This window comes from Nelusetta ayraudi, unplaced genomic scaffold (assembly GCF_046127955.1).
Source record: "Nelusetta ayraudi isolate G7.1 ecotype Tasmania unplaced genomic scaffold, CSIRO-AGI_Nayr_v1 ptg000026l, whole genome shotgun sequence".
Lineage (NCBI taxonomy): Eukaryota > Metazoa > Chordata > Actinopteri > Tetraodontiformes > Monacanthidae > Nelusetta > Nelusetta ayraudi.
This window is the reverse complement of record NW_027466076.1, coordinates 12,106,688-12,227,500: the sequence shown is the minus strand read 5'-3', so window position 1 is coordinate 12,227,500 and position 120,813 is coordinate 12,106,688. Positions and strand designations below refer to the sequence as shown.

Sequence of the window (120,813 nt, the reverse complement as noted above, 5' to 3'; positions counted from 1 at the left end):
GGAGGTGGTGGTGGTGGTGGTGGGCCACGGCGGAGGCACCTGCGCGGCGTCGCCAATTAATTGCCTCGCAAAGTTCACGCGGCAACTCGGCTGATTTACACGGCGGCAGCGGTGCGAGGGTGGCGGCGGCGGCGGCGGCGCGGCGCGGCGCCCTTCGCAGCTGTAACAGTCATTTTGATTTGTATTCACGCGCCCGGCGCTCGCGCGGCGCAGCCTCCAATTCATCTGGAGCGCACGGCGGGAATTCGCGCCACGGGCTCGGCTCCATCGCGCGTCCGCACGAGGAGATCAGTCACTTTTTTTTACGTATAAGTAGTCTCCCCTCCCCTCCCCTCCCCAACACACACACACACACACACACACACACACACACACACACACACACACACACACACACACACACACACTCTCTCTCTCTCCACCAACCCCCTCCACCGCCACTTTCAAGATTCCCATTTGATTTCTTGGCCAATGAAACGGCGTGGGGGTGAGAGGCAAGCGAACAATCAATCTTTGTAACGCGATCCGCTGGATGGAGCGCGGCGAGTAAATGTTTGCTCAGGCAGCCGTCCAGGCCCGCAGTCAAAAAAAAAAGAAAAAAAAAACGAACCCTGCAGAAAAAGGAATCTATCCAGGGCAGGCCTTCTGTTTTTTTTTCTCTCTCTTCCGTCTCTTTATCTCTCGCCTGCCCGACAGCGTCGCGGTATCACGCGCATTATATTCCAGCGCTCTGTGCATTTTTCATATAGACTCGCCTTTTATGTTTTATGTACGTCAGCTCGGGGGAGAACAGCTGTGTGGGCGCCGCATCCTCGCCGAGTTTAGAGGGGGGTGCGAGGGGAGGGAGGGAGGCGGGAGAACTCATTTCGGCGGGAGAAGTGGAGCAGAATGCCAAACGCGCACGAGGCGCCGGTGTTACCTGTGGAAGGTGGGGAGAGGAGGAAGAAGGAGGAGAAAAAAGGAGGCGAGCCGCAGACCAAGGCCCTGCCTCAGCTATTACATTACCATAATACGCGGAAGACAACACCTCGCGACGCTGCCGAGGTAGTAGTAATTCGAAAACAGATTGACAGGATTTACAAGTTCTCAGCTTTTGGCGCGCCGTGACCCCCGCGACCTCAATATTCACCATCAACTTTCCGAGTTAAAAAAAAAAAAAAAAATAGAGAGAGAGCGAGGGGGGTGGGAGAAAATAAATAAATCACGCCAGAGACTTATTCGCAGTTGTTTCAGGCTTGAGGATAATCTGATATTAAAAATAATGATGGGGATGTGATTCTTTTTCCCCGTAATACACATAGCGGGACTCAGGGCCAAAGTGGTTGCAAAAGAAAAAAAAAAAGAACACACGATGCGATTTTTATAATTGACCCTACTTGCTCCTTCATGCAAACTTGATAAATCCCTCAGGCGGCTGCGGCTGCGGCTACCGGCTTGTATGCAGCTTGTGTCTGCATGATACAGTGGGGTGGGGGTTGGGGCATCTCTTTGAGGGATGAGACTGCATTGTGAATTAGTTTGGCAGAAATCTATACAACATTTAGAGAGTCAACACGTTGTGTCTGCGCTCAGACCAAGCAGAGGTCAGTGAAGGCGAGGAGTCAGCCAGAATTCAGGGTCTTCTGTGTCAGTCTTTACTTATGCAGGTTAGTGAAACAAATCAGATCATTTTGCCGATAGTACAAAATACAATCAAAGTAAATTCCACGTATCTGGACAACTTACTACAAAAGTGGGGATATGGTTATTTTTTTTTAATTTTTCAAATGAAAATAATCATTTGAAAATTTGTTAACATATTTTACAAATAGAACACAAAATGACTATATAAATATTCCCTTGCAAAAAAAAATATGAGCATGTCCAATTTAAAAAAAAAAAAAAAAACACTTTATCACATTATTCTGTACCTCAGGCATACATTTTATTTAGCATCACTTGTATGTTGCAAGGAGTCACAAAAATCCACAAAGTTGCATATTTTCAAATTTAAATCTTTTTCTCTGGACCTATGGACTCACACGGGTTTTGGACTCGTGGACTCAAACTATGTTTCAAGCTATGTGTGCATGTCTACCAGTCATATGGAAGGATCCCTCTTCTGTGGTTCTGTCTGAGGTTTCTGCTTTCAGTGTTGAATCCTGAATGTCTCATTTATGGTCATGGGTTTGTATTTGTTTTGTGTTTTTTGTTTTCTCCATCTATGGGTAGATGGGTATTGAGCATCTTTACAAAATGTCCTTTGAGGCAAATTGTCTTTGAGAACTTGGACTTTAAAATAAAATTGGATTTTGTGATTGTGATTTTATTTATTTATTCGGTTGAAAAAAAAAATAGTGTGCAATAATTAAGTGACTGAGAATGCATATTCAAAACAGCATTTTATTCACTGGTGTGGTCAGCTGAGGTATCACAGACTGAGCCACACTGCTGAAAATTCATGGTGAAACTTTTTTTGTACAGAGGCACACACTGCCACCCAGTGTTACAGGCCCCGATGCAGGAGGAGCTGCGGCTTGCTGACATTTGTCAGTATCTGCTGCCACTCACTGACATCTACTCTTCATCTACCGCAATTTATGAAGATCCTAAAAACTGATGAATGTTGATGGGCTGTGAGCCGTACAGTTAGCAAAGAATTGACTCCTGAATGCAGGACAGCAGTTCAGGCTCTAGACTTAATATAGTGTGCTGAAAAGAGGTGTAGACCTATTTTAAATGCCAGATGGGGTGTTTTGCTCCTATTGCACTTTCCTTGCTGAGCAGACTGCACTTGCACCTGTAGTGTAGTTAAACATGGCATAAAAGGTAATCACTTTAGGTCTATTTCATGAGTCTTCTAGGTATTTAACAAACCTGCATCATTATAAAGATGGTGCGTGCGACCTCAGAAAAGTGAAATAAAAATAAATACTTTTACTTTTTGTTTGCGATCAGTTGATTTCTGAGCAAGAAGAAGCGCTTATCTAACTTTCTAAATTTCCCCTAAATTATGTCTGTTTTTGTATAATGTTTCTGAGCTCGAAGCTGAGTCCCACAGGATTGTGTATTTATGCCACCTCCCTTTATGAAATAGGTTATCTTGATGAACACGGATGGATCTCTAATAGAAAAAATGCTGTTATCATGGATAAATCTCATTTTAAGAAACAACTAAACTACAAATGAGGTCAGTAACTGAGCTCATATCTGAAGTTCTATCGAATTCTATTCTTACATAGAACTTTTCACAAGAAACCATCGTTTCAGTGTTCTCAGTATTTATAGAGTCTATAAACACTGAGAATACTGAAAACAATGGTTTCTTGTGAAAAGTTTTGGCTGTTGGCCACCCTTTTAAACATCCTTTTTGAATTCAGCTTGCCGGCCACAGGTGCAGGAAACTACTATCTTGTGAAATGGTTTAAAAATTCCTTTGATTTGCTTTTCTTTTTTTTTTTTAGTTGTGAAATTTCTGAAATGCTTTCTGAACAAAGAAACCTCAGTTAATAAGGAAACAATACACTTGATTAAGTAATCAAATATACTGAAATGCTCTTGATATCAGCAGCCAAGGTTCAAAGAAACATAGCGATAGTCCTGAGAGAGAAAATACATTTGACACCTTATTTATATAATATTGCACTATATCATCTTAATGAATGTCATATTAGTGATTTCAACATTCTTTTGATGAGACTTTTCCTGAGGAAGAAGAAATTAATTCTAGAAATTCCTGCTTCTGCAAATGGGCAATAATAGAGTCATAGTGGCACCATTATTTTTGAACCCTCCCTCTTACCTTTTCCCCAATGAATATCATTTTTAGTCTTGTCCTTACCAGCCCTATAGCCCCCTTATGGGGCTCATTCTCTTCATATCCTCAGTATTTATTGTAATGGATACCTCTTCTCAGACTGACTCACTGGACCCTGTGTATTTCAGTTGCATTCATTCATTCAGCCCTGCTGCTCACAGCCAATAGTGAAGACTAAGGAAGATCAGTGGAACCCCCTCAGTGACTCCCAGTGGTCACCTATCCAATCACTCTCCCACATCTATGTCACCTTTAGTATCTACAAATAAACAATGGCTACGACCACATCTACTGTATTTCGCCAGCAGGCTGATTAAACCACACTTGCCTGGGTTATCTCGCACTCAAAAAAAAAAAAAAAAACCTAGCATTCATCTTAGTACTCTATCTTGTAAGTGGGTTCAACTCGATTGGCATCAAACTCCTCGACTGGCTCTTGTCTGGTTCCTTTGTTCATCTCAATCCCCATCAGCTAGAAGCTGAACCTCCATTATCGACCAAGAAGGGAAGCAATAGCTGAAGCATGACGGGAGATAGTTAGCGATTGGAGGAGATAACAAGAGGGGAAAAGTACCCTGTAGGATTAGCAAAAAGGGTGGATAATAGGGAGAAAGTGTGACCGCAGACACAACTGCCTCCAAAGTGAAAGTGAAAAATGGGGCAGGGATTGAAAAGGAGCAAATCAAATGCTGTAACTTATCCCCTCGTTGCACCAGAGGCAGAAGGTACTTTGGACTATTAAAGGGCTGTAGGCCCAGCACCTGGTAGCCACAGGGGGACTGGTGAGCATTTTTTCCATGCTTGAGAGGCTCTCCGCTGGAACTTAGCTGATTCACATTGGCCACCAGTCCTGTACAGTGGTCCCAGCTTGGTGCTTTGTCAATGTGCTGTGTCTAATCCAAGAGAGGTCCCGCATTTTATCTCACCCTAATTAAAAGAGGATTAGAGGGGATGGAGCTCGAGGACACTCCAACATGCTTAGCCACCATTCCCCTTGCTTTCCCAGGATAATCACACTTTTTCAAACTACCCGTATTTTCCGGGGAGGCCACCACCTGAACTCAGACTCCAAAAACTTGTTGGTGCGGAGAGTAAAGAGGCTTATAAATATTGACTCGTCCACACAGACAATATAGACTAGTCGCCACATTGTATTAGCGCTCAAGGACTGTATTTCTTAAGTCAAAGGCTATTGCTATTGTAATGTCAAGATACACACATATTGATAAAGCACATTCTTCAAAAAAAAAAAAAAAAAAAGTCTTGCGGCCAGATACAAAGAAGAAAGCTTTGTGCTAATAATTTTAAAAATTTTTTGTTTTTTTTTCGTCAACAGACCAAATGGCTTCATTTTCAGAAGATGCAATTTTGGCATCAGATTAATTGTCAGATTGTTGTTGTTTTTTTTCTTGTCGGACAGGCTGTGAGTAACTGCACATTGAACAAGATTGATCAGACACCTATGCCTTTCCTTCTTCTTCTTCTTCTTCTTCTTCTTCTTCTTCTTCTTGGATTTGTGCAGCGTCACAGTCTGGCATATGCCCAACATATCGTTAATAAGGTAAAATGTAAAGAAAGAGCTGCACAGTTATGTTCCAATTCACTATAGGTATTTAGCGATGGGCTTTAAATGGTATGAATGAATGTTTCTGAAATCTGTTTCTCCCACAAGGTGGCTTGGCTTAGCTTAAAGGTGAGAGGTCGGAGTTCCTTCACATCGAAAGGTGCCAGACAAGGTGGTCTGGGCAGCTGATCAGGGTGTGACTAGGATTTCAGGTCGTGTTCAGCTCGCAGGAGTGTGACATTAAGAGCAAGGTTCAAGGATTATTTATCTTGTCTGACCTGAAAACCTCAAGAGTCCCTAAAGATTCTGAAACTGTATGTATGCGAGCAGGACATCTGGGCTTCCTGAGTTAAGATCCTCAATGCCCTGGATAGATGGATCGACGTGCTAAACCTGGTATTTTGTTTTGAACAGAAATGATCCTTCAAGTCCTGATGAATAAATCGTAAAACAGAATTATGACAACAATAATTGCCCTTTATTTAGTTATTTAACAGGGGGTGAAGTATTATCATATAGTTTCACTAATTTAACAACATGCATATTTCAAAGCAGTTATGTGAGGACTCTTGGCCCGTCAAATATGACTTAGTGGCCTCTCATATTACTGTCTCTGACTGCCAAGGCAATAGTTGTCTTAAGTACTATCTCTAGGTTTCTTCATCTGTAACTACAAGAGATGGACTTCACATGATTTCGCATTTGTGACCTTTTGCACCAAAAGTTAAATGGCGCTATTTAACAAGAGGTCACGTGGTGCCCCAGCCTACCGTAGAGGGGTTTAAAAAATACCTCATATCTGTTTATCATGAAATTTGTCAGACTGTGTATTTGCATTTCATATCAACAATTCTGAGATCAGACCAACTAAAATATAAATATGACTGCTGTTGGCCACCCTTTTGAAATCACCCAGTTTCCATTTGACCACACAGGGTCACAAGTTAAAAAAAGAAAATGTATTTTAACAGCTCACTAAATGTGGTTGTATAAACTTTGAAGGAAGTGTAGCCTGTTTCATAAAACACTTTCCAATTCAGTTTTGAATGATCACATCGCTGTTGTCACTTCAGCATTAGCATCAAATCTGCTATAATCATAAAGTTTGTCGTGTCATGGGACAAATTTAACAAAAATTTCACAGTTGGCAACAATTGATACTGCTTATACTGACTGGTCTAGCGTTGGTAACCTTTGGTGAACCTACGTCATCATGGCTGAGGAATACAACCGTGCCACAGCCGCATATGACCCGGCTGGTTAAAAGCACGAGGACGGGTTGCCAACCAAGCTTTTGTAGCTGTGAATGGTTTCTCCACTCAAATGTCCATCCATTGAACACGCTTGCCAGTGGATCACAGGGGCCACACAGAGATTCACACTGAGGGAAAGTTAGTTCCCAATTTCATTTATGCAACGTGTAGAAGCCGTGGCCATTGTTCTTCAGTGGCTTAAGGGTAGGTGTAAGATTACAAACGTCTTGTTTTTTATGTTATTAATAAAATCAACTCATCCAATCACCCCTAAACAACCACGGATAAAAAAAAACAAAAAAACAAGTAGGATAAAGACATAAGCTCTTTTTCAGCGGGAGAGAAAATTTGCCACATTTCCCTTGGGACCTCATCTACTTCTGAGATGTGCTGGTCAGCTGACGCATGCATTATCCCTACAAATGGGGCAAGTGTGGGAAGTGGAATGAGCAAGCTTACCGCAAGGGCTCAAATTGTGAAACCCTCGTTGTAGTTTGTTTGTTTTTGTTTAGTCTTATAAGCTATTTATTCATTTATTAAGCTATTTATTTTGTAACTTAATGCTGCTTAATGCTGCTGTGCTGCTGCAGCGACTACATTTACCCACTGAGGGTTCATAGCCAATTTAATTTTATCCAATCTCGAACCCTATTCCATGCTATTCACAAAGTGCCGTGGAGAATATGATGAACCTACCAACATTCCACACTTTTTTTCTTTTTTTTTTAAACAAAGTTATGTTATGGTTTTGCAAAGATGGGGGGGAATGTTTGTATGTTGCATGTCTAAAAAAAAAACAGCTTTCAATTGTTGACTATTCCTGCGATGTGACCTGTAAACGCCTGGCCGGGCTTTGCCAATTTGCTAATTTAGAGAGCAGCTGTCAGAGAGAAGACAGATAGCTTTATTATAGCCACACCAGTGTCTTCTGGAGCCAGCGCTTGTCCACAGCACTGCAGCTGCGGCTTCCACCCACATTAAGTGTTATCACTGTGGAGCACCTTACTTTTAGGCACAACTGCAGCACAAATAGGCATGATTGAATTTTCTTTTATTTAAAATTATTTTTTGTTATCCTACTGTGTATTTTTGAGCCCCCCGCCCCCCCCAAAAAAAGAGAGAGAGAGAGAGAGAAAGAGAAAGAGAAAGAGAGGGGGAGGAGGCCAACCTCGGTTTAAGTTGATAAGTTGCTTAGAAAGGGGGCTGACAGATTGAACACATTAGATAAGAAAAGTACAAATAAAAAGGAAAAGTACGCACTTCAGCTGGACTGTCCGCGGAGCCGCGCCCACCTACTACAACCGCTCCCTGGCCTGACGGGGGGGGAGAGGAACCCGTTAGTTCGTCACAATATCGACTGGTCTCGGGGGGAGGGGGCATCTCAGTTCAGCTGCGTCCAGTTTGCGACGACGGTCACCGCCAGTCAATACCCCGTTGCGCGCAACTCGTTTTTTTTGTTTGTTTGTTTTGCTGCTGGCTGGTAGGTATTAAACTCGCGGTTAGACATTATGGGTGACAACGAAGACATTCAAATGAAAGAAAAGAAAAGACGAGAACGCCAAGCTGGTAAGGATGCCGCTGTGCTATTCGGGAACTCGTAAAATAAACACCGCCGGGGCACGCCGCCCGCAGCGACAACAAGGGAACTACTGCCTCCGCTTAAAAAAACAAAAAGACAAAATGCACCTGGCTTGGAATGTGCATTTGTTTTGCATGGACGCCTTCGGGGGCGAAGGGACAGCATGAAACGTCGCTCCAAATGTTGTGTTTTTTTCTTCTAACTGACGCCGTGAAGAACCGTCCGCCGCCCCCCATTCACTGGCTAAGCTAACGGGCAGCTAGCCGGAGTGCCACTCACCTACTGTTTTCTTCCCGTGTGTTGCGTGTGCAAATTGTTGTGTCCGCGTTGGCACTATGGAACACAACAGTACATGACGCCATACGGTTGTTTAACATTAACTCGTGAGTGTTCGGTGTCTGTGCCACTAATATGTAACCTTTTCACTGCCAACTACGAGCTAAACGAAAGATGTGAGCCAAATATTTACATTTTTGTTTTTTCGTCGGCGTAACGACAGACATTTTTTATTTGGGGCAAGTTTGGGGCACTCCAATAAAAGTGTTTCTCGACGCAAATGCATTACCAAGTGAGGTCACATTGATAAGGGTGTGGCCACTCCGTGCAGCCCTGTGTTGGCCAATAATCACATCAGCGGCCGGCAATGTGAAGCTCCTTACCAGTTCTCACAAGTCTGAACCTTTACATATCAAACAACCGCTGCACCATCGTCTCACTCGGGTGAAATGTTTGCTTCAAATATCCCAAAGTTCAGCCGCAGGTATAATGCTAATAATTATATCAATATCAGCTGGGTGGCAGTATTGTAAACCTCTGTAGGTTCAAGTCACCTATAGACCGATGAAGGCCACGTTCTGCCGAGAGGGCGAGTGACGTCATCATGTTTAGCCCAACCTGTATTTGGCCTGTTTGCTGTTGGTTGTGCTTAAAGGAACTGCCATTAAATCTTCATTAACTATCATTGAAAAAAGTGTTGTGTGTGTGTGTGTGTGTGTGTGCGCACGTGCAGATAGCGTGCTGAAAATGACTTGTGTTTGTCCCTCGCAGCTTTGGAGAACACTGAAAATGTCATCGACTGCTGCGGCTGGGTGTTGATCTTTCTCTCCGTTATCTTCATGATCGCCACTCTGCCCATCTCCATATGGATGTGCATCAAGGTCAGCTGCTGCTCGTAACTGTGTGTTTCTGCCCCTCCTTTGGACAAAGAATGTGAATGATGCATCGCAGCTCCTCCCACCAGGGCTCCTCCCACCAGGGCTCCTCCCACCAATCTTTCTCTTTCCTAGAGATGTTCTACTTCTTTCTTTTTCATGCTTTCTGTTTCATTTAACCTGCTTGTTTTATGCACAGTTCAACTTCTAGGAAATGGCTACGCCCAAACTACTCCTTATGCTTGCCCCTTCTTCCCACACAAGTGCTTGCAGATTTGCAAGTCAGACCTTTGCTAATTGCTGGAGCCTGCAGTAGATTGTTTGACTGTATTATTTCTATTTCCTCGACCGCCTTTGGTAAATGGAAAAGTTACGCTTGGGAAAGGCTGGCGGCTAACAGGTGCCGTCTATCTTGCAGGGGAGTTTGCAGTGTTTTTTCATCTGCTGCCTGTGCCAGCATATCTTAATCCACCAGTGAATGGTTAGAAGGTCAAATGAGAGAGACTTGTACACGCAACTGGATGTTTTTTTCTTTATATGCAGATCGTCAAGGAGTACGAGCGAGCCATTATCTTCCGCCTGGGGCGTATTTTGCGGGGTGGAGCCAAAGGGCCAGGTCAGAGCCGGACTCTCTCTCACACGCACACACACACACACACACACACACACACACACACACACACACGTGCACACACACTGCATACGATGAGTCACGTCCTGTCTGCTTCTATTCAACTGCACTCCAAACATAGATTCAATTGTTTAGTTTGGCAGTGAGAACCAGAAAAGCAATGCCATGGCCGACCCAGTCTACATGGTGAAGCTTTTCATCAATGTTCATCCATGCTTTGGAACAAACCTCAATCCGGTTGAGTCTTGCATGACATCTCATGTAGTAGATGATTAAATCCATTCCAGCACTCATGTGTGATTGCAAATCAAGTCGCGATTTCAGTCAGAAATAATGGATCAATTATTTTTGTTTGTTTTTTCCCTAAACCGTTTCAGCCTCGTCTCAAAATGCATGTCTGTCTATTGTGTTGCCTGAATCACTCCGTCCTCATCTTTCTGGGAGAGGCACTCTATTTGTTTAGTCAAAGTCACAGACTCCCGTGTGGGGTAATTTGCATACGTCTCATACGTCACGGCCCCTTCATGTTTTCATTCGCGGCAACGTCGGCCTCCAAAGAAATCCGGCGCTGGCATTTTAAAACTGTGGAAATGTGACTCCTCTGGGCGCCAGGGGACCCCTGTTTATGATGGCGAGGGGTAATAATAGCTTTCCACCAGCAATGTGTTGCCTTTGAGGGGCAGGTGGAGCCAGCGCCAAAGTTGACTTGATCATTTCCCGCAATGCTCCCCAGCACACGACCCCCCGTCCCCCTTTTGCCAGCATCTCTTTACTTTGTGTGTGTGGGGCTGTGGGAATCTTTAATGACGGATTGATTGGAGTCCATTTAGGAACATTTCACATCTGTGTACACTTCACATCTGCCACAAGCGCTCGTGTTTATTCATTAACAAAGCTTCTTTTCCCCCTGGATGGTCTTTCATGGAACTTTCCACTGTGTAAGCCGGTCCAGGCTACAAGGCAGCGTGAGAGTCCTCTTTTTACTCGGCTGATGGGAAACGTAATTGTTACAGTCCAGGAAATAAAGCTGGAGTCTGACATCACAGACGACTGTGCTATCAGACTGTCCGTACGATGTAAATATCTTGTTTTTTTCCTGTCTTATTCTATCAATATTTTTATTTTATTCCTTTGTTTCCTTTTAATTGATATGATTTTTTTTTTAAAAGGTTTTATTTGTCGCATTCATGACTGCACAGGTGCAGCAGCAGTGTGATGCCATGGTGAAAGCTCCAGCACTGTGCAAGTAAAATTGATACAAAATAAATAAATAAAACAGATACAATAGAGGAAGTAAAATTAACAATGAAAATAAAATAGGAATAGAAAAACATATCTATAGCCACACTCCTGTACAATCATGGAGCCTCAGACAGCAGGAGTCGGTCAGCTGCTGAGCTGTGGTGTTCTGCTCTGTTATTAAGAGTTGAGGATCCGTGTGGCCTGGAGGAAGAGGGCCCGTTTGCACTATATTGTTGCTGTAATCATGTAGATTTCCCCAACGTGGGATTAATGAAGGCTGCTATTCTATTCTTAAAACACACACACACACACGGTACAGGCCGCCGGTTTCTCCACTGGCGTGGCATTAAACGTTTGCTAAGCGGCCGCGCACCTACCACATGTCTGCCTCACTCGGGGAACATGTCTGCTTTTTGTCTAATGTGCTAATTCAATAATTGCGACTTGAAACGGGCCCGCGAACGGGGCGCAAATATCCGCGGCTTTGCCAGCGCAGCTGCAGCCTTCGGCAAGCGAGCGGCGGCGGCGACTTGGCCCGCCGCCCGACTCGTCGTTCGCCACCGGTGTTTTCAAACATTTGCGCGGAAGCCTCCTCATTTATTGTGTTTACGGGGGGTGGTTGGGGGGCTTTCGTCTCTCGCTGAAGCCGCTCGCGTGTCTGTCTGTGATCTCCGCAGGGCTGTTCTTCGTCGTGCCGTGCACCGACAGCTTCATCAAGGTGGACATGCGCACCGTCACCTTCGACATCCCGCCGCAGGAGGTAACGACGTCAGGATGATTGCGGCGCGCGCGCGCCCCCCTCCCCCGAACGCCGTCTCTGACGACTCCCTCGCTTGTCCTCTGGCCCAGGTTCTGACCAAAGACTCGGTGACGGTCAGCGTGGACGGCGTGGTCTACTACCAGGTGCAGAACGCCATCCTGGCCGTGGCCAACATCAACAACGCCGACGCCGCCACCCGGCTGTTGGCTCAGACCACCCTGAGGAACGTCCTGGGCACCAAGAACTTGGCGGAGATCCTCTCTGACCGTGAGGAGATCGCGCACACTATGCAGGTACCGAGCGGTCGCACGCACACGCACTCACACTCTGCTGACGTTAGATTTGGCAAAAAAGTACATTTCAACTTAATAAGAATTGACTTACGGAAACCTTTATTTCACTTTCGTTTCTTTTTTTCCTTTTTTTTGTTTGTTTTGTTTTGTTTTTGGTGGGGACCATTTTAGGTTGTTTGCTTTTTGTTCCAGCAGAGGGCGCTCTCCGCTTTATCAGTCTTTGACTTTCACCACAGATTTTTCTTATCGCCTTCCCACTAAACAAAGCCGGAGTGGCTCATTACGAAACTGAGTTATTTTGGAGACGCTGGGCCTTCACACTGATAGAGAAAGGCTACTGGCCAATAGAAAGCCTCTTTTTGTACTCCACTTAAATGGGTCCAAGGTGGCGACAGACTCACAAAAATAACCTTAACTGTAAAGTCTCCCGCGTTATATAACAATATGAAGATGATGTTAAAGAATGTCTTTGACATTTTTTTTGGAATGGATTTGATATGGTGATGTTTACCAGATAATATTTTTGGTAGTCAAGCCATGCTAATCATGCCGGGACAACATTTTTTTTTCATTGGGTAAAATGACTGGTGCAGAAAATGAAAGCTAGCTGCATCGTCAAAGTAGAAAACAGTTTTTTTCTTGACTCCAGTGATGCAGAAACTCCTATTACGTACTCTGTGATAGGATTACACTGTAATACAGTCTCCGGTAAGACCCACTGCCTGTCTGAATGGAGGATTACGGCGCCACCTTTCTCAGGAGCCAGTGTTTGCTCAAGTTTGAGTTAAACTAAGAAAGTGCATTAAAGGTGCATCAGATAGCCCACTATGGAAGCCTCAGATCAAGATACGCTTCAGGCGGAGAGCAGCTGCTAGTTTGTCTTCCGGGCCTCTTATGTGTAACTACTATTTCCCATGACTTGGTAGTTTGGTGCTATCCTCGTCTGATCCCTCTATAATTTAAGATGTGTTTGTTGGGGGTGTTTAAAAAATCCTAAGAGGAACACTTGATGCCTCGTGAGTCATGGAATGAGCTGTTTGAGCTTCAAGTGTTTTGCCGTAAAGTGGCTGCAGTGCAGAAAGTTGTTTTGCTCTTTAATCTGTTCCCTAGCCTGCCCAGCAAAGCTTTCAGCGTTCCATATACAAATTCCATCCATGACTGCGTCCCACAATGAGTTTCTTTTTCATTCCATTGTGAACGCTCTCTGCAAAAGCCATCGTTCGTTTAGGTTGTGCGCCATCTGCTGGACGTTTCTGAAAATAACAGCATGCGTCACTTAAATCCCAGTGTGGAAAATTGGGCTTGATTTATGATTTTTAAATGGGTGAAAGCTTAACTTAAGTGCCCATTAATGCATTAGTAAAAGTGTAATACTCGCAGTACAGTGAACGTTATTTGGTTCTCATATATATATACTGTATGAGAATATACATGGAGCAATAAGGGCCTTGCTCCTAGTGAGCTGCCATCTTGCACTAGGGTCTTTTTTTAAGGAAGCTCAGTATTTATGAAAGCCGCCTGACAGTGGCCCTAAATGGGAAATTTGCTGTCAGGCGGACTTCCTTAAAAACTTTACATCCTGAACCTTTAATTCGCCTGGGCAAAAAAAACAAAAAACATTTTTGCTCTGAAAATAAATTATTTTCAATTTTCTACCAGATAAGACAAAAAAAATTTGGCCAACAGAATATTGTTGAAAAATATACATATATATATATATATTTTGTTTTTCCCTCCCGCCAGTCGGCTCTGGACGTCGCCACAGACGACTGGGGCATCAAGGTGGAACGGGTGGAGATCAAGGACGTCAAGTTGCCCTTGCAGCTCCAGAGGGCCATGGCCGCTGAGGCGGAGGCCAGCCGCGAGGCCAGAGCCAAGGTACCGCACCAGTAGCAGGAACCCCCCCACCAGCTGATACACTGCAGCTGTTTTGGATTCACCCCCCCCCCCTCTTTTTCCCCTCCTAAACAGGTGATTGCGGCCGAGGGTGAGATGAACGCGTCCCGCGCTCTGAAGGAGGCCTCGCTGGTGATCGCCGAGTCGCCCAGCGCCCTGCAGCTTCGCTACCTGCAGACCCTCAACACCATCGCCGCCGAGAAGAACTCCACCATCATTTTCCCGCTGCCGCTGGACATGTTGCACGGGCTGATGAAGCGCTAAGCTGGGGGGATTCGGGGAGGGGGGGGCCTTCACAAGTATACACACGTGCCAAGTATATCTCGTTGAATCAGCAACGCTTAGCTCGCCCTGGCCTGGTCAAGTCCTGCCTCCCAACGCTTCTCTTGCCTCGCCGTTTTATATTGGAACGCACCTCAAAGCCTTTAGCCGCCAGCCAGCCAGCACGCACGCACGCACGCACGTGCGCTTCCCCGTGACAAGCGACGAGTTGTCTTTGTCCCCAGAAAAACACAACGTTGCCGTTGAAATCCCAGCGACCATTACCTCATTCATAAACAGCAGCATCCTTCAGCAACAGAAGTTGCCGCCACCTGAGCCAACCTACATCAGCTCTGAAGGACCTTTAGTTTGAAGTGCCTGCAGGATATGTGGCCTTACACATACACGCTCCCGATTGTCCCTGGATTCACTCGCCAGGCAAAAATCTCTCTGGTTGCTCTTCCGACCCAGAGCCGAGCATTTCTAGACGTGGGTTCCCCCATCACGCGCTCCTTTCAATTTGCGCAGAAGTGTGCTTCACGCTGCTGTGGCTAACCTGCTTCACTCAGACAATGTTTCAAAAGTTCAAAGTGAGGATAAGCAAAAGTTGTGCCCACGTCGTATAAAAACCCATCAACTCGTCCTCTTTGTCCTTCTCTATATTTGCATCCCTGCATGTTCCTGTGTACTCTGCGTGTTTATGGCACTCTTTTCATTCATATATTCACCTACATTTAGCGTAGACACAATTAAAAAAAAATTTTAAAAAAAATGAGGTGCACCTTAGATCAGCATACACTAGTGACATTACTACCATTTACACTATAGACAATGTTTCCTGTAAGTTGTGGGCTTTTATTTTTTTAATTCCTCCCCTCTGGCATGTGCTGCTGAGGAGAACCAGTCACACACTCTTTACTCAAGGCCCCTCTGCCAAAAGCCTTAATCTACTGCCATGACTTTAATTTTCTATGCACTTCCTGGTTAAAATGAACAGTTGCATTTCGCACTCGTCTGCTTTTACTGACGCCTCTTCTGGGAATTAAGAAGCCTAAACCGCTTAGGTCCAACTCGGCGGAGTTTTATTCTTTTTTTAAAAAAACAAAACAAAAAAAACAATGAAGAAATGTGAGTCGAAGTTGTCTGTCGTGGTTGCCAGTGTTTGTGACTGAATTACTGCTACTATATGATACCCATATAAATGTATTCATATCTGCATGTACAAAAGAAATGTCTCAACAGTGGAGTTTATTTGCAATGAGGTCAGAACTCCCTGCAGCTGTTTCATGCAAAAGATTATTTTTAGATGATTTTACTCAACATGTATGTCTAACTTGCAGCTGTTACAGGAGGAATTGTTCACTTGGAATCGCAGGTGGTTTTGTTCGCCATGTTTTCCTGAGGAGACGTGTCAGAGCACGTCTTTCTTTTTTAACGCTTGATGTTATTGTATGTTGTTGCAACATATAAATAAAACTTTTGGTGGCCAAACATTCTTGTCTGGAGATGTTTTTCGTTTTTTTTTTTTTTCTCGCTAAATCCGAGTCGCACTGCACGGTGTGTGTTTGCGAAAGCAGGCACATATAGGCGTCGCGTGTTTGATTTGGCTTTATTAAAATGAGGACCAGGCACGGGGAAACCTTTCGAATGTCTTAGCAGATAGAAGTGTAATAATAACAAAGCAGCAAAGCACTGGTTTCCCTTGCAGGGCCACAGCGGCGTCATACAAGTTGATTCTCAAAAATAAATATTAGGATCATCAAAACTCAAGGTACCTTTTTATTTTCTTTTTATTTCTCTTATATGCTTGCTGTACAGTAAAGGAAAACATACTAAGGCACCGGTTGTATTGCTTCTCGGAGTGCTGTTTGTCCTCGCTGTTTCACTAGTGAGCTGTTTGGTTTAGGGTTTTTTTGTCGACATAAATCAATGGGAGAAAGGAACTGAGTACATATGCTGGCAAAAAGGTACTGAAGCGTTAGAAATACATTAAAACCTGCTTATCCTGTGTATACATGAAAGTGGGCGGGGTCTAAAGGTGTCACATCACGTCAGATGAAACGTGTCATCTCAAACAGAGTAGAAAAAGAAATGTTTAGAACAGAAAGCAGTTAAAAAAAAAAAACCTTCTTCTCTTGGAGCTTGGAGCTCAGTGCTTGCAGCAGAGCAGAGGAGGCGGAACGTGGGCGGCGGCCTCAGATGGCCAGCTGAGCCATGATGCGCTCCAGGGGGTCGCTGGTCCAGTAGTCGTAATCCCAGCCCAGGAACCAACCGGTGAAGGTGGGCGGCTCGAAGCCCTGCTTGATCCTGACGATGGGCGTCCTGCGGTCCCTGTTGGCCGGGTCGGTCTCGATGTAGCGGAGAGCTGGTGGGTGAGGAGGGGGACAGGAAGCCTGAAGTCTTACAAGTATTTAGACCTTAAAGTTGAAGCGTGCAACTTTTTTTTTGGCTCAATTGATTCAAAGAAAAGCAGCGGTGAGCATAATGAAAAAAAATAACTCAATAACTTCTTGGTCTCGTTGTGTTTAAATGTGAACCTGTGGCCTAATGAAGAGGACTGTTCACATTCACACTGTCACCGGAGCAGGAAATGTACTGTTGGATTTGTGGACCTGATGCTTGAAGCAAGAGGATGAATAGTTGAGACACGAAGTAAAGATCAAGTTAAGTTGCCCTGTAAAGGTTCTAGTTGATTCTCAGTGCCTCATCTGAAAGACATAGCAACCCTTACTTATCTGCAATTCGTGTAGATGACAAGAAAAATCTATTCAACAAACTGAAAAAAATGTGTTAAAAAATAATCACAGTTAATGTCTATGTATTACTTCTTTTTACTTCTTGTTCCATTTTTTTTAAAGAGGGCGCTGAAACACTGAGATCTGGAAAATGGCCCTTTGTGATGTCACAAAGCCCACTGATACCTCTCCTGGGTTAATGAATAGTTTTGTGAAGTTTTGTCCTATGAGTCTGGCATGAAAGATCATGCTGCAATCCTCCCGCTTCTCAACTTCCTTACTCCTCTTACTTCTCAGGCCTGCACAACTCCTGCAAATGTTCTTACCAGACGCCATGGCTTCAGTCTTCTCCTCCTCCTGGGCCTCCTTTCCGATCCACACGAACACCTGGTTGTTACGGAAACACTCTTAGGTACAGTACGTCTCTCACATTTCTCCCCATCCGTGGAGCCGCGTGGCAAAGCTCTGTGTTCCTCACCTGCTCCCAGGTGTCGAGGATCATGACATCATCTGTGGCAAGATCGTCTTGGGTCATCTCCCCGGGTACCTCCTCAATCTGCCAGGGAAGGGGGGGCGGGGGGAATTGGGGGGGTTAGTGAGGCTACATTGATGCTGATGCTGTGGGAGCACAAAGGGCCTTTTGAAGCTCTCAGACTCTTTGACACATTTACATTTGAGAGACTTCTCACTCTGAGTCTGATTCACTTCAATTACCAAGAGTTCTGAGAGCGATCAAGAGCAACCGCGGAGGCTAATTAGCGAGCCTAAAAGCCTGGAGCAAGGCAAACTCTCAAATACAGTTTCAGAGCTGGCAAATGAAGACACGCACAACATAGCAGCAGAAAGTCACCTGGCACTTGTGTAACTATTAAACAGCCATCGGATCCTCAAACTATGAAAACTCACAATGAAGTTTCCGGTCTTATTGGAGCAGGCAAAGAGTCTGGGCGGGTGGGAGTCCATCTTGTCCCTGAGTCTGGTGGAAGTGCGGTACTCTGCCTTCCCGCCGAGGGCGTCCCAGAATTCATCTGTGAGACAACATAGGGCAAACACGTCAGGTAAGATTCTGCACTTTAAATTGCTGTGATGTCAACGCATCCATCCTGCCAAGCTTTCATCTGAAGCGCTTCTCAGCTGCCTTCAGCTGCTCACTGCGGCAACAGTGCCATTAGAGAACCATGCAAACAGACAAAGAACAAAGTGACCACAGGCCAGGCTGCTCCTGTGAGATGGCAGCAGTCTACGCCACGCAGCTCGCCATGAGTTGGCACTTGTCTAGTGTTGCATCAACAGGAATCCTCTGGGATGCGGCTGTCTGGCTCACCAGCCTGAAAAAAAAAACTTTCAGAAACTTTGTTCGTACTTTCAAAAGCTACAACCAATGGAGTTGCTTCTTATAGCACAATTACCGTAAGTGCTAACTGTAAATAATTTGAAATGGCCTTTCTTCTGATAGTCCGAGATAGAACTGATTTCGACTTCTGATTATTTTCTAACTGACTGCTTTAAAATTAAAGGTGAGACCTGGAGTCAACCTGCACAATAAACATATTTCAGTTGCTCAAAGCTAGCAAGTGGTAGCTGCACGCAAGCCTAATTTTAGAAGCGCTCGTCCGCTTCTCATGACTGGAAAAGAAGACGACCTTCATTTAAACTAAAATATTAGGATAACTAAGAAAAAGCCTGGCATCAACTGCAGTATTTGAATTCAAATCCATGTTGAAGCACACACTTAAATCACAAAGAATCGAGAAAATTAATACATTTTAACTTATGATTTGAATTTTAAAATGTGTTCAAATTATTTGGGTGATCCATTCCATCCATTTTCTAACACGGCGTTTATAAAAAAAAAATAGAATAGTATCAAAAAAGAATTGAATTGAATTTGTGTTTTGCTGTCGCTCTGAGCAAAACCCTGAGAAGCAGCCTGTTAATTAAAGACGAAAAGTTTAAGGCTTGGTTTTCAAGGTTTTACGTTTCATCCTGCAGGAAGAAGATCCACTTTCTTCTTGAAAGCAAGCCACAACATTACCGACGGCATCTGAAGGGCTGACGCAACCACCTCGTCTGTGTTCAAATATAGATGAACACAAGCACAGACTTTTGCCGAATGCAAAGACTACTTAGCTTCGCGTTGATGCTGCTGTTTTCTTTAACAGCCGGACCACCGTTTGAATCAAACGCAGACTCGGCTCAGACAGCGTGAACTCAGACCGGGTTTAAGAAAACAAAAAGAGCATCGGCTGACTGCTCTTCATCCTTCTTCCTTACCGCTCTCTCCCCCTTCGGACATCTCAGAGGCCGACACTCCCAGGATATCGCACAGCTGCTGGGCTCCCTGCTTCTCTCCGTCACTGGCGCCTGCTCCCACCCACAGGAAGGAACCCCCAGGGGTCGCCAGAACAAAAGCGTCGTTGCAGTTCAGCTGCGAGGCCGTCGCGTCGAGCTGCGAGGACAGGAGGACATCGTTCGTACGCATCATCGCCCGAAGAGTTGAAGTCGTTGTGTTCTCAGACGCAATCCTCTGTTTATTCTGACATGCATCACTTCTGACCAGGTGCAATGGTAACGTTAGGTGTTCCCAGGTGTCCAGGTGACACAGATATGTAAGCAGTAGCATTTGTCCAATGCTGTAAATGTCTGGTGAAAAATATCTAATTCCACTTTATGGTGTATATATAAAAAAGTGTACATTAAAGTCCTGCTAGGGAGGTTAAAATTAAACCTAATTTGCTTTTGTCTGCCACTGCAGTTTAAGACATAAAATTACAACGAAGACATCAAAGCAAAAAAAGAAAGAAAAAAAGCATAAAACAAGTTTATAGTGAGCAGTAATACAAGCTCTATAATTTTTCTATCCCAAACTCTCTTTCACTTATATAAACTGGGCTGTGCCATAGCCAGTGGCTGATGGATGGACGTGTTTAAGGCTATAAATAGTCTAGATTGATGGCTCGGGCACATCTTTATCTTCCTCTTCTCCCAAAGAGACAGTGTCCCAACTTTTCCTGCCATTGTTGTTGTTGTTGTTGTTGTTGTTAGATTGTTTCTTTCAGGAGGAGTGGTCTACCATTTTCTGTTTCAGTCTCCTTCTCTCCTTTGTCCAACTTGTTGTGTTATATTATTTGTGCTTAATTTTAAGGTTAAGTTACAGTTGTCTTGTCTTTGAAGCCACATTTAGTTAGCCATTGCTCTCTTTTGTACTCCTAATATAAGCTATAAACTTTAATACGTCCTCGGGAATTGTGGAATATGAGTTTCCAGGCTGGGGATAACAAAAAATAGTATTTGTAATAGTAATGACAACAGAGTCAACTGAGAATCTTTGGTCTGGAAGGAGTTTTGCAAAGGTTTTCCTGTTAGTGTGGAAATGTGTTTGGTTAAAAAGCCACGTACAGTATGTACGTGGTGAACATGTCTTACCTCCACAGCCCGGGTGTGTCCTGCAGAGTTGGAGCGCACCTGGAAGAGTCGAGTCTCAGCAGGAGCCGACTGACCTCCCTCCCTGGACGTTCCTCCCTTGTACACCACCATGGGCTTCCCTCCGAACAGACTCATCAGGTGGGAAGGTTCCTTGCCTTGTATCACCCTCACCTGGTGGACAGACAGACACCAGCAGTAAATCTCCATGACAGCTTTTTTTGTATCAACAATCGCATTCTTTAAAAAAAAAAAATACCTCATGCATTTGACAATTACACTAATATACAAAAGGTGGTGCAACAAAATCACACTAGGCGTCTTTTTGTGGGCAGAAAAGGTCACTGCAATACCGAATACAGACACAAGGTGGTGTCATTGGGTCGAGCAGCGTGTTGACGGTCGTTACAACGACTGGGGAAAGTTGTGGGTGGGTCCTGCGGCTGTCGTCAGTATTTTTACAGCCTTTTGTTGGCTGAGAGAGTCACTGCAGCAAATGAAGTGCCTCCTGAGTTTATATAACAGCGTCTACGGTTCTGCACCCAGACACAACGGCACGTTTTGCTTAGTAGCAGCCCAACAACAGAGCTAGTAGCTAGCTCCTTTGGCTAGCAATGTGCTGGCCTTTCCTAGAGCCTTGCTTTAGAATTCTGGGGAGATACGTATATCAAATACCACGTAAAAACAGCACAGGCAATGCCACAAAATGTCAGCTGGACTTCAGCACTTTGCTTCTACAAGGCTCAGGGGTAGACTCCTGCATTACGTAGCTAGAGCAGCATACAAAGTTTGCTTTGTGCCTTTAATGGCAGCTCACGGCCTCAGGTGGGTAAACAGACACTCTAGTGTTGGAGTCACCAACTTTTTTGGACCTGAGAGCTACTTCATAGGTCCTGAGTCATATGACGGGCTCCCTGTTTGCTACACTCTCCTGAAATAACAAACTCCCTTAGTTATGTGTTATTATTAATGATACTCATCTATGTGAAGACTTATCAAGTGAATGGGTTCTCAATAATTATCAACAATGACTTAACCAGGGTGGATAAAACTGAATTTTAGACGCAGCTCAACAAGTGCAATTTTTGGAACAGGCCTGTGGGCTCCACATGTGGTCCTTGTGGTCTACCTGGTGCCTGTGGGCATCACATTGGTGACCCCTGCTCTAGTGCAACAGTTCCTCTTTTAAACATGAGCACATAAAACAGTAGCAAACAAGTTAGGTTTGTAAAAATGTGTTTTAAAAAAAAACAGCACTAATAATAACACAACAAACAATGAACCAAACAGAAACCCTACTTACACCTCCAAAATAAACACACACATGCACAAAGACATGCTGTGCACGACACACAACCTGACCAGCATGGTTGGGCATGGTGCAATGAAAACAACAAGAGTGCAGTGAGAGGGCAGAACACAGGAACACAGGGAGTGAAGACTCACATGAGAATGGAGACGAGAAACACTGGAAACGACTACATGCACTGTTTGAAGGATGAGTTCCTCATAAATTGTAACACAAAGCCCAGTCAATATGATGTCGCTTGGCCTGTTGCGTGTATGTAAAAAGCAGGGGCGGAACCCTCTCATCAGCGTCCTCATCGGATTGTCTAGCTTGTTTACATGCTCACGTTAACTCTTTATCACTTTAGGTCCAGATGGATTACGAAAAAATAAAGCTAAGAGTAATGACATCAAGATATCATTGTGTATTCTCATTGCAGCCCTCGGCATAATCATGTGAGTCACTGTGGGATTGTGAGAGATGGGGAGGGGACGGTTGGGGGAGAATACCTGAGTGGTTATAGGAGCACCGACAACCTGAAGACACAGAAACAGTAGGAAGCCACACGGAGGAGGATAGAAGCAGCATTAGAGGAAGAGGAGAGCAGAGACACCAAGGTTGGAGCTCAAAGGAAGCCAAGGGAGAGCAGAGTCTTTCATAATAATGATGGAAATAATAATAAGACAGGACAGGATGGAAGGGGGAATAAAAGCAGGAAGCAGCAATAGTGTGGTCACCTGCACTGGCCCGCCACCAAGCTCCTCATCCAGCTTGGCTCCCAGGATCGCCGAGGCCCCGATTTCATCCTGACCGGAGTCACTGCCCTGCCTGGAAAACAGGCCTGTTTCCTTATCATGACACTAAACCCACAGCGAGAAAATACAGGAAAAGCAATTCATGCGTCCCAAGTTTCCTGCAGTCCATCTCGGCTGTCTCGTGGCGGAAGCACAGTCACACTCCGGACAAATTACATTGTTTGCTTATTGCAGGGCCACAACTGTTTGCACTTCCACTCTCACCGATGGAAAATTTTGAAACCCCCACTGAAGCCACAACCTTCCTGCTGTGAGTGAGGCCACCATGCTAACCTCAGTACTTCTTAAACATTTTATACTTTAATATCAGCTATTAAAATCAAGCTGGTGAGTATATATCAACATTTGCGGAGTTTTGCAAGGTTTGCTGGAGTTCTCACCACATGTAGATGATGTGTCCCTGGCGTCCTCCGTGACTGTAGTTGTAAAGAATGATGTAACTGTCTCCTCCGTAGAACTGTCCGTATGTAGACGGATCCACCAGCACCTTGTCGGAACCTTCGATGCGCCAGATCTTTGAGACACACAGCAAAAAAATTTGTCACATTTGCAGGTGGCAATTTGTTTGGCTCACTTTCTAGTACCTTTCAAGTGTTTTTTTTTTTCCACCACTAGAGAGTGCAGCGGACTGCACTGCATGCAAACTGAAAACAAAGAGGCTTTGGAGCGATGACGTGAAGGCATAAATGAAAAAGAATTGAGCAAATGTGGGGTGACGATGTAAGCATACGATGCCGGAAATGTGAACGTTGAATGAACGAGCTTGACATGCTAATGTTAGTTAGGTTCATTAGGTTGTGATGCAGCTCCCCCTATTGGGTCGCCTGCGGTTCGGCTTTTTCACAACAGAGGCGTTGGCTTCTCGCTTTTTTTTTTTATAAAGGGGCGAGATTAACGTGCGCTGACATGGACATGTGGCCGGACGAGCTACGGGAACAAGTAGACAGCAAATTCTTGAAATCAACAGCAAGAGCATGTGATGCGACGCTGTGCTCCAGGTAAAACACCATCGATTTTTGTTCCGTCTTACGTCTGACAACGATGACATTCATCATGTATTGCCTCTTTAAGGTGGATATTAGCCCCCCGGCAGTGGGAGGCTTTTTATTCTCCTTAGACAGAGCAGGCCTTCCATTTGATTGCTTTGTTTTACTTTTTATGAATGAACAGCAGCACTTAATAAAAATAATCTTCTCAACCACCTCAATTTCATAAAGGTGCAATAAAACACTTTTTTTTTTTTTAAATGTTGATATTACGTATATATAACTTGTAAAACAATCCAACTGTCCATATGATGTAAATATCTTATTTTTCCTTTCTTACTCAACAAATATATTATTGTATTTCTATATTTATTTTTTCATTAATATAATCTTCTGTCTTTTGCACTATATATTGTTGATGTCTTGCAAATATCCCCAATGTGGGATTCATAGAGGGTTCTATTATATTCTATTTTTTCTTTTTTTTATAAACATATTTTATTGTGTTATCAGTGGCATTGTCATAATTACAGTACACAAACTTTTCATTTGTAATATTCTATTCTATTCTATTCTATTCTACTCTATCCAGATCCACCCCCGCTCCCCTCACCTGTTTCTCCCCACTGCCGTCGTCCACCATGCCGTGCTGGGCCGCCATGGCGTCGGAGCTGTGCAGCGTGGCGGCGTCGAAGGGCACCTTGGCGATCTTGGCGATGCTGTTGGCGATGTAGGCCACGCCCAGGCCCACCGTCTGGTCCTTGTCGCGCCAGTTCTTGAAGAACTGTTTGAAGAGGGGCGTCTCGCCCATCTCGGGCAGGATCTGCACCTGGGTGTGTTTGGGGTAGCCCATCTTCTTGATGAACTCCTCCGCCGCCTTCATGGCCGCCTTGCGCTCGTCCATGTTGGCGCCTTTGCCTTGCGAGAGAGAGAACATCGTGCAAAATACCCATCAATATTCGGGTCCTCCTGATTTTTACTCGGTACCAATATTTCCTTAAAATGCACCAGTAGCCTGTAATAACCTATTTCGTGGATGTAAGCCATGGCAGTCTACATAACAACACATACACACACAAGCTCTGCTTGGCAAAGAAAATTAAAAAAAAAAAAAAAAAATTAAGATTAGACATGGTGATCTGAAAGACATTTTAGTGACCATTAATGACAAAAATATATAATTTTTTTTAGGTTTTTGAAAAAATATGAGCCCCCTTAAAATGTTGCTTTGAGGCTTTCAGGGGATCTCATGGGTTAATCGGGGCGGGGGCGGGGGGTGTCAGAATCCCACAGATCCTTCAGTATTTCACACACACTGATCATCATCACACAATCATCCAGTCTTATAATTTTCAACAGATAGGAAAATCCAAATCACTCGTCGAGGGCTCGTCAATTTAAAGAGCCCCTGACTGCTAGCTTAGCTTAGCGAAACACGAGCAAGACTCTTCCCTGCCTACCTTTCCAGACGAAGATCTTCCCGTCGGTGCCGTGGTCCAGGATGAAGCAGTCGCCAGACTCCAGGGAGCACTGGGCAAACGGGTTCTCCTCTGCCACCATCATCATGGTCATGCCGCCGCTGGCGTTGGAAATCTGCAGGGGAGGCGACGGAAGAACAGGGCGCCCGACGTAAGGCAAAGGTTTGTTTAGGTTACTCGACCTAGATAGAATGTCACCTCCAATGAAACCACACTCGCTGGGCGTGTTGGTCTAATTTCTTCATTCTTTTCTGTATTAAAGAAATATAAATATTCACGCATAAATGATGTAGCCCTTGTTCTCTGGATGCGTTGTAAGGGGCGTCATCTTGCTGAAACATTCAGTTCTGAGCTGGACAAAACAGTGCACGTGCAGCATGTGGATCAATGTTGGCACTAAAATAAACTGCACTTGGAGACTTAAGACTGAATCTTAGCACAATCAGTCATGACCTGTCCAAAAACTTTTTTCCACCACTGTATATTGAGGATTTTCTTTGCACTCAGCATGTTCACTCACATTCAAAGTCCAAACACTAATAATATAATACGGTGACTCCACTGCCTTATCAGCTCTTGCTCATGGTAGATGCTAAATATTTACCTGACTGGGTTACTCAGAGGAAACACATGAAAGACATGATGAATCAGCCTCGTGGCTGAGAAGTGAATTGCAACAGAGATGCGCGACGTGTTCCCACTGCCCTGACCTTGTACAGTTTGGCTCTCTTCCTGTTGGAGGCGTCGGCCGTGGTATCATCTCCGCCTCCAGCGGGCAGATCAGGTTTGTCTCCCAGCACCTGAAGAGAAGAGGCTGCGATTAGAAATCCCTGGGTGGGGGAGAGGGTCGCGACACATCATTTCGTTCTCGTCGTGCGCCGGCGTCACCTCGATCATCTTCTCCCTCTCCACGCCTTCGTCACAAACGTAAATGTGGGCCCTCCCGCTCCGCTCATTGTCGCGGATGCCTTTGGCCACCTGAGTGGACCTCAGCTTCTCGAAGCGGTTGCACTGGGAGCCGAACCACTGGTAAATCTCCTGTGGGCGGAGGAAAGCGTGGCACAGAGTGAAAGCGTTTCGAGAGGCAGAAACAGAAATTATGCAACGAGGATCTGATTTCGTGTTTCATAATAATCCCATTGTGTTCCCCAATGCTCTTCCCCCCTCTGCTTACATTCCCCAGGTCCAGGATGAAGCAGTCCCCTTGGTTGAAGCTGTCCCAGCTGACTGCCACCTCCGTCGCCCGCACAGTGCGGCGACCCTTGACCTGGAAAAGCCGCTGGACGACCACCTCGTTGGTGACGACGTGCTTGAACCCGGAGGCCACGCCCCCTTGCTGAGAGACAAGAGTTTGAAAGGTTTAAAATGCTAAACATCTGCTGGCCGAGGTCTTCCTGGTATCATCGTCGCAACATGGGCTACATTTGACTAGACTAGCATTGCATTTACTCGATGGGCTGGTGTTTTCCTTGTCGCTGCAGTGAAGTCGAGTCACAAGTCACAAGTGGAGTTGATTATCACCGTAACGCCTCTGAGCGAGTGAGCTGTTCCGAGGCAGAGCCACGGATGGAGCAGGTCGGGGAGTGATGCAGAGAGTCAAAATAGCTTTTTGACCAAACCAATCTTGTTTATTGTTGCAAGTTGACCACCAAAATAAATGTATTAAATCTAGACACGGACATAATCAGGTGCCCTTTAAAAATAAAATCCTGGCAATGATAAATTCAGGTCGCTTTTAATAACTGAATTAACAGATTGTTTTTTAACAGTTACAGAAACTTAATTAATGAGTTATTTGTGAAAAATAACAGCATTTCCCAGTTCAAAGATTAGATAGTGTGGAAATATAAAAATTGTCTTTACTCACCATGTATTTAATTCCTGACTTGAAGTAGCCCAGGAATGTTTTGGACTCGTGCCCCTGGGTCTCGCGGTACTGGATGGGCTTCCCCCCGAGGTAGTCATCCATCTGCAAGGTGAAGATGGCCGCCGAGCCGCTCTCATCCTGCGAGCAGGCATCACCTGCGGAGGAAGGACCGCAGACACGTTTCATGCTAACCCCAGTCTTTCCTTTCAACCCATTTGTCTGCATGCGTCTGTCCCGGTCCAGAGTGCGTGTGCATGGGGTCGGATCCGGGCAGGCGCATTAATATGTGCAACATTATTTCCATTTTATGCTGCCCCCACAGGCTTGCATCAGATCCTGTTTATTGGTGAATGCTGTTTCCGCGATCAATTAAACAGACTAAAAGCAAGAGAATCAATATAAAAACACACAACCCAGCTTCTGTTTGCTCTGAGATAGATTCTTAAAAGTCAGTCCGTATTCGGTCAATACTTGTCCTTGAGATCGATCTCTTGGCTCGTCCTGCACTTGGCGGACGCGAAGTCGCAAGCGGGCATCTAAACTCACCTAGAAAGCCATCAAAGCTCCCACTCGGAATGTTTTCTGTCTGTAAAGTCTCTGGCTTGGCAACAAACTCTCCAAAAAAATGAGAAAAACTCCCTCCTTCACTTCGCTTTGCTTGCTCCACTTTTCAGAAAACGTGTTTAAACAGGCGGTTCCGGAAATCAGCCCTTTGTGACATCACAGCAAGAGTCAATCTCTCACTCTTATCGCTCCCAAGTTTCGTTTCCAGCCTGTCAGGCCTCATTATGAGCATGTTACTTTTTTTTCCCCAAACAAAGAATGTACAACAAAGCACCAGTGCAGCTGCAACTGCGGTTAAGTTTAGTACAGCATAGTTTTTACTGTTACATTGTTACACTCAAAGTAAGCGCGCTCTAGTTCAGACATTGGTCAGGCATTTGACTCAGAGCTGAAATATGGAAAATTAAACCTCAAGTCTGAAGTTGAGACTTTTAAGTGGTGCACTTTGATGGTGTGGTGTGGAACTCTACTAATGCTCTTTCCTTATTTACTTAACTTCACATAGGCTGCGTTCAGACTGCAGGCGAATCTGATTCCAATCAGATTCCTTCTCAAATCTTTAGGGTTGACTGTCCACACTGTTTTTAGCAAATGGGATCTGGCTCTGTTCAGACTGGGCCACATGATTGACCCATCCTGACAGGTTGCTGTAGGAACAGCGTCGGAGCGGAGGCGTCGTCCAGAAGGTGTGGTGTGTGTGACGTCATATCATTGCGACAGCAACACTTGTTACGATCGTTGCTGTACATGCCCTGGAGAATGGAGCTATCTGCCCACAGACTGATGAGCCAATGAGTTTCCTCCTCTGTCCAGGGACTGCGGTCTTCTACCTCTTCCGTCCGCTCCGTTACGTTGCAGCTCCGCACCTGGAATGGCGCCCTCTGGTCTGGCGCAGTGGGTCTGCGTCGTAACCGATCGGCGTGTTTGGAGCTGTTCAGACTGAGATGCATCAGTCCAAATGCGATCTGAAACTACTTCCTGAATGTGGTTTCAATCTGTGGCCCTGTTTTCACTTGGTCACTTGTAACTGTTTTGGGTGATTGGATCACGAGAACGGATCTCGAAGCATCTGTTCGCACTTAGCCATTAACATGCGTCTCGAGCGTGCCATTTGTGATCGCATCAACCCCCCCACCCCCTGCCGAACCTATGCAAATGCAACATGCGTCATTTCCGTTTTTAACCACTAGGGGCGGTAAAGCGCAAAACCACGGCGAGTTTTACATGACAGCGAATAAGAATCAACTTCCTGTTTGCGGACTATATCAAGTCACTGGTTTTAATTCTACTGCAGCTCGTGCGTAGGGATCCGAACGAGGAGCAACGACTGGTGGGACAGAGTGGTGACGACTTTTCGGATCAACAGTGGCTGGCAAATTTTCGGATGCAACGTCGCACATTTAATCACATATGTGGGGAAACTGCGACCGCTGCTCCGCTGACAAAATACGCTAATGCGGAATGAAATTTATTAGCATGCTAATAAACGAGTCTAACAAAAATGATTTGTTTTCGCTTCTTGTTTGTAACTTTATAATGACGACGCCGGGAGGTGGGGCGCCGACCAGATACGTACACGGGAGAGGTGAGTGGAGTAGGCGCTCGTTAATGTGGACTGAGCTCGCATCCTGTTCGCACGTCCGTGACGAATGCGTTTTTATGCGATGCGACCATCCTTCGGATGTCAAAACGGATTTGGACTGTTTGCACTTGGTTACTTCATGCGTTTTTCGTATTCCGATCGGCAAAAAACGCATGAAATGACCAAGTGCAAACAGGGCCTAACTTGCAAAAATCAGATTTCATGTGGTTTGTGACTGTCCAGACTACAAAAGAGCCACCCGGTTTCAATCTGGATGGGCTAAAAATCGGATTTTGCCTGGAGGGTCTGAACAAGGCCTTATACAAGGTTTGGACTGCACGCTCAATCCGTCAATTGAACATATTCTGACTTGTTAAATGGAAGAGAATGCAAAACTGGAATGATCAACCAGATCAACTGTTCGTCTTTCTGGTGCAAAAGACGGCAATGGAATTCTACTAAAAAGAGCTTGGAAAATATTTTCGAAGCTGGTCAGCGGCAGCAGGGTAATACACAGCAGGGATAAAGACAAAGCCCGACAGCAAGAGGGGGGGTCACTGTGACAGTCATGTAGGATCGATTTCCTCTGGGCATTAAAAGTCTGGATTATGTTGGACACCACATTGACATAATTATTATTCTTAATATTGTTAGAGAGCGTGCGTGTTTTCAGGTCTCTGTTGGCAGATATTAGAGTCTTTGTGTACTCACCCAGCCAGAAGTGGAGATCGTACTGCAGGTTCCCAGAGCGCTGTTTGATTGTGTTTAGGATGAGGTAGGCGTCGCCGGTGTAAAAACCCCCGTGCAGGTTCTCTGGGACGGGTACCAGTTCGAAGTTCTCCACCCTCCACACTTGGAGGCCCGCATTCTGCCCAGCCCGCTCGAACTCGGGGTGATGTGCCATCCTGTCGGCAGGGAAAATGTAACGGCCTGAGATGTCGTCGCTGTCTGGCTCCCAAACTTAAAACATGCAGAAATTGTCAGCGTAATAGTCTGAGGTTTCCTCGTAGAGAGCAGGATAAAGACTGGCAGACCTTGATCAAAAAATTGTGGACTGTGACTACCAGGTTCTGAAATGTTTGCTCTGTAAAAATGCAAATGCCACTCCCCTTTCTTTTTTTTTTTATAGCTGCTGTTGCCATGGATTCACAGATAATGTTTATGGTTATAGTAAGATATTAGCAGTAGCTGACTGAGTCACAGCTTCCTGTAGAGTACAGGAAGGCAAGTGTGACTCAGACATCACTACAACTCCCAGTCATGGTTGAAAAAGAGACACTGTCTACAAATACATATTCTGTCTGCTCTGGTCTGATGTTTATCTGACAGTAACTTTGCATGATCATTGACCCGGTTGTGCAGCGACCGTTACCCTACCACCAGGCACAGCTGTGTTCTTTGGGCTGTTTTAACGAATCTGACAAAAGAGAATTGAATGCTGGCCAGTGAAGTCTGTGTGTGCTAAACGCTGCAAAGACTCCTGCTGCACTCTTTATTGTTTTTCCTACATTTAGGCCGAGTACATCAACTCTGACCCCTTCGATACTGTAGCAAAACAGTATAATACTGAAAACTGAAAAATAAAATCTAGTTTAGAGTACATGGCTGGAGGGGAAACAAACTAAAACTGAAAAGTTCTTAAAACTTAAAATTTTGTGGCAAAGAAACACCCAAAATTGTAATTTCATTGACTGACTAGTTGAAATGAAATATTCCTTTAAGCGGAAAAAAACAGGAATTCTTGCATTTCTCATTGTGCCACTTTTTATAGCAACTCGCTGTAGGGGGGCCATTCAATTTTGCAGAAACCTGGGTATACAGGAAGATCCCAGCCTAAACAGCACATCACCAGACGGCCATCTGTCCAATCACAAGCCACCCCCCCACCAAACACTCCCAGTTAAACACCCACACATACCATGCACCATACCGTATGTGACAGCACAGACCCTGAGGCGTCCTAATCAAGTGCTTGAAGTAGGCGCCTGTGCTGCGCTGCAGGCCCACTTACTCTCCTCTCAGTGAGGGACTACAACGCTTGAGAACTGCAAGTCATTGAAACATGATGTCAATTTGGACACATTCACCTTTAAGGGTTTTGCAGACGAATGGGGCCCACGTCATCCTACCACAGACAAACTGCAGAGGGGACTGAAATAAACCTCTTGAAGTGGTAACGTGTCTTTAAGTCAGAGGAGCAGCTCTTTTCTAAAAAGCAATCTGTGGAGGCTTAACTACGTGTTTTCACCACCGATCCTGACTTTGCTTGAACTCTCGGGTCTCACCGAAGGCCCGGCAGTTCATGAAGTTCACAGAGTCTGTGTTCTCCACAGGAATGAGGCTCGCGGACCTCGGCGCTGCAGAGAGAACGGCCCTTTCTTTGGGGCAGCCGTCTTGCCCACAGACACGGCAGGAATCCACTCCCCCGGTGCAGCAACGGCGAAGTTGCTCAGGATTTGTGTAACCAGCCAACAAACGTGGGGTTCTGCCCCTCTCCCCGAATCCCCCCCCGCCCCCCATGTTATGTAACAGCCGAGCTTGCTCATGGTTATTTTCTATCTGCTGGATGTTTTAGGACAGAAAGAAAAGAAAAAACTTCTCAAAGACAATATTGCTGATTATTGAACGTGGTCACATGTCGGTACATGAGTGGAACTGATGGTTTTTTGCACCTCTGATGGGTTATCTGGTTTGAAACTGTGGGCCCTTTCTAATCAAACAAGCAACCGGGTGTCCTGAGTCATATGAGGACACTTTAACATCTGCTTCCTTGGCACTGCCGCGCCTTTGTCCCGTGAAGCTGTTTCACAGTTGCACTTCTGTGGCTGTTGCCGGGGTGGAAAATTAAGATTTTCCGACACGACATCTTGAAAACAAAAAAGGAGTGTTGGCAAGTGGTGCATGAAATCTTTATTTTATTTTTTTTCTACTAAGAGCGGGACACACAGGGACTCCCTGGATCCTTGTTGCAGTCACTGGTCTTTAAATAGGAGTACACCCCTCCCCCCACGCACCCAAAATGGCATCTCACTAATTTCCCAACAACAAATCTGTGAATTCAGGCTCAGACGATATTTTCCACTGTCCACGTAGAGACGATAAGCAGATGATAATGGGTGGAAAGAATTCCACTTCATTATGGAAGCCACGTCCACCGAAGGAATCGACGATGGCACCATGTTTTTCAGGCAAAGTACTCAGTGTAGCCTCCTGGACTGGGACACGTTCACACAAGCACGCACGTACAGAGTATGTGACACAGCCGTCTGTGCTGAGCTGTATGTGTTTTTAATAAAAAATTATTGTGGCTTAAACCATAGCGTTAGTTTCACTGTATCGACTCGAGCCCATCTTCCGTTAGGTTGCGTTAATTTCAATAACACCGCGTTAGCTACATGAGCTGCTAATGTGGTGCCCCAAGAGCTTTGACTGTGTTTACACATTGGGATGTGTGCTGCCAGTATTCATTCACTAGGCTGAATGCAGAACATCCAGAGAGGCTAGGACAGTAACCTGAATTAAGTCACACAGTGGTCAATAATAATAGTCAATAATAATAATTACCACCATCTAAAACCAGATATTGTTGTTGTGACATGGACTTGTTGAAGGAAGACGGCACAATGCAACCTATTATTAGTCCTGAACTTAATGAGCCAATACACACCCTCGACCAACAGATGGGGAATTGTTCAGCTAAATAAACCACAATGGGAAAAAAAAGTATCAAGAATAAATCCCAGAACGCTGCCAAGCAACAGGAAATAATTCAGCGACCTCTGCTTCACAACAGTCCATCATTAACGTCCAGTGACACGGCCAGCCAACATGGCTGTGCGCTGGTGACTGTGGTCCTCGCTAACACAAGCAGGCCACAACTTAATGGAACCAAATAATGAGGTTCACACAAATTATGGGCAAGAAGTGTTGTTGCAGACCCGCCAGAGGAAAACTACAGCTAGCTGGATTGCTGGGATATAAAGTTTTAAAATCTTGTGAAATTTGTGAATCCATGTTGAAATCCTGCCATCCCGATTTGACGGCAGTTAGATTTTCTACAGCCACGATACTCGTATACGATTTAAAAGCTCTGTTTTGTGCAAAATTAATGTTTCTGTTTGGTTTTTTTTATACTTGCGATAGCAAAACAAACATTGTCTTTAGCCCTGTGGTAATGTTGCTAAAGTCAGAAGAGTCCATCCTTTACTTCTTTAGCGAGTTAGTTTCACTTTTCAGAAAATGTGTGCCGTAAAGGTCCCCCTTTGTAATGTCACAAAGATAACCCATAACTCACCGACACTTCCCCCATTTAGTCACATCACTTGCCATGTGTTGGCCCTGCCCTCTGAGAGCGTCACACAGCTGTTTGGAAGATACAGCAAGCGTCATTTTAAACAGGAAGCTGCAAATTTCTTCTTCTTCTTTTTGGGGATAATTAATCGGGCCAGGCTGTGTCCCTCCGTAGTTTTTTTCCAACTTGAAACTTTATGGACTGCGATGAATCACAGAGGGAACGTGTGACTCAAGACACACACACACACACACACACACACACAGAGCTGCAAGTCCAAACACAAGATGTCACATGACTGCTGCTTGGATCTTCCCTACATGAATAATGGTGGGGGAAGCATGCAACACTGCTACCCTGCAGAGTGGGGGCGCTTTCAGTGAGTTCTCAAAGTGTGTCACCAATTGGCTTTGTCTCGCTGTAGCAGCTGAATGGAGCGAGACCCTCATTCCAACCCTGGTTGTTTTAGCCCCTCCCCCCACGTTGTTTAAACCCCTCGCGTTTGTGACTGGCTTGAAACCTGAACTTTTAGACTAAACATTGGATTCCTGGCACCTCCAAGCCTCTACAACTTATTCACTACACACATTTCTCTGTGTTCATACATATGGTGTTGGTTCATTTGTTGTTCTTCTCGCATGCCCCCCCAAAAAAAATAAATAAATAAAGCTATTCCTCCTCCTGGTGGGGTGGGGGTGGGGGGTACTGGGGGGGTCGATGACTCATTTTCTCCGCGCAAGCCACTCCCTCTCCGGGGCTCCAGATCACAGAAGACGAGATCGCTTCTTGGAATGAATTTTCCATTATTTTTCAAACTCTCTAATAGCTGCTCTTGCTTACCTTTATTTGTGTACACACGGTAAGACAAGACAAATGCAATGACTGTTTGGAACTACATAATAACCCCTCTGGCATGCGGATGACTATTTTGCTTCAGAGGCCAGCTGCCCCAAACCCTCTACTCTGTAATCTGCTTGAAGTTCAGACTCCAGTTGTGGCGTATTCGGCCGCAAGAACCATCATACTTCTCCCAAGATGTTATCTTCTGATATGGAGATCGCGGCAGCACACCAGCATCCACATCACTTCAGCCCTTTGGCCCGCTGGCATTAGTTCTAATATCTAAGTCAGCGGTGGGATGTGTTATGGCTGCTGGTGGGCTCCAGGCATCCCATAATCTCTGTCTGTCCCACGGCTTATCCCAGGGGATCTGACGCAGCATTTTGTTATTGTCTGACATGTTTTCTGTCTTCCTCATGCAGTCACACACACACACACACACACACACACACACAAACACACATACACAAACACACACACACACACACACACACACAAAAGCACTGCTTGTATCTCACCTCACTGCTGCTGTTACAATCAGTCTGCGGTGACGAACTTCCTTAGCAACTGACCCACTATTTGGTTGTCGCTGCTGTCCCAACACAAAATGTGTTTAAATAGAATTGGGGGCCAGACTGCAGCTGACACTTATTATGATTGTGTCATGATTATGATACTCATCATCATCATCATCATCATCATTGTTATTATCGCTGTACTGAAAATAAAACAGCAGATAATGCTAATTTGGCACTGATGCCACAACTTGTAAGTGTGCATCTACTTTTCACAGAGGAAGAAATCAACCACACTGCATTTCCAGACGTCAACGTTGCCACATCAACAGTGGTGTTAATGTTGCAACATGTTAAAGAAAAAACTACAAAAACTACCCTTGCATAAAATAAAACATTATTTACATGTGAAACTAACAAATTAAAAAAAAACAAACAAAAAAAACATTTGTATATTGTTGTGTTTTTTTTGTTTTGTTTTGTTTTTTTGTTTTTTTTGTTTTTTTCTTAAAATAGCACGTTAAGCCTCAGAACCGTTATGCAGACAAACTAACGGCACACAAGCAGGGGTAACCCCCGGATCTAAAGGGGTCACATTAGCAATCTGTGCAAACACTGTGTGCTACTGTGGAACAGGTTTAAAGAGGCCTTTCCTTCCTACCTGAACGCGTTGTTGGGAAAGTGAGCAAGGAGTCGGACTCTGGGACTCTGGGACTGCGGGACTGCGGCGCGTCTTCTTGCTGCGGCGGGGACGGAGAGAGGCGTCGATCGGAGGAATAGAGCGGCTGTTTATGCCTTGCGGGCCGGGCCACTCCCCGTTAGGACACACCCATGGCAGGCGGAAGCAGGGGTGGCGCACATGCGGGCTCACGGACACATCATCATCATCATCGAACGGGAGATGTACTGCATGTCTGCAATAGAATCAGTTGCGTGTTCATGCGCTATTGATAACTTGACACGAATTAACAGCTCTGGGATGGTCATTTAGAGAAGCGAAATAATAGTAATAATAATAATAATAATAATAACAACGGGAAGACTTCACTTCTACTTCCGGGAGTGATCGTGATGCCAGTCCTGTGCAACACCGCCCCTGCCTGGTGCAAGTGTGCACAGGTCGTGTAGTTATAATAAAATAAAATAAAAAAGAAAGAAAGAAAAAGAAAAAAAAATAGCCACATATTTAGCGTTGCTTCGTACATTCGGAGAGCAGAATCACCAGTGGCATCTTTTATAATACTACTATAATACTTTATAATAATGGTGTATCGTGCAAAGACAATCACATCCAAGCATATAACGCAGGAATGAAAACTTCTCTGAGCAAATCTGCGCTCATTAATATGAGCAGTACTGGAAACTGTATCCTCTTTAACTGTATGTTATGATAGATAGATAGATAGATAGATAGATAGATAGATAGATAGATAGATAGACAGACAGACAGACAGACAGACAGATAGACAGACAGACAGACAGACAGATAGATAGATAGATAGATAGATAGATAGATACTTGATCTCCAGGAGAAATTCGCATTATGTATGTTCATGTATGTTTTTGTATGTTATTATTCATTAATTTCCCTGCACTCAGGGTCGAGGGGTTTGCAGCTGGCGTCGGATGAAGACGGAGTTGCACTCAACATTGATACCAATAGGGTTTTTTTTTCTTGTAAAAGCAGTTTGTTGTGGCATTTAATAACTATATATTATATGTACTTTGTAACAAGACTTTCTGTCTGCGATGATATGTGACTGCATTAACCATCTTCAGAACGAATGCAGCTGTCTTTGCCAAATGGAATGGCAGATTTTTTTTTCAAATGATTGCATTTAACAAATGAAAAGTTCATCGTAAACAACTAAGATTGAAAACCGCAGGGGCCATTTTCCCAACCAATCAGGTGTCACTGAGAGTAGTGGCTTATCTCTGATGGATGCATACCAGTTAGTATGGCTTTCAATGATGTTCCCAGGTGAGCCCAGAACCTTGCTGTGTTTACTTTCGAATTATTTGTGTTTCAAAATTTGGCCATGCTACCTGAGAGAGTGGTGACAGATAGACGCTGGCCACCAGAGGGCGCACTGTCTCTGGAAAACTGAAGGGGGGGGGGGAGGTTTTGGAAATGTCAGCTGAGAGGGTGAGCTGGAGTGAACTGACTGCTTGCTCTTGCCGTAGGTCTGACAGAAAGCGTTTAATGTGGAATATGAGGCTTTCTTATTTGTTCTTACATTCCTGCATTTCACAGACCAAAGATGCTGTATTGGTTTCCCCTCTTTCTTCCGTGGGTATTCTGGTTCTGAAAGAGACCCGTGTGGGTGGAGACCATTGCTTACACGTCTCTGTGTTTGCGGTGGTGAGACGTCTTGCAGGCTCGTGACATCATTCCTCTCCCCGGTCCTCAGACTGTGCCTTTCAAAGCAAACACACAAGGAGTACAGAATGTTCTTACATTTAATGCACTTAGACGGAGATGCCTTTTACATTGAAGCATGTGACAGTAATAGAATATTAAGGCTACAATAACAATTGTGTAATTACTACTACTCTACAAACACTGCGACTATGCACGACGCTTAGGAGCCACCTCGTCGGATACGCCCCCTTTTGCCTCCAGAGCCGCCTGAGTCTTCGTGCCACAGATGCGAAGAGATGCTGGTCCATACTGGTGTGACGAGTATCACACTGGTTCCGGCAGATTTGTCGGCTGCTCATCAACGACGGCAACCTCCCGTTCAACCCCATCCCAAATAATGCTTTATTGAACTGAGGCAGATCGATGTGATCAAAGGGCGTCAAGTCCTGCCGTGAGTTGCCATCTGGCAGGTTAAAAAAAAAAAAAAGATGCTAAATTGCTACTTATGAGCCCAAAAGTGTGCCGTGAAAATGCCTCCCACATTATTGGATGGATCCAGGTGTTCATGTTGATTGGGCCAAAGTCTGACCCTGGCTCATAGTTCATTATTAGTTGACAGGCGTGGCACCCAATGTGCTCTGTGCTTCACACTTGGGACATAATTAATGAGATATAACCAGTGATATAACCCTTTTATACTTTTAGTGCCAGTGTTTCCTCATGGGGGGGGGGCCCTCTACGCTGGGAGCTACGCCTGTTCTGCCCATAGGGGCGCTGCAGGCCATGGTGCGTCCCTGTGTGGACGGCTCCCCATAGTGAGCTTTCCTCACCTGATTCTGCCAAGCCATTTTATCTAATGTCTGTGTGAATATGGGGGTGGGCGTTTGTCTGTGTGCGTTGGTGGGGAGGGGTGGGGTCCGTTTGGGGTGGGGGGAGGGGCAGTGGAGCTTTTTATTTTTTTCTCATCGTTACTATTATGATTGTTTTTCTTCTTCTTCTTCTTCTTCTTCTTCTTCTTCTTCTTCTTATTATTATTATTATTATTATTATTATTATTATTATTATTATTATTATCTTTCTTTGTTTTGCTTTGTTTTGTTTTGTTTTATTTTGTTAAGCACTGGGGGTTGCACATGTTGTGTATGAGCAGTGATATATAAATAAAGTTTATTATTATTATTATTATTATTATTATTATTAGAGTTTCTGCTGCCTTTCTGCCGTCTCAAACCAGTGTGGCCATTCTTCCCCTGACCCCTGACATCAACAAGACCCCCACCCTCCCACCCCCTAGAGGACTGATCATTCTTTTTTTCCCACCATTCTCTGCAAACCCTGGCTGAGTCAAGAGTCGACAACGTATTCAGACACATCCAGAAACCTTCTTAAAACCTCCCGACAGGCCTTTTAGCCACCGACAATCCTGCCCAGATCAAAGTTGCTGCTGTTCTTCCCCATTCTACTGTTCTACAGTTTGAACTGCAGCAGGGTTATCGGACCGCGTCCATGTTCCAACAAATACTCACACATGTATGTACGCACACACATGGGCAACCCAAGTGACCTTGTTGATATTAGAAATCTCTTTTTTACAGGAGTGACTTGACCAAACACACACACACACACACACACACTCACACACACACACACACACACACACACACACACACACACACACCTGATATACAGAGGGATTGGCATGACACTTGAACCGTGACCGAATACCATAGTTACACATTAACTGTTTCGCTTTTTTTTTTTTGTTTTTTTGAGTTCATCTTTGGAAGCTCGGTTGATAACGCGTTGTGTGTGCGGTGTGCACGCACGCGGAGAACCTCGTCTCTTTCCGTGGGCGCGCGCACTATAAAAGCCCTCGCGGACGGCTCACGTGCGGCTGGTGCTAACTGACAGGACGGTGGAGTCTCCGGAGCGGAGGGGCGGGGAGGAAGAAGTGTCTTGTGGGATGCGGCAAGAGAGCCGGGGGGGGTAGATTGGCTGGCGAGACAAACGGCGTGAAAGAACAGCAGCGGCGGGGGAGCGGGAAAGACGCGTGAAAGAAAACAATATAAGAAACATCTGGCGTCGCGGCTTGTTTGCGCCCGACGTTCGGGTGTGCGCACACAGTGGAGATTTTACTGGAAGGAAAAGTTCACATCCCACAAACCAACGCGTGGGAGAGGGAACTAGGATCGTGACTGACTGAGGCGAGCTCCACTGTCTGTCTCGTCATGGCAGGTAACTCCGTTTAAAATGATAATAAAAAAAAAATCCACTCCGAACACTTGGAACTTGGCTGACTTCGTGTGAACGCGACGGTAGTTCTCGAAGGTTTGCAAAAAAATCCGTTGAACCCGACAGACAGGTTAGCTAAATGAAGCTAGCTATCGCAACTTAGCGTGTGCTAACACCGGATAGCCAGTGTATTGGACTGTCATCGCCCATCTGGCCTGCTTTCACCGGCATAGGCTAGCTAGCTAGCTAGCGTAGCCAGATGCTGCTAGCCAATGATAGCTGTTTACCATTATCACCGGCCCGGGACTTGGCCGTTGTACTGTGCTTGCCAAGCGGCTACAGCGACAGAAACCTAGTGCTAACTTCTAGCTATTTTGGCTGCTTATTAGACTTGTGCACGGTACCCGGCCCTTTTTAAACACGAGCTCCGTGGGGAGACGTCGAACAGAGTGCATTTGGCTGTTGTTTAAGGTGGCACTTCCAACATCTTGTGGTCATATTTTGAAACATGCCGTGGCTGGCTTGACAAGCAAAGGCTAACACCCGTTAGCTCAAACTTTGACATTGCCCACATGCAGGCTAGCGATAGTACGCCGGGCCTGCTGCAGACTGTACAAGTTGCTCAATATTTTGTGCGGTTTCAGTCAAAGGGAACTTGAGGCTTTTTGCGGAACGGTGTTTAAAAACATGCGCGTATCATAGTAGGTGATAAACTTCTCAATTAAGAGGCTATTGTTACCTCAATCTACTGTTAAGTCTAACGTAGCATTTCACTATAGTCATTCATTAGACACATTTGTTCAGCCAATACATCGTGTTTAAAACCACACCTGTTTATTCGCTCTTGGTAACTTACAATCATTTTGTGTGAATATACAATCTATATTTTCAATTAAATCACAATTGTCGCTGGTAAATGTGTGCATTGAGCCATTTGGGCGGGGAAGTGGCACAGATGTTGGCTAGTGGTATTGTACATCTGGTTGTATGTATGCAGGTTTATCAATTTGATTTCAAAAAACGCTCTTTAGCCTCGCGCTGTGGCATTCCAACTGAATGAAAACACTTCATTAAGGTGCTACATTGTAATCCTCGAGAGGGACCAACCCAGTCCTGCCTTATTCTAAAGAAGGAGGGGGGGGGGGAGAGAAAGAAAAGATGGGTGTATGATGAAGCCACAGTGACTCATAAATGGCCTTGGCTGTTCTGCAGAGCTGCTTTACAATGTTGTGAAGCTCGCTGCTGACAAATCAGACCTGTTTTTTTTTTTTTTTTTTTCGTGTTGCAATGACTGGAATGGTTACGTGGAGAATTCGGCACGAGTTGAAATGAAGTGAGTTGCTACAGTGAGTTGCTAACCTGTTGAGGGGAACGATGTTGGGGCACTGTGGCTTCTATTTATTATTATTACCCTATTGTAATTGTGTTATCCAGAGTGACACAATAGCATATCAGTGATGTGTTAAGGTTAAAGGTCCACTGATTGCTTCCTATTGATGGCGTCACCTCTCGTGCATCCTTAAGCCTCAAATGAAACTTTGCGAATACTCAACCAGCATTGCATTTTTATTTAAAAATTATTATTTTTTTAACTTTGTAATCAATCATTATTAAAAAATCGTCTAAAGAATATTTGCAACCCATAATATTCAGTTTTACGAGGCCCCTTATTGTTAATTCTGCATTATTTCTGCTGAAAAAAAACAAAGGTTTGCAAGTGAAACATTGTAATTGTAAAATTGTCCATGGTGTTTTTTTTTTTTTTTTTTTTTTTTTTACCAGGCATGCTTTCAATAACAGTAGATATTAATCCAAAGTGTAAGAGAGTATGAAAGTATGTGCACAAGCCAAGAAGTGTCTGATGATGCAGGCAAGGATGTTGAAGCGCCTCACAGTTGCAGTAATGTTCAACCTGCTGGTGGAGCGGAGCCGTTTCAAGACGCTGTCTGTCTGTCTGTCTGTCTGCCTGCCTGCCTGCCTGTCTGTCTGTCTGTCTGTCTGTCTGTCATCCCTCTCCCCTCTCCCCACAGTGAAGCAGAGCATCCTTTCGTCCTCTCTGTCGCTGTCTTAACGCTGCTGTGGTCTCTTTGCAGGACCCGGAGGTGACATGCAGTGGTGCTTCTCTCAGGTGAAGGGGGCCATTGATGACGATGTCGCGGAAGGTATGAGCTCCGCCGACGACTGTTCTCATGACACAAAGCACTGACGGGTTGGTGGTGGTTCACCGCAGACAGAGAGTGGAGGCAGCAGCAGGCTGGCGGCGCTGAGAGACGGCAGCTCCACCGCTTCCTGTAGTCTTCTCTCCTCCAGCTAAACTCACTGTTCCTGTCCAGTCCGTGACTGCACTGGCTCCTCCCACACGGCCGTGTCAGGAAGACGGTGATGTAGCGGCTCTTGGGTTGAATTCTGCCAGCTCACTGCATGCGCCGGCCGTTCCACCTGCAGTATTTTTAGCCGTACGTTGTGATTAATAACTCACCGGCCTCGTTAGGTGGCCCAAACGCAAACAAACCGACCCGCCTGGTCCTCAGCCGCCGTGCTTCCAGATTCAAAGCGTTCTTTCCCCCCCAGAGGAGCCGCCGGAGGACGACCACTTCTGTCCTCTCTGGACTTCTCACTGTGCGCTGTGCAAGTGATTCTCTTAGCAGAGCCTTTTCCAACCCCTCCGCCCACTTTGAAACATATAGTTCTCATCTTGTGTGAATTCAGCATTCCCCCCCCCCCTCCCTCCGCACGGCTTTGCTCCTTCCCAAGAGTCAACACACACACACACACACACTGCATGTCAAGTTGAGGCTGTCGCTGCTTTGACTTGGAATGCAGCAGTAACTCATGTCCATCTTTTTATCTCAAAGTGACTTTTTTAACATTGTCATTTTATTCAGGTGTTAATTGCATTGGGCTGCCGGTGTTTGTGTTTGATCGCATTGTTTTCCCTGCGTCACTCAATTTAGTTTTTTTTTTTTTTTTTCAAATTGAATTTCCTTATTAGTTGACATTCAATACACTGCTACAGCTGTGTATATCCATCAGACTGCAGAGACCCGGTTCCGACAGGTGCGCTGCACTTGCAAGGTGCACCGGTGCTGCTGTCAATGGAAACAATGCTGTAGAATGCAGAGTGATGCTGCAGGGACGCAGTGGCTGAGGGTTGAGCTTCAGTGACACATGCAATGCATTCCACCTCACTGTGCTGTGTAGCCGTCTCACTGGGTGCACCTGCAGTCTGATGGCTCCAGTTGAACTAACGCGACCCCGGGTGATTCCCTTTGATGAGTTGGATGTATTTCCTGAAGGGCTGCGCCTGCAACTTGGCCAAAACTCTATGTGATCTCCGGAGCGTCTGTGTGTTTCTCCCGAGGCACGGCTTTTTACGGCGTAATAAAAAGCCGTTCCTTCATCAGCCGCTGCATTTTATCGCTGCAACAAGGTGTTCCTCTGCTGCAGCTGAACTCTAGCAGCTCGGAAGGCTGCCGTGAATCAAGCCATCGGTTGTTGATGGGAAGTCAGGGCGACGCTGCGCTCAGAAATGGATCTCCGAGCAGTCCTCCCCCCCCCCCCCCCACCCCCGACTCTCCGGCCAGCCCGTCGCTGGGCCTCAGGGAGGCCGACGCACACAAAGACCTCCTCCTACTACCGGCCATCACTGCATTGTCTCTCCGCTCCAGTGGACTCCACTGAAATGCTTGTGTGCGTGTGTTTAATAGTGAAAACGGGCCGCTTCTGGCTTCATTCATAGTACTATGAAAGCCGATGAGGAGCAAAATCTGGGTTAGCAGTCAATTTCCCAGCTGCTCTGCATCCTCTGCCGTCTCCCCGCTGCTCACTGGCCCGCCGAGTGCTGGTGCTGCTCACTGGCCCGCCGAGCGCTGGTGCGAGCAGAACCCAGATATCCGGGCCGCGCGGTGGAGGGCAAGCGGGGACGACTCGCCACCGGCTCGCTCCTCAGAGGTCCGACATGTTTTCTTCCTCCCTCTGTGCAGCCGACATCATATCCACGGTGGAGTTCAATCACACGGGGGAGCTGCTCGCCACGGGAGACAAAGGCGGACGCGTGGTCATCTTCCAGCAGGAGATCGAGGTCAGTCTCCAAGTCTTCTCTGCCCCTGTTGTATTTCTGAGAGTAGGCCGTCCGTTAAGCCAACATTTCAATATATGATGTGTATGAGCTGCTCCACTAATGCTAGGACTCTGTCCTCTTTCATCCTCCTCCCGACAGAACAAGAGTCAACCTCAGTTCCGCAGTGAATACAACGTTTACAGCACTTTCCAGAGCCACGAGCCTGAATTTGACTACTTGAAGAGTCTGGAGATCGAGGAGAAGATCAACAAGATTCGCTGGCTTCCTCAGAAAAATGCTGCCCAGTTTCTTTTATCGACAAACGGTACGAAATTAGATTTGCTAAGTTTTAAATGTCAAATGTCAAATGTGGCCCCAGATGGGCAAAAGCAGCGGCTGTGTGTTCTTTGCACCCAACCCAGACATTGGTCGACTTGTTTGTCGTTCACTCCATTTCTTGTATTTGTGACAGATAAAACAATAAAGCTGTGGAAAATCAGCGAGCGGGACAAGAGACCCGAGGGCTACAACCTGAAGGAGGAGGACGGACGCTACAAACACCCAAACACCATCACGTCGCTGCGGGTCAGTGTGAATCGACACCTCACAGGTTGCGGCTCCGCGGTCCTCGTGACACCACTGCCGTTTTCACATCTTTATTTTTCAGCCTATTTTCAGCCTCCGGTGGAAGCGGCCGCTTTTAGTTTCCTGCTAAGTTCGAGCGTCCGTGGGGCTCAGAGAGGAGCAGAAATGGAAACTTGACTGGCGTTGATTTGTTTTCATGCTGCCGTGGTTCTGCACGCTGCTTCTGTCAAGTGGAGGAAGCGCACGGTGTTTAATCCTGACAAGCTCAGAATGGAGTATTTTGCCTCGTTGTCTTGGCTTTGCTTCATCTGCACCTCTCGTTGTGATCACACAGTTCCTGTCAGCTAAAGTGCAACTGCAGAAAGCAGTCTGATGGCCGTCGGTGACCCAGAGGCCCTGTGTTAAACCTCTGCCTCCGTTTGCCACCGAGGTCGCACAAAGTATTGTAATGGTGCGGGTTTGCCAATCACTGGGGCGGCTGCAGTCGCCCAGCGCTCCTCCTTAGTGACGTCTGAGTCATCACAGTTGTCTGGTGAGCGCTCACGTGGCGCGGCAGAGGCGAGAGGAAAGCCAGCTGGACGACACCCCTCCTCCCCCCCGGCGCCTGCGCCCTCACTCAGCCCCGTCTGTCTCCGCCTCCTCCGCAGGTCCCGGTCCTAATACCCATGGACCTCATGGTGGAGGCCAGTCCCCGCAGGGTCTTCGCCAACGCACACACCTACCACATCAACTCCATCTCGGTCAACAGCGACAACGAGACCTACCTGTCGGCGGACGACCTGCGCATCAACTTGTGGCACCTGGAGATCACCGACCGCAGCTTCAGTATCCTTTTGGCTGCTATCTAATCTCCTATTGGCTGCCCTCATTGCCCCAAAATGTCTCTGTCGAAACAGACAAAGCTGATGCGTAGCAGTGTTGCCAACTTGGCGACTTTCTCCCCCCCAAAAAATCGCCATTCTCCCCATAGCAACTTTTTTTTTATATAAAAAGCAACTAGCGACAACTCTAGCGACTTTTCCTGGTGTCATTAAGTTGCAATCAAGTGCAAATTGTCAATTATGCAAATTAGACGATGACATCATTTGGCGACTTCTAGCGACTTTCAGGACAGCCAATAGCGACTTTCCTTATTGAGGAGTTGGCAACACTAATGCAGAGTGCAGAGTGCTCAAAGAACACGGACAAAGTAAAACAAAGAGAACAACTGGAAGTAATTTTTTTTTACGTTATTATCACCATACCATGATTTTACCGGTCCGGCCCGCTGGGGAATAGATTTTCCTTTGTGTGGCCCGTGAACCAAAATGAGTTTGACACCCCTGGTTTAAAGGTTATATCAGCTTTTAATGGGCAGAATGGGGCGGCTTGTTGGAGAGGTTTTTAGGTCGGGATGAGGCTGTCGTTGGAAAACAGGTTCTGATAACTCAGAATTCTACCAACTATCCCTCGTGTTTCAAACAGTCCGGCTATGATGGGACTGCTTTCACACATCGCCGCCTGTGTTCTGTTTCAACAAGTGATTTCATCCACTCCTGGTCTCGCAGAGTTCGCTGGTGCAATGCTAGCGCAAGTCAATGAGTTTTGCTAGCCTGCCAATAAAAAAACAGCACCCACTCCGCAGTGCAGTCAAGGGTTAGGGTTGGATTGCCAGACTATTGAGGTCAATGCCTGTCAATAGAGTCACATTGGAAATTAAGCTACGCCTTCACTGGCACGTTAGCAGAAGCTGTCGTTTTGCATTTCTGGAACCACCCTCTGCTGACAAACGGAGCGCTGGCCAACCTGGAACCGAGGCCCAAATCTCGGTCCAGACCCCTCTGTTGCATTGTTCACCTTTAACCCCCGGCTCCTCAGACATCGTGGACATCAAGCCGGCCAACATGGAGGAGCTGACCGAGGTGATCACGGCGGCCGAGTTCCACCCCCACCAGTGCAACACCTTCGTCTACAGCAGCAGCAAGGGAACCATCCGCCTGTGCGATATGAGGTCTTCGGCGCTGTGCGACAGGCACTCCAAATGTGAGTCACTTTGTAATCGCCGTCCATGCAGAGGGACGGACGGCGAGGTAGATTAAACACCAGATTCATCAGGCTGCGCTCCCCGATTATCACCTCGTCACACTTCACACATTTAATATCAGGGTAATGCGTTCCCCACTTTCAATAACGAGAGGGCGTGTCTTCAGCGCGGGGAAGGGGGGGGGGGGTTTAAAACTATTTTCCTGGTGTTTTTTTAATCATAGTCCAATCACAGGACACAACTTCCAAATCACCAGCAGAGGCAGCATCACAGAAGAGGGAGAGAGAGAGTTCCAGTTACCGTATTTTCTGGACTATAGAACGCACCTCAATATAAGCCTCACCCACTAAGTTTTGGCAATGTACATATATAAGCCGCACCGCCGATATCTAGGTTGTGAAGTGAGATATATATTGGATAGATAGATGGATAAGGATTAGATGGATAGATTTACTGCTACACAGAGAGATTTCTTACCTGTTTATTTACATAACTGAACTGATTAGTTTCCCAACGGTGCCGGTAACACAGCAGTAAGAGTGCTGAGCAACCAAAACAGAGAGGTTCTGCACTGAACCCACTGAACACACGTCGAACCGCTGTCACTTTCTCTTCATGCGCACTGGAACCATTGAAGTGGCTTCATGAACACTGAACCCCAGAAACCACCTGTCACTGTTGACCTTCCTCCTGGGCACTGAAGCCGCTGGAGTCACTTTCTTCAGTGTCGGAGTAGAGCAGCCTCAGAAGAGCTCGGTCACGTGCACGACCTTTTCTGTGTCTGTGCCAGTGTTGCTCTCCGTGTAGCCGCTTGTCTCGTTTCTGCACTTCCTGCTAAAGCGCCCCCTGGCGGGTGAAGTAAAATCCACAGCAAAGCCGCACCTTTGCCTGAGCTGCGTGGTTCAAAGCGTGGGAAAAAAGTAGCGGCTTATAGTCCGGAAAATACGGTAAATGCCATGCAGTCGGGCTGCATACCAAACCTTGATACATTACATCTCTTTGTTGCTAAGTTCCAACATTGCACAGTGAATCTGCCAGCCGATGTGTCAGGATGTGAAGTTGCTGGCGAGTGAAAATTACAACATGCAATTGAAGTCTACAGTGCGACTCCACTTCATTGAGGTGGATCAAAATAAAGTCAAATGCAAGATGTGGTAGCAAAGGTCGGAAATGCAGCGCGCTGGATTTGGAGGAAATCCTGATTTCAATCAGCGGTACAATGGACAATAAAGGTTTTGTGCAGTGATTGCAATGTATTTTTGTTCACGTTCAAAACAGTTTTAAACCGTCAGTTATCAAAAAAGGGTCATCAAAAAATTCTGGAACCGGAATGGAATTTGGCATCAACTGATACATTTTCATTTTTTAAATTTAGTCGTTCAAGCGGTGCGAGTGCGAGCCAAGAGGAAGACGGGTTGCGTTACAAGGTGTTCCGGGCCCGCTGGTTTATCCTGGGCCGCTGACGCAGCCGGGCTGCGGTGACTGCGATCAGACCGAGAGCCGCCACTGACGGCCGGCCCGAGATTGTTTCACTGCACGAGAAAGAAGATTTCTGCACATTTATTATCAGTTTACGGCGATGCATCAACAGCTTTTGCCCGGTGCCTGGTGGAAAGTGCACCACTGCAGTGGCAGCATCAGTCAGTCAGTTTCCCCATTAGAACACTGCAGCATCAGGTGCGCGCTTGAAACCGCCGGGAATTACGCTGCACCACTGGAACACGTGTGCAGCGTCGTGCACGGCTCTTGTAGTTTTATTGCTGCACTCTGCATAATGTGGAGCGGCTGTCAGTCACTGGCTGTCAGTCACTGGCTGCCCCTGACATTTGAACTACTGAGTGGACAGCAACAGGTTCTGCCAGAGCTCCTCAATATTTCCTCTCAACCCTGTGTTTACGTGCGGACTGTGTGACTGACTGCCGTGCACATACTGCTTTCTGTCATTGCCTGTGGCTAATGGTTTGTTTTTTTTGTTTGTTTTTTTAAACCCCCGCCGCCCCCCCAACTCCTGTGCAGTGTTTGAAGAGCCCGAGGACCCCAGCAATCGCTCCTTCTTCTCTGAGATCATATCCTCAATTTCTGATGTCAAGTTCAGCCACAACGGGCGCTACATGATGACCAGGGACTACCTGTCCGTCAAGATCTGGGATCTAAATATGGAGAACAGACCGGTGGAGACGTATCAGGTGAGACTAGTGAGCACAGTGGTGCTGTGTAGGCTCATTTTCTCAGTTTAGTCAGGGTAACAATCACTCAAATACACCGTTAGAGTCACAGTGTTTTGCTGTTCACAGTATATGATTAGATAGTGATATGTTGCTGGGTTTTTTATTTTATGAATGACTGCCGTGGCACCAACTCTGCTTCCCACAGTGTTGAAAGAATTCAATGATTATGACATAAATGATGTCCTCATGACTCTCTCTCTCTCTCTCTCTCTCTCTCTCTCTCTCTCTCTCTCTCTCTCTCCTGTTATTCCATTTTTAAAATCTCCAAATTGGTCCCAGTATGTGTGTGGAAGGCTTAAGTTTATTTTTTATGTTACTAGCGACGCCTAAGTAGAGAGCACCTGCTCTGCAAATCAAGTGTGTACACCAATTTCAGAAGAATGGTTTCAATTTGAATTTTTTTTTTTTAAAAAAGTCCTTTTTTTGTGTGCTTCTTTATTTTGGGGAATATGAAATGTGATGTCTATTGTGGCCCTGCGTCGGAGCGCTCCTGACCATTTGTCACTTTGTTTAATTTCATTGTCATTTTTAAGAACAACCTCTAGAGGGCGGAATGTATTCGTTTTACTGAGCGCTTGCCGCTGTGAAGTGCTTCCAACGCACTCAGCTTCAGTTCTTAAGTTTAAATTTGAGCTGAGCGAGCCGCCGCTAGGACTGTGTTTAGCGAGACGCCTCACGCCGACCTCATTGTCGTCATCGCAGGTCCACGAGTACCTGCGAAGCAAACTTTGCTCGCTCTACGAGAACGACTGCATCTTTGACAAGTTTGAGTGCTGCTGGAACGGCGACGACAGGTAGGAGGCGACAAAATGACTTCCCTGCATTTCATAATGATTTACAAGAATCACTGAATGAGATTTATTGTGTCTTCGGTTAATCTATACGATTGTTAGCATTTTTCTTCTGTTACAGACACACAAATATTTAAGAAAACCTACGAAAATTAAAATATTTGTGTCTGTTATAGAAGAAAAATACCAACAATTGTGGATTTTCAAAAATGTAAAAAAACAAGTTTCAACCAATGACAAAGGTCTAAAATGGTGTTTCTCAACTGGTGGGTCGCAACCCAGAAGTGGGTCACTGTTTTGATTGTATCGCCCTGCCTCCGCCCTAAGACAGCTGGGATAGGCTCCAGCAGACCCCCGTGACCCTGAATAGGAATAAGCGGGTATAGAAGATGAATGAATGAATGAATGAATGAATGTATCGTTAGCCTAATAGCATAGTTGCCTAAGTCGTATTTGAACGTTTTCGGAAAACAAGAAAAAAAACAACAACATTTTTTAGCAAGCACGTTGGTAAAGCTCGGCAGATATCACAATTTGGCCTAAAAGTGACTTAGGCCATTATGCTATTAGGCTAACGATATCTGAATGGAGAAAATGTTGGCCAGTTTTTTTCCGCGGTACACAAAATTCAATTCAATAATTTATTTACTATACGTGGTAGGAAGTGGGCGACCGTTTTTATTTTTGTGGAATAAAACTAAAAACGTAAAAACAAAACCGACTTCACGATGAGCAAAAGAAAAGAAAAAAAGAGTGCGGGTGCTTGGACTCCACCGGTTGAGAACCACAGCTTTGAGACGTGTAGCTGAGTGCCACTTCTTCAAGTCGCTTACTGTAAAATTTCGGCGCGCACTAACACGACTCTCCCCCCTGTGTGGCCGCTCAGCGTGGTGATGACCGGCTCCTACAACAACTTCTTCCGGATGTTCGACCGCGGCCAGCGGCGGGACCTGACCCTGGAGGCGTCCCGGGAGAACAGCAAGCCTATGCAGGTCCTCAAGCCCCGCAAGGTGTCGGCGGGCGGCAAGCGCAAGAAGGACGAAATCAGCGTGGACAGTTTGGACTTCAACAAGAAGATCCTCCACACCGCCTGGCACCCCCAGGACAACATCATCGCCGTGGCCACCACAAACAACCTCTACATATTCCAGGACAAGGTGAACTAACGCAGCTGGGAGCCAGGGGGCTCCACCAGACCCCACCCACAGCGCGGAAGCCTCATCCCTGGGGGGGGGCGGGGGGCCTGGGGGGGCGTCGGGATGGGGGGGGGGAACCTAACGCTGACCGACGCCCCCCCCACATCCCCACCCTGTCCGTCAGTACTGGCTGAGTGAGCAGTCTTTGCCACTTTGTTGTCGATGTGGACAGAAGAAGCCTCACTCCTGCCCACCATCAGCTTTGTCTGTGGCAGAGTAACCAAGCCCCCCCCCACACCCACCCCACCCCACCCCCCCGCCTTGTCGTTTAAGTCATGTTGTGCCAATTCATTTTCTCCTCATTTGATGTTTTTTTTGTTTTGTTTTGTTTCTTTTTCGCCAGCTCCTTTATCCCTTTTGCTCGTTCGGGTTTATTATGGTTAAACTGATTTAGCTTCCCTAAAGTTATCAACAGACACTTATTTTTATAATTTCCCCCCCCCCTCCATTGCTCTATGGTAGAAAATGAAAAAAGAGAAATAAAAACAGTTAGTCTCTTTGTTTTGTGTCATTCTAGTGTTTATTTTTCTAAGGAAAACTGTTTTTTTTTTGTGTGTGTATAGACCTTTTTATGAATCCATCTGTCACACTGTCACAGTGACTCTGTTCACGCCCCCCCCCCTCCCCTCCCCCTCCCCTCACTCATTAAACCATGAATCAACAACAGTCACACACTTCTGCTCACGGTTGTCTTTACACACTCACTGGTCACGCTGCACAGCGGCTGCCCTCAAGCGGGCCACTCCAGGAGGTGGATGGGGTCATTGTGTTTTTCCAGGTCCAACAGGGGGCCAGGGAAGACTGGCTCGCCGTCCCCTCGCCTCGGGCTCCGGGGTGGCCAAATAAAAACAGCGGAGAGCGGTGTTTTTGTTTTATTCTATCGGCGCTACGTCTTGATGTCCTGTTTCTTTGGTTCTTCTTCTTTTGTTCAGCAATAGTCAGGTATAAGAAATAGCCTATTAAGAGATAATTATGATTGTCATATTTATATTAAAACCAGTTAAAGAAAAAAATGTCACCAGATTTTTGTTCCGTCCTATTTTGTGAGCCGTGGTTGGATTCTACACATCTTCATATTACTGTCTTCCCGTGGTGTCTTGCAGCTTCAACGCTGAACACATCGACAGGGACATCCTTTGATTTGACACTGGACTCTTATTGCACAAACTTAAATACGTGGATGTGTTATAAGACTGTGGTTAAAAAAAAAAAAAAAAGAAGAAGAAGAGAGAGCTAGAACATTATTTGAGGCATTAAGTCACATAAAGGTGTTTAAACTACTGCAGATTATGACTACTACTGCTACTGTACGTGATGGTGAGATACGCTGCTCAAAGATTTCCAGCAGATGTTTCAAAGCCATATTTAAAATGTGGTGGAGACTATATTGATGCCTCTAGTAATGTATACCTACAATTTTAAGCTATGATGACGGTGAAGAAAATAAAGAAACTACTTTTTTTTTTTTTTTGCATCTCTGTCATTTGCCTCATCGTTGATGGACTCTCATCTGTGTCATTAAAGAATTTAATTTTGTCAGCAACGGGCGCGTCGACTGAAAGGTGCCCTTGTTTGCGCCACAAGCACGGAATCAGCTGATCGAAGCCGCCCTGCAGCCACGTTCCAAGCTCGACGTCCTTTTATTGCTCGGGATTCCTTTTGTTTACCGTCATGAATCATTCTGGCATTAAAGGTGACAGCCAAGACCACCTTCCACGTGGAAAAGGTCACGCACACATTTGAGTCATTTCAGCGTACGTGCGCGCACGCACGCTCTCCGCTGTCGCGGGCGAACTAGACGGTACTAATCACACGCCGCCGTGCCGATTGGACGACGTGACGACCCGGAGTTCATGCAGCCGAACTTTGTGTTTATATTGCGGGTGTTGTTTTCCCAACTCCCTCGCTCGTTACGCAATCCGCCTGCCCCCTTTTGTTTATCAACGGGCCGGTGACGTCAGCCAGCCAGCCAGCTCGTCTGAGCAGCAGCCTCGTCGCGGGTGGCGTTCACGCAGACTAGGCTCGCGGACTGCAAGTGGAGCGCACACACACACACACACACACACACGGGCTCACGACTCGCTAACATTGCTGGCGGCCGTCGTGGGGGGGAAAAAACAACAACAACAACAAGTAAAGCAGGAAGACGACTCCAGTCAGTTGCGTTGTCGCGACGCCTGAATGTGTGCTGATAAGGCAGACACAGCACGTCCGGCATTGACTTGAGCTTTATATGCAACCCGCCCTGCTCGCCATACACAACCATGTCCGAGGCTGCTAACGCTACTTCCACAGACAACAACGGCGACTCCGGGCTGAACGGTAAGCTACATGTGACCACATTTCGAGCCTGCTACACCGTGTCTGCGATTTAGCCGAGCCCCCCCGAGTACGCGTTGGGCAACGGGTTTTTGTGCTTAATAGCACGTTTAGAATATTTTCTACCGAATGCTCTCGGTTTTTGCCCATTTCTGTCCCCCCCGTTCCCCCTTCGTCGCTGTGAAACTACATGGGGGAAGGGGCAGCGGTATTTTTTTTGCCTGTTTATTGACGCTCGTCGGGCCAATAGTGTCCCGTCTTATCAAAACGGGCAGACGCATTGTCCAATCAGCGGTCGGAAAGAGGGGCGTAGGTGGGCTTAAGGTTTTGTCAACAAGGCGAAATGGAAGAATTGGCGAAAATGGGGGACAGCGAGACGTTGGCGCTCTACGTGTCCTCCTGGCCGACCAGTGACACGTTTACCTCTCGCCGCCACTCATTTCTGCTCGGCGGCTGGCAGTTTAATATGTGCGCGGTGCGTTGGCTTATGAAAATAACCGGCGCTAATTTTAAAGTAATCTTTAAAAATAAATGACCTACTTATTTAACATCTGACATTTATGATGGCTATCAGTGGGCATTTGCTGCATTATGTCAAGTCTGTAGATATATGTAGGGCCTGAGCAACAGCTATTGAAAGGGGATAGGCCCGATTCTCATAAGAGGGAGGTAAACAAAGCCATGTTTATGGCTGCACCGTCTCAGGGGCCCGTTGCAGAGAGCTGTGTGGATTTTAGTGTTAGCACACTTGGAGGGGGGCGGGGGGGTGGGGGGGATAGAGGATAACTTGCTGTACTATTTCTGGATGCAGTGACAAGGGGACAGATGTCTTGGATGTGAGTCAGGTGGGGAAAGAGTTACAACACGCTCCTGTGTTCGCACACAGCGGGTGGTTGATGCATTGCTACACACTGGCGGTGTATCAAATATTCCGGCTACTTGTCAGCTCTACCTGAAGTGACAAATTGCGCGTGCCTCCCGGCAGGATTCTGCTGTGACTTGTCGCCACCTCAAACTAGTTTGTGACTAAACACTGCAGCGGCGTTGCGTGTCTTTTAACTTTGTCCCAGTATTACCGGATCAGATCAGACACTATTTTCTGTTTGTGGGTGCCATGTTATGTATTTGTTTTAGCACTCTAGCTAAAAAACAACAAAAAAAGAACAAAATAAATATTATCGTTACTTTGCAAGAGATTTTCGACCGCTTCTGTCCACGATGAGACCCGGCTGAAGGGACAGAAAGACCTTGTGCTTATCATGAGCAGGGCCCGGCGCAGTGCTCTTGTTATCTGAGACTGTTATTTTTGGACTTTTTCCTGGAGCTGTGACATCAGTGCCATAAACATTTTTATCTAATACATGGGATCTACAGAGGTGGGAGGCATCCTGGGCCATCCTGTCAGAACCCGCGCCTGTGTAAATCAAAGTGGGTTGAGGTGGCCGGGTGGGTTGCCTCTTCTAAAGTCCCCCACTGCCACCGCCACCACCGCCACCACAACAGCTGATAAGAGCTCAGTGGTCAGAATGTTCGGGCGTGCCGGCGCTGCGACCAGCCGCTGTGGTTTTGGGCTACGGAGCTAAAACAATGGGTGGGGGGGTGGGGGGTCGTCAGCGGCGGCTGTGTGTTCTGCAGAAGGAGTGCTTGGCCTAGGCCCTGGGGCGAGGGTGGGGGGTTGGGGACCACCTAAGCAGAAGGTAACAACTGACCTGATTTGTGAACTCCTAGAAGCTCACAGGTGTGGGTCCAGCGTTGTGGACACGCTGGGAACGACGCCACTCCAGTCCCGTTTTTATTGAGCAGTGACTGCGAGAGCGACTTTATTTATCTAATCTTTGATTTATTTCACCAGCACCTCAACTCCCCGCTGCTCTCTGCACCTCCGCTGCGGCCCACCTGCCCCTGCCTGTGTGCGTGTGAGTGTGTGTTTGCGCAACCCAGCTCGCACATTGTGGGAATCCTCGGCTGCCGATCCATGCGGGAGCTCACGTAGCAGAGGCCACAGCCTCGTATATCAGCATCGAGGTCCACGAGGAACCACGGTGCACAGGCAGGCAGGCATTTATGGCCTTCTCATCATCACATGGCAGTAAAGAGAGCTTTACCCAAACCACCTCCCTGCAGCCCGGAGCTGCTCTCACCCATTCTGTCGTCCCGCCCCGACACAAGATGAGGGAGTCGCTTTGATGTGTGTGACAATGAGTCCCCCCTCCACCCCCAGCCACTGTCGCTCCCAGTGGTTTCCATTTAGCGGAATTTGCATCGGAATAAAAAGAAAAGTCACGTGCGGTTGCCAAAACTGACTAATCATTCAGGCGTGCCGGTCGCCAGCTCCCCGCTGGTTCATTGCACCTGGACACTAAAGACTGTGATGAGTCAGATGACGCTTGTGAGAAGGTCTCTAGACGGGGACAATGGATGCTGTGCCTTGTCATTCAACAGAGGTGATCAAGGCACGTGTTGGCACGTGAGACAAAGACGGCAAAACTCCACATCTTCGGTGTGTCTGTTCAAAGGATTCAGGCCTTTCTTTTTTTGTTTGCTCGTTGGGAGTGTGTTGCCATTGTGCTAGTTTGACCCACTGCTTCCACTACTTAGCAGACAAATGTTTAACGTTGAACAAATAGCAGAAGCTCCTTGTCGTGCTCGAGAGATTTTATTCACCTTTAATCTGATGTGCAAATTCAGTTGGTCGAACGCAAAGTAGTGCGGGTGGGAACTCCGGGGGCCGCTGTTTGCTCAGGCTGCTAGTCTGACCTGTAGAGACGGGGGAATCTGCGGGAGTTCTGGCAGGCACCAGTGTCATAAACCCCTCTTCTTTACCTTGGATATCTATACCTGGGATCTGCATGGTGGGAGGCGTCCCCTGGCAGATCAGAGGCAGCGGTAGGAGGCGTCTCATCGCGTCTGCTTCCTCTCAACCTTACCTCATGTTTCTGATCGTTGGTCCGTTACATGAAAACTGTTGCTTTGACCAAAACCAGAAAAGGTAGGTTTTTTTTTCCATCCCGCCATGTGTGAAGAGCAGTGTCACGCTGTCCATTTTGTTTTGTTACCAGCAGCGCTTTTTTCACAAATTTAGCCAACAGACGGCTGCTGTGTTGTTTTTCAGACATTGGGGCATCGCTATTTAAACGTCCTGCCTGTCTTGGTAACCAAGTGTTGACAGTTCATTAACAAAGACCTTCCTTTTTTTTTTTTTTTTTTTTAAATTGATTTTGCTATGTAAAACAAACACAAAGTAGAAAGTCTTTCCTGGAGTGAGGTTTTTGAGTGCCCTCCAGGTGCAGCTGCCAGGGCAATAATGAAAAGCCCTCTCGCTGGAAGTGGACTCTTACTCTTACAGGATCAATCTGACTGCTTCAGAAACGGCCTAACGCTGACTCGCTCGCGCCTCCCGTCTCCTCCAACAGGCTCCTGGGTGGAGTTGGAGATGAACCGGGCCGCAGCCGCGTCGGCCCCCTCGGAGGCCCAGGCGCCGGGCCTGCTGCCCCTCCCCCAGGTGGAAGAGGAGGAGGTGATGGCGGGCGGGCTGGAGCACGTGCCCTCCTCGTCCTCCATCCACAACGGCGACATGGAGAAGATCCTGCTGGACGCCCAGCACGAGTCCAGCCGCAGCAACTCCTCCTGCGACAGGTAGGGGGCGCGGGGAGTCTTTGGGTGACGACGCACGACCTCTGACCTCCCCGCTTGTTTCCGGCGTGGAATCGACACAACACGCACTGAGCCCAGTGCGGTGACTCAATAGGATGACCTGCGAGCCGTGAGCACGCCTTTCATCCGCAAGTCACAGGATAAATGGTGTTTGAGCTCAGGCCCGCTATGGCCGCTAATCCCCTTTGCGTCGTGAACGGTTGAGGAAACAGGGATTCCAACCCCTGGATCAAAAGCTCCGCATGAATCACGAGTTTCTCGGGCGTGCGCAGGCCCCGGGCCATCGGCCGCCGAGGTCCCGAGGAGGCCGTGCGCTGTTGACTCCTGTTATGAACCACTTCGTCTAGGGGAAAATGGTTGGTAACAAAAATGGGACCACCAAACAAGTTCTGCGAATAGGTTTCAAAATTAAGATGTTTTTAAAGGTTTTAACAAAGAATAATTACAACACACAACAACAACAGACGAAGGGCAGCGGGTGGCGCCAAATCAATAACTTAATAAAAACAAATTATACTTATCGAGACAGACACAACCATCCCGAAAAAGGGACGCCACCCATAAACCTAAACAGAAAAGGTTACAGAACAACAAGGGGAAACTAAACCCCAAAGAAAACCCAAAACTAAACCTAGAGCCCAAAAATCCTAACACACAAATACATAAACACGAGGGTCAAAACAGGGCAAGGGTACGAGTGCCGAGTGCTACCTAGTACAAACACGGGAGTCGAATAGGGTAACGAGTGCTGCACGTAGAAACAAACGGGGGACGAGTGCTGCACGTATCGAACATTAAACCTAAACAAACACGCGGGCTTACAGCCACCCTCAGACTGCGCCCCAGACAGGGTACAGCGCTAACAGCCACAATCAGACTGCGCCCCCGAGTTCCGGAACACGGACGCTTTTATCAGCGGTGACTCCCAATTGCGCAGGTGGCGGCGATCAGCAAATCACGGTGGGCGGAGGCAGGAACTCCCCAGTTGATGACGCTGATGCCGCTGTTGTTCGGGGAACCACCTGGCAAACGGAGTTGGGAGACACACACATACACACACACACACACACACACACGAACCAACATACACACGGCAAAGACGGCAGCCGTAACACTCCTGTCCAGCCCCAGAAGGACGCCTGCTTGCAAAGCCAAAACACAGTCACTCCCCAACTGTGTGCTCAAGTCATTGTTGTGTCTTCTCTTTTTTTCTTCATTTTTTTCCTATGATTTGTTTGGATAAGGACCACACTAAAAAATTGCTTTAACCGTCTGGGGTGAAACTCTTGGTCAATAGCGAGTGGGTGGGTGGAAAAAAAATAAAAAGATTGGGGAAGGCAGAGAGGAAGAGGAAGTTCACTGGGGTTAGCATGACTGGAGGGGCAGTCTGCACAGTTAATGAGGAAGACAACACACACACACACACACACACACACACACAGGAGGACATTACAACACCGCTTTCTATTGCAAAGGTCTTCTGTGTTTTTCGAAATGCAACTTCCAGAAGTAGCTTTCTGCTATTTCTCACAACTAAACGCTAACCTGATGCAGTGGTGGGCAATGCATTATCCTGCAGTACAACAACACAGTAATATATGAAGACAACAAGATGTGTAGAAGAGGTGAATGTAAGCGCTGAGGAGCAGGCAACAGATAAACTCTGGCTCCCTCCCTCATTAAATCCATGTTGATAACATCATGTGAGCGTTTAGCAGCAGTCCACTGCAGAGGATTGCAGAGAATTAGGCTGATACGCGGGTCTGTACTGCTGTTTTAGGAAAAGGATTAGAGATGGTGTATTTACACTCACCAGCCGCTTTTCGACGCAAACCATTCAATCGCATGTTCACGCAACTGGCTGATCGGCCAATCGGAAGGCAGCAGCTCAACACATCCAGGCCTGCAGACCAACTGAAGTTCAAAGCAAGACGGAGGACATGAAAGCAGAGGGGATTTAAGTGACTGTGAGCGTGTTGATCATAGTTGTTGCTGATCTACTGGGATTTCCACACACGGCTGCTGGGGAGAGTTGCCCCCCATCATCCCACATGACCAAGATGAGCGATGCACTCCCAGCACGCTGACTGACGCTCGCAATCAAATTGACTTCACGTCTTTGTTTTGTTTTGACTTTTGCCCGCACTGCGCTCGAGAAAAACAAAAACAAAAAAACAAAACACTTCCTGATCCTTCAACTGCTGGAGTGTTTACCAGAGGCTTATCAGCCGGCCGGACGGTCAGCTGCCTGCGAGTCACCTGACTGTGCCTGTCGGCAGTTCCTCCTGTTTACATCCTGCCCCGGCGGCGGAGTCGTAACGCGATCGGCCGTTGGGCAATGGCAGGAGTCTTTGTTGCATGCCGTCTGGAGGGAGCGCGAGCGCCTGCGAGGTCGGCAGCGGTCTGACGCTGAATGCCATGCACCACGCCTGTGTTTCCCCCTGAACGCTCTGCCAGTGAAGAATTCACTTCAAGGCAGGATAAAGCAACTCTGGGAAATGAGTGACTTGGGTGGACACTTTGCCCAGCACAAAAGCCCTTCTAATTTCTATCCCTGCGTGTCGGTGCGTCACCTGCACGTTTCAAACACAAGATTTGCAAGGCATTGCTTCCTGCCAGCGGGTGGCGCCAGACGCACCTCCCGCCTGCTCAGCGCGGGCTGCTGCAGGAATCTGTCCCGCGACCTCAACTCACGTCGCCTTGTCTCCGCCCCCACAGCCCCCCGCGGCCCCACAGCCCCCAGGACGAGGGTCAGATCATCTTTGACGTGGACAGCAGGAGAGACAGCCAGGTAAGAAGCTGTCTCCACGGCAACAGCAGTGGCTCCACCTGGCTGGCTGTGTGTGTGTGTGTGTGTGTGTGTGTGTGTGTGTGTGTGTGTGTGTGTGTGTGTGTGTGTGTGTGTGTGTGTGTGTGTGTGTGTGTGTGTGTGGAGTTTAGTGTCTGTGCAGATCACTTACCACGCCCAGTGTCTTTCCCCTCTACCCCCCAACAACAACAACAACAACAACAACAACAACACACTTCTGATCCTGATCTGTCTTGCTGCTCTCTCTGTGCTTTGTTTGCTTCCCCAGTCAGAGGAGGACGTGTTGGAAAAAGAGCGGGACATGGACATCCTGATGAAGGACGCCGACTGGGTCGCCGACTGGTCCAGTCGGCCGGAAAACATTCCCCCCAAGTAAGTCTCTGGGCTTGGCAAACACACCGGCGAACGTGGCGTTTCCATGGCTGCTAAACACACACAGCTGCTCCTCGTTGTCCCGGCGGAGCGCTCAGTCGCCATGGCAATTAAAAGTTTGCCCCGGACCCCCCCCCCCCCCACACACAAAAAAAAAAAGAAAAATATCTGCTGATGCAACCCTTTAGCCGAGACGGAAAGTTAATTGATGCAGAAGTTTGCCGCTTGCACCGCAGTCTGCAGTGGCTTCCCGCACCACAACGACAAGCAGCGAGTGGAAGGACCAAAGTTAAAGGGCGAGGTTGCCAGACTGGCCAACCAGTTACGCTTTTCACGTAGCTCTCGACGACAACCTAATAACCTCGAAGTGGACTCTTCGCCGATCCTCCCTGTGTGTTCTGCCGTGAAAATAACAAGTAAAATAACGATGGCCGTGTTTCCACTGGCTCTACTTGGTTGGTGCCAGCGCTGCTCGGTAAGGTACGGCTCGGTAGGGACATGTTTCCACTGGCTTGGTAACAACCTGAGCGTGGGCGGAGTTACGGCTGCAAGGCGGATCGAAGGTCCCTGGACGTTTGTTGTGCCTTCCATGTCCCCAGAAGCAGAGGATTTACTTTTTGTATTGGCTGTGTTTCTTTGCAAGACATTTTAATAGGGCTTAGAATGATGTTGCTTAGTACTGTTGACTTGTATCAAAACACTGTCTGGCAGAGAAAATATGGACGCTGCAACGATCACTTGAGTCTCAGTCGTTTATTATTAAACAAGAATATCTGCAACAACCTCAGTCCACACAAAGCACAAAACAGCAACAGCTCCATTCAACCAGTGCTAACACGCTGGCAGTGTGAAAATCGCTATAAGGAGCAAAACTTGCGAGTCAGAGCCGCTGCCTCTTCAGTTTGGCTGCCAGCGAACACAACACACATAACAAGCAGAGCAGAGAGTTAGCGGTGGTGGCTAACAGTTCATCCACATGATTCAGCAGCTGTGCATATAACCTTCAAACTAATGTTGCTTGAGGTCACAGTACACTCACAGTCCTCATACATGTTTTCAAATATTGCCGTGGGCGACTATTCTCTCGTCGTCCACCGGGGGGCCGAGTCGAGGCCGCAACCCTCCCGTTGCCCACCAGCCGGTGTTCCATCGCATCCGCACTAGGCTGAACAAACCTCCAACATTTTCTCTGTTCGTTCCACTCCGGCGGTTGTGGTCCTTGGTGCTTCGGCAGTCGCTCAGCAGTCTCTCTGCATTTTCTTTCCATTGGAAGACTTTTTCCATTGCGTGTCGCTCCGTCCGTCCAGCTCTCTGTCAGCTTTTTCTTCGGCCACCGAGAAAAAACAAAAACCCCGTCTGCGGCTCCTCGTGCAGACATGGTACAGTTTCATAAGCATTTCAGTTTTTAATACATGAACATGTAAAAGTCCACACTCGGGGCATTTAAAAATGCAGTTTTTTTGTCTTTCGGGACCAAAACGGTAACCTTGGAACCGTGTAGGCGTGGAAACACGCCATACAATCCCATCACGTGATCGGAAATTTGCAATCAACATTGAGTTGTACATTCTGTGTATTTCTATGTATATTTTTGTGTTAATCACTTTGTTTGAGCATGTTATGCAATGGGTACTAAACCTCTTCAGTGCAGTGCGTTGCATTCAAAAGATTAAAGGAGGTCAAGTTAAGTTCGCAGTGTTTATTTTACGTGTGTTCTGATGAAGAAGCTGAACCTCCCAAACCTTTAGTGGGTCGCATACGTGGAGTGGATAATTTCTTCCCATTGCTGCACTCCCTGCACTCCAGCCAGTTCTGGGTTACTGCAGCCCTCTGTAATTACTCACAAGTTTTCCAACTATTCACAAACAGTGATTTTCTGCCGCGATGACCTAAAGGGCCGCTGATTGTTGTTTTTGGTGAGGATTTTCCAGCCTTTCTGGGGCCTTCAAATCAAAGTCACTTCACTTTTCATCAGGAGCGTCAAGGGTTCAAGAGGTGTTTCAGCTCCCGTTGCCCTGCAGTCTGGCTTTCTAAAGTGTGACTCTGGTCTTTCACCCTCAGGGAGTTTCACTTCCGTCACCCCCGGCGCTCCGTGACCCTCAGCATGAGGAAGACTGGCGCCATGAAGAAAGGTGGCATCTTCTCCGCCGAGTTCCTCAAAGTCTTCATCCCGTCGCTGCTGCTATCACACATCCTGGCCCTGGGCCTGGGGTAAGAAGAACCGAGGGCTGAACACCCACTTCTCATTGTTTTCTTTTGAAACGGTAACAATATGCCACCAGAATGAGAAAACACCACCTTGGACCCATTCATCTCACTCCACTGGTCAGAAAATGTGGGCCAGTGCTCTCTTCTCTGAGAGTCAGACCATTTGTGATGTCACAAAGGGCCTATCTTGGAAAACCTTAAGGACTCTGTTATCCAGTCGCTCACTGACAAAAAGCGCCCACATGCACTTTTTACACTGGATTTGAAATAAAAGAATGAATTACAACTAAATGGAACCCAGCCCTCGCAGACGTCCCATCATCAGCTGCTGTCCAGCTGTTGTGTCTCAGTGCCTGGCTGTTGTGTCTCAGTGCCTGGCTGTTGTGTCTCAGTGCCTGGCTGTCTCCCTCCCCTTGGGCGACGCCACATCATGGTTAATTGGAATTTCCCAGTAAATCGTTCCTGAAAAGGCTCTGCCCGTTCTGCTTCCTGTTCTGCTGCTCCATCATACACAGTGCGCTACACCAGGGGTTCCCAAATTCTTCTAGGCCATGCCCACCCCCCCCAAATAGCGTAACCTTCTGGCGGGGGAACCTCTTCACAAACCAACAGACTATGGTGCAAAATCTGTTGACAACTTCTAGAATGTCTTCCCTTGCTTTTATTTGCTATTCATTCCTGCATTTGTTCAGAATAAGAATACTGTCAACTACCAGGTTGAAATCATGGCCCTTTTTCTGTATGGCTGATGCTAAACATATGATGACTCATATTTTCTTTCTGTAGTTGGCCAATTGTTAATTTTTTTTTTTTTCATAAACCTGTCAAGTTTGCACTACCTTGGCCTGCCTGAAGAACAAATCACCTTGATAAATGGCCCAAACCAGCACATCACACACACACAATGCCATGAATGATGTTTCTGACTGGCAGGCAATCATATGATACATTATTATAGATTGCATTCAATAATAATGGTTAAACAGTAACACGTAACAAAATGTTTATGATGTAAAGAATCAAGAGTCTGAAGACTTCAAGTATAATCTCCTTCTGTACAGTTACCAACAATCTACATATATACGCTTCCTTCTGCGCGTGCGCCGTTCCATCCTGGTCAAAAATTACATTTCTATTTACTTTCATTGACTTGTTTTTACTAAAAAAAAAAAAAAAACCTCATGAATAGAAATGATCGCAATAATTTGTTAACTAATATTAAGGCAAGGACCAATTTCATATCAATGTTCCATGTATTCAACCAGTAAACGTCCCAGATGCAAATAATGGTCAATAGAGGGAGCTACGAAGCCATATTTTCCATAGTTTCATAATGCGCGTGCCAGACTGCAGCTGTTGTCTGGAAAAAGCTGCGCACCTGCTGACTGCGTGTCCGCGACAACAAGCGTTCCGCACAAGCCGAATGCCTGGGACGGCCACGCTCCGCTCGTACCTGATGAACTCCTCCCTCCCCTCCGCCGCCGCCGCCAGCGTCTGTGTCCTGGCCGAGAGCTCTTGTTTTTGAAACAGAGTTTTAAGTCTTGCATGCACATGATGAAATTATGGGGGGGTGGGGGGGATTTTCCTAGATGTCAGAGGAGTTCTCGGTGGGCCGGTGTAATCTCCGAAATAAACACAAATATTCCTCTTGACGGCCTCCTTCTTCCCAGTAGTTTGAGGCGTGAGCTGCCCGTAGCGACCCAGTTCACAGTATTGGCTCCCCCTACAGTCTATCTTGAGGCACTGCTCATACCTCTGGGCTGCACAGTGCTGGAGCCTCTCCCAGCTGTCCACATGGTGAAAGGTTGTTGACACTGTCAAACTCAAGCTTTCAGGTGGAATTTCAAAATGCAGACTGAACTTCTGGTGAACTTCATTGACCTTTTATTGGTTTTCGAATTGAACTTATCCAATCCAACCATTGGGGGTCTCAGTCCTTATTGCTTAACATGCTGTTGTCTAGCTTTATATGTACACACACATACATATATATATATATATATATATATATATATATATATATATATATATATATATATATATATATATGTATTGGTTTTCGAATATATATATATATATATATATATATATGTGTGTGTATATATATATATATGTATGTGTGTATATATATGTATATATATTCCTTTATTTCAGACCCAAGAGATCCATATCACAGTAAAAAAAAAAAAAAAAAAAAAGGGAAGACATAGAGGGGATAAATAAATAAATAAATAAATAAAATAAAAATAAATGAATAAATAAAATTAAAAAAATCATTCACCCGGCAATTTATTTGAGATGAAGAAAGAAAAACACTGCATCCTTAAATGCCCGTCTTTTGCAATATAATATTACTATAGCTTGTACCTTTTCACCTAGCTTTACACATATATTTCACCCTTTGTGGATAGTGTACATGTTTCTGGGTCCACTCTCCTGTTTCTGGGTCCACTCCCCCCCCCAACTAAAAGTCTGTGTAGTGCCATACAGTTGAAAATATCGCAACATTAAATTGTTTGTGGGTCGGAAAAGAAACCAAGAACAACCTTTTTTTTTTTTCCTTGGCCACCATCACTCTCCTGTGTTTGTGACCAGCAAACTCAGAACATTTTATAAACATGTTTGTTACACGAGTCTTGCCAACAACAATGCAGTGCAAAGAAAAATAAATGTGGGTTTAAAATCTGGCCCATGACTGCATCCGCATTTCTGTTGCCGAGTGGCGCTAACCACGAAATTAAACAAAACCTGATTTATTTATGGCTTTTCCTATTGCGCGAACAAGCAAGCAGCCAACAGCCAAACATGGCTTCAGACTCGCCTTTTTTCCGCCCTTTGGTCCCAAGAGCCAAGTCGCGTTCTTCTTCTCTTCTTGCAATACACAAAACTATCGGAAGGTGGATTCATCAAATGTGCATATATTCATTTCTAATCTTAACCAGCGCCTTGTGTCTGCCCCCTTCCACCCTGAACAGAGTTTACATCGGGAAGAGGTTGACCACGCCCCCCGCCAGCTCCTTCTGAGCCCCCCAACCTGAAGAAAAGTGCCTGGGAAGTTGAGTCGTCGGAGGAGGTTTTGGCTGCCGCCGCGAGAGACGCCCAACCCAACCGCTCCTCCCTCTGCCCCGCCTGCTCCCCCTCCCACCCCCCCTCCTGAGATATGACATGTCCTCAGGAGAAATGCATCCACCTTTTCCCCTTCCGCCCCCGCCCCCCCCCCACCTTCCCCGTTCCCCCTCCTCTCCCCCTTAAATTGCTTGTCTGTAAATATCCTCCCTGCTCATTTCCTTCACTCGTACGTAGAAGCTCGTCAGAAACAATTGAAATGGGGAAAAAAAAAAGGACTTGCTCATGTTGTGCGCTCCCTCCCTCTGCGCAGAACAAGGTCAAATGTTTGTAATGGGGGGGGGTCACCAGACGTCGATCATCTCGTTGCCGAGGGAGGACCGCTCCCTTTTTTAGGACTTGACCACGGATTGTGCCAGCAGCTCCATCTAGAAAAGGGTTCTAGCGGGAAATCATGCCTTTGGAAAGTGGCCGGTTTGTTCTATTTCTTAAGCTACTGTCTTTTCTTTTAACGATCATAATAATGATGATAATAATAATAATAATAATTTATTTGACAGCCGTGGTGGTTTTGAGAGAGTTTGTCGTGATCCTTAGAGGGGTTTCTTTTCTGGTTGCTAAGTGACAAGGAGGATTCCCGGTGTCTGAACGGAAACCAGGAATCCCATTCAACTCCTTTCTTCTCTCGTTGCTAAGTGACAATAACTGGAAGCCAGGGTGTAGATTGTGCGTCTCCCCCTCCGTGCAGCGTACACACTAACAGTATTTTGTGGTTGTTTTTTGTTTTGTCGGGGTCGCAGCGTTCAGCCGTCTGTCCTTGTGCCGATTCTTCAACATATCTTGGAGCTGCTGCACAGCTCGTTAACGGTGACTCCAGATTGGGCTGCAAGTTTTCTACTGTTTTGTGGGATTTGAAGTGAAGTTGGAATCATTTTATTATTATTTTCACGAGGCGATAAAAGGCAAAGACAAAGAGTGCGACAGCCCCGTTTTTTTTTTTTTTTTTTTAAACACTCCACCTTTATTTTGCCAAAGCCGATGTACTTTGCGTCAGACGTGGCACGCTAATGAACTGAAGGGAGATTTTTTTCTTCACCTAACGAGGCGTCTAATTATTAATATTTGCAGGCTGTAGGTCAGCATGTTCAGTCGGGTCTGCGGCATGATGTCTGAACACCTTCGCATGAAGACCTTCCAGACCTGAGACAAGAAGAAGTTGACATTTTAAAGTGCAATCAACTAGCAGATCCCAACAGGTGTTTATTGGCAGGGTGTGTTTTTATATTGGTTTTATTATTTTTATTTTATTTAAAAAAAAAAAAGAGCAGACACTGAATAAAAATAAACAATCCCATTCCCCATTTTCTCACCTTAATATGTTTTAAAAGCAATGAAACCTTGTAACCAAAGGAGAATTTTTCCCGCACACATTTAGCTACTTGTTGACTTGACTCTTTTTTTTTTAAAAAAAACATCCGTTAAAGCCTTTCCGGGACACCACTAAACTGCAGACACTATTCTAGCCAGCAGGTTGATCGTGGGATGCTGGGTTTGACCGACTCTTGAACCGCCAGCACTGTGGTGTTGCTACTCGGTAGCGAGTCCGTCTTGTTTTTTTTCTGCCCGTGTTTTAAATGTGCTGCGTCCAGCGGCATCTTTTCTCCATTCTTTGTCGTGTTTTTAGTTGTTGGATTTTGTCTCCCCCCCACCCCACCCCCCGGCATTGCAGAAAGATTGTGAACGCGCAGAGCGGCAGCCGAGTTTGAAGCCTGAGGTTGATGAGAAAGTGGGAATAGAAGGCCCCATCGTTGACGGCAGGTCCTAATGTGAATGAAGGCGTGGAAAGCTTTTTTTTTTTCTTTTTCTTTTCCCCTCAGACTGCGATGCTCTAACAGTAGTCGTTGTATTGACGCCTTTTGCTTTGATTTTCTTATTCCCTTAACATTGGAAAGAAAAAAAAAATACTTTGTCATTAAATATTACCTGAGTGAAGCTGATCAATGCGTGTGCATCTCTGTAGGTGGACAATTCTGAAAAGCGCATGTGTTATATAGGAATACCACGGTCTTATTTTTTTTTAAAAGTAGAGTTTAAAACCTTTTGCTGAGAGATCCCAAGAAATTCTTATTTCATGTTCCTGACTGACGTGGTTGTTGATCAGTCTGGGAAGGAGAACAGACCTCAGGTCAGTCTTTCATTAATTACATTTGTGAGTGGACAACTTTAAACTATTATTATCCCAGAGTGTCAGTTAACAATAAGATATTATTACACACTACCAGTCAAAAGTTTGGACACACCCTGTGTCTTTCTTTCTCATGGCTGTTGACATGGCAGGTTCTCACTGAAGGCATCCAAACTACGTATGAACACACATGGAATTATGTGGGAAACACTAAAAGTCAAAAATAACTCAAAATAAACACTCATCATTAAAAGCATATTTAGAGTTATTTAACGTGTTTTTCTCTGCTGCATAATTGCATATATCTTGCTCATATATTTGATGTCTTCAGTCTCTATCTGCGGTGTAGAAGATATAAAAATAAGTTGCATGAGCAGTTGTCTCCAGAACTTCGGCGGTGTGCATTTGAGGGATTTAGGGGCCGAGAAACTTGACTCGTGTTCAACCCTGGTCTTGTGTGACATTTGCTCAGCCAAACCTGTTTATGACTCCTTGTGCCATAAATTAAGTTTACAGTGTCGGGTTTCTCTTTTTAACACCCAGGCATGAAACCCTCAACCCCGTCTGACCTGGATGTTTGCAACCAGAGAGGGGGCACCCCTGCTGGGAGACCCCCTCGCAGTTTTTAGCGAGCATCAGAACGGGGCAGGAAGTTCTGACTGTCGGCACGGCGAAGGTGGACCTTGAGTGTGTTTTCAATCTCGCACCAGCGGCCCCCCAGTCTTCAGGTCTGTCGATAAAGATGGATGGATTCATGTTGAAGTCAACCCCTGAATACCAGTTTGGAAGCCCTGAGATTGGTTTCATGTCAGCTTCCTGTTAAGCCGACGACAGTTGGCTACCAAACTTTAGCTACTGAGGATTAAACCAAATCAGACACAATGGTTGTTCTACTCTATTTAGCTGAATGAGGGCTAAACAACAAAAATGTTTTTAATGAGTTCATTTCCCATAGTCACTGTCCATGTGCCAGCAGTTTAGGCTAATTAGCGCCATCATCTTGCCCTTACTGGAATTGCACCAGCAATAAAATCCCCATAAATTGAATTTCACTGAATGCCGGTAGGTAGATTTAGTTCAATGAAATAGATGTCCTGTGAGAGGCTGTTGTCTGGTCAGTGTCCAGCAGCAAACAAATGATGTCACTGGTGCAAGATGGAGGCGTACTAAAAAAACAAACGTATTCCACCACTCTGCAATGTGACAGTCAAAATCTCATTGTGATTGACTCACAAGGTAACTCAATCACTGACGTTTCCAGATGCAGCGAGTGTCTGTCATCCAACCTTTGCAACCTTCAGTAGAAAGTATTTTCAGTCCATCTTTGGATCAAGGTAACCACTCGCAGTCCCTTTTTATCTGTGGTAAAAGCAGAATGGAGTTGCTTTCAGAAATCCCGGAAGAGTACACGGAAGAAACACAGGAAGCAGGATCCTGATCCATGCAGCAGCAGCAGCAGGAGCAGCAGCAGCAGAAGTGGTCAGATTTTAACAGAATCGGATGACATTTTCAAATGAAAAGATCAGCAAACAACATCTTCATCATCTTTCAAATGTATGGTGATAATTCTGTCTGGGTTCTTTACCACACGGATACATGCAATAAATCTAACGGAAACATCAATGCTTTAATGTAATTGTAATTGAGTTAATTGTGTGTACCCATTAGACTCAATGGCAACTCAAAAGTAAGTGGCCAGCAGCTGGAGCCATAATGATGCAGCAGCAGTGATGTCAGCGGTTTCAATCAGGTTAACTAGGAGAAGAAGACGTAGGAAAAAAAAAAAAAAAAAAAACAACCTCCTGCACTGCTTCCCCTTCTCCGGTCCGCCAATGTCTTCCTTATATGGAACCTCAGATCACCTGCTCCCGGCCAATCAACAGGCACGACGGACACGTCACTCCTCCCGCTGCAGCCGATGCCGTGAACAGGGTGGTGGCCCGCTGCGTCTCCGTGCATCCCGCCGGCGAGGACGCTCTGCCTTTCATCTCCGCGGAGCTCAGCCCTGGATGGGGCTCGCGTTGTGTGATCAGGTGAGAGGAAGCATCGCTATCTGTCGGGGATCAGACGCAACTCGCTGCCACAGCTCTGCTCCGGCTGCTGCTAGCGGCTGTTTGGTGTTGTAAACGATCAGCTGTGTGCTTCATAATTCACCCAGTGTAAACAACTGAGCATCCAGCACATATGGAAACAACCGGCACAAGTTGTTCATTCATCTAATATGAAAAGACCAGAAAAGACTATTAATAGGCTCCAAACATTCAGCAAGCTCTTTTTTGTTTTAGGTTTTTATAACAGTTCTAGAAATTAACCCATTGTGACGTCACAAGGATCACCACTACTTTTGCCCACATGTCCTGTTCCAATCAGGTTGGAAGGTTTAATAAAGCGTGGGTTTTTGGAAGGAAAGCAACCACTTGCTCTTGAGGTGCAGAGGGCTAAACTAAGAATATATTTTTCTTGGAACAACTGAATGAGGCTGTTCTCCAGTATAATGTGTAAATAATAAGCATCGAATAAAAAGAATTAAACAACCTAATATCTGTTGAAAATGTTGAATCTTTGGTTAAACACGAGTCAAAATTCAGCTGAAAATTGTGACCTGGCTCAGTCCTCTGTGAATTTATGAACATAAAATATAAAATAAAATATAAAATAAAATAGTAAAATATAGTATAATATATAATAATATATTTGCTATATACTTGTATAGTAATTTATAGTAATATGTAGTATATAATATTGTACAATATTTCACTAGCTTATCTTTTATCCTACTTGTGCACCTATTTTATTGCTTTTGTGTCTTTTTATTATTTTGTGCTCTCTTAGGATGTTCTTAGCCGACTGTTTATTAAGTAACTTATTTATGGACTTGTTGGATCTGTCTTCTTTTATCTTTGTATGTTGAATGAGTGTGCAACTGCTGCTGTAACATCCTAAGTTTCCTGCAAGTGATCAATAAAAGTATCTATCTATCTATCTATCTATCTATCTATCTATCTATCTAAAATAGCAAACAGGAGCTATCTTGTAACATCCAATGTACAGGTACAGTTTCAGATGTTCAGGGGTTTCCTGCTGCACTTCCTAGTTGTCTTCCTGATTACATCACCCATTGTTGTTGCACGCGCACAGGGACCCACTTTTCTGCTGGGAAGCGCTTTGATTATATGCAGAGTGCAGTGAAGTATCTGTGACTTTCAGTTTTCATAGGCCTTTCTCACACCAGCAGTTAGTTATATTCGGGTCCATTGAAAAATAATTCACCTCTGTGTCGTTATTAGAGGTAGTTAGCTCTAACTCAACCGGCCCATTATCTCCTTAACTCCTGTTTTTCCTTATAAAGTCTTGCTGTCTTGCCTTTAAACTTTAGCTCTCACTTCTTCAATCTGTTTTACCTCATTTTTTCTTTTTGTATTTCTTTCCATCGGGCTGCGTGAAACTCGCAGATATGAACTTTCAGACTGACTGACACGTAACGCTCACCAATGTGAATAATAACAATAGAAGAAGAAGAAGAAGAAGAAGAAGAAGAAGAAGCTAATATGCTGTGTGTTTCAACTATTGGACTCCGCCGACAGTGTTGATCTTTGCTGCTTGTCCTACATCTGTTCCCGAATGCCACAGCCGTGCCCTTCCTGTCCAGAGACCAGATGCTCCCATCTCCGCCACCTCCCAACTGTCTACTGGGCCCGCGGCCAATTTTTTTCCCCCTCTCCAATTATCCCGACGGCGCCCTCCTCCCGCCACGTCTCTCCCGGCTCAACAGGGAGGTGGGCGACCTGAACAGCAGCCGAGTGATAATGGGCAGCGGGAGCGGCGCGCTGTCTCAGACTCTGGGCGTGGCTGCACCTTCCACATTTTCACTCCACAGATTCCACCTCCTGACGTTCAGACATCAGAGTGCTCTTCTAGCCCCCTCCTGCTGAGATGACCGCCCACCCACCCACCCACGCGCGCACGCACACACACACGCACACACATACGTGCCACGCCAGCCCTCTGGGAGGAGAAATAGTAGCTACGAAGCCATTTTGCTGACCACGGCGTTGTTATGGAAACTGGGCCGAGATGATGCGCTCTGGGCTGAGATGTTTCCCGTGGATACCAAGTGCACAGACGCTTTTGCCTGTTCGGAACGTGAGTCAAGAAGTAACAAGGTGTGTTGGAGTCAGCTGCCTGCTGCTGTTGACCACCGTGCAGTTTCTTTAAAGTCTCTCTCTCTCTCTCTCTCTCTCTCTCTCTCTCTCTCTCTCTCTCTCATCTGTTGTCTCTGAAATAAAAAATACGTCCGGTGCTTACAACGATAATGAAGAAGTGGCCAGTGAGTGCATATGATAATTAAATACTGGATGGAGCAATCTTAGACAGGGGTCTCAGCAGTCTCTTTATTCAACTTCACAATCCCTGTTCTATTTCAATGTTAATTTTCAGATTTATTTTTTATGCCTACTGCAAATGAATAGATATTTTCAATGTTTTTGCTGTAATTGAGATTCGGTGGAAGTATTGAATACCTTTAAGATTCTTTATCGGTTAATAAGCAATAACAACAAGACAAAAAAGATGCATAGCCTTATTTGTAACAACGCCGACCCTTTGTCCTCTTGCTACATTCAGGTTATGTTCTCTTCTGGATCACATATTATGAAAACTATTACCACTATGTGCTGTATATACCCACCTCGCACTGAACCCATTCAGTCTTTACTGTCCTGCGGATGCACGGAGCCAGTGTTTATATAACCCTGTACACAAGCCATAAATTTTCCAAGGCTTTAAAATGGAATGTTTTTGTTTAAGCAGCGTCCCATGTTTTTTTTTTTTTTTTTTTTTTTTTTTTTTAAACGGAAGTGTAATAGAATTTAAATTTCTCAGTGACTAGCACAACTTGGATACAGGAAGAAAATGAAACTGAGCCTTTGCCCCTCCAAATAAGCAGAGGACTTGCCTGACTATAGCTCTTGAGCCACAAGCAATTTGAAATTGGAGTTTTTAACATAACCATCAAAAAGCAGATGCATAAAAAATAATTCTAGTTTAGTGTGCATAGCAACAATTCTGAGCCTACTCTTTCTTTTAAGATATGTGCAGAAACACTAAGTTCAGCAAAGACCGACTCAGTTTTGTGACGTCCTTGCTTGTTCATTCCTCTGCAGCCATGCACCTCGCTCTTTCACTGTCTTCTAACATTAAGCAACAAAAGTGTGAGTTTTAGCCAGAAGCTGTATGGGCACAATATGTATTTCTCATGTAGGGATGTAAGCCCCCCCCCGCCCCCCCTGCAGATCTAGATTCTTTTTGATCATGTTACCAAACTGCAGTTTAGGATGAAAGAAAAAAGATTTCATAATGGATATTACACGGAGCTTGTAACAATAAATGTGCGAGACCCACACTCTTTCTTACATTTTGCCACGTGATAAAAAAGACTCTATAGACTTAATGACTTAACATTTATTAATGACTTAATAGTGACGTAGTATAGTGAGTAAAAAAATGCAAAAAGGTGTCTGATGAACTATCCGCCCTCATCTTGCCGGTATCGAGTCAACAACGTCTGACAGCCTGGCTCGACGCTGGTCGCCTGCGAGCTGTGCCGCCGAGCCGCGGGCGGGGCGGACGAAGGTGGAGCAGATGTGACGGCGACGTCGAGGTACGTGGAGCGCGGTGCTGAACGGACAGCGCCCTTCATTGTCCGACTGGGCGTGACTCTCGCGGAACTCTCCGTGGTGCTGATCACGTCGTGACCTCACGCTCGATGTCGTTTCGGTGAAAAAAAAAAAACAATAAAAATGAATCATATTCGCCAAAAAAACCAAAACAAAACAAAAAACAAACAAACCCGCCCTTCACAGAGAAACGCAGTGAAAAATACAGGAGAGCGGACTCAGCTGTACGGCACGAGCTGACACTGACGGGTTCCAGCTCTGAAGCTCCCTCTCCACTTCTGGCACAGGAGACGGTCTGTCCGTGTCCCGGATGCGGTCCTGCCAGACGGTTCACACGCGCTACAGGTAATCCCTCATCTGGAAGAGGGGGGGAGGGGGGGAAGGGGGTGGAGAAAGCCACCCTCTCACTGTTGGCCTGTTCTGGATCTCTGTTCTACCAAAAATCTGGATCGCTCCTCTCAGTCGCTGACTCGCCGCCCGTGAAATCTACCGCAGGCTAATTTCCCCACTCATGAGTAAGCATTTCCAAAGTGTTTGCTGATCTGTGGGAATACAGTTGCAGGAGAGATAGCCGAAGGGGTCTCCTTGCCCCCCCCCGCACCACCACCACCACCGCACGCCCCACCACCACCACCCCCCGAGCACAGCTTTCACTGTTTGGATTGACGTCTCGTTGCTCTTTCCACAACTGGGAGCGTCTCAACACATCTGATCTTTATTCTTTTTTTTTTTGCGCTCTCAGTGCGACCACCTGCGCTCAACAGTCGTCAAAGGCAGTGACTGTGCGGGGCGCGCAGAGAGAGGCTGAGCAAGGAAGAGAGAGGGGAAGAAGAAAAAAAAAAAATAAGAAAAAGGAAAGACAGAAAAAAAATCACCACAAGCAGCTGAGACTTGGAAGCATCTGCGCCGGAGACTAACACGACCTGACGCCTGCGAGGCATGTCGACCGCCGGGGAAGTGCCAGCTTTCTTCAAGAGCATGGGCTCCGACAGCCCAGCCAGGCCGCGGCAGAAATTCTGTGGCGTCTTCTGCCCGGTGGAAGGCTCCTCGGACAGCAAGACGCTGGACTTTGATGCGCTCTCGGCGTGCCGGGGCAGGAGTAACGACCGAGTCATCGACCGGCAGACCGACATCTCGCAGCCGAGGAAGGTGGAGATTCGGGAGAGCACCGGGAAAGAGGCGCTGCAGAACCTGGATGACAAAAGGGTAATTTTTCCTCAGTATTTTTGCACGTTCTTTCCCGCCCTCTCGCCCCGGACATCTCCGGCGCCAAATCGTGCATTTCTCTCCCTAACCGGGATTGCGGATTGTTCTATGTCCGCACGAGCCACCTGCGACATTCACCGTCGTTGTTTCCCGAATTTGCGTCGCGTCTGACAATCATTCGAGTTTATTTGAGCGTGTGTGCGCCGGCCAACTTGCTGCAACTACGTTTCCCATGAAGCACTGCGCCACAACCGGGTAGATACAGGGTCCACCATGCCTGCCGAGGGAGTGGCCCCCCTTTAGTTTAGTCTATGTCCATTTGCACTCTGCGGCTAATGAGCTGATCATGCGAGCTGCAACAGACGAGCTCTTGGAAGAGGCCTTGAGCAAATCAAGAAACGCCCATGTCCGACATGAAGACTGCGGGGCGTGTTAGCTGATTTACAAAGTCGCTGACTGAATGCCAATTTTGACGCGATGTGCGGAAGATACCTCATGTCACTGCTGCAATAGAGCCCAGCTGATCGAAGCCAGTGAATGTTATGCAGGGTGTGGGGGGGAAAAAAATAGTCCGCGCCGTCCCCCTGCCCTCTACTGATGATTCAGCCATTACTCTGCAGGATTTTACTACTTAAAAGAATGTGCCTCTGGCTGTAGTAATAATATCACTGCTTCCTCTACTTAAATCTCAAGTAATAACATCACTGCTTCCTCTATTGAAACCTCAAGCACTCAGGACGTCGTTAAAAGCTGTGGGCCCTGTGGAACAACAGTGTCGCGTTACACATTGATCGGAAACATTAGCCTCTTCACGCTCCTCGCTCTGATCACCTCAAGTTGTTCATGCAGTATTCACCACCTCAGTGGGGTGGATTTACAACTTAAACATTTTCAATCTTACACTCGACACAAACAAGCAAAACTGGTTCAATGAATGGAATCAAATTGATTTATTTATTGGTTGGTTTTTGTTCCATTTTTTTTTTATTTCCCATTAGTCTCGATAGATCTGAAATTTAACACATAACATAATATACAATATAACTAATATAGTACAAAATTGTTAATAATATAACTAATAATGCAATGCAATGCAATGTTCACGTTAAAATTTTCTCTGTAGCTGTTTAGCTGTGGAGATTAGCCAAGATGTCAGCCATGTTGATATTCGACGTTCCTGTCCACTTTGGAACAGAGATTTACAGAGTTCACGACGTTCTATGTGAAATTTCACTTTGAATGAAGTTGGAAGTTGGAATTTGCAACTGAGGATTTCAAATAGTGTGACAGGGGTCGCACTGTCACCTCGCAGCATGAAGATTGCTGGTTCAATTCCCTGGTCTGGGGCCTTTTTGTGTAGAGTTTGCATGTTCTTCATGTGTCTTTGTGCGAGGCGGTTGCAGAAAATGTATGTACGGATGTCAAGTGCGACTTTGTTGTTGTTGTTGTTAGCACGGCTAGATGTACACTGCTACACGCTGGATGTTTTGCAGATAAAGTAAGAGATAAAGGGACGGCAAACATGTCGGTGGAATGATGCTGATGTTTGAAATGCTATAGGCAGCAGGCCTGGAGGAAGGGCAAAGAGGAGATTTATGGTTGTCAAATGAATGAATGTATCAAATTTGATTTGTATAGACCAAGTGTGCACAATGCAATTAGCATCAAAGTGCTTTACAAGAACACGCAAGGTTAACTGGCGTAAGAGAGAAGGATGTGGAGTTTGTAGTGAGACCCTTTGAAGGGCACAGCCCAAAGGAAAATGACAAATCTATTTTAAATGTAATATTACATATGTACTTTTGTGTAGTTATAAACATGTAATAATAATCCTGTTGATAATTTACAATTGGCCTTTGAAGTCAGAGCGTCAGATTGAATCAAAACGGTGTTGCTTGGTACCGGCTAACCCTGGGTAGCCGTGGCAGAGGCCTCACGCTTTGGGTTTGTTTCACTGTTAAAAATGAGATTTCTGCACAAAACGGATGAAGATGGCTGCTGCTGCTGCTTCTGCTGCTGCTGCTGCTGCTGCGCTCCCTCATCCTCTCCGCACCTCGCCGCTACACCCGGCGGAGCAATCGATGGCATTAGCGACTCTCCCTCTGTCAATGGAGCAGGGCGAGGCTCTGCGCATGCGCGGTGCGGATCTTCTTTTTTTTCCCCTCTCTCTCTCTCTCTCGCTCTCTCTCTCTCTCTCTCGGCTCGGTCCCTCCCTCCCTGCCTGCCTGCCGTCCCCCCCTCTTGTCTGACTCCGTCTGCTCGCAGCAGTGCCGTAGTGCATCGGGAGGAGGTTGGAGTTGGGACATAGTTTGCTTCTCCACTTTTTGTGAGTGTGCGTTTGTGTGTGTGTGTGTGTGTGTGTGCGCGCGCGCACGCGTGGCCTCATAGTCCCGTCTTCTTCGTCTGCCCCCCCCCCCCCTCCTCCTCCTCTTCCTCCTCCTCGCGATCATCCTCTTTCCGGTCAACTAATCCGTAACGTTCCATTGATTTGCGGTCGGCGGCGGAGAACGAAGCGAACATGTCTGGCTACCAGGGCAAGAAGAACATCCCTCGCATCACGGTGAGCCTTGCTTTTGTTTGGTTTGGTTTGTGTTAGGGGGGGCGAGGGAGGGAGGGAGGGAGGGGACCGCCGACCTCCCTCGCCCATTCGGCGGGACGGGACCGGCGAGGGAGGTCGGCGGTCCCGTCCCGGATGTCCGGTGTCCGGGCCTGCGGGCGGGGGTGCAGGATGTGACCGGGGAGGAGGCGCGCGTCCGTCCGTCTGTCCGTCCGTCCGTCCGTCGTGGCCCTGTAGCTCGAATGCGTCGGGCATAATTTAAAACACGTGTTAAGGAGAAATGTTAATGTGGCTAGACCCAGTGCTGGGATCCACGGGGAAGAGAGGGGGGGGGCAACCAGGACCACCGGCCGGCAGCCTGGGGAGGCTGTAAAATACCATTTTTGTTGCTCCCCCCCCACCCCCACCGCTCCTTTCCCAGCATCTTTTGCGGCAAGTGCTCAAATCTGAATCGAAAGTCGACCTCAGCTCGTGCACGTTGACACCCCGCCCTCCACAGCCTCCCCGGCCTGCCGACCCCCCCCTCCTCCTTACTGTTAGCATCACGCACGAGAATTCTCTCCGGTTCTCTTTGTTACAGACATCGGTCGCCGGGTATCGCTGCACACCAACTGGTAGGGAGGGAGGGAGGGAGGGAGGAAGGGAGGGAGGGGCCCAGAAGCCTCCGCGCATCCGCTCGAAGCCCTGGCTGGAATTTATTTTGAAGGGGAAAAGGAACACGACCTTTCGAGAGTGAATTTTAAAGAGGAAGAGGTCGGTTTTTTTTTTTTTATTATTATTATTATGTCATTGTGGGACAGATTCTATATCCTGGACTGCAGCAGCAGCAGCAGCAGCAGGCTGAATGGAAAGTAGGGAGCAGGGAGGGGAAGGGTGGGGAGCCAGTGTGAAGGGAGGGGACAGCAATGGGTCCTATTTCCTCCCATGTTTCCTTCTCAGCTGTGTCATGAAGGAGAGATTTGTAGGGGTTAAGCCAAGGAGGCCGCCGTTGCGGTGCAAAAGCTTTTTAAAAAGCCCACATAGACTGAAATTTAGATATGATCCTCTTTGTCTGAATCTGAATCTGATCCCCCCCGCCCCCCGCCCCCCACCCTCCCTCCAAACAAGGACAATCTAATTTGCACCAGCGAGGCACAATTGATTATATAAAAAAAAAAGTCTATAGAGCTCAGTCAAACAGCATAATTAGCCTGCTGCAAAACTGATGGGTTGTTGTACTCTCCACATGTTTAGACGGAGACAAAACCGTACGTCTGTGTAGCGCCCCGTGTGACTTCACAAACTGTGACTTTTAGCACGCACCCCCTTTTTCATTTCTGGCGTGTTTTCACCGACAGGCTACAGGCTTTTTGTTTGGCTAATATTGCTGGAAAAAAAAGGCAGAGGGAATTTTTCACTCATTTGCACACATTTTGTGTGCGCGTGCAGATAAATAACGTTGACCTCCAGAGGCACCACAAAGTCCATCTTCTTGCACATTTACACGGAAGACGTGATTCTGCAAAGAAAAATGTTTTACACGAGCTCATTCCCTCCCCCCCCAAAAAAAAAAACAGATAAAATCAGATTTTCAGAACAGAAATTTGTCTTTTGAGTCCCTATGTGACTGTTGCGAAACAGAAGTCTGCAGCTGGTGACAGTCCCACAGCTGTATATCGTGGGCTGTGTGGCCCTCTCAGGTGCACATCCCCCCACTGTTGTCCTCGGTGGGTGCTTCAAGTGGAGCGGCTGCTCGCCGAGGAGATCAGGGGATTAGGAGTTGCTGCGGTCCCAGCAGTGATTAAGATAGACCTAAATAGATAGACCTCCTATTCCTGACAGGAAGAAGAAGTGGGGCAGAGCCGAAGTGCATTTCTTCAAAAATTTATGATTACCTCATGTGGAGCTGCTCGGTTATGTAAAAAAAAAAAAAAAAGGAAAAGAAAACAGAAAAATCACAACCCCCTTTTTTGGTCTTCATTGAATTCGCAATTATTGCTTCAATGCATCATCTTGACAGTGCACCTGGCCAGCCGACCGCCAAAATCGTGAGGGTTATCAATAGCACGTGGACTTGAGGATGGAGAAAGGGCCAAATATTAGGCAGATATTATGAGCAATCAAGTATCCAACCTTGGACCATGAAAGCGCATTTGGAGTCTCACGTCTTGAACAGAACGCGCAGGTCACCAAAAGCACCCTGCTCCCTTTGCAACATTTTAATCACGCAGATCTTTTTTTCTTTTCAACGTCATTGTGATGGCTGGGAGGCAAAATCAAAATGATAAAAGTGAGCGGCCAAAACCTCTCGGGCGACACAGAAAAGGTGTGTTCCCGATCAGCCGAGCGAAGAACGTCTTCGCCTCAACCTCAACCCCCGCAGTGTAAGGCCACACGCCCTCCTCACCCGCTGGCGAGCCCCCTCGTTAAACAAGCCCCATGGTAATGATAATAATAATAAGCAAAAACAGAGACGAGACAGGAAATGATTGAGGTTGAATTCAATAACGCGTCTAATCAGGGAAGGCCGCGTGACAAAGGAGCCCTCTGTCTCAGCCAGCAGCTCCAGTTCAGTGCGGTTGACATCATGCCACGCTAAATGGGTGCATTTCGACTGAACGTACGCCCTCGGCCATTGTGGGAGGGGAGCTGGTGGAGCTGCCCGGTTTGTCCAGATGGAGTTGGGTCAGCTGCACAGGCAGGGAAGTACTTAAGGCAGAGGTCATTAAATATGGATGAAGCTCCGACAAGTTCGCCACCTGGGCGTGGAGCTTCTGCTGCTCCAGTGAAATTTCTGATTGGGATTAAAGCTTTGACCGAGAGATCTTCTCGCCATGGATACCGCTAAATATTGACTCTATTAGGAGACAAACGATTGCTTGCCTTTTAAAATGTAACATTTCAAATGCGTCCCAGAGCCTAGGATGAGATCCTTGATTAGAAATTCAGCTTTGCTCCTGGATGAGCTGTTTGAACCCCCACATTATTTGGCACTTTGTCCATCTTTAGTTCAAGAGCTGTCAATAACCTTCCGCTGCTGGTTGGGCAGGTACTCAGGCAGAGGCCATGTCATCCAGAATTTATTTTTAAATTATTCATTCATTTGGATTAATCAGAGTCAGAGCGACTATTTCCTTGCAGCGTTCTCCACAAACAAGAGCGTGTTTGACTTCTCTCTCTGATAAATAATGTAACTCTTTAAAAGAATCTGTAAAAAAAAAAAAAAAAAAAATTTGTCTGTGATCAGCCAACCCGAATGATTCACTGGTCTCTCCAGCAGTGGACCAGAGCTATTTTAGTTTCAAAGTCGTTGTGTCCAGATTTGATATTGAGCTATAAAAGTGCATGAAGGAAAAGAGTGGAGCGGGAAGAAAAGATGATGTTTTTGCAAGTGGGGGTAAAAATAGGCGGAGGCTATAATAAGACAGTGGCGGATTAAAGTCTCCGTGACTTCAATCCTCGGGATGGTTCGCTGTGAGTGTGCGAGCGTACCTGCAGCAGCTTTTGCCGGTGGCAGCTCAGTGGTGTGGGCTGCTACTGTTGGGTAACCCGAGCCCCCCTGGGCCTCTATCTGTTCACACATTAACAAACAGCATGGTGCCTCACAAATCTCAGCCGCCTCACGTTCTTCCTCTCAGAATCCCACCATTCATGGAACAAAGTTGTTGCTTGGTAAGAAAAAAAATTAAAAAAAAAAAACAAAAAACAAAACCACACAGGTTTCTCTCAGTTTTGTCAGGGGTGAAGTTTTTCATGAATCAGCGCCCGAAAGAAGGAGTCACATTGGGAACATGATCTGCAAGTCTGCAGTAGGCTGCAGAAAAAGTGAGGCGTGTTTTCAGGCGAGCAGCTTGGACTCGCACTCACCGTCAAAGGCGGGGTTTTGTCTTTTACTTCGTCTCGCGACGCTTTTGGATTTCCGAGATCTCCAAGTCTCGAATCTTGCACGGCCGTCTTGAAAAAGCTGCGGGGGCTTTCAGCCGCTGTTAGCGTTGCATCGTCAATCTGCCTGCGTACAGTGGCGTCAAAAGCCGGAAGCGACTGCTGAGAGCTGCCCCTTGAAGCCACGTAATAACACGAATAATAGTAATGGATTGGATGTATACGGTGCTTTTCAAGGCACCCAAAGTGCTTTACGTTGAACCCATTATTCATCCACACCGCATTCACACTGGTGGCGGTGAGCTACATGTGTAGCGAAGATGTAGTGCACAAGATGTCAAGAGCTGGTTGTATACATATATGTATGTATGTATAACCATTGCATGTTGCAATGTTAGTGATAGTCAAGTGTGATCGCTTGCAAATACGACTATATATATTCATAATAGGGGTGTCCCTTCAATATCATAGGAAGTGGCCCCAGTCAGTCCGTCCCATCTCCCCTGAAGCCTCAATCTGGATTTTCTGGTAATGAGAATGAAGACACGCAGGTCCAGCCTCATCCGTACCAACCTCCGGAGATCTGTCCAACATTACACCGATGTTTGTGTACAGCGCGTTGCTATGAGGATCTTTTTCTCCCTCTTTTTTAATCCCCCCTTTCCCCAGTCAGTCCTGCTCTAATGAATACAGCAGTTGTCAGGACACGCACACAAAAGTGTGTTTTGGTAGGTGACCGTTCCTTCGGATAAACCGCAAACTGCAAATAAATCCTCGGGCCGAGTGTTCAAACCTGGCAGGGTCCCTCCACCTGACCTCGCAAATGTTTCCTGGAAATGTTCCATCGAGACAACAACAACAATACACAGCGTTGCCGGGTGACGTCTGATTCGGGGGCCGGGTCAATGTATCCGTAGCGGATATTTTTTCCCTGCCTCGTTCACGTCGCTCCGCATTGCTCATCAGTCACAGGTTTTAAACTTTCCTGAGAACTGCGTGTGTTTGGTCATCCGCCGGACCTGCAGTGCTGCACAGTTGTGCCATGTTTTAGGTGCTTTCCTGCATCGTGCGGTTATCGTTCACTGCCACATGTTTCCCAATAGTTGCTTTTGCAGATGCAGCAAATTCATTTTTTCACACTTTCATTCATTCTGTTCTATCTTGATGTACTTTTAGAGCACGACAAATTTAAAGAAAAGTCAGACTATTGATTGATTGATTAAATATGACTTTTCCCCCCAGATTTGCTTCCAAAACATAGACTTTTCATAAAACAAGTCACAGGTGAACTCAGTGACCCTGCAAAAAACAGATCTCATTTGTAAAATTATTCTGTATAGACATGAATGCTTTTTTTTTTGGTTGACCACAAAAAAGAAAAAAAAAAATCCTATCTCAGTTCATTTTTTATCAAAAGATACTTTCGAGTAAGGCTGTTGCCGCTCTGAAAGAATTGTGTCATTTGTTGTGTACAAACGTAAACACGGCGATCACATTGTGACGCGGTGCAGAACAGTGGAAAGGAGCCCGGGACCACCTCCTCTGCATGATCTCAGCCGCATTCCATTGAGGCCTCAGAGCGGTTTGTTGTTGCAGTGGGAACACAATCGATTGAATAGTCTGCCTGGCAACAGCCAGCCCCCAAAATGACCACTTGTGCACAGTATGAGCTCGCGCTTCCTCCCGTTGCTGCCGCTGCACAGATTGTTGGACAGTGTGTTCATAGCTCTTTCATTCCCCCCCCCCCCCCTCCCCATCCCCGTTTTTACCTCCTGGCTGCGCCCGAGTTATCCTGCGTCTCATTTTTGTTGGAGCTGTTATTGCCGTTGTCATGACGACGTCGCACCATGTGACAAGCATGCGTGAGACAGTGACATGAGTCCTGCAAGGGAGTGTGCACTTCGGACTGCTTTACTGTAATGCATCGTGTTACAAAAATTAAACTCCCACCAAATGTTGCACGCAGCAAAACACAACAAGGAATTTCAGCAAATTGGTTCACGTGATTGTTTTTGGCCGTATATTTCCAGCATGTATGCATATAAGCTTAAAGAGTCTTGGAGTTTTCGGACACCCTTAAAAAATTTTTTTTTACTTAATCTCATTTGTTTTTATGAAAGTTTTTTTTAAGGGAATTGTTTGTGTTTTAAAAGGTTTCGCTGCATCAGAGGAACACAAACAAACGGAAATGATATTGTTATTTAAAAGCTAAATTCTTAAATTTCTCTTGTAGTTTTCTCTTTCTCGAGTTCTCTTGCACTCTGGCTGTGTTGGAAGGGCAATGCAGTACATCGCAAGTGCATGAGGTGTCCGAAAAGTTTCCCCCCACCACTGTGTGTTGCATCAATGCAATACTTAGCTTGACAAAAAAAGCCCTCACATAAACATTCCTCTTTATTTCCGCTCGACATTGCGTGCAGACCCCACCCCAGCTGGGCCTTTTTAGAATATACAAAACACATATAGTTCAGGGTAATATTTAACAACGCAATCAATTATACCCACATTGCTTCGACACAGCCATGCATTCTGCACAGCGCCCCCACCTGACGTCATTACGCTTCCTGTTTTGGGAGCCCGGGGAGGTTCTCACGGAGGGGAAGGTCACTGTCATGCTTGGCTTTGAACCAACACAAGCAGATTCTCTCGCAGCCTTGGGGGGGGGTCGAGCTCAGTATAATAACATTATTGTGCACTGCAAAGCCAGATTCAGAACGCGCTAACTGCTAATTTCATACTTATCAGGGCAGCCGAGGATGAAGCCAAAACACTTCAAATCTTGACGCTCGATTCCGATTTTTTTTTTTTGATTTTGCTGAGATCCAAATGGGTTTGCACGTTTTTTTCACTTTCTAATTTATAATAGTGATAATGCGACTGCCATTAGAATCACGATTGAAACGTTTGAAGTGACCCAGAGGCACAGAAGTGTTTAGGAAGTAAATATGAATGGAACTCCTGTTGGCTTGTGTGTATCAATTTCTACTGTAAGTTGTTCAATCAAACCACCAAGTGATCATACATCATTTTTAAACTGTCCTTCCAGTGCCGAGCCGTATCACTGTTTGTCTGCCGCCTGCCTCTTTTCTCCATATCATCACTGGATTTTGCCCGGTTCTCCGTTAATGCAGAATGGTGACTTGTCTGTCGCACTTTAATAGTAGTCGTGTGAAGGATGCCGCCTCTTTTTAGTCCGAAGTCATATTTCAAAACATCAAATATATCCAAATTAGAACCACGAGTGAAAGTTTGGTATGGGTCTGATTGAAAAAACAAAAAACAAAAAAATCAGATTTGTGACTCAGACAGTTGGGGGAAAAAAAAATCAAATAAGGGTCGCATATTGGCAAAGAAAAACAACATTTTTTCTTTGCCTGCAGGGTGAATGAACGCAGATGGTCTCGGTTGTGCAACACTGAAATTTGCTGTCAGGTCCGTGATGTCACGGCATCTTTGAAGACGGTCGCAGGGCTGAAGGCAGCGGCCGGACCGGCCCTCCACCGCATGCATGGCTGATTAGCACACGGGTCCCCGGTGCATTAGCTGCGGCAGCGCTGCCACAGTCGCCGCCACACCTTCCACATGACAGCTGCAATGCGTTTTTCAGACGCTCAGCAGTCCGCCCCAAGTGTGTGTGTGTGTGCGTGCGTGCGTGCGTGCGTGTTTGTTATGTTTGCCGAGGAGCTGGCTGTGTGGCTTCCAACCGTCCCAGCGAAGAGCCACAGGGACGCTTTGGCAGGTCTGCACGCCGCCGTGTTTGCGCGGTTGCTAAGGAGCCGGTGGGACGATAAGACATGATGTCATCATTTCACAAAGATACTGCAAGCGCTGACCTGTTTCTTATTTTTAACGCTCAGACAAATGCGTGGCGTCATATTAATAGTATGTTGTCTGTTGGCAGAATCCGAGCTCGGAATATTTTTTCTTTTCCCAACCGATGCACAGAACCTCGAGTGCATTTGATTCTTGTGCATGTTCAAGTCGAGAGCAGCTTTGCAAACAGGGAAAACAGAGGAAAGCGCTCAAAGCCCCAAAAGCCAAAGGTTTTTTTTCTTTCACAGGTTACGTACCCATCTTGGAAAAAATGTGAAACTGAGCAAGGCGGGTTCCATCCAAATATAGAGCGAGAGCTGACAGAGTTTGACACAGTTTGCAAGAAGCCTTGCTTTTAATCAGTTAAGAGAACCAGAGACTGGCATATGTAAGAGGCAAATATCCTTAAGTGCTGTAAAATTAATTAAAAATAAATCAAGGTTTACAAAAAATTCCAGATTGCGTCAGACCACTTTCTCAATATAAATGTTAAAATACATGTTACACATTAAAAAATAAGTTTAAAAACTGGAAAAGCACCCCCCCAAAAATTGAAACTGGTGCATTTGGTGTGCTAGCGTTGCATCGCATCGGGTGGCTCCTTTTGTTCCGCTCTAATCCGGGACAATCTGGGAAATATTGGGTCAAACAAAATAAAGTGAAACGCGAAAGAAAGGGTGAGGCGGGTGGGGCGGGGCTGAGTTTATGCAGAGCAGTAGCAGCAGCAGCAGCAGTAGTTGTGCTCGGTGGGGGTGGGGAGGTGTCGGGGAGGTGTTGGGCTGGTGGGCGTTTCCAAAAAACAGAGCGGCCTTTGTTAACCAGGGGGACGCCTGAGTCCTTGTGACCAGCGGTGCCACTCCCTCTTTTGGACAGACGGCTCGGGGTGTCTCCGAGCAGCAGGGGTGGGGGGGCGAGTGGTGCCACTGGGTGGGAGCCCAGGCTCCTCCCCCTGGACTGGAGCGGCACAGGCAGCAGAGCAGGTACAGGGCGTCTGCCAGAGGGGTGTGTCTGGGGGGGGCGGGGCCTTTTGCATTGTTGCCACAGTGAGCGCCCCTCATCTTGTGGTTGGCACAGAGCTGGAGTGTCAGAGCTCTGCTGCCTACAGTATCTCTGCAACACACAGCATTTTGACTTTAGTGGGGGGGTTTTTGTGCGAGAGAATTCAATACTAAGTGCCTGAAAAATTCCACATTTGATTTAGGGTTTAGTAACGGGTCACTCTGTTTTACATATAAATGTCTCACGTCCGTCTTGCCAAGCACCAACAGGAAACTTGCACATTTTCAATCGCTCTTGGAGAAGTTTTCCTGAATCCTCAGCTCAATCCTCCTAAAGCACAGCCGTGCAGGATCTGATTGGGCAGCTTTCAATGACAGACAGAAGGTTCCTCCAATCACCTTTCAGCTTGGGCAGGGTCCTTGTCCAGGTGAATTTCTGAGATCATGTTGTGAACATGACCTTTTTTTTTTTGAATTTTTAGGATTCAACTGGGATCAATGGAAAAGATTTGTAGTAAAAAAAAAAAAAAAAATCGCTGCCACGGCAGAGACATTTTTTTTTTTACTGAGAAACGGCTGAGGTTTCTTTGTCGCTACTGTAAAGCGACACAAAATCTGCTCTTGATCCAAACCGCAGTCTCTCTGTCATCTGTTCATCCACGTTGTTAGCATGTGATTTAAGGATGTTCACACTGCACGGGGGAGTGTGCGATTGTGTAACTTGAAAGACATTACTCAGCCATGTGTTTCCCATCACACTGTGTCCTACCAAAGCCACGCGGCCGCTGCTGTTTATATTCTGAGGATTTATTCTCAGCTTCGATGAGACACAGCCCCACGCGTCTCTCATCAAACGCTCACATATCTGCATAAGATCATACGCACATCTGACACTTGCCCTCCCACCAGTGGAATTTTCTGCACTCTTTGGGAAAAAGCAAGCCACCATCGTCGCAGTGGAGCTTCTTTAAATCGTCTTTATTGCTCCGCAGAGTGACCGTCTCCTGATCAAAGGGGGGAAGATCGTCAACGATGACCAGTCCTTCTGTGCAGACATCTACATGGAAGATGGGGTCATCAAGTGAGTCCTCTGCTCTCTCTTCAGCTCCGTCAAGAGAAGAAAATGCTTAAACAGTTACTTTTCTTGGTGAAAAATGGTAAACACAAAACAAAAAAGAAGGTATTTTGCATGTGAATAGAAGTGGAATTAACAGGAAATGGCAACCATGACAAGGTTCAAGAATTTTCTTTAGCCTCTGCAATGTCACAGTCGTGCAACAATCAGAAAGTTGCAGGAGATCTATTAAAAGGGGGGTTTCATTGTATTTACATGCCAATTGTAGATTGTGTTGGCAAGATATTTTTGTTATTGGACTGCATGCATTTGCCCTCGTCATTATTGGCCAGCTGAGGTCATAGCTTTGTCCAGCGTGATTCTCAAAGGGATTCTTTGGCGCAAGTGCGACCATTTTCTTTCCTCTGCTCTTCTCGCAAGTCTGCGATTGTTTGCACCAAAGTTGCCGACAATTCAGATTTCTCTCCATTCTTAGGATTAAACTAAATGCAGAAACTGTCCCATCCCTCAAGTCCGAAGCCCTGTGAGTTGTAAACACAGCGTAAAGGATTTTAAAATATCTTTTCGAGGGGACGCCAGGGCGTCGTGACTGCCACCCGGTAGCGAACTGAGCTTGTAACTACAAGCAGGCAGACATCAATGAAAACATGCCAAACAGCTCATGGCTGTCCAGCCAATCCTTCTATTGTAGGAGACACACACAGAAAAAAAAAAAAAGCATCTCTGTTGTGCTGTATTGCACATACGTCTCCAAGTGCAGTTTGTTTTAATGCATTCACGAGTATTTACCCACATGGTGCACAGCAACTGTTCCATCCAGGTCAGAAGTGGACGTCTCAGCAAGATGCAGTCCATTGCAGTATAAAGGCTGCAAAAGCTTTTCCTATTTTGTCTTATTAACAATAAACAACAAAAAGAATGTCTATTTGTTTGTGTGCCTCTGATTGGGAGTTAGCAACATTTCATTTGTGTGGAAAAACTTTCCCCTCTCCTTGTGCATCCTGTTTTTCCTGTGCGTCAACTCGTCGTGCCGTCTGTTCTCCCTCCTCCAGGCAAATCGGGGAAAACCTCATCGTTCCCGGGGGGGTGAAAACCGTCGACGCACATGGCCGCATGCTGATGCCGGGAGGCGTCGACGTGCACACGCGCTTCCAGATGCCCGATCGGGGCATGACGTCCGCCGATGACTTCTACCAGGGCACCAAGGCGGCGTTGGCTGGGGGCACCACCATGATCAGTGAGTCAGCTGGGGATCATTGGCTGGGACGCACTGAAGCACCGTCGGCCTTTTCTGCCCGGTGGATGAATCTGTCGTCGCCATCCATCTATTGGGCGCAATGAAAAGCAAAATTTAAACAAGCAGACTTTTACCTCTAATCTATACTTGTACAAACAATCCCGAAGCCCGGGTGCCATCATTAAAAAAAAGTGTGAAAGGTGAATGCAGCTCCCTCTGCGCTCTCCCCCCGCCCTTTCCTTTGAAAGACACTCCCAGTCTGAAGTGTGCGTTGGTGCCGTCACGCCGTGCAAAACGCTGACGGCTGCAGCCGGGATGGCAGCCGGGTGGCGGCTGGAATGCAGATGGGAGTGTGCAAATCCCTTCTAAAAGTGGAAAATGGCGGCATGACTTGGAAAAAAAAAAAAAAGAAGATGGACAAGACTTGAACACAGCGAGGCGCAAAATGAGTCCTGCCAATAAATCCTTGGGAATTTCTGCGCAAAGTTTTCCAAACGAGTTTGTGTCATTTCTTCTCTGGGTTTGGACTGAAGATGAGCAAGTTCAAAGATCAGCGGTCATGTTAAAATGTCCTTTGAACGCCAAACTAGTGATGCTTATAGATCAATACGTTATTAGTAGTTTCCCCCCCTCACTGTTCAAATACCTTCAAATCCTGGTTTTATTTCATTTATCCCTCATTTTATCAGGAAAGATCCCATTTAGATTCAGAATCTCTTTTGTAAAGAAGTCCTGGCAAAGACAGAGGGCACCCTTGTAAGGATGCAGTACAGTTAAACACACAGAGGAGGAGGACATCTTGGCTACTTTACTATATTTAGGTAAGGTAAGATGGTAGAATATTTGGTAAAACAGAGGTTAAAGTGAACCATAATGTGGTTGAGATTGAGGTTTAGGCTGCACAAAACAAAGGAAAAATGTATCTAACTGCACTAACGTGTGTGTGTGTGTGTGTGTGTGTGTGTGTGCGTGCGCGTGTGTGTGGCGTCCAGTCGACCACGTGGTCCCCGAACCCGGCGTCAGCCTCATCTCGGCCTTCGAGCAGTGGCGCGAGTGGGCTGACGGCAAGTCCTGCTGTGACTACTCACTGCACGTCGACATCACCGAGTGGCACAAAGGCATCCAGGAGGAGATGGAGGCGCTCGTCAAGGACCACGGTGCGACGGCTGCTCACGCTCACTTCCACATCGTCGTTGTCTAATCTTCACTCGAGTCAGGATCCGCTCAGGGTTTCTGCCTTTTTTGTTTTGTTGTTGGGAAAGGCAGTTTTTCCTTTGCCGACGGCGTCTCAGTGGGAGCAGTTGGCCATGCGAGCTGCTGGTCGAGACCTGGCTGACATGCAAAGTGCCCTGAGAGAACTTTGTGATGTGGCTCTAGACAAATAAAACTGAATTTGATTGAAGGGATTAATGACTTCAAACTTTCAAACTTTTATAATTAAATGTGTCCAGTGTGTATTTTTGCTCTCACTTGAGTTTAATGTATATTTAATGTGTACACACTTTAAGAAGAATTGACTTACCTTCAGGGATGTACTGTTTACATGTTAATCTCAATTATATTATATTGAAATTCTTATATATGCATTCATTCATTCATCTTCTATACCCGCTTATTCAGGGTCACGGGGGTCTGCTGGAGCCTATCCCAGCTGTCTTAGGGCGAAGGCCTGCATGTTCTATCTGTGTTCTATCATATTTTTTTGTTTTCTTCAATGTCCAGGTGTCAACTCCTTCCTCGTCTACCTGGCTTATAAAGACATTTTCCAGCTGACCGACACTCAGGTAACCGACTTTTTGTTCTTCGGGGTTGACATTTCTTTTCTGTGAAACCAAAGCTCGGAGATTACAGGAGCAGAATGCTTGGATTCAGCCTCACCTAGACTTAATCCACTCACAGCGCAATCATCCCCTTTCCGCCGTGTCTGTGCCCGTTGGTGTGACCGCGCAGGATAACGGTTGCTCCGGTTTGTCAAAGAAATAAACAAGAAGTGAAAGCGCTTTTTATGAATCCGCCAAGAACTCGCTCGCCACATCATCAGCAAAAGTTTTGCGTTGCGTGTGTGGCGTTGCCATGGTGAGACGCCGTACCCACAACAAGTCTGACTTTATCATGTAATAAAAGTGGCAGCCTCGACTCTGACTCGACCCGCAGTGAACATCAGAGCTCCAGCCTGACGCGTCTCTCTCGCTACGCTGATGATGTGCACGTTTACCCACGGGACAGCGCTCGGATCATGAAAACAAAGTGTGACTTGTGGTTGAGCTGAATTAGTCCCAGTTGAAATAATGAAAAAGATACTCCCAGGCAGCTGCAGTCAGAGAGGATTTTTTTTTTTTTTTTTCAGACATCTGATGACTCTTTATTGTTTTGGCAGCGCTGAGACCGATGACTCACTTAACATCTCGGCAAAGTTGCTGGACTTCTTAAGAAATGTGCAAACTGTTAGAATACCACGTGTTAGTCAACCCTCACCTTCTGCCGCTGCACTGAGACAGAAGGCCTGAAAGAGACTGTGCTGCTTGCTACTCTTCCCTTGTTGAGCTGCAGAAGTGCTTTTCACCGTGCAGTTACTGTAAGTGAGTCCTTAGTTGTTGAGCCAAAAGCAAAGATAAACACACTGAGGGTGGTGCGCAGTCATTTTCTTTTGAAGTGTGTGACCTGTAGGGACTGTTTGACTGTGTAATAGCTCCGACTGTCAAAAGTGAACACACATTGCTGCTCCTACTACAATCACGCGTTGAAGAGTCCCAGTTCCAAACTTTTTTTTTGTTTTTGCCCCTTGTCATTGCTTTGTAAATCTTTCTCTATGAAAAAAAGCTGACTTTAAGATGTTGTCTTGACCTTGATAAACAAACGTTTTTTTTTTTTTTAACAATTACTTTTACAAGAACTAAGGTTGTTGGTGAAATACAATTTGGATTTTGGCTAATCAGTGCTGCAGTGGTTATTATGTATTTATTTTGGGCAATTATGAGTGTTTGAAGGAAGCAGGTCGGTTCATATATCTAAAACTCCCAACGGGCTGTTTTTGCTGATGGTGAGTAGAGAGTGCAGCATGGATTACTTCACAACAAGTGGTCCTATTTAAAGAAACCTGAATATTTTAAAACACAGGTCGAAAAAATGTAGAGACTCATTTTTAATATATGAGAATTTTTTTTCCCCAGTTCTTTTTTTTTTTTTAGCACTTATTTTTAATTAGAAAAACTAAAACAAAAGCGAAAGTACAGCATTGAATCACAATGAGGTGTTTGATTAATAACAATAGTTAGAAGGGAAATAAATAGGTTGAAAGTAATAATGGAAATCATAACAGTAGCACTACTACTACTACTACTACTACTACTGATGCAATAAATACAACTGCTGATGATACCATACAATATACATACAATACTGAAGCAATAGAATAAAACAGTGTCTGCTAGTATAATAAATTATTACCAGACACAAGTTTGTATTAGAAATTTACAACCAACTTCTCAGTCCACTAGATGGTGCTAAATGCTGTCGGCTTGATACGGTACAAGATTAATATCCAGCAGGTGAGAAAAACGAGCTGCACACGCTGCGACCCTGCGTCTCAAAGTGTTCATACAGCGACTTATATTGGACAGCAGGGTGATGAGCCAGTCATCGTTTATCAAACTGGCAGAATTTACTGAATTCAGGTTGCTCTGAGCTCACTGCTGTGTCGCCCGCTGCTGCTGCTGCTGCTGCTGCAGGTGTACGAGGTGTTCAGCGCCATCCGGGATCTGGGCGCCATCGCTCAGGTGCACGCTGAGAATGGAGACATTGTGGCTGAGGTATGTTTTTCTTGATCACATAAGCTCGCGGCACACGAAGAGTGAACCTTTTTCCTATGTACAGAGGATTAGCATTTAATAATAGACTGACGGCTAATTATCGTCACTTCTTGGTCTCGTGCACTCAGGAGCAGCGCAGGATCCTGGAGCAGGGCATCACCGGGCCTGAGGGTCACGTGCTGAGCCGCCCCGAGGAGGTAGGACTGTTTGACACTGTAGGCGCTGACTAGTGCCACATTTCTATTTTGCCAAAAAAAAAAAAAAAAAAAAAAAGCCTTTGAAAATTCTTCCTTTGTGGGAAAAAACGGTCGTAGATGTGAAGTGCTGGCGTTGTCGGTGAGAGAAAATGCACAAAGGATTCCTCGTCTTTGTTTTTTTTTGTGAAAAAACTGAAAGGAAATTTTTAACGCCTAGCCCGATGCTGCGTTGGCGTTCCAAATTCTGACGATTCTTTTGTGTGACTTGCATCATTTGTTTGTTTGTAGAACATAAACACACACGCCACCCCATGCCACCCAGTGCACTATAAAATGCGCTCCTCTCCAAACTTCACAGCAGCAGTCTGCGCTGCGCTGTTTGACTCTCTCTCTCTCTCTTTGACGGCTAATCCATATGTGTCTCACTGGGCCGCATCCTGCTCACACGCTCACCTCCGCGTGACTCAGAAATAACCACGCATTCTTTTGATGAATCACTGCGTTCCTCACCGAACGTCCAGATGTGGACAGAAGGGGGCAGCGGTCGTTAAGTGAATAAGTATCTCCTCATATCCTTCCGCAATCAATCAACAGCGTCTCGAACATCTAATCAGACCTCGTCTTCACTGGAAACGCTGGAAATGGCTTTCACATGTGAGGCAGCCGCACTGCGCTTCTTTAAAAGGAACAGTGAATAACGATGCTTCATTTGTGTGGGCAGCGTTTCCATAGATGTAACTCCAATGGCATGTTGTGTTAGTTTACACCCAGTGGAACTCAGAACATTGCATTGCACTCATTAACTCATTATCCTCTCCTGTTTTGTCAATAAATGGCTGCTGCTCGTTAGCTTAGCACAGCGCTAACACTGTGCGGTACAGTTACCCGGGCCTTTCCCCCTGGCTTTCAACGTCTCTTGTCTGGTTCTTTTTCTATTACCAGCGTGCATTTATTCCCATTTCAAACCTAAGCGGGTAAAATGCTAACGGGAACTGGCGGCTTTCATTAGCGAAATTACCGATGCACAACGGGAAATGCGCATCTCTTTCCCAGGTGGAGGCGGAGGCCGTGAACCGCTCGGTGACCGTGGCCAATCAGACCAACTGCCCTCTCTACATCACCAAGGTGATGAGCAAGAGCGCCGCCGATGTCATCGCTCAGGCCAGGAAGAAGGGTGAGACTCTGATATGTGACTAAATGTAACAGCAGAAACCTCAACATGGCACGGAGGGATGAACACTAAAGGCGGTTATTGTGAACGCTGGTAGCAAGTAGCTGAGCACAGATGGAATTCTTCTTCTTTTAGATCCATCTCACATAGCCAGCATGTGTACAGCGCATTTTTTTGGCCATTAGATATTTGGTGTTGGTGTTGTCCATCAAGCCTGTCAATTCTTTTTCTTTCGCGTTCTTCCTTTAATGGGAAAAATATTCTGGTAGAACTTTTGGCACAGCAGCCTCCGACGCTAATCTCTCTGCTACCACAGCTGAGAGAAGCCAAAGTATCGTCTCTTTTTATTTATTTTTTTTATCGTGTATTGCTCCAGTCCTGCTTCCTGCTCCTCCATCTCCCACTTCTTTATCCGTGGTTCTGGAATTCTGCTATGAATTGAAAAATTTTGTGTGCTGGAGGACCGCAAGACGGATGCGACAGAGTCTGAGTCTGAGCGATCCAGCTGTCATTATAGTCCAGTGGTGTAATGCAATGTGATTTGCATTTTGGATTTTTTTTTTTTTTTTTTAATGAAAGGCACTGTTGTCTATGGAGAGCCGATCACCGCAAGCTTGGGCACGGATGGCTCCCACTACTGGAGCAAGAACTGGGCGAAGGCAGCCGCCTACGTCACCTCTCCTCCGCTGAGCCCCGACCCAGCCACACCCGACTATCTCAACTCCCTGCTGTCCTGGTGAGGGTTGCCACTGTTTAAATCGGACCTGGACCTGGTGCCAGAAAAAAAAAAAAAAAAAAAAAAAAATCATGGAGATGTTAAATAATAATAATGATGATCTCTCACTCCACAGTGGTGACCTGCAGGTGACAGGAAGCGCGCACTGTCCTTTTAACACCGCCCAGCGGGCTGTGGGCAAGGACGACTTCAGTCTGATCCCTGAAGGTGTCAACGGTACCGAGGAGAGGATGTCCGTCATCTGGGACAAGTGTGTGGTAGGCGTGCTCGTACTCTTCACAGTGAAGGAAGGATGCTGAACGGGCCGTTGAGTTGACCTCTGGCTGATACATGTTGACATCCAGGGAACGTTAACATGTTACAGGTCAATGGATGTCTGAGACATTTGCACGTTTTTTTGCTCATTTGTTGTCAAGTCCACCTCTTTCCCTCCAAAGGAAAACTCAAGTCAAGTTTCCAACTCAAACTTTTATTTTCCTTTTAGTTGGTTGGTTGTGTTAGACGGAAAAAAAAAAACGTTAACACCATGAAACACAAAACCAAAAAGTTGACATATTAACCATTTTAAATGAATCAATCACTTTAAGCCTTTTAAAGCGAAAAAAGAATAATCTAATTTTGTGTGTCCAACATTTTAGTAAGTAAAGTTTTAACATTTAACAGAATATAGATATATGTATACATATATTATACATACATATACATAAACACACACACACACACACACACACACACACACACACACACACACACACACACGCATTACAGTATGTTCTAGATTTTTACTCAAAATGAAATATCTTAATTCAACCTAATTTGAAACAAAATCATTGAGGTAAATGCTGCGTTGCTCTCTTTAACCAATCACAACAGTTCACATAAACTTGACCAAAGAAAATGAAATATTCCAGAACACCGAGAAAGCAAATAAGCATTTCGCGGACCACTGGCGTCTCTGGACTGAACCCATGAGTGGACTCGGATACTCTCTGTTCTTTCAACTCTGCTTTCTCCTTTGAAGTTTGACTGAATGGCTGAGCTTCCCCCAGCCCTTCCCAGGTGCTCTAAATCAGTGATGACTGATCAGGTGACAAGCACCTCTTTACTGCTACTGGTGCACTCTGGGAAGCGTAGTATTCCTGAGATTCAGCTCAGCGTTTATTGTAAAGCAATATATACTGATGTAATGATGTAAGGAAGGAATTGTGTGACTTTTCTAATATCATCTCAAAGCTTAGTTACGATGCAAGGGAGCAGTTTTGTCAATAGAGCTCTTTCCATTTTATGCATGTTCTATTTGCAGTCTAGTTTGATTTTTTTGGGTGAGTAAAAATCCACTTTGTGAATCCTACTACCGCATCCACTTCAGTTGCTGAGCTAAACCTAAAGGAAATGTCAACAAACAGGCAAAGGTCAAGGGGGCGTTCCTCAATGGTCCACGAGGACGAAGGCTCTCGAGTGCTCACTCTGCTCCGGCCCATCCGTTGGTTTTAGGTGACGGGCAAGATGGACGAGAACCAGTTTGTGGCCGTGACCAGCACCAACGCCGCCAAGATCTTCAACCTTTACCCCCGCAAGGGTCGCATCGCCGTGGGCTCAGACGCCGACCTCGTGCTGTGGGACCCCGACAGCACCAAGATCATCTCCGCCAAGACCCACAACTCGGTATGAACCACGCATGAATATTGAACAAAATGTGTCGGATCTTTTGATGTCGCTGTCTCTTTTTGATGGCTAACTGGAATTTCAGAGTTCTAGGCACAAAGGCGCCAAGTTCCTACATTCCTGCGAGTCAAGTGATGTTATTACAGGACATATTAAATACATATAATATTAATATTAATACATAATATGTAATATAGCGTTTTTAACAGAACAGCTAAAAAGTGTTTTTATATATATATATATATATATATATATATATATATATATATATATATATATATATATATATATATATGTATATATATGCATATATATATACTTAGTTGAATTATACATTATAAAAAATGTATAACGCTTCATACATATAATTTATATGGATAAATTACATGTATAATTTATAGTATATATTACAAAAAAACAAAAAAATGCTGTCCATCTGCAAAAAAAGATCACATTTGGCCCTCTGTTTACAGCCTCCTGCAAAAATTTACTCTACGGGAAGAGACAAAAGTAAGATGTTTTTAAAGCAAACAAGACAGACAAGTTGTTTGGAAATATCTGTACGGTGTAGTTGGCATTCTAATGTCAGTTTTAATCAAAACCTGAGAAAACAGCAAAGACATCGTTGATGAACTGTAAAGAGAAAAAAAAAAATCCAAAACCCTTCAGAATTTGACCCCGTCGTAATTATTATCATGAAATATATGTGGGAAAATCAGTGCCCATGCAGAAGGGGACTTATGGAAATTTCTCTTGGAGGCTTAAGAGTGACAATTGGTGTGTGAATGCGTGTGTGAATGGGTGAATGAGAGGCCTTTGTAAAGCGCTTTGGGGTGCCGTGAAGGTGCTGGAAAAGCGCTATGTAAGTGCAGTCCATTTACCATTTACCATTTACCATTTACTTAATGCAACATATCAAACACATAACACACATAACAAATAAATGGGGTGTGAAAAAAACCTTTGTCCACCACTATATACTGTATGTTGCAACGACAACAGCATGAATTGCAAAATGCACGTTAGGATAGAAATGTGTGACAGACGAGAGCAGTGACTCGCTGTGCTGCATGGGGTGTGGGCCTCACATGGCGCGGAGGGAGTGATGTCATCTGCAAGATCTGCCAGGGAACTGGAACACGTTTCTGATTGGTAGCCAAATGACTGTGTGTGTGTGTGTGTGTGTGTGTGCGCGTGTGCGAGGCGCTGTGTAATAGAGACTATTGGAATGTTCTAGGAGTCCTGTCTCTGCTCTGTGATGGTATCTGGTTTCCTTTTATTCCGCTAAGACGGAAAGTAAGCGACTACTGTTGGTGGGAGAAAGTGCTCATTCAGTCCGTGCGTGCGTGTGTGTGTGTGTGTGTGTGTGTGTGTGTGTGTGTGTGTGTGTGTGTGTGTGTGTGTGGCTGTTCTGCCTTGGTGATCTCATTTAAGAGTCCACCACGTTGCCATGACCTCAACACTAGTGTTATTTTTCTTTTTTAGCAGGGAGCAGAAAATTCCCCCACATTTCCCATCTGCGCATAGGTCTAACTTCTTCTTCTTCTTCTTCTTCTTCTTCTTCTTCTTCTTCTTCTTCTTCTTCTCCTTCTTCTTCTTCTTCTTCTTCGGCGAGAGAACTGAGGCCCTTGGCACTCATTTGTTTCCCTCAACAGGTTAGCTTATTAGCGTCTTAGCACCGTACGCCTCAGAATGGGAGTGGAGGATGTTCTTCTTTTTCTATCTTTCTTTCTTTCTTTCTTTCTTTCACCTCTGCGTGAGCTAAATCAGCTTAAGCTCCTTTCAGAACTGCGCTCTCATCCATTAATATTCCGGCAGTTCCGCGCAGCGGCGGGGGGGCGCTAACGCCGACCTGAGCGCCGTCCATCTCACTCTGGCAATTCTGCAGACAGGAAGCCGAGCGGGCTTTTCATAAATCTGTCAAATAGCTCAGCGGTTTTCCCTGCGACGCCCCAATGCGATAACGCTTGGCTTACATCACCCCTGCGACGGCCGCTTTTGATGCTGATGCCGCGTCGATGTAGCGCTGTGCTCGCGCTGGAATGCGGCGCGAGCTATGGGAAGGATCTCAGGGGCGCAGCTGCCGGACGGGAACTTCTGCCAACGTTGAAGCTTATTTTATTTTTTTTTATTTTTTCAGTTTTTATTAATACCTGAGTTTGCTGATAGTGATATGATGATTTTTAAATGGGGTATTGCTATGTAAGTGTATATTGGAATACAAATGTGTTTTATTATTATAAAATAAAAATTGCTGTTATAGTGGGCCTCTGTTGATCAGACCAATACGGGAGGTCTTTACGGTCACATCTGTACATACTGTCCGGTCTGTGGGAGTCACGCGCCTTTCTGCTTGCCCGCCTATCCGCCTCTGCTTCCAACAGCCACTCTCACCCGACTTGAGATTGTGGTTCAGAGTGCTTCTCCGCCCGGTACGGTCGGTTGCAAGGACCCCTCCCAGGACTCGACGTTGATGTTGAGTTGCCTTCGCGTCTCTCTTACAGACATCCTTGTAACGCAGCTGGGCGTGGCCAGTGCTTCGCCCACCAGCTGACAGCTCTCCATACAGGATGTCTTTAGGGACACGGCCATCCTCCATGCGAAAGATGCGGCCCCCAGCCAACGCAATCTGCGCTGTCTGAGTATAGTGAACAAGCTGGGGGAGACTGGCAAGAGACAGGACCTCAAAATTGGTCACCAGGTCCCCAGGTTGTGAGGCGTCAAACTCTTTCATAAAAGGTCTCTGCAAATTGCTGCTCGAGGCCAGGCTGTGACATCTTGCTGTTATCAATGCGAGAGTTCCCCTGTGTCTTTGCGCGATGGAAGTTTTTCGGTTGCAGTCTGATCCGTGTAACAAATCAAGAGGCGCGAGGAGCCGCCAATGCCCGGTTCAACCAGACTCAGCAAGCTGTTCCTCACCGTGAAGCCTACTCCATACACTCTGGGCTTCATGGTGGCAGTGTCAACATTCAGTCTGCTTAGCTCGTCATTAATGATAGCGGCCTTCCTGCGGTTATTTAGTTATGTCTTGCAGGTTTCCAGAAAGGCCGGTCAACATTGTCCGGACGTTCCAACTTCCCACTCTTAGAAGTGGACTCTTGTGGTTTTTGTTTTTGCTGCCTGGTGCGATGGTTATAGTCTGCTGTTCAGATGATTCCTATGCTGTGTCTCAATTCAGGGTCTGCATCCTTGAAGTGCGCATTTTGGAAGGAAGTTGCGTCATAGCGCTGCGCGAAGGCTTGTCCCAATTCCCGAGGGTGCTTAGGACGCTCAAAATGCGCACTCGGAAATACGCCCTCGTTTTAGCCGATTCCAAGGATGCACCGCTACTATCCTTTGCGTACTTGTGTATCCCATGATGCTTTGCGTGCGGCTGCAAAGCATCTTGGGATCCTGGGAAGTCAGTTGAAATTCGCGGCATGTACTGGTTAAGACACGACATATAAATCTAAATATTGAGGTTTCACATAAAGTATCCAGTTTTTAAAGTAGGATTTTATTTATTTGATCATCCAACGGCATCGTTAGATGGCGAACCAATGGTTAGCTTGATGCTATAAAAACGTCACTTCCGGGGTTGGCCAGCCGGAGGGAACGGCGGTGACGAAACGAGGAAATACGCCGAAGGCGAGACCGTCCCGAGTGGTTACCAGGGAGGCGGGGTCTGGTCCGTCCTTCTAGGCTGGGAACTCTAAGAACGCTTCCTTCAGACGGAGGACACTCGGTCTGAAGGGTGCAGAACCTGAATTGAGACACAGCACTAGTCCTCATGGACACAATGAGGAAAGCAGACCATGACAGGGCAGCACCTTTCTGGCTGGGGGCTGCCCAACTTGAGGCGGGCGATAGCCGTCCAATGAGACCGGAGAATGTCTCCCACCATGGACAGCAACCCCCGGCGCCACACTATTAAGCCAACTGAGCGATGACTTATAACCTGTTGCTCTCTGTGTTGTTTCCCCGCTAAAAGCGAGGCTGGAGTGTCCTCTCCAGGTTTGATGGATGTCAGCCTGGGCGGTTAAGTATGGAGAACGTGTTGTTGCCCATGCAGCACGCCTCCCCTCTGCACGATGCTGATGGGCCCAAAGGAACAGTTACAGTTACATTACAGTTTGGCACCTGCACCGTCGCAGGTGCTGCCAGAGTGAGGTTGAATCCAACAACAAACTGCTTTAGAGACTCCAACTCTGGATTTTTCCTCGAGGTTCACACCTGAAGTCTTTTCCTTGACTGAGTATAATCGCAAGGCAGCAGAGGTTTGGAGTGAGAGTTTTCCTCCTCCTAATTGCTATTATCTATATATATATATATATATATATAGATTTATTTCATAAATAGTAGAGGGTGGGGCTAGGAGTGTATACGTTTCTACATTATCCTACTCCTTTTTATTTATTTTTACTTTTTCAATTTATGTTGATCGACACTTTGTTTCTTTGGTCGTGATTTCACACGTTCGAAATAAATATTTCAAATCAAATCCAATTAAAGTGGGCATGGCGAGGCCTGGTCAACAGATATGAATAAACCCCCAACCCCCCGCCCCCCTTTTTTTTTAAATTAACCGCCTCCCTCCTTCTTCCGCAGACTGTGGAGTACAACATCTTTGAGGGGATGGAAGTGCGCGGCGGGCCCCTGGTGGTCATCAGCCAGGGCAAGATCGTGTTGGAGGAGGGGACCCTCCACGCCACCGAGGGGTCGGGACGTTTCGTGGCCCGGAAACCTTTCCCCGACTTCGTCTACAAGAGGATAAAAGCTCGCAGCAGGGTACTGAGCAACCGTCTTGCGATTCTTCTCATTCTCGTGTTTGCTTTCTTTAAATTAAAAAAATATCTATGTAAAAACGCAGCTGGCTGAGCTGAGGGGTGTGCCCAGAGGACTGTACGACGGTCCGGTCTGCGAGGTGTCAGTCACACCTAAAGCCATGACTCCCGCCTCCTCTGCCAAGACCTCACCTGCCAAGCAACCCAACCAGCCCGTCCGCAACCTGCACCAGTCTGGGTTCAGCCTATCCGGTCAGTCAGCTCTTTATTATCTTCCCTTATTTTTTGACATTTTGAGATATTAATTCCTCTAACTTTTGCTTCCCGTCATCGTGTGTAACATCGGCTGTGAATGTCTGTAGTTTGAAGTTTATTCTACAGTTTGAACAAATGAAGAGCTCCATTGATTGGGGTTATGCTTGGCCCGGCAATGAGATATTCAAATGACAATGAAAGATTTCAATATATTTAATGTTTGCCTTCTCTGTATGGATTGAAAATTGTTTATTATTTCACTTTATGTATAAAATAAAATAAAAAAAAACACTCAGGACAGTGCATGAAAACAGGACATGTCCTGGGAAAACAGAATGTTTGCTAATCCTACTGATTGAATTTACCACAGGACTTAGCCATAGTAGCATTTCATGTGTAAAATGTCATGTCATGTCATGAACAACACGCTGTTGTGCAAGAGTTCAAGCTCGGGTCACAAGACCTTTCTGGTTGTTGACTGTTGAACAGATCTCCCAGGGTTACTTTATAAATGCAATTCCTGTTTTTTTTTTTTTACAACATTAGTGACTCTGACATCACAGCTAATTGACAGACTGGCTGTGTATGTGCAAGTCATGTAGGCTTAATTCGAAAAGCAAATTCACTCTTTTCATATGGACAAAAATTGAATGTCCAGACAAGTTATTTATAAATTTGGCTTTAATTATTTGCTAATCCTACCTCAGTGTTGTTTCAGAGGAGGATTGTCCTCCAGCCAACCTACAACATGCTGGTTGTTCCTAGTTAGCACTTGGAGCTTCCGTAACTTCTAGCTGTGCAGGTTGATCATTTACTCATTTACTGCCTGTTTTTTTTTTTTTTTTTCCCAAAAACCTTTTGCGATGCTGTTGTGAGACCTGGTTAGTTAGCTAAAATGACCTCTTAATTGCCATTCCTGTTGTTTCAGGAACTCAAGTTGACGACAACATTCCACGTCGCAACACCCAGCGTATTGTGGCGCCGCCAGGTGGCAGGGCCAACATCACCAGCCTGGGTTAGAGCTCCAGCCGCCCTCCAGCTGACGAGGAGGGGTGGGGGGGGCGGAAGAAAAAGCCGATGGAGGATGGTCGACTTTGGGAGCTCTGTGGGGTGCACGACGAGAGCAGCGGCCCCCGGCGGTTCCAGACCCAGACCATCCTCCCTCCACCGTTCACCTCATCCTCCTCCTCCGCTGTCCGAGGACCCTCCTCCCCAAACTCTGAACCACAGAGGACTCAGATAGAAACATAACAAGAAAAAAAAAGCTCTGCCTCATACGATGAAAAAGAGAGAAAAAAAAAAAAAATCTAAACTCTCCTTATTTGAGCACTTTTGACTGCATTATTATGTTTTTATACCATTCATTCTCTCTGCCATGTATTCTTTCACTGTTAGTTTTGCTGGGTTTTTTTTTTTTCAAGAGAGGGCTCGAGTGAGACTAAACTAAGTTAATACAGACAAGAAAACAGACGCTTGTGTTTTAATTTTTTGCTACTTTCATATGTTGGCTACTTTTCTTTTATTGAAGCATGCGTACAAAGGCAGTCTTGTTATTCCTGCTACATAAAATGGGCCAAACAGTAAAGGTTGCTCAAAAATGAAACAGTCTTACCTTTTTTTTTTTTGAAATCCGACCAGAAGCCATTAACGATTGACTACCTGTGATTATATTTATTTAATTTTTTTTTTTTTGAATTACGTGGCATGTCGTTTACCTCACTTTACTGTGCTCTGCGTTGTTCTATCGTCACTTCTAGGAATATCTTCAACATTTTTGCCGCGAGGATGGCCTTAAATTCTGAGAAAAAAACAACAAAAAGAAAGGAAGAGAAACGCGGCACTGGCTCTGACCTGATGTTTTACCCAGCGTGGCTTCGCAGAGGTAGCTGCTCATCCAAACAGCCCGTCGGTGCCTCGGAGCAGCAGGAGTTTTGAAGGCGGTCGAGGGGAGCGTCGTGCAGTTTTCCGCGAGCGTCTCTGACGGCGAGCGTTCCGAGGGCAGGTTTCCCGGCAGATAGCTAACTTCCTCATAGGCTGGCTTCGGTCCCGCGGCTCTTTGAGGCTTCTGTGCGTTTCCCCACTGGCACCGGTTTGCTTCCTCAGAAACTTACTTTCGCACTTGCGTTAAAATAAACAAAAACAAATAATAATAATAAAAAAAAAAAAATCTTCTTTTGTCTTTATGTGCCTGAACCAACTGAAGTTGCACTGGTAGATTTGTTAGTGGTGTTTTTCCTTGTTTCTTGGTATTCTTATCGCGGTAAGAGAAGGATTGTAAGATATTTAAGCAAACAAAGAAAAGAAAAAAAAGGGTGCAAATTAGCCAGGATTAACCGATTCAAAGGTGCCAGATTTTGAGCTCCTCGCGCTGCCTCCTGTGTGGGCGGAGCCGAAAGATGCTCGATATCTTGAGATGTACTGATGTTTTAGAGTTTGCTTTTTTTTCAGTATCATTTTCAACTTGTTGTCATGCCACTTCTTACAGTGTCATTTTGTGAGTAGGCCAGCGCCCGAGGGCTGAGCACTATTATTTCACGCTCGAGAGTAGAACCATTTGTATTCCTGAGTGGCGTCAACGTGCGCGGGATTGGACGGTGCGCACGCCTTGCTAACGCTGTAGTGGATGTGACCTCACCGAGCGGCCATTAGTTAACCCCCCCTCCTTTTAGTTTCCTTCACTATTTTTGTAGGTCGCGTGCCCTGGTCTTCGTTGAGACCGGCCCCGCTAAATTCCCCCCCCCCCGTCTCGGCTTTGATCCCGGAGTGTGTTCTCTTCCCTTCCGCCCGCCGTGATTAATTAGCTTAGCCGGAGGTCGGTTATGTAAAGTAGAGTTTGGACCGGCCTCCAGGATGGAATTCCCGGATAAAGGGCCACAAATGAGCGATAGTTGTAGCTTTTAGTTAGGCTTTGATGTAGGCGGGGGCGCAGACTGAAGTACCGGGACCCAAAGTCAGGGTCAGAGTTTGAGCTCGTAGTCACTTTTTCAGACGGCCCCCTAGAGGACGCATCGCGAACAACACACTCACTGAAGCTCACATATGACACCCCGTCCCTAGCTCTCGTTTAGCTCTCTGTTTACAGCCTCTCACAAAAAAAAATGTCAGTTTCAGCTTCACGCTAAAAGTCGCTAAAGCCTGTTACGTCCCCTGCATCTTTGTCTTTTGTCGTTTTCAAATTACACTTAAAAGTGAAGACAAGTTGGAGTTCTTGCAGTTCTGGGAAACTCGTCGTCAAACTAGAGACACTCAGGGTGTCGTTAGAACCCGGAGAGCGGCAGGCGAGACGAGACGAGAGAGAAAAGTCAAAAGGTTAAGATTTTTTTGCCTTCCAAAGTGGGACTGATCCCCCCTGTCTCTGGAACCGAGCAACATCAGAGTCCACATGACGACTCACTGCACTGCTGCACTCAGTGTAAAAGTCCTCACACTGAGAGGAATAGTGAGCTTCTTGTTTTACACCCCCCCCCCCCACCCACTCACTCTGCCCCGCCATGTCCATGTCATTCCTTCCTTTCAGTCTTCTCCTCACCTCTCCCGCTTACTCATTTCTCTCATGAGTTTTTGCTCTTTGTTTGTCGTGGCAACGCGTCCTTAACCGGGTGCTATTTGTACAGCTACACACACACACACACACACACGAACCACACAAACCACACACACACACACACACACGCACGCACACTTGTACTCCTATAACTCAGTCGGCTTGGATGCTTTTCTATGCCATATATTCTGCCAATGATATATCAGTGCTGTGTATGTATGTTAACCTGCTACAAACTGAGAGGAGCTCTCCTCGCCTCTTGTTTTCTTTTCTTTTGAGGTTGGTGATACTTTTGAACACGCCCTCTTCATCCCCGGCCCCGCCTTCTTCGCTCACCCTTCACTGTAAAGCCCCTCCCCCACTCCCTTCCCTTCCCCTCTGTGAAAGTGAACCTGTGCGATAGTGTTTGTCTTGATGGTGACTGTGGGCTTTCTGGGATGCTTTCTCTCTACGGATGACGTAAAAATTCCACGAATGATGATGTAAAAGAAAAAGAAACAAAGAAACGAAACAAAAAAAAGATATCCAAGGACTTCAAGGAATTAAAACATTGAGAAAATGCTGAATGAAAATTGTTTTTGTGTTTCTTTGGTTTTTGCCAGAAGCTTGTCCGTAAGCGAGCAATTCAACACGAGAGCAGCGCAAAGGCTTTGCATAAAACACAATGACACATACAAGAGCACTTCATGAAAAATATACATTTTTGTTCCTTTCCACCAAGAACAGCGTGAAATAAGAAACAAGAGGAACTCGAGAAAAGCGTCTGGTTTTCAACGTGAAGGGTTTACAGCATTTGCGGGGTGGAAATTTGAGAAATTGAGAAAGGAAAAACGCATTTTTAACACCAAACCCTTAATTTTGAAATCAGACCAAAGCTTCACTGACCTTGTTCAGATAGTTCATTGAAAAGCTACAGCAGTCTTTTTACGATGACTCAAAACGACTTTGTCGAAAGAGAAAAATAGATGCAGCAGGCAGGTGGTGTCAAAATGTGTCTTCTAAAGACAGGGGGAGGAAAAAAAAAACAACTCCCAAAGCCCATTTGTAAACAAGACACTGTTTACAAATACACTGTTGTGTATAATATGATACATACATCATACCAAAAAGCCTTGGGAAATTAGAACTGTTAAAAACGCGTTAAAAAAAAAAAGAAAAAAGTTTGGACTCTCAAAAAAAAACCCAACCAACAATTTAAGGGGCAGCTGTGTATTTACGGGCGGTGGGGGAGATGTTGTTTGCTATTTCAAACACCAGATGGCAGTGTTGCCTTCTCGATCGAACACTCATCTCCCGGCGACGTTTGCCGTGCCGCTCATTTGTAGGGATTTCATCAGCATTCCAGAGCATTGAAATTCACCACGGCACGTTCTACCCCTTGGCACATTGATTCATTTCGCTCAATGACATTTCCATGTTCCGGCGTGCAGACTGATAGCACATCGGTCCTCTTGGCACCTTCGAGTGAAATCCCCGTATTTCCCCGGCCACAAAATATCTGCGGAAGATCCGTAGCCTTTTGACACCACGGGCGTTTTTGTGTTCGTTCCTCTCAGAACAGGTCAGACAACTTGAACAAGAAGGTATAACTGTATCAGTGATTAAAAAGTCAGACATTATGACATTATTATCTCGTAAATGGTACCCCGCCATGTTAGAGACTACTGTACAAATACAACGTCTCCTCCACTCCGCAAGGTGGTTTCACTACTTCCGGCTAATCACAACCCCCATACACATGGGGACAGGATAGGCGGGACTTCCTCTCTGCATTCGCTTACCTGGGCTGAGCCATTTGGCATACATTGCTTGGCACCTCGTCCAGCAACCACAGACTGAAACTAAGCAGAAAATAAACCGATTTAATTCAGCTTTGTATCCCGCATGGTCTGTGTGGCTCCAGTAAGAACCTCAGTTCCAACACTTCCGACAGCTAAAGATTTTAAAAGAATTTGGAAATTATTTACACTTTTGACCCCCCCCCCCCCCTTTGTTATTAATTTTTTTTCTCCAAAAACGGTAGAATTCTAATTCGTTTTGTGATTTGTTGGAAATGTTGAGAATTTCTGCTCCGTCAACTTGCCATGATAAGCTATCATGAATAGCTTCTGTGAGTTTAACATGAAAATGAAAAATAAATGAAAAATCAACCAACCTAACCGTCCTATGATAGTTTAACAGGAGATGCAGTGGCAGAATAAAAAAAATCTCAAGTCCGAAAATTGAAAAACTATAGTTTTAAACAGTCTGAAACACACCAAAACCAACATCCTATTTTAGCTTCGCATGAGACCGACAGCATGAGACCGACCAAGCTAAATCTCAACATGTCTGAAAACTATACCATGTGGGTTTTTTTTCCTATGCACAAAAAAAAGAAAGACATTTCTTTAATCGGTACAAAACTCACCAAAACCAACGTCCTATTATTATGGAGCCCCAGAGGGGACACAAGGCAAAAAAAATAAAATAAAATGTAAAGAGTTGGAGAAAAAAAGAGACCACTTATCTCAGGATCCTGTTAACTATATAACTGAACTATATAACTGTTCGAGGTCAATGTACTTCCGGAGCAGTTTGAGTTCGATGCACTTCCAGATTAGTTCAGCAACCATCGGGATAGCTTTGCGGCAATGTGGAAGCATGGAGGAGGATTTGGAGGACTACCTTCGTGCCAGAGAGGTCTCACAGGAGAATATAGTGAGAATGACTGCTCCATTGTTCTTGTCTTCAATGACAACCTAACTGACTCGGAAGAACATTAACGTCACTACGGAGTCCCCGAGGGGACATTCAGATCAGGGAAAAAAATATTAACTCATCTCGGTATCTCAAGATAGCTAAGTCGGGATCCTCACTTAGTTATCTCGGGATCCTGAGATAAGTGGTCTCTTTTCCCCCCCATGTCCCTTCTGAGGCTCCGTATATCATAGCTTTAGCTATTGTCTGAAGATTGAAAAATCGTCATAATTAGTATGTTGCTTTTCTTTGCAGATAAAAGATTCAAAAAAATATTTAAAAAAGCCCTAAACTCCCTGAAATTACCGACCTATGATAGTTTAGTGTGGCAAGGTGAAGAGGGCCCGGGCAGGCTTCGAACAACAGACTCCCAGGTAATAGTCATGCACGCTAACTAGTTGGCCAAGTAGCCAGGGCACACGATCAAAAACAATACTTTAACAGCCAGGAACTCATCAAAACGACCTTCCTATGATGGTTTTCCATGATATGGACTGATGGAATGCAATCATTTCAAAATAATCCTTGAAACAGCCCCAAAAGTCCCTGAAATAACGGTGTAATGATAGTTTAGTTAGTGGCAGAGTCAAAATCTCAACATGTTCACCACCGTTACTCCTGAAAAAGTGTATTGTCAGATTTCTTTCTGGGAGGATTTTGTTGGAGTTTTTATTGCATTCTTTTCCCTTTTGAATTTTGAACCATTGTCAAACAGTCGTCTCTGTAGGGCACATCTGGGACGTGATCGCTTTTCTGATGATTTTGGACATGTTGGGACAATTTCTCCCCTTCCAGTACGAGGTTTCTCGTATGAGTGGTCAGCATACATTTTGGACGCATCAAAATCATGAAATACTAGATTACCAGATGACAGTGCACTTACATGTGTGTCAGTTGATTGTTCGTCATGCTATGATCCTGTATAACGCACAGGATCAGTTGCTTTTCTCACTTTCTCCTCTTATGAAATTATTTTGGAGAAAAATCAGATGTGTGCCACGTTATAAGAACTTGCACACATAAATCTAACTCACCCTGACATCCACTGGGCTCTTTGCTGCCATATTTTGATTATTTACCTCCTGAGACACAAAATAACTCCAAAAAACATCACAACGGTAGCTTTGGCCACTTGTGCCAGGTGTTGCATTTGTAAATTGGTTGATCCATCGAATAAATTCGTCAACTACAGACTCTTGCATTTTGCCATTAAACTTGGAAATGTTGACGTTTTCATCGGGTCCTCAGTGAGTAGCTTGTGCGTGCTCGCTTGCTTTTATCGGGAAACTTAGCTCATCCATCTGGCCAAATTGGGCAGAAACAGTTTTAGTCAGTCTTAGGATTGCTTTTGGGAGGAAACGTCTATGAGCTGCCATGAAATCCGCCAGAGGAAAGAAAAAGGAGTTGCAGGTGTAGCACCTATGTTACAGAGGTGTATTCACACCAGTAGGTCCTTTAGTTCGCTTTCTTTGGTCCGGACCAAATTACAATGTATCTTTATTGGTTTGGTGCCGTTCCTTTTCACATTGCAATTTTCGCAAATCGAGTCCCAGGATTTGACAACAAACCCACATGTGTGCAAAGATCGTTCAATCATTGGACAAAACGGTCCGGGGCGGGGTAACACGGTAAAATACGTAAAGTAAACAATCATGGATCTCCAGCGTGCTGCACTCTCATAATGATTTTTTTTTTCCAGACAGTTACGAGTGTTTCCAGGAAATTTGGAGCATCAGAGGCTTTTGATGCAACGTCGATTTTATGAGGAGATGTTTACCATTTTGCTACATTGAAGACATTTGCAAGAACCGTCTCCTCATTGCTCCACGTTGAACCACGACTCACGTTAGCCTGATGGTCCGACGACGTACTACTAAACTTTCTACCATGCTAACCAAAACAATATTTCCCATCATGCCTGTGGCTGTGGAAGCCTGTAAGGTGTATAAAGGTGTGTGATTTCAGAACTGGTTGGAACCACGGTGCGGTTGCTTTCACACATCAACCGAACTGCACCATGGTGTGTTTGGAAGCGAACCGAGACCACCTCTCCGGCGAGGTCTCGGACCGGCTGTTAGAACCACCTCTGGCGCTGTCAGAACCACCGCACCAGAGTTTGCTGGTTTGTATTCCCACCAGCCCAAAAGGTCCACACTAAGGACTTTTTTGGTTTAGTCCGAACCAAACAGGGCAAGTGTGAATACACCCTGATTTTGCATTTGGTTGGTACCATATATTCATTCATTCATTCATCTTCTATAACCGCTTATTCCTACTCAGGATCCTGGGGGTCTGCTGGAGCCTCTCCCAGCTGTCTTAGGGCGAAGGCAGGGTGACACCCTGGACAAGTCGCCAGTTCATCGCAGGGCCACATAGAGACAAACAACCATTCACACGCACATACACACCTATGGACAATTTAGAATGTTCAATTGACCTCACATGCATGTTTTTGGAGTGTGGGAGGAAGCCGGACAACCCGGAGAGAACCCACGCAGACACGGGGAGAACATGCAAACTCCACACAGAAAGGCCCCAGGTCCCGGGCCCTGGAATCGAACCCACGACCTTCTTGCTGTGAGGTGGCAGCGCTAACCACTGCGCCACTGTGTCGCCCCGTACTATATATCATTGAAGAAAAATAATAAAGACACATATGTATACAAGGGACAGAAATTCAAAACGAATGGCCATTCAAACTCAACAATTCCACAGAATACGGCTGACGCACAAACTCTTCTGACTGAATTAGGAATGCGACAGAAAAATCCTACGAGGTGATATAAAGTACATTGAATCTCAAGCCGAATTTTGATGTAAAACAGCGAAACCAAACCTCTACCAACCTGCAAGCTGACTCTCAACCAGCTTCCCCCACTGCACACTGTCCGACTGAATCACAGCGGCGAAATAGATGAATGCCATTGGCTGTGCCGAGTGACATGACCGCATGTGACGTCCTTCAAAGAAAGTCAGTCTGGCCTGACTGACTGACTCTGAGGTCTCGCGAGGTCGGCCCGAAAACACGCAAGACTTAGCCTGCATTTGAAGACCAGTTGCATCATAGCAATGCGCGAAGGCTTGTCCAAATTCACTAAAATTCGAAGGACGCTCCAAATGCGCCCTTGAAATGCACCCTACTTTTAGCCGATTTGAAGGATGCACCGCTACTATCCTTCGCGTCCTTCTGTATCCCAGGATGCTTTGCGTGCTGCTGCTTCCTGGGAAGTCAGCTGAAATGGCAGCAATTACTGGCAAACACACAACATATACATTTAAGTATTCAAATCTTACATAAAATACCGTAGGGTTTTTACTTATTTGAACATCCAACGCCATGGTTGGATGGCAAACCAATGGTTAGCTTGATGCTATAAAAAGGTCACGTCCGGGGTTGCCCATCAGTAGGGAACGGCGATGATGCAACCAGGAAATACGCTGAAGGCGAGACCGTCCCATGTGGTTACCGGGGAGGCGGGTTTGGGGACCCGCCTTCCGCCGGAAGACAGAAAGGCTGGCATATCCAGGATTTGTCACCTGCTGGGTTACACAGGAGCTTAGCTTTGGCTAAAACACACTAGAAAGGAAGTTGCAGCAGTGGTTGGCTCATCAACATTTTGGGTGGTAAATTTCACAATAAAAGAAAAAAAAAAAGACACGATGACTCAAAGCTTTTACAGTATATGGGTTCAGTTCCACGCTGCAGTTCCCATGCACAACAATAGTAACACTGGTGGGGTATTTCTCTTTTTGTTAGGCCGGTCTTTTGTCCATGCATGGCCACCTGTTAAATGTCTGATTGGGAAGAGTCAAAATGAGCTTATTTGTGATATAATTACCTCCCTGTGCATCTAATATTAGCCCTCACATCACTGGCTTGAGCAAACCACTACTGAGGATTGTGACTGGCCGGCTATGCACCAACACAGAGCGTTGCCTCAACCTTGACAAATGCCTCGCATTAACTCTTCAAGAGAGGGACACGTGAAGTGCGTTCACGCAGCATTACATCTGATCATCAGTCAACATCGGTTTTGCAGTGGCACAACACTTTCTCCCATCCGAGATGCATTTTTAAACCCCTGGGAAGGTGCTCAGTCAGAGCGTAGGTGACGCTCGGGCGCATCCCATCAATCTTCCATCAGCGTTAACCAAGCGTCCGACTCCTTCGTGCCTCGGCAGCTCTGAGCTCGTGCCCCCGCTCGCTGCTCGGCGGGGGCATGAATCACGACCTTCCCCCATCAGTGACGAATCAACACTTTGCAAAGTCAACTGATTATGTAAAACAGCTCTCAATCCGTGGCCGCATCCATTCACCATGACAACATAGCGCTTGCCCTGGCGTGACCCGCCGGAGATGAGAGAGAAACACATTCGACGGGACTCGCGCGTTTGTTTTTTTCGGTGAATAATCTTCGAGCAGACGGAGGCAAACAGGGTCGCCACCTCCGCTCTGCACTCACGCAGAGGCCCGATGTAGGTGTGCGTGCACTGGCGTTGAAAACAAAGGCGGAGTCACGCTGCGGTTCTGAAGTTTATTTCTCTGTGTGTTTTTCCTCCCAGTACTGGCGGCAGACTCATGAATGACGACTGTGAAGTCTGAACCTGAAGAGACGCAGTTGCCATTCCCAAAACTTCCTTGTGCCTTATTTTTTGTTCTAAAGTTGTGCTGGAGTGGGAAAAACAAAACAACCCCCCCCCCAAAAAAAACAAATGCAACTTGACAAAAATAGATTCACTTAAATTCGAGAAAAGATGGAAAAGAGGAAAATTTAAAAGATTTTACATTCAGAAAAACGCCCATTGTGGACTATCAGCCCTGTTTTTCTATCTGATGCTCATGAGTCTTTAGCAACTATTTTTTAATTATTTCACGCAACATAATTGTATTAAGTGTGTTAATCATATTTATACCAGCATGTGACAAATCGAAGAAAAAACAAAGCCAAATAAACAATTGAAAAAGCAGCTATGGTGCAGTGACACTACACAGTGATACTGCACAGTGATACTACACAGTGACACTACACAGTGACACTACACAGTGATACAGTGACACTACACAGTGATACTGCACAGTGATACTACACAGTGATACAGTGACACTACACAGTGATACTGCACAGTGATACTACACAGTGACACTACACAATGACACTACACAGTGATACTGCACAGTGACACTACACAGTGATACTATACAGTGATACTGCACAGTTTCTGGAGAACTGTTTTCCAAAGTTTTAAAAGTGTGCACACAGTGCACACACAGTACAAATGTGACACATTAGTACTGTTGTATTTTAGGTGAGGGTTAAAGTGCTTGACACGTGTATCCACGCAACGCGTTCACATTTAGAGCCACTTGCGCCGAGAGAGAGAACAACTGTGTAACCGGCGTGCTTGGAACTGAAAGGAGGTGTTTTACATTAAATGGATGCATTTTTATGGCTTTCACCGCCAAGCCGACCAGGATTGCATTCAAACCGCAGGCATGCCTGTGACGTTGCATCATCTTTCCTATTACATCATTAATTAGCCTAGTTTCTTTGCCACGGGCCCTTTGCTTTGTTGGAAAGCAGGGAATTTGTTCCTGTGAGAAGACGTGTGTGGGATGTAAGCTACAGCGTGAAAAGCCAGTTTGTTTCTGCATTGTGTTTTGTCTTTTTTTTTTTTTTCTTAAAATCATGCGGCCCCTCTATTTTTTTTATTTTTTGTTTTTGGAAAAGTCAACAGCAAATCCCTCGCTACTTGCTGCCTAATGCGGCGCAACGCTGTGTCCGCCACTGAATAATTGGAGAAAATGAGAGCCGCATGTTTATGAGTTCTCAGAGACGGTTCGCGGGCCGCGACAAGCGACAAGCGCTCAAAGGGGAAAACAGCAGACACACGGCAGCGCACCGCTTTAAAATGACACACGGAACAGTGTTGAATCTTTTCCTTCAAGTCTCACATTTGCCGACATTGTTTCCCGTTTTTCTTCTTCCTTCTTTTAGACGCCATGTCAACAGCGTCAGAGTCCCTCTGATAAGAAGTCTTAAGCTTCCTAATTGTTATTATTGTGTTTGGCAGGCGTACCAAAGCCTCTAATCCTGTGAGAACAAATTGTTGACTGGGAACATTATTTGCTAATGAAACACAACTCGCCAAAGACGATGAGACACCTGACATACGCCACTTAAAACCAAACCCACGATGTGTTTCTCTTCTTTTGTTTAAACACGATGCATCATCACTTTGGAAACACTTAGATGTTCCCACTGCAACTCGCTCTGGCTTGTCTGTCACTCTGACGCTGCTATCATCTACATGGTTGGGTTACTTAACGTAATCCCTGGTTCTTTGATAACAGAGTGAGGTGTTTCACTCTGGGAATCGCTCTCGCATGACCAGTTCTGGAAGCTCCAATGACACAACGTCTGTCCATGACAGACAGGTCGAACTGTGCCTGGGGCCCGCCCCTACCCACTACCACAGTCGACCCACCCCTTTCCAAGCATTCTCAACAGTTTTCTTACCGTGTTCATGCAAGGAGGGACATGTTGGTGAAACACCTCACTCTGTTATCAAAGAACCAGGGATTACGTTAAGTAACCCAACGTTCTTTTTCTAACTTCGTTCGGTGTTTCACTATGGGAGATATAGACAACTCGCGGAATGCATGAGCATCCCGAAGCGCTATTTATTAGGGACGTAAACCTCCTTTTCCTGTCTACGCCTATGGCACTGCTGTATCAAGCACTGCCTGTGCCACAGAAGGACCTGAAACATCCATTCTGTAGAACCTAACAAATGTGTGGGGCGACGCCCAGCTTGCCGCCTCACAAATATCCTGGACTGAGACTCCCCTGAACAGAGCCCATGAAGTGGCCATACTCCGAATTTGAATGAGCCCTCAAACCTTGTGGGGCCTGAAGGCCTCTACAACTATAGGCAATGGAAATGGCCTCCACCATCCAATGAGAGAGTCTCTGACGAGACACTGGTTTTCCCTTATGAGGAGTCGCCCACGACACAAACCGCTGGTCGACCTTCCTGAAAGCTGCTGTCCTATTTAAATACACCTGTAGTGCCCGTACTGGGCACAAAGTGTTGAGCCTTCTCTCTTCTTCTGACGAGAAAGGCGGAGGATGAAACGCCTTTAATTCAATCCGGCTACACTTGTATGCGGCCTCCACCACCTTCGGAACAAAGGCTGGATTCGGCTTTAAACACACCTTAGTGAGCCCGGGTGCGAACTGCAAGCAAGAGGGTCGAATAGATAACGCATGCATCTCAGCAACCCGTTTTACTGTAGTTACAGCCAACAGTAGAACAGTTTTCAGCGAAGCAAACTTTAGCCCCACTCCATCCAAAGGCTCAAATGGGTGTTGAGACAAAGCCTCCAACACGATTGACAGATCCCAAAGGGGAACCAAGGGTCTAGATACCGCAAGTTTCCTTCGAGCTCCTTTCATGAAACGGCTAACCAGGGGAATGCTGTCCCGCCGACTTATCCCCAAAGCCGACATGACATGCTTAAATAGCTGCCAAGTACACCTTTATAGTTGAAAAGGCCTTTCCTTTATCAACCAAATCTTGCAAGAAACACAACAGTTCAACCACTGAACAATGAAAAGGAAACGTGTTCCTCACACGGCACCACTTCTCAAAAACCCGCCACTTACAAGTGTAAAGTGAACGAGTGGAAGCAGCTCTAGCGTTCTGAATAGTATCTACAACCCGTTGCGGCAAACCAGCCGCATTCAGGTTCCACCTTTCACCGGCCAGGCCCACAACATCAGTCGGTCTGGGTTGGGGTGGTAAATCTCCCCTCAGGCTTGAGACAGGAGGTCCCTGCGTATGGGCAGAGGCCAAGGCTCTCCCACCAGCAGCTGAACTATCTCCGCCACCCAGTGTTTGGCTGGCCACCGAGGGGCCACCAGAATCATTGAGAACCCCTGGTCCCTCACCCTGGCCAGGGTGGGAGAGATTAGACTCAGGGGTGGGAATGCATAGAGCAACATCCTGGGCCAAGGATGCGCCAGTGCGTCCACGCCCAGTGGAGCGCTTACGTCTGACAGGGAGAAGTATAGAGGGCACTGAGCGCTTTCCTGCGAGGCAAAGAGATCTATGGCAGCCTGACCGTACCTCTGCCATATTTGACGCACCACCTGAGGATGAAGAGTCCATTCCCCGTAAAGAGGATTCTCTCGTGACATCAGGTCCGCGCCCCTGTTCAGAACACCTGGAATATGTGTTGCACGAAGCGATAGGAATCTGTCGCTGCTCCACAAAATTATCCGGCGAGCCAGATTGTGTAGCTGTGGCGAGCGAGTGAACCCCCCTGACGGTTGATATATGCCACTGTGGTGGAATTGTCCGTCTTTATTAACACATGTTGACCCTGCAGAAACGTCTGAAAGCGTTTCAGAGCCAAAAACACCGCCTGTAACTCCAACACGTTTATGTGAGCCTGAGCACTGTCCGTGTCCCATGTACCGTTCACAGCCCTGCCCATCAGGGTCGCTCCCCACCCTGACAAGGACGCGTCGATTGTCATGGTGATCCTGGATGACACCGCCCCTAGCGGTGCGCCCGCTTCCAAAGTCGTCTTGTCTCTCCACGGGCGAAGAGCCGCGATCGCCGACGGCGTCAACTTTATCCTGCGATTGAGGTGACGACGTGGGCACAGACGCAACGTCGCCACCCAACGCTGAAAATCCCTCATCATTAAGAGACCCAATCGCACCACCGAAATCACTGAGGCCATCATGCCAAGCAGACGTAAACACATTGTGAACGTCACCACTCTCCCCAATTGAAACCGGGAGAGACACTGAGTAAAAGACGTTATTCGCCCCTCTGACAGAGTGACACGGTACGAGAGGGAATTTAGCTTGAGGCCGAGGTATTCCGTGTCCTGCACAGGAATCACTCGGCTCTTCGCCCAGTTTATTCTGAAACCCAGATCCCGTAAGTGGTTTATAACCGTGGTGGAATCTTTGATCGCCTGATCGCGGGAATGGGAACATATCAGGAAATCGTCTCTCCTGTGCAACGGGTGAATGCTGATGTGAAAATAGGCATCGGCCAGATCGATTGTAATAAACCAATCGCGGGGGCGAATAACGCGACAGAGCACTTTGTGTGTCAACATTCTGAATGTGTATTTCCCTAGATGCTTGTTCAACACTCGGAGATCCAATATGGGGCGAAGAGATGAGCCCCCTTTCTTTGGAATGAGGAAATATCGGGAGTAAAACCCCATGTGAATCTCCTCTGGTGGGACCACTCTGATCGCGCCTTCCTCCAACAGCGACGTTATTTCGTCCTGTAAGATGCGCGCACCATCGCCGTTCGCTACGGAAACTACCACTCCGTTGAACCTCGGTGGTTTCATAGCGATTTGAAGTCTGTAACCCTTCAGAACAGTGGACAATACCCATTGAGCATCTACGCATGCGCGCCACCGGTCTATCATGACTGACAGGGGACCTGGGATGTCGCCTGTTGATGATCACCGCTGGTGGGCGCTCTGCCACCCACGGGGTTTGTGCTCCCCCTGCTGGCAGCAAGGGGGTACAACAGGTGTCTGGTTGTATTTTTTTTGTTTTTGTGCTTTGCCCTCGGCTCCTGGCCTGGCTGCAAAGCTGAACACTTTATTTCACTTGCCCCTGCTCTTTTTCCTCTGGAACCTGCCAAGAGTGAACTCCTGCTGAATTTTGGACTGTCAGCAAACTTGAACCAAGAGCATTGGGGCAATTTTCCCTCCTCACTCTTTTTTGAGGAGGAAGAGGAGAAGGAGGAGAGGTTAGGAAGGGTTCTTCCTCTTCTCATCTCCACGACTGGGGGTACGGCTTCTTGCTGCTACAGCGGCAAAAGAATGCTTCCCCCATGGCTTGCCAGAGTCAGAGCGGGGCTGTTGATTAGCCTGCTGACCGCTGGTCTGTCTCTGCGGTTTAGAGCCCCCTGGCCTCCCGCGTGCTGCCGCAGCAGCTGCTGCAAACCCACTCCTCTGAGTCTGAGGGGGGCGGGGGTTTTGCTTCCTAGGGAGACACAGGTCAAAGGCCTCACCCTCCTGTTTCCTGAGTGCGCTGGTCTCTCTCATCTTTTGAAGAGCTGGACCAAAAAGACCTTTGGTGGGGTCATATTCGGCATCCATGACGTCCGCCTTCTGTGCGTCACTCAGCCCTGAGAGGTTCAGCCATAGCGCTCTCTCACCAGCCACAGCAAGCCCCATGATGCGTCCACTACCCTGCACCGCACCCCTGGAGGAACGCAGGATGAGGTCATTGACCACGCAGATCTCATCCCAAAGGGCAGGGTTAGGCGACCCGGTGTCCAGCTGGCGACCCATCTCCTCCAGGATCTCAGCTTGGTAGGCAGACAGCAAGGTCATTGCGTTCAGAGAACACACTGTCTGAGCTCCATACCTATACATCCTCTGGAAAGTGGAGGCAGTAACGCGCTCCGCTTTCGTTGGTAAGGCAACGCTGCTGGACGCCGAAAGAGACCGGCGGTTAGGGTGAAGATGGTAGGCCACTGACGGCTCCACCGCTGGGGGTCCGGCCAACCCCAGTTCTCCCATTCCCTGTATCTCCAGTTGAGAGTAGCCCTTGGTGGGAAGCTTACTCTTAAATTGGACTCGACCAGAAACGCTTCATCTCCTTCATGCAGGCAGGCACTGCCGGGAGGAGCTGCTTTGCTGAAGGCTGGGCTGGAGGGAGCCTCTTACCGTCATAAAGATCCCTCTCAGCACCTTCGGCATCCAGGGCCACAGGCCATTGGATGCCCAGTTTGGATGCAGCTCTCTTGCAGACTTCATACAAGTTACTATCCATTGGGGGAACTGCATCTGAAGCGCTAGGAGGTCTTGATTGTTGGACAGGGAATGTGGAGTCATCCTCCACATCGTCCAAGTCATTTACCTCCAGCAGGTCAGAATTGGCGTCATCAGCCTCCTCTGTGTCCTGCTCCATCCCCAAGATATCCTCAAAGAGCGGAGGCATATCAGGGGACTCATCTTCCATCATGTCCACCCAGCTCCGTGTAGCTCGCGGGGGATGGGATGTGGTTGCAGACTGTGTTGAGGCAGCCGGCAGACATGGGTCGTGACTACTGGCTACCGCAACCCTCAGTCTCCTCTCCAAAATCTTCTCCAGCATTGTGGCGCAATGGGGACAAGATTGAGGATCCGCCAGTGACGCTTGTGCGTGCTTGACGCCCATACAAGCTATACACATGGGGTGGGGATCCCTTCCCGAGATTTGCGACCCGCACGACGCAGGGCATTCTCGGGACAGAGAGCCCGCAGCCTTCGTCTCCTGCCCTTTGGCGGGGGCTGAAGACATTGTGGCATACAATGGCGAAAAATTCGCTGAGAAACGGATGTGTGCACTCGTCGCAACACGTTAGCGGACACACCGCGTTTAGCTCAGCTAACAAGTTAATGCTAACCGAACGAGGCTCGTTGTGACACGTTGACTTGCTAACAGCGCAACGCGTAACTATTGTGCTGCCAGAGAGCAGTACGTTTTTACACGAACCCTACTCCCGTCGAAGCCAACAAATGTCCTGAAGACACCAACCCAGCGGATCCAAGCCGATACCAGAAACCGCGTTCGGCGACGCAATCCTTAACGGGACGTCTACGAACAGTTTGGGTGGGTCGACTGTGGCAGTGGGTAGGGGCGGGCCCCAGGCACAGTTCGACCTGTTTTTTTTTGTATTTCCATTTTCACCCCAACTGGTCTCGGCAGACGGCCGACCTCCAGAGTCGGGGTCTGCTCCAGGTTTATTCCACTTGATACATTTTCCTGCCACTGCTGATTGTGCAAAGCGCTTCGAGGCGCCTTTGGCTGTGATTTAGCACTTTATAAATAAAAGTTGATTGATTTAATTAAAAAAAAGAAAACACACACAATCTCTGAGTTGAGGGCAGAGGGCCGGGATCTTTCCTTTGGATAGTTGAACCCTGAGCTGGTGTGAAATGTGTTACGACCAGATTGAGTACTCGCAAAAAAAAAATTGAATAGGGTGAAAAAGCTACGGTCACAGTTTAACATAATGAAATAAAACATCAGCTCTGGAAGGAAAAACCTCCTCCTGCCCATCACAACTGTCGCCTCACTACCCACAGAAAAAACCAGGAGCCACTGCCACTGTTTTTGGAATCAAGAAGGCAGAAATATATATGTATATACATATATATATGTATATATATATACACATATATATATATATATATATATATATATATATATATATATATATATATATATATATTAGAGCTGTCAGTCGATTAAAAAAATTAATCAGATTAATCGCATGGTTTTCCATAATTAACTCACGATTAATCGCAAATTAATCACATTTTTTTAATCTGCTCTAAATCTACCGTAAACTGATATAATAATAATCATATCAACATTGGAGTAGGCAAATACTTGCTTTCTGCAAATGCAGCATGTTTATTCGTGTTGGAGCAATGACAAGTACTACTAACAAAACAAAAGATGCACAGGTTTGTGTCATTCAGTTGTGTGTGTGTGTATTTGTTTAATCTCTCTCGCACTCTGATACAATGTACTGTCCAGTAGATGACTGTGACAATTAATTACTGTGACCTATGTTAAAGGTCACAGTAATTATCACTGTAGCCTTTTACAGCCATGATTTCGTTTATTTATAGCGTTGCTGTCATTGTCCATGCCACGTTGATGTGAAAAACAAAACGAAACAAAAAAAATCCCTCTCGTAAGAACACAGCCGTCCTGTCCCGGCGGGCACCGTTTACAGTTTAGCAGGCCACCTGGGCTCACTGTCATTGACAAGGACACCTTTCTCCTCATTACACCTCAGTGAATTAAAGAAGATTTGGAAGCTATCATTTCGAGGTGGAAAAACAATCCAGTGTGGTTTTAAAAACAATTGTGCAGTCACGACTTGCAGATAAACAAGCCGGTAAGACGGCAACTGCACAATGGGCTCATGTTTGAACGGAGAAAACACGGCACAAGAGAGCTCTCTGTCCTCCTAACGAAAAGCAGCAGCGTTTTGCTGAGAAAACAAAAACATCTGAAGATTTAATTATTTAATGACGACGAGCTATTACGCCAAACGTTACAGCGGTTCAGCAGAGCTTTAATAAAGCCTCAGCAGAAACAAGAGTAAACAAAGAAACACTTCTGGGGTTAACGTGAGGTTACATCAAGTCAGTTTTTCTTTCTTCTTGTCTTGTTTCTTTTGGAAGCACATTTGTCCTACTGATGGATATTTCACATGCAAGGCAGTTGAAAATCTTTGCTCTCTGGGAACATCACGCACATAAATAATATGCGCACTCCTGCAGAGGCTTTTATTTTGTTAGGGCTGCAAGTACAAGCGGTAAGAGGAATGATGACTGACTGAAGCATCCTGCTTGTGAGGGTTCCAGCAGTCTGCAGAAAGACCACCACTGCTCAAGGATAGAAGTCGCTGCATGCAAACACAGCTTTCACCTTCCATTTCCTTCACAAGTTCAAAGCAAACATGATCTGTTGCATCGTCAGAGCCTTTCTTTTTCTTATGCATTATTTATAGGTCACAGAACCAAATCTGGTCTTTTCCGGAAGTATATTATCCACACAGAACAATACAATCATAAAAATAACATGGACTGTTTTCTTGCTGCTGGTCACATGATGAGGTTTCAGTCTCTTTGTTTCTTGGTTCTATGCAGTGACTTACTGAAGCTTTGTTAACTGTTGGTACAGTTATTTCCTTTAGATCCTACAGCTCTAAGGAGCTGTAAGTGGAAATTTAGCCAAAACTGAACAACTTCTCTAACTTCTCTAACTCACACTTGTAAAAATATCTTCTTATGTCCCATATTGATGCTCTGGAAGTTACCTTTTAAAATATCAAATTGTTCCGCTGAGTCCCTTTTAAAGGGTTAAATTATATTACCATTTTAATATATACATTGCATGTAAAAAACAATAACAAAAAAAACAACCCTCAGGCTTCAAAGATCCTTCAGGAAATTCTGGACTTAATGTATGAACATGAATTGGTTTGCATCTTTTTCCTTTTTAATGTGTTTGCTTTGAATTCACGACCCATACAGACCGCAATACCTTGTCCACTTCAACCAATGAATTAACATGCTAGGTCTGTACGCAGGTAAATACCCTCAAGCCCACAGAGTTATTGACTGCCGAGCGAGTCATTATCAGCTTGCAGTGAACTCCCAGTCACTGAGGAGTGCAAATATACATCACAGATGTCCGTGTTCATCGCCTCCAGGCAAAGCAGTGCATAAAAATATGTTTTTTTTCCCTTTCTGGCAATCAGACGGCTTCTCCTGTAAAGCCAAGGGAAAGCCGTAAAACCTTGGTTGATCTGTGACCGCAGGCGTCCTGCGGCACCGCTGTTTGACTTGCCGAGAGACACCAGGACTTCAGCAAAGTCTTTCTCTGAACCTCATCGGAGCCGGCGACGGAGGAGCTGGAAATTGTTCCGCAGCAACACATCGAGCACACAGCCCAACGGTCTCGGCCCGGGAGGGCGGCGGCGGCGCTCGGTGCGAGGGCCGGAGCCGAGGGCTGGGGGTGCACGTGTCCCTGGCACTGAAGAGCCGGCGTCCCGGT

The 120,813-nt window shown here is 46.2% G+C and overlaps 6 protein-coding genes and 1 long non-coding RNA gene across 11 annotated transcripts in view; 4 read left to right on the top strand and 3 right to left on the bottom strand.

Annotated features, from left to right (window-relative positions):
• The first annotated feature begins 7,890 nt into the window (after positions 1 to 7,890).
• stom (stomatin) lies at positions 7,891 to 15,917 on the top strand. The gene is made up of 7 exons (XM_076029867.1): positions 7,891 to 8,179; positions 9,240 to 9,349; positions 9,887 to 9,959; positions 11,894 to 11,976; positions 12,066 to 12,269; positions 14,013 to 14,147; positions 14,241 to 15,917. The coding sequence occupies exons 1-7, from the start codon at positions 8,122 to 8,124 to the stop codon at positions 14,427 to 14,429; spliced, it is 852 nt and encodes a 283-aa protein (XP_075885982.1). The 5' UTR covers positions 7,891 to 8,121; the 3' UTR covers positions 14,430 to 15,917.
• Positions 15,918 to 16,021: 104 nt separating this feature from the next.
• On the bottom strand, positions 16,022 to 35,599 carry gsna (gelsolin a). 2 transcript variants are annotated; one of them, XM_076029860.1, is made up of 17 exons: positions 35,472 to 35,599; positions 29,876 to 30,069; positions 27,019 to 27,173; positions 26,326 to 26,487; positions 26,040 to 26,189; positions 25,862 to 25,951; positions 25,134 to 25,266; positions 24,287 to 24,591; positions 23,068 to 23,201; positions 22,610 to 22,700; positions 22,382 to 22,408; positions 20,588 to 20,758; positions 19,436 to 19,610; positions 18,068 to 18,189; positions 17,640 to 17,717; positions 17,488 to 17,548; positions 16,022 to 16,791 (listed from the first exon to the last, which is right to left on the bottom strand). In XM_076029860.1, the coding sequence occupies exons 2-17, from the start codon at positions 30,066 to 30,068 to the stop codon at positions 16,622 to 16,624; spliced, it is 2,217 nt and encodes a 738-aa protein (XP_075885975.1). In that variant the 5' UTR covers position 30,069; positions 35,472 to 35,599; the 3' UTR covers positions 16,022 to 16,621. The 2 variants fall into 2 exon arrangements, with proteins under 2 accessions (XP_075885975.1, XP_075885976.1); XM_076029861.1 differs by lacking the exon at positions 22,382 to 22,408 and having other exon boundaries at positions 35,472 to 35,496.
• Positions 35,600 to 39,082: 3,483 nt separating this feature from the next.
• ppp2r2ab (protein phosphatase 2, regulatory subunit B, alpha b) lies at positions 39,083 to 51,749 on the top strand. Its single transcript, XM_076029866.1, has 10 exons — positions 39,083 to 39,407; positions 41,498 to 41,566; positions 43,388 to 43,485; positions 43,624 to 43,789; positions 43,937 to 44,049; positions 44,697 to 44,874; positions 45,907 to 46,071; positions 48,089 to 48,258; positions 49,003 to 49,094; positions 49,978 to 51,749. The coding sequence occupies exons 1-10, from the start codon at positions 39,401 to 39,403 to the stop codon at positions 50,255 to 50,257; spliced, it is 1,338 nt and encodes a 445-aa protein (XP_075885981.1). The 5' UTR covers positions 39,083 to 39,400; the 3' UTR covers positions 50,258 to 51,749.
• A 297-nt stretch (positions 51,750 to 52,046) lies between these two features.
• Positions 52,047 to 66,712, top strand: bnip3lb (BCL2 interacting protein 3 like b). Its single transcript, XM_076029868.1, has 6 exons — positions 52,047 to 52,609; positions 56,020 to 56,242; positions 58,979 to 59,051; positions 59,338 to 59,441; positions 61,503 to 61,652; positions 64,625 to 66,712. Exons 1-6 carry the CDS (start codon positions 52,552 to 52,554, stop codon positions 64,671 to 64,673), a joined length of 657 nt encoding a protein of 218 aa, XP_075885983.1. The 5' UTR covers positions 52,047 to 52,551; the 3' UTR covers positions 64,674 to 66,712.
• On the bottom strand, positions 61,738 to 62,106 carry LOC142889893 (uncharacterized). The gene is made up of 2 exons (XR_012927020.1): positions 62,045 to 62,106; positions 61,738 to 62,002 (listed from the first exon to the last, which is right to left on the bottom strand). It is a non-coding gene; the product is annotated as an uncharacterized LOC142889893 (long non-coding RNA).
• Positions 66,713 to 73,410: 6,698 nt separating the features above from the next.
• dpysl2b (dihydropyrimidinase like 2b) lies at positions 73,411 to 101,521 on the top strand. 4 transcript variants are annotated; one of them, XM_076029863.1, is made up of 14 exons: positions 73,411 to 73,781; positions 86,003 to 86,091; positions 87,138 to 87,322; positions 88,315 to 88,479; positions 89,045 to 89,106; positions 91,051 to 91,131; positions 91,260 to 91,328; positions 92,382 to 92,502; positions 93,079 to 93,235; positions 93,351 to 93,492; positions 94,730 to 94,900; positions 99,488 to 99,667; positions 99,750 to 99,915; positions 100,856 to 101,521. In XM_076029863.1, exons 1-14 carry the CDS (start codon positions 73,515 to 73,517, stop codon positions 100,936 to 100,938), a joined length of 1,938 nt encoding a protein of 645 aa, XP_075885978.1. In that variant the 5' UTR covers positions 73,411 to 73,514; the 3' UTR covers positions 100,939 to 101,521. The 4 variants fall into 4 exon arrangements, with proteins under 4 accessions (XP_075885978.1, XP_075885977.1, XP_075885980.1 ...); XM_076029862.1 differs by having other exon boundaries at positions 100,847 to 101,521; XM_076029865.1 differs by lacking the exon at positions 73,411 to 73,781 and adding an exon at positions 75,990 to 76,341.
• A 17,740-nt stretch (positions 101,522 to 119,261) lies between these two features.
• Positions 119,262 to 120,813, bottom strand: part of adra1ab (adrenoceptor alpha 1Ab) — an 11,618-nt gene continuing 10,066 nt past the window's right edge. The window contains exon 3 of the mRNA XM_076029859.1: positions 119,262 to 120,813. This exon is cut by the window's right edge and continues 158 nt beyond it. Within this exon, the coding sequence (XP_075885974.1) occupies positions 120,514 to 120,813 (300 nt within the window). The 3' untranslated portion in view covers positions 119,262 to 120,513.

Bases quoted from the DNA above. Each gene is read 5' to 3' on its own strand.
- stom (XM_076029867.1), top strand. From the start codon at position 8,122: ATGGGTGACAACGAAGACATTCAAATGAAAGAAAAGAAAAGACGAGAA. The intron at 8,180-9,239 runs GTAAGGATGCCG...TGTCCCTCGCAG, and splicing joins AAGACGAGAACGCCAAGCTG to CTTTGGAGAACACTGAAAAT. The intron at 11,977-12,065 runs GTAACGACGTCA...CCTCTGGCCCAG, and splicing joins TCGACATCCCGCCGCAGGAG to GTTCTGACCAAAGACTCGGT.
- gsna (XM_076029860.1), bottom strand. From the start codon at position 30,068: ATGGCACATCACCCCGAGTTCGAGCGGGCTGGGCAGAATGCGGGCCTC. The intron at 25,952-26,039 runs GTGACGCCGGCG...TCTTCTCTTCAG, and splicing joins AGAGGGAGAAGATGATCGAG to GTGCTGGGAGACAAACCTGA. The intron at 20,759-22,381 runs GTATTCTCCCCC...TCTGTCCACCAG, and splicing joins GTGCTCCTATAACCACTCAG to GTGAGGGTGATACAAGGCAA.
- ppp2r2ab (XM_076029866.1), top strand. The intron at 44,050-44,696 runs GTCAGTGTGAAT...CCTCCTCCGCAG, and splicing joins ACACCATCACGTCGCTGCGG to GTCCCGGTCCTAATACCCAT. The intron at 49,095-49,977 runs GTAGGAGGCGAC...GTGGCCGCTCAG, and splicing joins TGCTGGAACGGCGACGACAG to CGTGGTGATGACCGGCTCCT.
- bnip3lb (XM_076029868.1), top strand. From the start codon at position 52,552: ATGTCCGAGGCTGCTAACGCTACTTCCACAGACAACAACGGCGACTCC. The intron at 52,610-56,019 runs GTAAGCTACATG...CTCCTCCAACAG, and splicing joins CGGCGACTCCGGGCTGAACG to GCTCCTGGGTGGAGTTGGAG. The intron at 56,243-58,978 runs GTAGGGGGCGCG...CCGCCCCCACAG, and splicing joins AGCAACTCCTCCTGCGACAG to CCCCCCGCGGCCCCACAGCC.
- dpysl2b (XM_076029862.1), top strand. From the start codon at position 73,515: ATGTCGACCGCCGGGGAAGTGCCAGCTTTCTTCAAGAGCATGGGCTCC. The intron at 89,107-91,050 runs GTAACCGACTTT...CTGCTGCTGCAG, and splicing joins TCCAGCTGACCGACACTCAG to GTGTACGAGGTGTTCAGCGC. The intron at 91,132-91,259 runs GTATGTTTTTCT...TCGTGCACTCAG, and splicing joins ATGGAGACATTGTGGCTGAG to GAGCAGCGCAGGATCCTGGA.